Source organism: Sorex fumeus, unplaced genomic scaffold (assembly GCF_029834395.1).
Source record: "Sorex fumeus unplaced genomic scaffold, SorFum_2.1 ptg000072l, whole genome shotgun sequence".
Lineage (NCBI taxonomy): Eukaryota > Metazoa > Chordata > Mammalia > Eulipotyphla > Soricidae > Sorex > Sorex fumeus.
The window spans coordinates 16,842,117-16,986,295 of NW_026606129.1; the positions used below are offsets into that span (position 1 = coordinate 16,842,117).

The 144,179-nt window shown below is 40.5% G+C and overlaps 1 protein-coding gene across 1 annotated transcript; it reads right to left on the reverse strand.

Annotated features, from left to right (window-relative positions):
• Positions 1 to 13,070: 13,070 nt before the first annotated feature.
• COL6A5 (collagen type VI alpha 5 chain) lies at positions 13,071 to 91,600 on the reverse strand. The gene is given in 35 exon segments (XM_056129563.1): positions 13,071 to 13,310; positions 16,134 to 16,212; positions 20,088 to 20,750; positions 21,622 to 21,712; positions 24,019 to 24,503; positions 30,040 to 30,088; positions 30,185 to 30,220; positions 35,466 to 35,528; positions 36,887 to 36,949; positions 39,056 to 39,091; positions 39,209 to 39,259; positions 41,512 to 41,574; positions 43,054 to 43,116; positions 44,435 to 44,497; positions 46,510 to 46,572; positions 47,494 to 47,529; positions 51,249 to 51,302; positions 52,556 to 52,621; positions 53,279 to 53,341; positions 57,370 to 57,423; positions 57,523 to 57,567; positions 57,673 to 57,699; positions 58,028 to 58,099; positions 58,925 to 58,978; positions 61,023 to 61,115; positions 62,155 to 62,297; positions 66,811 to 66,892; positions 67,010 to 67,353; positions 69,722 to 70,294; positions 72,710 to 73,285; positions 75,927 to 76,481; positions 79,695 to 80,255; positions 84,943 to 85,633; positions 89,525 to 90,198; positions 91,534 to 91,600. Coding segments are annotated over 35 exon segments (6,921 nt in total). The 3' UTR covers positions 13,071 to 13,087.
• Positions 91,601 to 144,179: the final 52,579 nt, after the last annotated feature.

The following is a 144,179-nucleotide window of genomic DNA, read 5'->3' on the forward strand; positions in this document are numbered from 1 at the left end:
CTTTTCTTTGTTGAAGGAGGAGTGGGATGGGAGTGTGGGTTGGGCCACTTCTGGGCTCTCTTCTGGTGGTGCTTTGTGGAATCTAATGAGGTGCCGTGGATCGAACTGGGGTCAGTGGCAGGTAATGCAAGTACTATAACATCTGTACTGTCTCTCTGCCTCCTTGCCTCTGCTTCATTTGATGTCTTTTATGGGTCTGAGTCTAGACTCAGAGACTATAAAAACCAGCTCCCGGAAGAAGAACAGTGCAGTCTCCTGCCCCCGTGCCTCACTGTCCTCGCCACTGGGGCCCCTTGGAGGGGAGCGGGTTGAGCTTTCCTCCCCGCCCCGACCAGGGCTCCAGCAGCCAAAGACCTCCAGGACCAGCCACCACCATGCTGAGACCACTCTCCGCACACATGAAGGTACTGGCAGAGGGACAAAGTCACGCGGGTTCCGGGGCCGAGATCTCCAAGCCTACTCGGATTTGGGCCGAGCATCCTCCACCCAGATCCTCCAAATTCCAGTAGGCGGGGGTCACACCCACCAACTGGCCCCCTGGCACCGTGTAATCCCATCAATGGCCAAGACTCAGAGACTATAAAAACCAGGTCCCGGAACCGCGTTGCCGCCGGCCGCGCGACATCCTATTATAACATCTTATTATCTCATTCCTACTTTGGACAAACTGGCAGGCTACCGAATGTAGCCTGCCCACACGGCAGAGTCTGGCAAACTTCCTGTGGTGTACCCAATATGCCAAATACCAGTAAAAATGATGGGTCTCATTCTCCTAAAGAGCCTTGAATATAATCTCAGGGCTAGGATGAAGGAGACATTACTGGGACCTGCTCGAGGCAATCGACGATTAACAGGATGATTTGTGATTGTGATTTGTGATGGGTCTGAGTCTAACATATAGGTCAGTGTTTCCCAAAGTGGGTGATATCATGCACCCTGCATCCTCCCTGCCCCCATCTCGGGACACTGGAAAGATCCAGGAGGTTGTAACAGTCTGGGGTATAACTAGGGTACACTTTTTGTGTGCTGGCTTATAGAAGATAAACTTCCAGGGGGCATTGGGTAATTTGTTTTCTGATAAAAGGGAAGTGGGGCCATATACGTTTGGGAATTTAGGTATTTAAGCCATTTTTTTGTGTTAATTTTTGTGTGTGGTAAGAGATAGAGATCCGATTTCATTCTTTCTTTTACTCATGGCCAATCAGTTTTTTCTCCAACAACAATATTTATTGAAAAGTCTTTCCTTGCTCCATTTAAAGTTCTTGACTCTGTTCATATAACTGAGGGTTTATTTCAGCGTCTCATTTCTAGGTTGTTGGTTTGAATCTTTTCTGCAAGAGTTTGTTTACAAATATTATTATTACTTAAATGTTTTCTGGACATCAGGGAAGTCACCTAGATCTATCTAATTTTTTTTGCAGGGGGAAGAAGGAATACATAGCAGTTCTCAGGGCTTATTCTTGGCTCTGTGCTCAAAGAACACTCCTGGCAGGCTTGGAAGATTATATGTGGTGCCTGAAATTGAACCCCAGTCATTTATATGCAAGGCAAAGCACCTTACCAATTCTACCATGTCTCTAGTCTTGGACTTAAATTTTCTTTACAGAATATATAAATCAGAATTTCTATTTCTTTAGTCAGTTTTGGATTCTCCACAGATTGCTTCTTTTAATAATTTATGTATTGCAAGATGTTTTCAAATTCACTTAAAATAATTTATAGGCAAAAATTTACTCATAATGTTTTCTTTTTATAAGATTGTAAATAGATAGATTCCTATTCCTAATTCCTAACATTAGTTCATTCCGTTTTCCTGGTAAATTTAATTATAAGCTTATCAACTTTCTTCTTAATGATCTTCACAAAGAAATAGATTTTGGTTTTTCTGACTGATTTTTCCAATGCATTGAATTTCTCTAAATTTATTATCTCATTGTTTTCTAGCTTTTCTTGGGCTTAACTTATTCTAATTTACTAAAATAGAGCAGAACTGCTCAAACCCAGAGGTGTTGGGGGTTGCTAGGACTACATTCAGTAGTGATTTTAAACCTAAAATTATTATCAATATAGGTACATAATGCTGTAATTTATCTAAGAATCATGTTCTTGAAATTTCCAATTTCTGTGATCTTTGTGATTTCCCCATTTATTTCAGAATAGTTTGTAATTTCTCTCTTTTTCCCCCTTTGACAATGATTTAGAGTGCTTTATTTAGTTTCCAAATACTTGAGCATTTCCAAAGATCTTTCTGCCTTTTATTTTTAATTCACTTGTTTTAATCAAAGGGTATAATTGCTATGACTAAAATTCTGACACCTTTTGAAAATAATTGCAGGGCCACCATATGTTCTATCTTGGTAAATGTTTGGTATAGTCTAAAACTAAAATAATCAAACTTGAAAATGTGCCAGCCAAGGAGACAGACTGGGGAGGTAGGAGGGAACCTTGGTGGAGGGAAGTCAATACTGGTGGTGAGACACTGTTGGAACATTGTATTCCTAAAACTTAACTGTGAGCAATTATATATATTATAGTACCTTAGTATTTAATGATTTTTTTAAATAAAAAGAAAAATATTGTTGTGCTGATTGAGTGCTCTGCAAATACCAATAAGGTAAAGTTAGTTGGTAGTGAGTGTTGTTCAAGTTTGCTATATTCATGACTCTTGTCTGTCAACTTTTTCTATAATTTTTAATAGAGATTGTAACACTGTAGCATAGTCCTCCTGTTGTTCATCGATTTGCTTGAGTGGGCACCAGTAATGTCTCCATTGTGAGACTTGTTGTTACTGTTTTTGGCATATTGAATTCTCCACGGGGAGCTTGCCAGGCTCTGCCATGAAGGCGGGATACTCTTGGTAGCTAGTGGGGCTCTCCAAGAGGAAGGGAGGAATCGAACCCCGTTCAGTAGTGTACAAGGCAAACGCCCTACCCGCTGTGCTATTGCTCCAGCTCTTAATCGAGGTTACTGAAATTTACTGATGTTCTTTATTTTAATTATTTTTTAAAATATTTTTTCTAAGTTTTAATTTAAGAATTTAGATTTGTAGAGTTTCACTACTTTTTTCTTTTATCAAATTCAATTTTTTCATGAATTTTATTCTGCATATTGTTTATCTTAGGTGTTTCATTACAGATTCCCTTTAAATGTTTTTATATCTTCGATGTTCCTATTTAACTTTTAGACAAGTGGATTGTATTTTAAATAATAAATTTAATAATTTTATAATATATTGAAATCACTATATGCCAAATATAAAATAACTCTCAATATCTTTGTCTCCCAATTTTGAAATCTGCATCACCCCTGGTTTAATTTTGAGTAAGGACTCTTTTAATTATGGGTCAATTCTTTCTTTTTCTCTTAATATAGATATTGTGAAATTTTCCTTTTGGATGTGGGATACTCATTCATTCCAGTAAATAATCATGTGCTTTTCTTGGAGAGGCAATCAAGTTATACAGAAACAGTTTAATTCTTTTGGGTTTTGTTGTTGTGATTTGTTAGATGAGTCTAAAGCAGTGCTTAATTCACAGTTGAAGATTCCTTACTACAAAGATAAGAACTCAGTTTTCTCCCAATATTTGTCAAATTATGAGTTATTCTGGGAGTCTTACTGATGAGAAAAAGCAATATTTCTAGTCCTGTGTGAGCAGCCATCGCTAGTTTCTAACTCTTCCAGGGAGTTTCAAAATCGAATATTTGGGAAGCACCCTTCATGGATATTTGCACTTATCTTTTCTCACTGGACTTCACTTAAGTCCTCCCTCCTGCTATGACTTGGACACTCCTTCAAGGTCAGAAGTGCAAAGCATAGCTCACCTCACTGACTTCCTATCAGTCTTGCACTTCCTGACTGAAAGCTGTTGTTGCACAAGTATTTCCTTTTGTTTTTTTTTCAAATGAGAGGCAAATCTAGTTTCTATTATTCTATCTTGTCATTTCTAATAGATGAGAACTGATTGTTTTCTTTAATATGTTCCTTCTTTTTCTTCTCACAAGGACCAGTAACTGATCATTTATATATATGATTCTCTCATCCCCCCTCCCCAGACTAATTTTTATTAAGGCATTGTGATTTTTAATGCTTTTGATATAAGAGTTTCAGGTATGATTCACTATTGATACATTTGTAGCAACTGGATTTTGCATTTCACAGCACCGTTTGAAATTTATGAGTCTTTCATTCACTACCAGGAATTTTGTTTTAAGCCCTTAGAATCTTTATTCAAGATTAAGGTTCCTGTTTCAACTTCTAATATGAAACTGGAAGTGCAGGCAAGAGCAGATATTTTGTGCTTTTTTTTGCTGTGGACATTATATGATGCACTTTAACATTATGATATAACTATCAAATATGTTTAGGAGCTGAAAGATTTTTTCAAGGGTTATTTCTGGACTTGGAAATCCTGAAGCTGACAAATAACCTGCTATTTCATCAAGAACTCTGTTTTTCTATTATAGTGTTTCAGGTTCCCAGAAGCCAATCAATATACTTAGATAAAACATAAGAAAATGTATGTATTTCCTAAATGTCTGGGAGAAGAGGAAGACTGATAACATATTTGTGGCTTTTTTATTTTGCAATTATCTCTTAATAAATGAGCGAAATCTCAATCTTTTGCCAAAATACCAAACAGACCTGTTTTCTAAAGAAGTATGTTTTACCTTCAAAAATCTCAAAAAAATACCTACATACCGAATTCTCATGAGAATCAAAGAAACTAATGTAGATGATTTGACTAGAAGCAAGAAACTTCAATCAAACATAAAATATGGTAATTTCATGCTTATACTATATTCATTTTTCTTGGAAAGACGGGGTCTTCAGAAATACTTTTTGTCAAGAAAATTTGGCAGAACTATGGATAAAACCTACCCATAGTTCATAGAAATGTTGTATGTTTTCTGGAAATCTCACCAAGCCAAATTCCCGTCTTCAACTCCGTGAAAGAATTTCCTCAAAAAATGACAGGGGCGGAAGGGTTGTGGCACTTTATTAGGGATGAGGCCAGGAAGGAATGAGGGATTGGGCTAGATTTCCAGGGAAGCGCCCCCAGAGATCAGCCTAACTTTGGCCAAGATTGAAACCACAATTCAAACTGAAGTTTAGTCACTTGGTAAGGAATGAAGATGGGAAGGGAGCTTAGGGAGAAGCTCCAGGAGCTGAGCTGTTTGGACAGGGATGCATTCAGTATGTTGGAAAGTAGCTCCACTGTTTTTCAGGGCATTTGTGGGAATCTCAAGAGATGCATTAGTCAACCTTCAGCCTGCCTTGGGATTTGTCCTGGGGCCAATGAGCTGTGTTTTCTCCATAGGCAAATCACATTTATTGTGGAGGCTACTTTTTATATGAATTTCTGTCCTTATAAACTGTAGTAGATATTTTTCAGTTTAACATTTGAATGAGACTTCCCATGAGGTTGGCAATGCTGTCTTCTGAACATTTAATTAAGATTTCAGCTTGCATCTCGTTTACACTTCACACTACCCATCTTCTTTTATTTAATCTCCCTAGCAAATCTATGAGAAAGTAATTATTATTGATCCCATTTTATAGATGAGAGAGTTGAGGTTTGAAGAGTGTAAATGATCTAATTAAGAAATGACAGGGCACCCACACATGCTAGGGGAAAAGGGAGATCAGATAGCGAAGGGAACACCAAATAAAGGGTGTTGGGAGGATCCTCCCAGGATGGGAGAAGCATGCTGAAAGTAGACTATAGACCAAACATGATTGCCACTCATTGCCTCTTTTGCAAACCACAACACCCAAAAGGAGAGAGAGAGAGAGAGAGAGAGAGAGAGAGAGAGAGAGAGAGAGAGAGAGAGAGAAAGGGAATGCCCTGCCACAGGGGCAGGGTGGGATGTGGGGGATGGGGGGTGGGAGGGATACTGGGATCCGTGGTGGTGGGAAATGGGCACTGGTGGAGGGATGGGTATTTGTTCACTGTATAATTGAAACCCAAACACAAAAATTTGTAAGTCTACAACTGTACCTCATGATGTCTCACTAACAAAAATTAAAAAAAAAAACATGGCAACATGTGTTAGAGGTAGCATTTGACCACAGATCTGTGCTACTCCTTTAGAAAAATCATATATGAGGGAGGGACAGAAATATCAAGGGACAGATTCACTAAAGGTTTTGGCACCTACTGTGAAGAATGAAAATCTTGGTCATTCTTAAACATTCCTTCTTACTGAAGCCATCAAGAACATTGTCTTTCCATAGCAGGAAATTCTATGAATTAAATGAAATTTGTATTACTTCTTCTCTAGCTATTCTAGAACAGAACTATGGACAGAATCTTGGAAGCCTGAGGCCTCTCTCTAACTTACTTCCAACGGTATAGCAGTGTGTCTTCAGTGCCCAAATGGTCAACATCCACTAAATGATAAGCATTAAAGAGCAACCATATAAAGAGTTTGAAAAAAATTAAAGTCCCATAGTGCCTATTATATCTTAGTATTCCACAAATACAATTTTAAAAAGAAAACACACATAAAGAAGTCTCAAGACATCTCAAAATCTTGCTCATGATACTTTATTTTGAAATTTCCATAACAAAGTTTCTTAAGAGGGGCCAGGGAATAGCTCAATGGAAGAGCACTGCTACGCAGGCATGAGGCCATGAATGTGATACAAGGAATGTTGTTGCTTGGGATCACCAGTGCTACAACAAGATGTGCAATTTCTGGTGCATGACATCCAGGCAAGCTACATTACTGCCATTGAGGTGTGAGATCTCAGGTGAGCACCACAACCACAGGTATGACTTCTGAGTAGCACAGCAGGCCAAGTGTGTGCAAGTTCAATAACCAAGTGGCACTGCGGCTAAAAAGTATATGAGCACAAAAGTGTGTGAATCCTGACAGTGCCACAACCAAGAGTGGGAGAACTGCAACCAAGTTGTGTGATCTTGGGTCACTGCAACAAAAATCACACAAATAGGGAAGGGAAATTGAAGAAAAACATTTTCCCTAAGAAAAAAGACAAGTCAGCTGATATTAGTGGAATATAACTTAGACACAATGCACAAGTGGAAATGTGCCCTCAGAAATGAAAAAGTACCTTGGGTGTACTTGTATGGGCTGTGTTGTGGAGGAATTGTTGACAATTCATATACCATTCCATTTAACCCTGTCAGTCCGGGCCTCTCCTACCTGCTCTCTGGAGAAGTCACTAGTAACACTCCAAGCTCCAGGCCCAAGTGTGTATGTCCTATCATGTGCCACTGACTTCAAACTAAAACAAAAAGGAACATATTTAACATTGTTTTCTGTATGAAGTCTGCTTCATCCCATTTGCCCAATAGGTAGGCATGGTCATCCTGAAATAGATTCATTGTGTTCCACAAAATGAATGGTTATTCCTGGCCGAGACAGTTGTGAGTTTAATCCATTAAGACTCACTCTCACTTTTGTACAGTGGGTAAGGTGCTTGTCTTGTACATGTTTAACCCTTATTAGTTCCTGGGTATCCCATAAATTGCCCTAATTTGTGCCAGGAGTGATGCCTGAGTGTAAAGCCAGGAGTAAACCCTGCGTACAGCTAGATATGACTCCTAAACCAAGAGGAAAAATGACTCATTCCTGTATTTTTCATACCTAAACAATAATTTGCAGTAGGTAAGAGCACAAAGAGGAGACCAGGAAGCATGCCTTGGGCATTATGAAACCTCAAAACTCCAGGGTCTGGAACTTGGGTTTTCGTGGTACTATTCTGTGTTTTGGCCCCTGGATGTCTTTCTAAACAGGATCTTTCTTAATTGAAGTTAAATTTTAAGTAAAAATTAAATTATTCAAGATATAAATTCTACAGAATGATATGATTTAACTTGATTGCTAAATGGGTATATTTCCTCCTCTGTAAATGCAAACAACTCAATCAAGCGGGCAAAAAAATGGCACAAAAGTTAAAAGACTGTAGCATAATTCTATAGATGGGTATAGATATAAATCTTGACTGACACAAGATATGTGGTTTGGCTTGAGGTTCTAAATATGTTGACTGGTACTCTCATCTTTAAGATGTAATAGCTATTAACTGATCTGTGGGTAAGATGAAATGAAATTACATCTGATAAGTGCCTAGTGGGTGCTCACAATAAAGTTAGTTAAATTTCTTTAACAGGAGCTTCCCTGATTGTTTCTTCTACACTGTTCAGTCATCAAGGAAGTTACTGTATCCATGGAATAAATATTGGTCCCCAAAGCATTTCACCTGAACTTTTATTTTGAGTTGAATATTTTCTTACCAGTATTAGGAAAATTTAAGGTACACACAGCATATACTGTTTGTATATTTTATCAAGACAGAATGTCCAGGTCTGCTTTTAAAGAGACTAGTTTAGGGTTTAACTAAAAATAGGAGTTAAATACCTATTTGCTACACTAGAGGTGGCTATCAACTCCATTGTTGCCATCACTATCATCTCCACTACCACTAAGCCAAAGTATCAAAACGGTTGAGATCCATTAAAGAGTTCATGAAGCATGTCACTGCAATCAGACATGATCCAAGATCTACTACTGACTTCCTCTTCAGAATGTGTACAGATACGAGAGTAAGATATTCATCTGGTTCCATGGGCTATTCAGAAGCCAGCTCTGCTTTATTTAATTCCAGTACAAATTTAAATTTAACGGAAGTGTCTATCTATTGATTTTATACTTGACAGGAAACATGAGAAACTAACTATTCAGCAAGAGGTAAATACTGAATTCACTATATTCATTCACCGAAAGGAACATTCTGAGCACATTTTGAAAAATCAATATGAAGCATTAAGCACTATTGGGGAATGTTATGATACATTTCTATGTAAAAAGCAGGATATGGAATTGAATAAAACTATATAAGACTCTCTTGATGGTGAAATGGACAGGCCAGATAGAACAGCATAAAGTGTAGGCATCATGATGTCTAGGATGAGAGATAGTATCAAAGGTGAGGCACTTGCCTCTCATGCCACCAACCCAGGTACAATCCCCAGCATCTCATGTGGTCACTCAAGCACCACCAGGAGTGATTTTGAGAGCAGAGCCAGGAGTAGCCCTGAGCATTGTTGGGTGTGGTCCAGAAAAATACAAACAAAAAGCAAAAAAAAGAATCATGAAGTCTAGTCCGAACTTTCTGGTTCCAGGCCTTGGGTGTATGATTTTTTTCCTAAAGCAGGACTTCTCTCAATGTTTTAAGTTTTATTTGGATAATTACTTTTTGTGTAAGGTTCTGCTTTTAGTACTGTTTAATGTTTAGCAGCACTTATACCTTTAAACACTGGATTCCAATAACTTTCTCCAGTTGTAGCAATAAGAAACCATCTCCAGACACTGCAAAATTTCCCTTAGGGTAGAATACAATGCAATCTCCCCGGGTGAATTTATAAGAGGTTCTCACTAAATACATTTACTGCTCTAATATCTTATGACTAATTCAAAGTCAAAGATTTTTTTTTAAAAAAAAAAGTAGCTGATCTATAGATGGATCAAAATAAATTATAAAAATAAAAATGTCAAAGTCCCTGAAAATTCTCTTGAGCAAATTTCCAGTCCAATTAGAAAGGGGATATACTACCTCTATATTATCAGTGAAATTAACTGAAAATAACATCAGGTGAAGTTTGTGTTAAGTTCTAAAAATTGATCCCTAAGTGGATTGGGGATGGTATTTAACCTTCATTACAAATTATATCTTGTTCTTCTTTAATCTCCAAAGAGGACTCGTTGTAATATTATTAGTTAAAAATAGAAACTTTGATAAAAATGTTAGGATTGACCTGGATCAGCAGTGGAACATTTAATTATAATTAAACTCACTATTTTCCCCATCAGCATTACACTGAAAAGCAATTAGGAGGGGCTAGACTTCCAAGAAATTTGTCAATATTGCAGAAATATTTCCTAAATTGAAAACAGTAGCTCCAGATTATCTCTAGTTAAATCTTTAAAAGTATCTTGTTGAGTAGATGGATATTCAGTGTTCTTGGATGAATAAAATAAAATTATGACCCAATGTACTTGAAACCCTTTGTAAACAGGAATTGTCACTGCTTTTAGAGGAGTACTAGATACCCAACTTCCTTTGACTTCATTGAGGACGCAGAGCAAACAAGGCTTGGTGGTAGGATGTGCTAGGCTGTGCAGTAAATGTCAGCCTGTGTTAGCTGACATTGTTCTACTATTAAAACTCGATTAATGGACCTCACTCTCACAGAATTGATTCAGTCGGTCTGGATGAATGCAAAATATATGTTTTGAGTAAGAACCCAGGATGGGTTCACTGGGCTACTGAATTGTGAACTTGAGGACACCAAAAACAAAACAATGCAAAAATCAAAAACAGCAATAACGACCTAGTCTGGCTTTAAAGATGGCAACAGAGGTTGGAGTGATGGTACAGCAGTGGGGCACTTGCCTATCATGTGGCTGACCCAGGTTTGATCCCTGGGATCTCATATGGTCCCTTGAGTAAGCCTGAAGGCAGAACTAGGAGAGAGCCCTGAGCACCACTGGGTGTAACCAAACTGAACAAAAGAAAAGATGGCAATATCTCCCTCCCCACTTATACCCCTAACAATGAGCAAAGGTTTCTGAGGACTGCTTGAGAGCCTGTGCTTAGGGCTAACTTCCAGGTGATTCAAACGGAGATTATGTCCATTAGCTACTGTAAGAAGTGAAGAGAACCAGAAAAGGTGACGGGAGTAGAGATAAAATTGGAAATCTGAGAACATGGGCAAAAGCAGAGAGAACATTACAGGTAGTAGCTGTGCTTCTTGTGAAAGAGGGGCAGACATAACTCCTTGCCAGCCCACAGGGTCCTGAAAATCCCTAATTTCTTGTTTGGTTCAGTTCCTGACTTTCAGGTGAGGGCAGGAAAACCAGCCATCAGCCATGAGAACCACATTACAAATGAGTAACAGCACAGCACAGGAAGATGCTTGTGAGGTTTTTAACTTTTTATTTGTACAGTACATCTGGAATTTATTAAAACTAAGCTCCGAGTGACGGGTAGATATCCAAACCACAGTTCACTCTCCATATACAAAGTTCTCAGCAGATTTGGGAAAGTGGCTAATGAAACACTAGATTTTTTTCAAAAAAAAGATTAGCATAAAGCCCCTAGACAACACTTATTCTCGAGGTTCAGATTTATCTTAAAGAATAAAAAATATATATTACCCTTAGCTCTGAGACTATCTCTATCTCCAGGCTCTGATCTACGAACCTGCCAGCAAACTCCAGTTTTCTTCAGGAGAAATTGGGTGGGGCTGGAGAGGAATTGCCAATTTACAAAAATTTTTTCCTACTAAAACCATACACAATTATTTCTTAAGCCAAATTGGACCTTACAATACCTATGAGTATCTTCATTCCCAGACAGCAAAAACCTGAGGAAGAGTTTTTCTCTTCTCACTGAACACTGACTATTAAGTGAGAGCAAAGAGTCTTTTTTTTAACTACCTACTATTATCTGTCCTTCCTGAAAGGGGTCACACTTTCTATTATTAGACTTGAGAATGTTTATTTCTTTTTTCTTTTAAATTATTTTATTTATTTATTTATTTATTTTCCCTTTTTGGGTCACGCCCAGCAATGCTCAGGGGTTAGTCCTGTCTTTGCACTCAGGAATTACTCCTGGCAGTGCTCAAGGGACCATATGGGATGCCGGTGATCGAACTCGGTTCAGCTATATGCAAGGCAAACGCCCTACCCACTGTGCTATCACTCTGACCCTGAGAATGTTTACTTCTAACAAAACTGACACAGCAGTTTGGTAAGCCAAACAGTTCAGAAAAACATTTTTTCTTTTTCTTTTTTGAACACAAATCTTAAACTCCTTCCCTTGAGCTATTGTAATTTCCACATCATTAAAGGAACACTTTGAATTGAAAAGACCCATTGAAAAGAACAATTGTTTTATTTTGTTCTGTAAGCTATAAAAATGACAACAAAATCATCTCAACTAAAAACTATACACTTGAAGGTCTTAATATTTTGTGATTTTCATACATTGTTTCACTACATAAGTTTTCATTGTTTTGGGGGGAGGAACAGGAGGCTCACTTGGCTGTGCTCAGGGGTTATTTCTGGCTCTGTGCTCAGGAGTGACCCCTGGCAGTGCTCAGGAAATTTGAATGAGGGTCAAGGCAGCTGCAGCTGCATGTAAGACAAGCATTTTAATACCCCATTCTCTCTCTGGTACTGCAAAATCATATTTTTAAGTCTTATTTTCTCAGCTAATTAAATGAGAATTTTTTTGTTTCTAAATTGTGACTTTTATAAAACAGAACAATTTAGCTGTTTTCAAAATGAAGATCAGATATTTACACTTGAAAAAAAAAAGAAGATATTAGTGTTGAACCAGAGAAAAAGAAAATCAAGGGCATTATTAAGAATGAATGCTTTTAATTCTTATGAATAACTGCCATAACTCAGACCTTTCTTCTTTATATTTTCATATTGTAACAACATACAAAGTATTTATGACTTAATACTTTAAATACTTGAAAGTACTTTAGAAAACTCTAGAGGCATAGTTGGAATGTGCAATGTTAGAATGTTGTCGCCCTTTTAAAATAAGAATTTCAACAAAATCCAATGTATTTTATTTGTATGAAACTATTAAACCAATAGAGTTACTATAGCTTTGCCATTAAAATGTATAGAGTAGGTGCTGATGAAGTTTGTATTTTGTCGTTCCTGGGCATCTCAAAAGTAACATAACTTGTCATGTAATCACAAATGCTAGGGTGTAGATCAGGCCAACTTTTACTAGCCATCTTAATTCCTCCTTTGCTCTGCTATTCTCTATATGATTTCTTCCTACATCGTACCCATCTTCTAATTATGGGATCCAGAGAAATCTAAGTTTGTGAGAGTACTAAGAACATTCTTAGATCCTGTATCAGTGATTTCCCTAGTGGTGTCTGTCACTATTTGAATCTTCAGTTTCAGTAAAATCAAGTAGCTATGGCTACAGTCTTCCACATTAAAAAAAAGGCTACCTTGGAGATAAGTTTTCATTTCTTTTATTCTCTACCAGCTAAAAGATGAGGATCCAGGACTACACATTTCCATAACTTTATATTTCCTTACCAGAATGGAGGCTTGACATTTCTTCAGAATTCTGATCTTTCTCATATTTAATCATCAATCCCTGTGGCATTATCATGTGACTTGGATTGTAAACTAAATGGTTACTTCCATTGTCCTCTAACACAAAAGGCAAGTCTTTTTCAGCACTTAGTTCCTGAACATTCAAGCCGCTCTCTCCTGAAGAAATCTCAGGTGGCTCAGGAATAAAGCTAGGATATAAAAAGAGAAAGTTTTAAGTGAATCTATATAACTTTTGGAAATGCAAATGAAAGAACTCAATACTTTAATCCAGACAATTTTTAGAAGGAAAATACTGGGTAACTAAAAATATAAATTTCAAATAATTCAATAATATTCAATATATCTCTAAAATATAAAGTGACAAATATTTATTTATTTATGCCTTTCAAGTTGTTCTCAGGATATACAGCTCAGTCAAGTGATGTACTGCTGCCAGACCAAGCAGTGCTGGGGGTCACCAGGGCTCTACCTAGTGATCTTTGGGGACCAGGAAGTGCTGGGGATTAAATTTATGGCCTCTGCATGCTAAGTATGCTCAGCACTGTGAGCTATCCTCGACCCCCATAAACTAACACAGTTTTAAAATTCCATCTTTTCTTCCTTTTCCCTCACATGCCTTACATGCTCACAACCTATAAAATACTACTTAAGTCTAAACCATATCTGATTTGCATCAGTGCTTTAAATAAATGTAAGAAAATTAATTGTAGATCATTTGCAATAATGATATACTACATCTCAAATTATTATCAATCATCATAGAAAATAATTTGCAAAGAACATCTATCTCAGTGACATCAGGCCTAAAATGATGTCTATATTGATAGGAGTTTAAAGAGTTCTTTGCAATAACTTATGAATGGGAGCTGGAACTATAGTACAGAGGGTAGGGCATTTGCCTTGCACGTGGTAGACCAGGTTCGATCCCCACCATCCCATATGGTCCCCTGAGCACCACTGGAGTAATTCCTGAGTGCAAAGCCAGGAGCAACCCCTGAGCACTGCTGGGTGTGACCCAAAAAGTTAAAATAAAAAGCTGTAATTTTATTTAGATCAATATTTTACAACCTGGGTATCCCAAGGACTACACAGGTGAAAACTTTAAATGGGTTTGGGGGTTACGGCACAAGTTTAGGGATCCAACCAGTAGAACAAAAGGGTGACAGGAAGGATACAGAGTTGAAAGGGAGTCAAAGGGTTGAGAAACACTGATTTAGGTGATTAAAGAAAACTCTGTATTTATTTTTACCCTATTTATGCAACTTTCAGCAACTTCATGGTCTATGCTTCAATTTAGTTAGTAATTGTTGTTGCAGTACCTGGGGGCCAGGGTCTACACCCACCAGGACTCAGGGGGGACACAGAACCAGGGATCAAATCCAGGGCCTCACACATGCAATCCATCTGTTTCTGCTACTTTAGAGACATTTAGTCCCTACATTTGTATTTGATACTGGTTTTTGGCACACATTAGGATTACTTTACCTGTTGATAGTTAATGAGGAAAGAAAAATAGTTAGACAGAGTATGTGATCTATGTGTGCATGGCAAAGAAAGGTCAGAACTGTCATAGCACAGCGTGTGGTTGATAATTCTCAATAGTGCAGGCAGAGATCAGTGGTGAGGAACTGTGAACAGAGCATCAGGCTGGGAGTTTGCTTGTGCCCCTACAGCTTGCCTTCTCATTTACATATTTTTACCAAGATAGAGCAAGTTTTTCAGCTTCCAGGAATTCTCTTTTGGCAAACTGGAACGATTCATTACATTAAACTAATGTTTTACATTTGAGTATTAGCAAGTTGTCTTAATTTGATGCCCAGATTTATTATGGTTTGATAGCTGCCTAAGAATGACAGCTAGATTTTTGTTTGTTCAGGCTTAAGTAACATCACAATATTTGTCAGCAGTTCAAGTGAGAGTTGATTCTCATTAGCATATGGTTTACTTGATGTTGGACAGCAAAGCAAATCTGATACTATAGGTAGGAACATGCACATCATAAGTTCTAATGTCTGCATCTTGTCATTTTTTATTTTGGGAGACTGTGAGGAACTTTCTTTTTGAGTGTAGTGGGGATACTCAGCAATGCTCAGGGCTTACGTCTGGCTCTGCATTTAGAGATCACTCCTAACAGGGCTAGGAGTGGGGGGATCATATATGGTGCCAAGAACTGAACCCACGTAAGCCACGTGCAAGACTATACCAGGCTATACTATCACTATGACCCCTGAGAAACTTATATCTGTTGTTCTTTCTAAATTTCTATCTGAGAAAATGACTCTTTCCGTCCCTAAATAGGAACTTTCAGAGTCTGTAGTCAATGACACACGCTCAATAGAATAAAGAAGAGGAAAGCAGTCAAATGAGTAATTCTCATTCTCTTTGAGACTCACAATTTCCTCAGATGAATTATTTACATTACAATGTAGGCTATAAAATTAAGGAAATTTGTTTTCATGTGCAGTTATGCTTGGGGTCTTTGACTCATATATGTTACCACCTTACCAGAAACAGGTACTTAGAGAAAGTACAGATTTTCAGAAGAGAACAGAGAATAGAGATGGATATCACAGAAAAGACAGCTTTCATCCAGACAATTAAATATGGCTAATGTTCACTGGAGGGAAAAGGGTATTAGGTTGTATTCCTTCAGTTCATATAAGCAGACAAGAGTTCAGTGTGGCCAGAATTTAGTGCACATGGTATGGAAGGATGTGATATTGCAAAACGTTGAAGTTAAATTGTAGGTTCTATTCTGAGTTAAATTTAAATATGAGAATTTATGACAAAATCATGAATTCAAAGGCAAAAGTACAAAGCATATGAGAGTATTCTAATAGCATCAGTCTATAAAGCATGCTTGATAAGTAACTTTAGAAATGGGATGGATAAAGTGCCTTTACTTCAGGGACCTTATGAGCTTCCTCAGCCTCATAATCTGTCACTATCCAATTCTGTCCCATCAATCAGTTAGCAGTCACTTGGATACATAGCATTTTTTTCTAACTCACAGGCGATCGTTATCCCCTCTTTGTGAGTCGCTTCTGCATTCTTCCATGAGCACTTGTGGTGGGTATTTATTGAATTGTCCTACCAAGAGAGCAAAATTTTAGTTAGAATTTTAAACCAGAAATTGCATTTTCTAGGTAAGGAGAATATCAGTGGGTATATACTAGAAGCAGTAAGTTGCACTAAAAGATTTCAGTTAAATTTGTCTCGAATGAAAACAGAAAAGTTTAGCAAGTAGAAATAGCATTCAAAACTCAATTTGGAAGAGTTTTGCAGTCAAATTTATCATAATTATGGAAACTCTTCAAATTGTTGGCTGAAGAGTTCATTGTGATTCAGGGTATCATATGGAGATCATAGGAGCATGGTTTCTATGTTCAGAGTAGCACTATCTAAGGCAAATTTAGATTCTCTAAAGTTTTTTACTCATACTACTTCCTATGATTTTTAGAGATGAAATAATGTTTTATTATATTATGCAATTCCTGTGCTTCTGCCTCAATTGAGAATAACTTCCTAGGAGAAATTAATTTTTTGTATGAGCAAAGTTAAGTTTATTTGATTTCCTAAACATTCTCAAATGTGCATTTTCATATTACATTTTTTTGATATATAATTTTTATATATTAAAAATAGTATAGTTTTTTTTTAATTTCTGAAAATATATTTTAGTTTTTTAAAGAAAAACTCTTGAAAGAAAGGTGAAAGTAATGACATCATATCATGTCTTTATAAGCAATGGCATTATGTCTTTATTCCTATAAATTGTGTTTCCCTAAGTACAATTTCTACAAATGAATGTAGTCATTCTATGACTGTCCTCCTTCTGACTCATTTCACTCAGCATGATACTCTCCATGTTCATGCATTTATAAGCAAATTTCATAACTTTATTTTCAGGAGAAATGATTTTTATCTTATTGATCTAAATAATCCCTCTTGGAGAGCCCAGCAAGATACCAAGAGTATCTCGCCCACACGGCAAAGCCTGGCAAGCTACCCTTGATGTATCCAATATGCCAACCACAGTAACAAGAAGTCTCACAATGGAGACATTACTGGGCCCACTAGAGCAAATAGATGAGCAACGGGCAGACAGTGATCTAAATAATATGGCCCTTTGCTCCCTCCTTCTTTCCTATGTTGTGCCATAAGCTTTGAAATATTAAGTATTAATATTATTAATTATATTATTTTTACATCTTATTAATGAAATAAAAATTTTTAGTTGAAGAAACACTTTGAGCACTGAATAATACAAGATTCTATGACACTATCTCAGAAGGGTTTATAGTTATAATAATCATAATAATTTGGTTCTAAGATGAGCAGCTTTTTTCTTTATCTCTGAAATGAACTGATATTTTCTAATCAGTTTCATTTATAGTTGTAAGGATTATGATATAATTGTTATCTATGCACTGGGAACAGAAAATATGTTGTCACTAAAAATTATAGGACTGGATGGAGTAAGTAGTTTGAGGGAAAAAACGCTCAAAAGTAGTATTTGATAAATCATTTAACTCCTATGAACCAATGAGTTACAGAAATTAAGTACACTAGATGTGTTGATACTATTACCAAAAGTATGATAGCTAAACATAACTACAAAAGCTACTTAAAGAGCCAACTAAACCAGTGAGTTATTAGCACAGCGGTAGGGCATTTGCCTTGCGCACAGCCAGCCCGGCCGAGCTAGGTTCGATTCCTCCGCCCCCTCTTGGAGAGCCTGGCAAGCTACCGAGAGTATTGAATATGCCAAACACAGTAACAAGAAGTCTCACAATGGAGACGTTACTGGGCCCGCTTGAGTAAATTGATGAACAACAGGAGGACAGTTTAGTATGTAATATCATCACCAATCTGAATGGCCTAAAGAGGACAGTTTAGTATGTAATATCATCACCAATCTGAATGGCCTAAAGACAGCAATGTCTTTAGGGGAACAAAAGTATATTAAAGACTGGAAGTCAAGAAGTAGCTCACAAGAGTTACATTTTACACGTAAAGTTTTAGAAATTTCTTAGTTGCTCTAATCTATATATTCCTCTTTACACATGAACAACAATAGTGAAATTATAAAAGAATTACTGTAAAAAAAGTTCTTTTAATTACTGTAAAAAAATTCTAACAGTATCAAAATTTAGAATTATTGCTTACTTTTTAGATAAGATGTTAAAAATTTAGATAAGATGTTTACTTTTTAGATAAGATGTTAAAAATTGTTATACAATGGTGCATTTTGCCAATGAATGAATTTAGAGTTTAACAAATAGTACCATAGTCCCAAGAAGAAAATCATTGGATTATCAATCAAATATTAGTCACTGGAGAAAATGGAGTTCTCTCTGACATTCTACAGGAATCTCTGAGCAGAATTTCTCAACCCCAATGCTACTGCCACGAGGGATGACTCTTTCTTTGCTGTGGAGAGTAACCTGTACACTACAGCATGTTTAGCAGTATCCTGGTGTGGATTCTAAAATGCCAGTAATATCATCTCCCTCAGTTGGTACAACCAAAAATGTCTCTAAACATTTTAAAATGTTCAGGAGGTGTAGGAGGAGAAGATGGCGGGTGGGGTAGGGGTGAAGTCACAATCATTCACAGTTGAGAGCTGCTAATCTAGCGAAAACGCTACTCAACCATTTATGATGAAGGATGAATGTTTTGTATCTAAATCATCTGCAGCCTGATCCTTTAGGTTTGTGTGTGGTTCAATGAGACAGAGCTCTCTGCTTGTGACTTGTAACGGAAGAATGTCAAATTGCTTCCAGAATTCTGAGAATTTTCAGAATTCCTTACTTTCTGTAACTCCCTTTCTCAAATCAGTTTACGGAATGGAACCAGCCCATGGGCAATATTTTGTAGAGCTCTGGCTTACACCTTTGCTACTCAAAGTATGATTCATGGACCAGAAGCACTGACATCACTGAGGAACATGTTAGAAATAGAGAGTCCCAGCCTTCTCTCTAGACACCCTGAATTGACACCAGTATTTTATGGAGATTTCCACGTGATAATGTTTGCTCAGACTCTCTTTGGGTGGGTGGGTGAGGAGGAATTCTCGGTACTCAGGGAGGGCAATTTCTAGTGATACTCTGAAAACTAGGCTGGAGGTTCAATACTAGCACCAGAGGAAATGCTGTTGCTTGGACTCTGAAGGATGGGGCATACCAGGCCACCCCAAAGGTGTTTGAGGGCTTCTAGTGCTGTATTCAGCGATGCTCTGGAGGCTTTGAGGTATAGGAGATCAAGCCTGCCCCCTCCTGCATTCTCAGACTTTTTAGGAGCAACACAACACCATTTTGTTGTTCTATCCTCATCCATGTTGCAAGCAAACTAGGTGTGCAGGAAAAACTTGAATTTACATGCTTATCCTGGAGACTTATCTAATGGCTAATTGCTCTTGGAATTTCCTAAGGCTGAGTGAACCGCATAAGTGGTTCTGAGCTTTTTTCAACTATTCTGAGCTTTCTAAAGGTAAAGGTAAAGGCCCTCCCGTTGATCATCGATTTGCTTGAGCGGGCCCAGTAACGTCTCCATTGGAGACTTTGTTGTTACTGTGTTTGGCATATCGAATACGTCACGGTGAGCTTGCCAGGCTCTGCCGTGCTGGCGAGATACTCTCGGTAGCTTGCCGGGCTCTCCGAGAGGGGCGGAGGAATCGAACTCGGGTGGCCATGTTGGCTGCGTGCAAGGCATACGCCCTACCGCTGTGCTATCGCTCCAGCCCTGAGCTTTCTAATGAAGAGATTTTTGATTAAGAGAAACTATCACAAACAAGACCTCACTGCATCATACTAGTGTGCAAATAGTAATCGTCCCATCTAGTCCATACATTATCATTTAATTAACATATTTGGGTTAACTGTAGATACAGTGTTAGATTATAAATATTAACAACAAAAACTAATTTGTTAAATCAAAGCAAGAAAAAATGAATAATGACTTACGTCTGACTGAGTATACAAATGGCTTTAAAAACCTCACAATATAATCCAGCTCTGGTTTATGAATTTTCCCAAGTTGTATCAGATGATGATCAGGTGGGTAGCTGGCTAACTCCTCCATGTAATTCACATGTGTAGAGCCCAGGGAAATCACAAATATGACATAGCCTTGACACTTAGCCCTCAGGGCCATCCTCTTTAAGAAAATTTTGTTCTCTAGATTTTCTCCAGCTGACACCACAAAGAAGACCTTGTGTTTTCTCAACTTTGGTGTTCTTGGAAAGAGATTTGTCATGCTCCACAATAGGGCATAGCCTATGTTTTCTTCTCCATTTAGCTGACGGAGGTTAGTCTGGATGTAGTTCTCCATTTGGTCTTGACTCTTAAAAGTTGTAAAGTCAAACTCTGCTTTTATTGCACTCCTCATTCCTCTGGAACTGTCCTCAGGAGAGTAGCTCAGCAAGGCAATCCTATCGCCTCTAGAGTTTGGGTCTAAAGGGTTTGAAGCAATTCTAAAGTTGCCAAGCATTGAGATCACCAAAGTTTTCAAAGCCTTAAACTCATCACTTGCTATATTCCGAGAATTGTCTACAAGAAAGGCTACATCCATGAATGAATCTTCAGGCAAAAAAATCTCTCTGATGCAAGGATTTGGAAAACACTTATCTGAAAACATACAGAGACAATCATCATTGGTTCAGTGTTGGCACAAGATGCTGAACTCTTAAGCATATGACCCAGTGACTAATTAACAAGAATAAATAATATGATTGATACTTCTTTAATCTCACATTATCTAAATTAATAGGGTTTTTTTGTTATTTTTTTTTTGCTTTTGGGTCACACCTGGCGATGCACAGGGGTTACTCCTGCTCTACACTCAGGAATTATCCCTGGTGGTGCTCATATGGGAATCGAACCCAGATTGGCCACGTGCAAGGCAAACACCCTACCCGCTGTGCTATTACTCCAGCCCCATTAATAGGAATTTTTTTAAATGTAGCAATATTTCTATGGTCACTTACAGACAAGATGAAAAGGTCTAAATTGAAAGTAGACTTAGAAAACAAGTATATCTCATCTACAAGTCATGAACAAACTTATTTAGATAAGATGTTCTTGGGTTGGAGACAGCTCAAGTGATAAAAGACCTTAAATGTACTCCCTAGTAGCTTATAGACCCCCCTCAAACATTGGTTTATCGAGCATCATTGGATGTGACCCTATAAAACATTTTTAAAGGAAAAATAAATATAGGTGCCCTATATTCTAGAGGCTTTGGACACAGACTACAAAACTGTCCCTCAATTAAAATCCATATTGATTGGAATAGTTATTGAATTAATTAAACCAAATCAACCCAGTTATTAGCATGGAAATTTTAAATTTTAAAAAATCCTGACATAGGGTATCAAAAGACCAGAATTTAAAGTATAATCTATAATAAAAATGGAGATATCAGATAAAGTCATATTTAATAATTCATCCAGAAGGCATTTAAGACTTTTCAGTAATAAATTCTTCTTGCTGGTCTTACCATAGCAAAGTGTACAGCGCTGAAGTCTTTCTAGTGTATATTCCAATCCTGGAGGACTGGGGATCACCTGAAACATCCCAGTGTTGTCAAACTGTGTTGAGAAAGAAGTAGAAGCTGTTTGGTCATTTTCTTGGTCACTAGTAGGAAGCTATAGTCCACCCAATTTAAGAATTGATTTGAGAAGACCCAACTAATATCGCTTTCCTCTTTAGTGTATTCACATTCTCAGTCTCTGTCTGTGTATCTCTCTCTCTCTCTCTCACACACACACACACACACACACTCATTTAGGGTATCATTTCTACTTTATGAGAAAACTAACACAAAATGATGACTAGATTTATCCCTTAGGACAAGTATTAAAATTTCACTCTTATTTCCATGCCTATGATTACACACTAAATTTTTATACAATTTTAATTATGTACCAGTGGATTAAGTACATCAGCTTCTGACGTTTGTTCCTGAAAATGTTCTGTATTTACAAATTATCTTTTGCCTTACAAAGCAATGATTTCAACTATTTCTACTGCAGTCACATTATCTTTAAATTGATACATCTGAGGGTCAGAAAGATAATCTAATGGCAGAACACTTGCCTTGCACACTGTCAACCCAGATTCAATTGTTGGCATTCCATGTAGTCCACTGAGCCCTGCCAAGAGTGATCCCTGAGTGCAGAGCCAAGAGTAGGCCCTGAACACTACCAGGTTTGACCCCAAACAAAACACACCAAAAGCAACAAAGAAGGGCACATCTTTCAGATGTCAAGTGGACTTTCTCAATCTTATCTCCAAAGAAAAGTCTATTTCAGAAAAGAGTGGGCAGCAGACAGAAGACACCAGATCTATTCCAAAGACTTGGGAGTACATTTCCTGATTCTGTTTCTTGATGACATTGTCTTTAATGCATGCTAAAATAGATAAGACATCATATTCATTCATGTTCATTCATTCTGTGTATTCAGTGAGTCAATAACTCTACAGTATTTGATCTATGTGAAGTGCCATCCAGGGCAAACACTTGCCTTATAAAGAAAAGTGTATAGCACCCCCCAGATGATAATAAAGATACCTCTCCAGCCTTCAGGCTTCCTCTTTATTTTCCCTTGGCAATTGAAGGATTAAAGAAGTCACATTCCCATTGTTTGGTAAAGTGTTATGTGAGTATTTGGAAATGACTATGGCTAGGAAGCATTTATTTCATTCCTGTGCACTTTTTAATGAAAGGATACCTGTATTCTTTGGCTTGTTTGCCCATCATGAAAAGGCTAAATGCTGCCTTGATAAATCAAGAAAGTTTAATCACAGGTGTAAACCACCTGCTCTTTCTTTTTTATCCAATATATCTTTACAAATACCCACAATATTATGGGTCCTATTCTAGGTGCTGAGGATGTAGAAGTGAACAATCAGATAAAATATCTCCCTATATTCTAATAGGGAGATACAAATAAAAATAAACAACAGTGTAAATTTTCTAGTATGTTGGGAGGTCATTTTATTTTTATACAAAAATCTTTGACTTCTTACAAAATCTTCTTTTATGACTCTCCTTTGGACTCTTATTTCCAAAAAATTCTTAGATGTGTTATGAGCAGACTGATTCTCCCTAGGGTGGAGTAGGCTAATTTTTATTTTTTCAGTGGAGATGTGTGAACTTACTTGAAAAGAGACACATAATCTCTTGGCTCACACAAGCTCCAGGAGCATATATTTCAAGGATAATCTTGAGTATATTTTAAACCAGTAAAACAGAAGATGTAGGGTTTTTTTAAAAAAATATTTTTTCCTTTGGTTTTGTTTTGTTTGTTTTGGGGGAAATGTATAGGGAAGCATAGATTCCACAAGAATATGTAGCTATAAAAGGGATAGAACCTTTTTTTTTTATAAAAAGTTGAATGTACTGTACAACCTGAGGGGTTCAAATAACCCCTAACCTTCATCTGTCCCAGGTTAAGTCCAGCAATTATGTAGGAAAGGGTGAGCAGATAACAGAGTCTCAGCCCAGCAGATCTGTAGAAGACTGGAAGAGATCAGCCTGACTTAGCCCTTTTCGTAAGGAGGCTAAGTGGGATTGAGTCACTTAGCTACTTCCTTAGAAGAGTTTCCTCATGTTTTACCTGAAAATGACAGCTTCATTCCTTCAGAGAGTTGTGAGTAAGTGTGCATGAGTAAGTATGGAAAGTTCTGGGAATGCAAGAGGCACACAAAGCTGGCTTTTCTCATTATTAATACCATTCCTATTAGACGTTGGATTTCAGGGACTCTGGCAACAAAACAGCCATGGAAATGGCAATGCAGTGAAGAAGCCATACTTCTCTCATTACCCCCCACCATTCCAGCCTGTCAGTACCGAAATCTTAAACATGAAGCAGTTGTCAAGGAAATCTCTTACCTCAAAAGCCTCCAGGAAGATCCTTTCATTCACAGAAATGACTGCCAAACTGATGTCAAGCCCGCTATACTCCATGGTGGCTGTGATGATGGATGACATCCTGACATTTTGTGCATTGCTGAAAAACACGGCCACCCTCCTCACATTGACCCCAGCAGGGGTCCTCTTGAACACGTTCCGGGCCACAAACCTCATTGCGCTACCAATGTCTTCAGGCCCTGTCCGAGGTTGATATTTAATCTGGGAAAGAAGTTGGAGGAGTTGTTTCTTGCTGTGGTAGTCAAACTGACGGATAAGATAATGGGTGCGGAAATCATAGGAAACCACCACCACTCTTGCTCCCACAGGGCAGTTATTTGTCCTAGTGTGAAGGCTTTCCACAATGGAAATGATGTGGTCACGCATTTCATTAAATCTTGATTCTCCAATGTCAATGGATTGGTCCAGGGCAAATACCAGCTCTGTTGGATACACTGGACACCTCTCTACAGAAGTGAAAAACAGAAGAATTAAGTTATTTCACTGCATCAAAAGCCTTTCCCATTCCCTCCCTCCAGTGTAATTGGTTCACATTAAGAGTAGGAACATGCAAATGGTCGATACATGGAAAAGAAGAAAAAAATGTAAGTGAAAGTGTGGTTGGGACTAATGGGACGGTCTGTGTCCTGACTAAGGTATTGGTGACATGAATCTTTGCATGCTTGAACGTAGCTCACAAAAAATGTGGTATTTTTGGCGTGCTCATTTTAAAAAGAAATACAAGAAAATTAAGGTTTACTGGAAATTGGGAAGATCTACTCTTCTCAAAATCTTCAGAAATATTCTCCTAATAATGATAAAGTCAGCTGGAAGACTGTCATCCACATATGATTCAATAATTATTGCATGCTCACGATAAAAAGAGGAGAGTGACATATACTAGGAAGGGGATACAAAGTTGAAGCAAATGTGGATCTGCTCTTGACCAACTGGTCCAGGTACTCATTGCTATGCTGAAACTCTTATATTGTGGCTCAAGAGGATAAAGACTCTATTCAAGGAGTAATCACTGGGTAGAATGACTACTAACTCTCAAGAGGTCACTGACTTTTTCACAAGTCAACACTAGTGATGGCTGAATTTAATAAGAATACTAACATGATGGCTGAATTTTAGGAGGAATCTGCCTTGCATCAAGCCTAATTTCTCAATGTCTTTGTAAAGGTCTGATCACAGAGAGAGAAAAATCAATTTAAAAACAGCCCTATCTACATAAGCTGTTCTACCATGCCAATCTGTCTCCCCCAAAGAAAAATTAAACTTGGCATATCCCATGTCACAACCACTATTCTCAGTAAGACAAGTGGGAGACAGAATGTTGTCATATTCTTTTACTTCTCTCAGGAATTTTACCTCTCTCAGGAATTCTACTTCTCTCAAGATTCTCAGGAATTTTACTGTGGAGACATTTTTAAATGTCAAAACCAATGATGAACATTAAATGCTGAAAAAAACGCATTACTTTTTTCTTAGCATTGTTCTAAAAGTTATTAGTGAAGGAATAGACAAGTGCCTATTGAGATTTACCTATCATTACAGATTCTCTCAGGGGTAATTTTTATTTTTTTTTTGTTTTCACCCTTCCCTACTGTCCAGCAGGTTACCCAACAAGCTTCACTCAAGTTCATGCCATTTTTGTGGACCACTTATGTGTGCTTGATATCTTCTGTATGTGGTAGAATTAAAGTCAATGGCTTCCAATTTGGGGATAAGCTCAAAGTCATCCTCTCCACCCACAAGGCCCATTTCAGCTGGAGGTCTTCAGGTTAATAGAACCAGTTTCAAAGACAACCCCATCTGAGGTGTTTACAATGTCAGGTGGCACCAAATGCATCAAGGTCCTGGAAGGCCACATATTGCAGAGCCAGGGTGATGTGGTGGGCATCAGGGAGAGAAAATGTAAGGCTGCATACCAGAGAGAGGAAAGGAAACAACACTGTGAAGAAGGGAGTGTTCTGGGTCATGAGAACTGAATGTCAGAATGTAGACAAGCAGAAAGCCCAGTCACCAACTCCCTAGTCACACAGCACTGCTCTGTGAGGAACCAAGTAGAAAGCTGTGACAGAACCCAGGGAGATTAGACATGCTGAAGGCCAAGTCCTGGCAGTTACCATCGTATAATCAAGTTGAAACAGCATGAATAACTATAGGCCTCCCAAAACATAAGTGTTGCCATAAAGCAAAGAAGCTTGCTTTATGGGGTGAGGGACTGGTTGGGGGGGGCATTTGGAGAATTTTTTAAAATTTAGTTTTGTCAGGAGGCAGTATTTATTTCAACAAGAAACATGGTATAGCTAGAAAACTCACCTCTCCAACAAGCTATAAGAGAGAGAGAGGGAGAGAGAAAGAGAGAGAGGTATATTATATGGCACAAATCAAAACATAATCCCAATAACACAAATTCCAACAAAGGTTGATGTTTTGTTGGATCCTTATTACAAATGAAGAACATTACTAAATTCCAGGCAGTCAGATTGAATGGCTTCAGGAAGATGTACAGGCATTATACTAATTAACTGGTGAACCCTCCTGACCTTTTCTTCTTGTGAGTCAATACTGTAGACATTGGTTGAATTTGGCTAGAAACCTCAACACTAATTATTTGTCTTGGTGAAGCATAATAGATGAGTCTTTAAATGGCAAGATAGCTAGAATCTAATTTGTTTTCTCTCCTTTATAGCCTTTAAGAATCATTAAACAAGACAAGGCTAAAATATTGGGTGTTATTTTCTTTCCTGATCAACATCTGGTGAACTATGGGGGTTTCAAAAAAATCTATCTATATATATTATAATATTTATAAATATGTGTGTGCATGTGTGCTGTGTTTGAATTTTCTCCATACCTAAGGGATAACGGAAACCTAGCATCTTATTTCTCTTTTTTTTCTTTTTGGGTCACACCTGGCTCTGCACTCAGGAGTTACTCCTGGCGGTGCTCAAGGAACCATATGGGATGCTGAGAACCTAACCTGGGTCGGCCACATGCAAAGCAAATGCCCTACCCGCTGTTCTATTACTCCACCCACCCCCCACATCTTATTTCTTTAAGTGATTTGCTCTGTGAAAATGTGGTGAATTAGGGGGAAATGTTGCTACATCTTTAGAAAGCACCGGCCTAGCAATTTCCATGGTCGTTCCACTCAATTTCTAGGAAGCAAATGAATTACTTCAATATAACAAAAGATTTTAACTCACACTGGCAACAATCTGGCCTTCCATCCATTCTCTCCTGTAGCACACACTTTCCTCACATCAACTCCACTGTCGCCTTTGAGTTGTCTTAAGACTATGTCCTCTGAAATTCTAATGCCAGCAGGCAGCATGTATAGCCCACAGCCTCCTTGGATTTTAAGACCTAAACCAGACACCTCTTCTCTTCTGGGAACCACCCCATATTGACAGACCCAAGCCCAGTGTTGAGGCTAGCAGCACATGCTCTGGAAACAGTCCCACCTGGTGGAGTCCAGAAAAGGGAGGTGATTTTTGGAAAATTATTTGACATGTTTTAGGGTGGGGTCTCAAAATGTATTTGTTCTATAACTATCATTCCCTCTTTAGGTGTTTCTTCCTCAAAACTTGAGTCATTTGGTCTCTCCTCATTTATTCTTGACCACCTTCTCTCTCTTCCAATTCCCCCTCAACTCCCATCTCATTCCTACCTGGTCTTTAAGAAGTTTGCATTAAAGCTGGAATCCAACCTTGCAAGGTCCAGGTTATATCATCTACCATTGAGACCATCCAAATTACCTCTGAATTCCTATCATTGAAAACATCATCTTTCTTCTGTATTTTGACATTCACATCAACACCCTGGTCTAATTATAGAAACTGCCGACTCCTCCTTGCCTCATTATTTCCTGATTAACTCATTTCATTCCAAGTTGGAAAAATCTCTTCCAATCCCCAAATATCCTGGGTGGAGAGTCAGCCCTTCCATCTCCTACAGTTTTCCTTGGGTGGACCTCATTTTATTTCCCAAGAAGACCAGCAATGCCTGAGGGAGTTGGATTACTGGATTACACATTAATCTCCCTGACAATAGCTCTTCACTCTAACTTCTTCCTCCGATTTGGGACTGCTTCTCCCCTCTTCCCACATTCTAAAGATCTTTTCTATTCTCTCAGCAATAATAGTTTTCCTCTCGGGTATCGTTTCTTAGAATCTTTGCCCCATTTGCTTCTTGGATTCTTTTCAAATTCTGTGAGACTAATCTGCAAATCCATCTTTGCTGTTCTTCGGACCCAATCTACCGCAAGATGTCTGTCTGGGTCTATTCCTTTGGTTTCTGTTCTGTCTCTCCCGTTTGAAATTCCCTGAAGGCTTACCCATCCTTGTGGCTGAACACCACCAACATGTTAGTGATGTCACATTCTCCTCTAATTACCCAGCACTCACCATTATTCCAGTTTTATTTCATCAGCTTCCTGTAGATGATTTCAATTTGAGGCACGCATGATATTTATCTACTTCTAAGATGTCTAAATGCAACATTATTTTCTACAAAATCAATTTTCCTGGACAACTTTTCCTCTCTTTCTTCATCCAAGTAATATTTAGCCTTGCCACCTGAGATCTTCCAAAGATGTTAAACTTTCATTTTGTTATTGCTGTCTTTTCCTTGCTATACACTTGTGATGACTACATTTTGATGCAGTCTTCTTCAGTAAAGTTTCTCCAATTTTTCCATTTTTTATTCATCTGATTGTAATTGTACGAGCATTATTTATCATCATACGGCAATAGCAACATGAGGACAAATCACTGAAATTCTACCACCCTAATACAACAAGCAGTTGTTATAGTTTTCTACTTTCTAGTATTTAGTTCTATGTATCTATATTTACTTATGTAAAATGATAAGAATGCAATTTAAATTTATGCTTTTAAATGAAAATATTATTCATCTTTTGCTTAAGATTTCAAAACTGTTTCTGCTCAAATTTCATTAGTGATGCACTATAACCAAATCATTCTTTTATGTAAAAAGTATAATATATAGGTATCTTGTCATAATGAGCAATAGTTAAATTATGTCTTTTTTTGGTTTGTTTTGGGCCACACTTAGTGATGCTCAAGAGTTTTTCCTGGCTCTGCTATCAGGAATTAACCCTGGTGGTACTTGAGGGATCATATGAAAAACCAGAGATGCAATAGATTGAATAAAAGTCAAGCACACTACCTGCTGTACTATTGCTCTGGTTCCTAAATTATGTCTTTATCTATAGTTTTTTCTTTCATTTGCTTTATTTCCTTTGGACAATTTTTTTTTTTTTTGCTTTTTGGATCACATCCAACGATGCACAGGGGTTACTACTGGCTCTGCACTCAGGAAATACTCCTGGCAGTGCTCAGGGGACCATGTGGGATGCTGGGAATCAAACCCGGGTTGGCTGTGTGGAAGGCAAACGCCTTACCTGCTGTGCTATCACTTCAGACCCTGGATAATTTTTTAATAATAAAATAACTGATCTTTTTCTATCTCATTTTCTCTTTCTTCACAACTAAAACCAGTTTATTGATTTGTAGATTCTTGCTTTATTCCTATCTGGAAACTTCCCAAGCCACTGCAGGTTACTTCCCTTTAATCAGGGGTAGTCACTATATACAGAGACTACATTAACTAAACAAGTGAGCCTCCAATCTAAAGCTACCTTTGGTCAATCTTTAAAACTGTATCTCCTCTGTATTTTTGTGTATAATTTTGTATTAGAGTAAGCTAATTGATATACATTGGAGTTAATCTTTAAATGTTTCTCTCCCTTTGTGGATCACACATCAGGAACTAAAGCCATTGTTTTTTTCAATTATATTCCTTTTCCTCCCTCCTTTAACATGAGCTCGTCCTACATCAGGCACTCACAACCAGTCTACTGGCAGAAGACATATACCATCATGCCAGTCATTTCAGTATACTGATTCTGAATATCCCAATGAGTCTTAAATTCCCTCACCAATCACTAATATGCTAATTTCATGCCACACTGATACTTACAACTACTCTTCCGCATGAACTGAATCAGATCACATAGCTATAAAAACAAAAAGAAAGTAAAGAAACATGAACACAGAGATTTCTAAGTAGTCCTTCTGGTTGGGTTTTATCTTATAAATAAGGAGATACTTACAGAATAGGCAGGCACCCCTGGCAAGCCTTTCGGACCCTAGAGGAAAAATAAACAAGTTATTGGTATGTAAATGGGAGTCTATAGTGAAAAACTAAGCTCAAAGGAAAAATCCACTATTCTTTTTCTAATGCATGACTGTATCATTGTCCTCCCATTGTTCATCAATTGCTGGAGCGGGCCCAGTAACATCTCCATCATGAGACTTGTTACTGCATTTGGCATATTGAATACAACACGGGTAGCTTGCCAGGCTTTGCCACAAGGGCAAGATACTCTCAGTATCTCAGATACTCTCAGTAGCTTGCCGGGCTCTCTAAGAGGGGCGAAGGAATCGAACTCTGGTCGGCCATGTTGGCCGCTTGCAAGGCAAACGCTCTACCTGCTGTGCTATCACTCCAGCCCTAATGCATAGATGCTAGAAGGCTGTGCAGAAAAGGAATAAAACGAATTGAGTGACAAGAATGAAGGAAGGTTGATTTTTTTAAAGTCAGTTTTTCTATCTTGATAGCTTGAGCTTTTCTCCTTTTTACTTTTTACTTAATTTTTAATTTTTTACTTAATTTTTTATTTTAATTTTTTACTTAATTTTTAATTTTTAAAAAGTCAGTTTTTTATCTTGATAGCTTGAGCTTTTTTCCTTTCTCCTTTTTACTTCCCTGATTAAGATTAATATTTTTCTTGACAGCTGGCTCTTAACATGTTTATGAACATGGTTTCTAAGGCAACTGATAAATGCTTGATTGTTGGCTTCAGAAAATACTATCACATGCTCTCACCCATACAATTTCACTGACCTAATTACTTCAACCAGGAAATCTAAATGACAAATAAGCCATCCATCCATTCATTAATTTATCTATTCATCCTTTTATACATCCTTACATACATATGTATATACATTTATCCACAGAGCCATTGATCTATCTATTCAATTTACCTATCCATCCAAATGGGTGTTAAAATACTTGATTAATCTGTGATGCTCAATTTATGTTAGTGGTATTAACTATATTAGTGGTATTAATGGCACCTTTGATGGGTGGAAAACATATTTTACTCTTGATCTAAGAAATTGTTCTATCACTATCACTGTCCTCCCATTGTTCATTGATTTTCTCGAGCGGACCCAGTAACATCTCCATTGTGAGACTTGGTTGTTACTGTGTTTGACATATCAAATACGTCATGGGTGGCTAGCTAGGCTTTGCCGTGAGGGTGAGATATTCTCGGTAGCGGAGGAATCGAACTTAGGTTGGCCATGTTGGCTGCGTGTAAGGCAAACTCCCTACCCGCTGTGCTATTGCTCCAGCCCAGGAAATTGTTCATCTCATTAAAATATAAAAAGTCTTGTGCTTCCTTTTACAAGTTATAGCAGGAGACAGGAAAGAATGTGAAACCATTTAAAGAGATAGGAACAGCTTAAACAGAGAGAGGAACAAAATTTCTGGCTAAGAAATGGAGCCTGCAGTGACATCTTACAGAACATCAGCACTGAGTGTCCTGAAAGGCAGAGCATAAGAGTAACTTTGAACAGGATCTTAAGAGAACAGAGAATAAGGCTAAAGGACATGAGAATTCTACCAGACCAACCAGGCCAATCACAAGACTAGACACATGTGGGAGTCCCAAAAGGGAGCTCCAGGATGTGAAAAGGAGATAAATTCAGACAAGATTGACTCAAAAGATGAGATTCTCATCCACATGATTCATTTGTCAGTTCCTTAAAGCAGAAGAAAGTAAAAATCTGTCTCAGAGTATCCTTTACAGTTAGTTGATTTTTGTTTTAGCTGTCCACAAGAATACACATTTTTTTAATAAAGTCACAAGATAAGAAAACCATTTATGTAGTTAGTCAGAAAATACTTAAAATTCCTCAAAGTAGTTCTTCCACTCTTATCAATGCTGACTGTCCTCCTACACAAGACAAAGGGACTGGAAAGATTGACCTGGCTTCACTTATAAGGAGCAAAGGAAAGAAAGACATGTAAACATCTTAACAACAGGAGAATCACTGAATTAGATGGTTCAACAATGGGAAATGTGCCTGACAGTCTCTAGGGCTTCTTTCACATTTCTTTTGTAATGTGTTCATAGGGAAAAGCTGTGATCATACTTCCACACCTCTATAGAGTTTACATTTTAAAAATAAGGAGGCAGCAACAATGGTTTGGGAAACTCCATCAACTTGTTTCACATGATGGAATTTTGCCAAGAAACTTTCATGAAGCTTATGTAGCCAAGTCCTTACTTTTAAAACTTTAGTAAAAATGTAATGAGATACTACTTCACAGCCACTAGGATGGTTAGTGGTTGTGAAATGACATATATTATAAAATGACATATATATATATTTTTGTGGAAGGCTGTGGATAAATTAGAACCCTTATACACTACTAACAGGAATGTAAAATGATGCAGCTATTTGGTAAAACAGTCTGATAGTTTTTTTAAATGTTAAAGAGAAACTTGTATGATTCAATAATTTAGGCATCTATTGGTTATGAGTCTTATCTTTTTAGGGAGACATATCTATTCTGATCCTTTACTATGATTATTTATCTTTTTATTGTTGAGTAGAGTTATTTTTATATTCTACATACAAGTCCTTTTTCAGATACATGATTTGCAAAGTTTTTTTCCCCTATTCTTGTGAATTGGTGATTCCTGTTAATTGTTTGCAGCAGAAAAGGTTTTAAGTTTGTCAACATCCTGGAGTTGGCACAATTGTATTGTGAGTAGGTAGTAATTGTAGTGATTCCTGACGACAGAGTGAGAAATAAACCCTGAGCACTACGAAGTATGCCACCACCCTCCAAAATAATTTTTTTTTTTGGTAAAAATCTAATGTGTTTTTGTCACTTGTGCTTTTTGATATCACGTCAAGAAGGCTTTACCTAACCTTGAAGTTGTGACAGTTTATTCTTGTTTTCTTTTTTTTCCCTTGTTTCATTTATTTTGGGGGCTGGAGTAATAGCACAGTGGGTAGGGAGTTTGTCTTGTACGTGGCCAACCTGGCAAACCCCAGTTCTATTCCTCCGCCCCTCTCAGAGAGCCCGGCAGGCTACCCGTATCTTGCCTGTACAGCAAAGTCTGGCAAGCTACCCATGATGTATTCGATATGCCAAACACAGTAACAGCAAATCTCACAATGGAGATGTTACTGGGCCCACTCAAGCAAATCAATGAACAACGGGAGGACAGTGCTACCGTGCTAGTAAAAATAACAGTAACAGTGAATGCTTGTATTGAACTTTACAGTTTAAATTGAGTGTTACATCTAATTTACCCTTGAAGCTACCTTAGGAGGTGATTAGGCAAGGATATGTCATTGTAGAGGTCAACTGAGTACTGGATTACATTGGTTTGTGCTTTCTCTGCCACAAGAAGTTTAGGTTTATGAAGTAATATTCATCACAATGCTCCTGAAGTACTCCCATTTCCTCAGTATTCATCTTTAACTTCTCCTTTGTGTTCTGGTTTCCCTGCCTGTTAATCACTCATTTCCCCTAAGCAGTGACTTGCAAAGTGGCTTGTAAAGTCAAACTCTTCAGAGGTCTATAGATTTGTAACCATATGTGAAATATTGCTTTTCTCTTTTCTTTATGTCCTTTGCATAGCTTACTTTAGAGCAATGTCCTTTTTGTGTAGACACAGAAAGACAATTATATTATAATTTTGTAACTTGGGAGTTAATTGACTCCGAATAACTTCTGGACATCTGTCATATTTACTTGTCTTAAGCCTCAACTGCCCTTGGTTTTTAGCACCCCAGAAGCAGGGTCCCGACCAAAGGACTGGATGGAACCAGGGCAAACTGTGAACTACCCTGGCATCAAAACGGGACAGGCCAAGCACCATAATACTTAACTATAAATGAACAGCACGGTCATGGACAAATTCTGTCATGATCCAAAGAGGAACAACTGGATAAAGACCCTGCTAGGGTTAGGAAAGAACTATCTGGCCTGAGCACTGTAGTCTGGGGTCTATTGTGAGATGTCCCCAGGAGAGCCACCCTATAAGATTATTATATCTCTTACTGTGTCCATGGACTGGAATGATAGCACAGCAGTAGGGCGTTTGCCTTGCATGCAGCCAGCCCGGCCAAGCCGGGTTCGATTCCTTCGCCCTCCTTGGAGAGCCTGGCAAGCTACCAAGAGTATCTCGCCCGCACTGCAAAGCCTGGCAAGCCACCCATGACGTATTCAATATGCGAAACACAGTATGCCAAACACAGTAACAACAAGTCTCAAAAAAAAAAAAAATAGAGACGTTACTGGGCCCGCTCAAGCAAATAGATGAACAATGGGATGACAGTGATAGTGACTGTGTCAATACAAAATAACTTGAAAGGTTATTAAGTAATAAGATTTACTTATTGCTGGAGCGATAGCACAGTGGGTAGGGCGTTCGCCTTACAAGCGGCCAACATGGCCGACCCGAGTTCAATTCCTCCACCCCTCTCAGAGAGCCCGGCAAGCTACCGAGAGTATTCGATATGCCAGACACAGTAACAACAAAGTCTCCAATGGAGACGTTACTGGGCCCGCTCGAGCAAATCGACGATCAACGGGAGGGCCTTTACCTTTACCTTTTACTTATTAAGTAAATCTAGGATGATTATTTATGGACTAAGGAAAGGAAAAGTAAGTCCTTAAATAAAAACATGCCCTTGAGCAGATCTTCTAGCAGATCTTTGTTCTAGAAGAGCTTCCCCAGAAGGAAGGGTTTTACATATGTTAATTGTGCTAGCTGACCTAGGAGTAAGTAGTTGCTCCTCCAACTTTTGGGTTGGTTGGGTGTAGATCAAGGCAGCAAGACTGGGTACAGGGAAAGTAGCATGGGGAACAGGAGGAGATGGGAATGAGGGGCAGTGTGAGACTGGAATGGGGCGTTTGGTAAGACTGGAACAGGCACTTGGAGAGAACGGAATAAGCGACAACTGATCACCAACCTGCAGCCCTGTTTCCTCCTTCATGTGACTGTTGACTGCAGCTGCAGGGTGGGGTGGTGGGGAAGTGGCTTTTGGCCACCGAATGAATACATGTGGCAGGGTAGAGACTACACCTCTGCCTCACTCATTCATTTTTTTGAACACACACTGAGACTGAGAGACCCAGTGACTGGGCCGTGAATTAGGGTTAGAATCAGGGTTAGGGCTATCAGAGTCCAAAAGTAGAGTTTGCACTGCAACCCCCATGCATCTACTTTAATTCCTGTGTTATTTCCACTGAACATTTTAGAAAACAACATAAACTATTGTTCTCATGAGCATACTTACTTTCCGACCTGGAGGGCCGGGGCTTCCCCGAGATCCTGGTTCACCTTTGGAGCCTGTCACATGCTGCAGACAGAAATATGCATTAGTTTCCACCTCAGTGATCCAGGGACACACACACACACACACACACACACACACACACACACACACACACACATTTAAATTTTGAGAAAGCACCTATTAATTCAAGTAAATTGCTTACTTATAATAAACCCTGTTCATTCTTACTAATTGGTAAACATCCATTTCTCTCTTAGCCTCTTCTTTTTATATTTTTTTTGTGGTTCTGGATCGATTTAAAATCTAAATCAATCACAAACTAGAATTGCTTTCTTTTTTTTCTTTCTAGAGGAGGGGGTCACACCTGGTGATGCTCAGGGCTGACTCCTGGCTCTGCACTCAGGGATCACTCCTGGAAGGGATTGCATTTTTTAAAAATGAAAATATACATACTTTATATATGTTTTTAACAATTGAATTCTCTGGATACAATATATAATCAGCATTAATTGCTAGAGGCCAAGTTTGGTCATTTTTTAGTATTGGTTGTTTTTATAAGTCTGGTTAAAGAAAAGGCAGCATATTGATTGCCTGCTATTTTTCTTTTCTGTGATTTTTCAGAAATTATCCATGTATGCATATAAAAATAAAATAAAAAGAAAATATAGCAAGGGAACACAGAGTTCTAATTTTTTTTTTTAAAAAAAGCCCTCCTATCTACAAAGGATCAAATAAGAAAAAAATTTTCACACATACATCTGAGACATGGATGGGGTTGTCATTCCCATAGCTCAAGGTGATGGATATGATGATAATTAAATTTATCCAGCCAGATGGAAAGAAGATGCTGAATTACAGTTCTTTCACACTGATAATGACCACTGATATCACACTTGAATTTTAAAATGAAAGGATGCTTGTCTCAGCAGTTTGTTTCTAAACAAGTCTAACACTATTCTACTGTGCACTTGGTCAATTAAAAGATCTCAACAGCATTCCCTCACATGAATACTGCATATGACCTTGGTTATGGGTCCTGCAACTGTCAGAAAATTCTCAAGGATGCAATAGGAAGCGAGTAGCTACATTTCCACTCAAGGGTGTTAGAATTAGAGATTTACTGTGTACTTTAGAAAAGCCTGGAAAGCCCTGACATTTCTTGGAGCAGTCAGTTATCAGTCTCAAAATCTTCAAAAGAGATTCGCGGAAGCAGAGACCTTTAGAGCTTAAAGGGATTTTAGGTTCATACAGTTCAACTCTCATGTTATAGAAGTAGGGACCCTGAAAAGGTGGCCCAGAGCTAAAAAGTGGTACTTTAGGTGTTCTTGGGTTGGATCTGTAATCCATGTTTATCACTGCAACGGAAAAGCTAAAGCCTCCCAAAGAAACACTTATTAGTTCTAGAGTTGCTGATGACTTACCACCAGTCCCTTAAATCCCTTGGGTCCGGTTACCCCAGGAGCTCCAGGATCACCAATACCACCCTAAAGATTCAGACATAAGAAATCAAAATGTTAAAATATTTGCTACGAAAGTATAAAAATAAGGGTCAGCGTGATAGTAGAGTAGGTTGGGTGTTTACCTTGCACTTGGCCATCCCAGGTTAATTCCTTATCCCATATGCTCCCTGAGCCTGCAGGACCAATCCCTGAGTGCAGAGCCAGGAGGAAGACCTGAGCACTGTTGGATGTGTCCACCCCCCAAAAAAGTACAAAATAATTTTCTCCAGTACAAAATGAAATTTATCTTATATATTTTATATAACTATATAACATATTAAACATTATATATATACATACATAGTACCTGGAATTGAACATGGGTTGGTTGCACGCAAGGCAACAGCCCTGCCTGCTGTACTCTCTGGCCCTAATAATTACTTCCTAACTCACAAATCATTTCTGACAGTGTAAGGTAAGGAGAAATGTATTTGGTGAGAAAGTAATCATAGCAGCTATTTATCAATATGCTAATTTCAAACTTGTCTACAAATGAACAATGAATTTTCAGTAAATGAGAAAAGTGGCATTCTCCAATGAAACTTTGTATTCTGATAGTCATTTTGCTGCAACCATTGTGTTTTTCTATTCTACCAAAGGCAGGAAAATACTTTTGGTTAGCTCATCATTCAAAACAGCTAAGAACAGGAAAGATAGCTCAATAGCCTGAGTACATGTTCTGCATGCTGTAGGTAAGGATTTTTTATCTCTAACTCTGCTTGGACCTCCTCAAGTGTTGTCAGGAATAGCCCCAGAGCATAGCCAAGAGTAGCTGACTGGAGCGATAGCACAACCAGCAGGGCGTTTGCCTTGAACGCGGCTGACCCAGGTTCGATTCCTTCATCCCTCTTGGTAGAGCCTGGCAAGCTACCGAGAGTATCCTGCCCTCACAGTAGAGCCTGGCAAGCTACCTGTGGCCTATTCGATATGCCAAAAAACAGTGACAACAAGTCTCACAATGGAGACGTTTCTGGTGCCTGCTCGAGCAAATCGATAAGCAACCGAAGGACAGTGCTACAGTGCTATGCCTCCCAAAACAGAAGAAAAAAGAACGAATACTTACAAATTGCTTATTTTTCTATAAATGATTTACTTTACTTAATAAATTTTCCATTTAAAATTTTTTTTAATAATAACTTGGGCAAGTGGGCTACACCTGAATGTGCTCAGGGACTACTGCTGGCTCTATGATCAAGTTCATTCCACTTGGTACTCAGGGTTTGCAAGGTAGGCACGTTAGTTCCTGTACTCTCTCTGGCCCTACCCACTTTTTGTATTTTGAGTATCAACTTCATAGAAGGGACTGTTATGGCTAGGAAACTTTTTTCTTATTTTAAAAGAAAATCTCCTTACAGAATTCCAGGGTATAAAACAGGCACCACAGGAACTACTCTGGTTGAAATAGAAGTGTACATTTGCAGAGCTTCAAAATGGGTTTCAACTGAGTAGGCAATGAGAAATTCTGGTAGATACCTGATCAATAAGTAACATGATTGGGCTATGCTTTGGCGGGGGGGAGGGAACAATCAAGTAAATTTTTGGGTGATATCAAATAGTATTTGGGATTAACCTAAGAAGGGCCCTCCCGTTGATCGTCGATTTGCTCGAGCGGGCCCAGTAATGTCTCCATTGGAGACTTTGTTGTTACTGTGTCTGGCATATTGAATACTCTCGGTAGCTTGCCGGGCTCTCCGAGAGGGGCGGAGGAATCGAACTCGGGTCGGCCATGTTGGCCGCTTGTAAGGCGAACGCCATACCCGCTGTGCTATCGCTCCAGCCCTAAGAAGGGAGAAGATGGAATTAGGAGACAAATGAAAAGGATACTGCAAAGATTCAGGTGAAGAATGATGAAAGAGAACTGACAGTCACAGCAAAGTCAAGAGTTTTGCATCTGACCTAAGCAGAGAAATCCAGAAAGATTCTTGGAACCGTCCAAGCATCAAAAATAAATATGGCCCTTTCTTCACATTTTATTATTGTTATGGGTGGTGGAAGGATTCCATTTTTTTTTCGGATCTATAGCTTAATCTCAGTTCTCAAGTAGATGGTTGAGACTCTAGTTATTTCAAAAGAAAGTCATGAGCACAATACCTTTTCCCCCATCTCTCCAGAGAATCCTCTTGGACCCTGTTAGTTTAATTAGAGAAAAAAAATCAAAATCAACACATCCCTTCTGCAGTGCAGCCATAAATTCTTGCATTCTTTAGATTTGAACCAAAACAAGTGATTGATTGTCATATTTACCTTTATTCCTTTTCGGCCCTTCTGACCATAACGTGGGATGCCATCATCTCCCTGTGAATAGACCAGTTATTGTGAATTCCTTAAGAGTGAAAATTAATGGTAATCCCTGGGGATATCAATGTGTCAGGACAGAAGTTCTTGGGACTGCCAAGGGGAGACCCCCATTTGTGGTTGGGAACATTGGGAACTCCAGGAACAAGAATGTGACTGGTTCTCCCCATTTCCTGGCATATACCCTGGTACTTCTTGCCAGCCCTATTCTGCAAACATTTTAGGAGGTAGAGGGGTCTTTGGTTATTTAAGACCTGTGGAGTCAGTGGCAGGAACTGCCTGGAAAATTTGAAGGTGATCCAAAACAAGTAGAGAAAGAATCTCTAAAGAAGAATTATAAATGGCCAACAGACATAAGGAAAAATGCTCATTCTCACTAGTAACTAAGGAAGTGCTATTTGAAATAATGAGGTACTAGTTTTTTTTAAAGCAAAACTATAAAGATAAAAATCAGAAAGTGGTAATGCCCATTGTTGGTGTGAATGCCCTGAGCTAAGCACTCTCAGAATACTTCGGTGCACTGAGCATATGAATCCTACTAAAGCCACATAGCAATAGAATTCAAAACAGTTCATTAAATATTTTTTCTCAGCCACGTTATATATTATGTCCTCTGATTGTTCATCAATTTGCTCAAGTGGGCCCAGTAATGTCTCCATTTTTTTTTTGAGACGTGTTGTTACTGTGTTTGGGATATTGAATATATTGCAGGCAAATATACTCTCGATAGCTTGCCGGGCTCTCCGAGAGGCGCAGAGGAATCGAACCCGGCTCGGCCGGGCTGGCTGCACACAAGGCAAACACCCTACCACCGTGCTATCGCTCCAGCCCCATATATTATGTCACTGTCCTCCTGTTGTTCATCGATTTGCTCGAGCGGGCACCAGTAACATCTCACAACAAATTGTGAGACTTGTTACTGTGTTTGGTATATTGAATACATCACAGGTAGCTTGTGGAGCTGGAGTGATAGCACAGTGGGTTGGGCATTTGTCTTGCACGTGGCCGACCCGGGTTCAATTCCCAGTGTTTCATATGGTTCTCCCTGAGCACCACCAGGAATAATTCCTGAGTGCAGAGCCAGGAGCAAATCCTGAGTATCGCTGGGTGTGACCCAAAAAGCAAAAAAAAGAAAAATTTTTCTATGTGAAAATTAATTTTGACTTGTATAAAAATGAAACCAAGACACCAAAATGCCCATTGTTGTGCTATTTATGACCTCCCGCCCCCTCCAGCCCAAAAAAAGACCAGAAAAAACTTTAATATTCGATAACAAGACATTGGTCAAATGAACTTAAAAGTCTATATATTCATTCAACTTTTTGAAATTGTTAAGAGAACATTAAGGTCTGGTCAGTGTCACCTCAATAAAAATATCAATGTTGAAAAGATCATATTGAAAGGAAAGAGTAATGATGCAAAAATACACTCATGACATCTAGTTCAGAAGAAAAAAAGAGTGACTTTGCGCTGGAGCGATAGCACAGTGGTAGGGCGTTTGCCTTGCACGCAGCCAACATGGCTGACCCGAGTTCGATTCCTCCGCCCCTCTCGGAGAGCCTGGCAAGCTACCGAGAGTATCTCGCCCGCACGGCAGAGCCTGGCAAGCTCCCCGTGACGTATTCGTTATGCCAGACACAGTAACAACAAAGTCTCCAATGAAGACGTTACTGGGCCCGCTCGAGCAAATCGATGATCAACAGGAGGGCCTTTACTTTTTTTTTTACATTCATAGTAAGCACTTTAATTTAGTGGGGCTGTTGGTTTTTTCTTTCAATCCCTATTTCTCACCGTTTCATGCCTGGCAAATTTTCTACAGTACTATTGTGCATAAAAACATTTAAAGGCATTTTTTTAAACATAAATTTGAAAAATCTCTCTATAGGCTCCTTCGTGGACTGAGAACCCAGTGCAGCCAAAATAACCCAAACAGAAGCCTCATTTCTCCATACTTTCCCTGTCTTCCACTTTCTCCTGTGATTTCTGCAAGAAGTGGAAACTGGGCAATGCTGACCTCAGCTGAAAGACACACCACCATATGATTGTTACAACATCAGAAGACCTTGCTCAATTTTACCCACAATCCTCTCTGCAGGCCCTTTTCTCCTCTCACTGGAACAGACTAGCAAGGAGTGCAATACCCCGTATGTTCCTGCAGGTCCCTAGTAGGAAGGTATGACAACCCCCTCCAGCTACCTTAGGATAGAGCAACTGGAATGTTGTGAAAAGAGAAGAGCTCTCAAATCCCCTACCTGTTTTCCTCGATGTCCCATTTGCCCCAACGGCCCTGGATTCCCAAGAACTCCAGGTTCTCCCTAGTGAGTGAGACAGAAGAGATTTAGTTCCAAAAAGTCAGACCTGGTTCCCCCACATAGAAAGTTCTGTCCACTAGAGGAGGAGGCATGAGGTTTAAAGAAGGTTTGATGCTTTGAGTTGGAAGGTAGCAAACAAATATGGGTCTGTCCATAACAAAAAGGCATGGACACAGCCAGGCATGGAGGCAAGACAGCTTTCCCAGCATTAGAGAAGACATAAGGAGTGAAATTCACTACAGGAAAAGTGGTTTCATTTCCCTAGGCAGTAGTGTTGGATTATCCTGGAAAATAAACTGTTGGAACATGATAGATTTTTATCATGACCAAACATAGCCTGATTAGAAAGAGAGACTATTGTATGGGCAATTATAAACATGTGATAAAGTTCAGGGTGCTATGGGACTCAAGAGCAGGGACCGAGAGGTAGGTACTCGAGAGTGATATGCAAGGATGCTGAGCTCCAGGATGAGCTGTCCTGTGCTAGAAGAACAGAGTGGAAGGGAGAAGGATGCCAGTGGAGGGAAGATACTGGCCGAAAGCCTGGGGAGGAAGATGAGCAACAAAACCCTACTCAAATAAAATATGGTCCACAGCAACGGGCCTTGGAAGGTACTTCAAAGGTCGAAGGCTTTCCTGTGGCTCATAGAGAAGTTAAGATCAGCTACATAATTTGTGGGATTCGGTGTAAAAATCATAGCATAGGTCGCCTCCTCAAATATTAAGAGGAGGGGACATAATAACCTCTTAATATCTGTATTGTAAATCAGAATGCCCCAAAGTAGAGAGAGAGTATGGGGGAAATTGTCTGCCATGGAGGCAGGGGGAGGGTGGGAAAGGGGGATATACTGGGGATATTGGTGGTGGGGAATGTGCACTGGTGGAGGGACGGGTGTTTGATCACTGTGTGATTGTAACTCAAACATGAAAGCTTGTAACTATATCTCACAGTGATTCAATTAAAAAAAAGACAAAAAGTTAAGACTTTATAAGATGATTGCAGAGCACTAAAACATGGACCTTTCTAAGCCTGGACACTGTGTTTGCATGGGAACCAGTTTCAGTGGCCCTGAAGAGGAATCAGTGGAGGGTTTTAGGCAGGGAAGAGAGATTTTGAAAAGGCTAAGAGTTTTCTCTGACAATTCCAAACAGTCACCCCAGTGATGGCGAGCTTGAGAACTATACATACAACCAGGTTTCAGTCCTGACCACCATGTACGGAGTCTTTTTTACATTTCTGAGAGCAGCCAGTGAAGACATTGTTCAGCTGTTTCACGGTGGGTCAGGACTGCCTCTCCTACTGATTCAAGGCCTTTTCAGAGCCAGGAGCAGCTGGAAACTGACTCAATGGAAGGAAAAGGAGGTATTAACAGAAAGCTGGTGGGCGTTTAATAGTGTCTGGATTCAATCAAACGAAATCAAGAAAATATTGGTACTCATCTTCACACTCTGCATTCAAAATCTGTAAGAAATCACGCTTACTTTTTTCCCCAAAGCTCCGGGACTTCCAATGCTTCCTTTCAGCCCCGGGGGACCAGGAGAACCCTATAAGAAAATGGGAGATGCGAATTTGGTGCTGCACATTTCTTAAAAATAGCCACCTGATTCCTTCTGATTTTCTTCATTATCTTGCCTAACAATTCACTGATATTTCCTTTCAAGGAAGAGACAGCTGGGCTGAAATCAGAAGACTCAGGCTGCGGCCCTCAGTAGATGTCAGGAGGGACATCACTCATCCAAACATGACTTAGTGATAAACAGGATTTGGACTCACTGCTGCTGAATGGTGGAGTGAAGGGCGATGCCCTCCAGTGTGAGTATGGCACTGTGTCCTGTCATTGCTGCTCCTATGCCCAGTGTCATCAAGAAAAGAAAAAAAGGTAAGAGAGATTGATTTGGTGTCCCTGACTGAAAATGGGAAAAAATGTTTCTACCATGCTAGGAAGGTTATGGACTCCTCTTAAGGTCCTGTTGTCTGAGCGAAAGAACTGAAGAGACCCACCATAGTTTTATGAACCTCTCACCATCCATCGGCCATTCTCAGAAACTCGGGAACCCAACAGATTCAACAAAAGGGATTAAAGAGGAAGTCAAGAGAAAAATTTTGAAGTGAGGGATCTTGGAGGTATCAATTTCAAATACTAAGTCAATGGGACATAGAAAAGTTTTTTTTAAAGATAAAACAAAATAATATTCATTGATGAATGAATAAGCCACAGAGGACAGAGACTTAACCAACGGGCTCATCTATAATCCTTACACCTCTAGTATAGTTAACTTTGAACTATCTTCTATTCATAAAATATGTTCCCATGCCTTTCCAAAGGTATTAAAATCTTTTATATTTTTAGACAATTTAAGGATAAATATATACCTTTTAATTTCTCAGTCCTGTTTCTATATCTCAAACTGCAGTCCTGATAGAATTTGAAATTTTCCTGAAAATTATTGTAATCAACTATAAGTATTTCAAGATTTATATTATGTACTTGGGTTAAAAGTCTTGCTTTATTCTAGACTGCTACAGTACATTTTCTTAGAGAATTTTGTAGCAAGAATAAAATGATGATTGTTAATTGTATAAAAAATAATGATCAAAAAAAATAATAATCATGTTTTTAAAGGTTTGGGAAGGATTGGTTGATTTTTCCAAATGTTTTCTTCAGGCCGGTGAAATGGGTCTGTGTTTTTCATGATACAACCCCAGTAAAGAAGAAAAATATCTAAGCAATGTACAGAAAATATAAGCCTTGCTGCAATTTTCTCTTCAGTTAATGTAAAGCTGAAATGCTCCCTGCAGAGATGTTTGGCAGGGAGCGGACATTGAGATTGGAGAGCGTTGACTAATATTCTTGGTACTCACCTGAGGCCCTTTGTGTCCGTGACCTCCCTTCTCTCCTTTCCTCCCATCAGGTCCACGCGGTCCCTTTTATGGTAAGAAAAGAAAACTTACTTCACTTAAAAATATTTTAAAACACCCACTCCACTAGAAAAGCAGTAGTCCAGTCCTTCAAGTGGTTTAACTAGCTGAAACTAAGGCATGATTTTAGACCAGGAATTGAGGGAAGACCCAGACTCAGTGGCACAGATTTTACAGAAGGATTCCCCATGGGAGTATCAGACCTTCATTCACCCTTTCTGCTGGGGTAAAGGTAAAGGTAAAGGTAAAGGCCCTCCCGTTGATCATCGATTTGCTCCAGCGGGCCCAGTAACGTCTCCATTGGAGACTTTGTTGTTACTGTGTTTGGCATATCAAATACTCTCAGTAGCTTGCCGGGCTCTCCGAGAGGGGAGGAGGAATCAAACTCGGGTCGGCCATGTTGGTCGCTTGTAAGGCGAATGCCCTACCGCTGTGCTATCACTCCAGCTCTTCTGCTGGGAGAAACAAGAAAGGGACAAGAGCAGGAATAAGACCCATTGTAAGATGAGATAAGACATCCACTGTGGCCAGATGCATTCCTTTACAGGCTACCTGGCTCAAAGTATTTAACTATGGATAAAACAGAGCAAAGTCTCTCCAATGAAGCACAAATGGGTATTTCTAACCATCCAGCACAGCACGGTTCGATTCCTTCGTCCCTCTCAGAGAGCCCAGCAAGCTACGAAGAGTATCCAGCCTGCAGGGCAGAGCCTGGCAAGCTCTCCATGGCGTATTGATATGCCAAAACCAGTAACAACAAGTCTCACAATGGAGATGTTACTGGTGCCCACTTGAGCAAATTGATGAGCAACAGGAGGACAGTGCTACAGTGCTACCCTCATCGAAGGAATTTAATATTTTTCTGTCATATTTACTATCAAATGCTTGATTCTTGCATACAGAGGGGGAAAAACAGACGTGCAAGTAATATTTCTGGATTCCAAGGCTCTGGTGGCTAAGTGTTTCTGGATTCTGGGAACAGAAGGTGAGTGAGCCACTGGGCTACTAACTGACCAAGCACTAAATGGATTCTATCTGAGTAGAGATAATGTCATGCTCTCTCACGAAAGCCTAAGGGCGAAGCTAGAATGATCCCCTGGGTCACCGAATTGAGAGGATCTATTGGAGCGTGCCGTGGTTTCAGGGACCACTGAACCCCTAACATAATCCCAAATTCCTCTTCCTATTAGTGCTCTAGACTCCCTAAGGTGACTACCCACATGTTACAGAGTCATTCACTGGGTATCACTCCAGCATCTTTTAGATATGGCAGAGAGTTCCTATCATTGATGGAATAACCAAGAAGTACTAAGAGCTCACATAAAAACCCATAAGTAGTGTTCCCTGATATACTATCATTCCCTCTGAAATTAGCTGGCTGGAGCGATAGCACAGCGGTAGGGCATTCGCCTTACAAGCGGCCAACATGGTCGACCCGAGTTCGATTCCTCCGCCCCTCTCGGAGAGCCCGGCAAGCTACCGAGAGTATTCGATATGCCAAACACAGTAACAACAAAGTCTCCAATGGAGACGTTACTGGGCCCGCTCAATGGGAGGGCCTTTCAATTTCAATTTCAAAATTAATGAGCGGCTAATCCTAGATTTCCTTCATGGAGCTCTCTGTGCAGGGCCTCAGGTAAAGAAAACTGATTTGTTGATCCGGGTATTGATTTCTTATATAACATTAGGTCTTAATAATTCCTGACTAATAATTGATTATTAATTAATATTTACCAATTCCTGCAGACCCAGTTCCTGGTAAGCATAAGAGCATGCCTATCTGCTCTCACTGAGCTGCCATTGTAGACAAGGGTTTGATGGATGGGTCCAAAGCACACACCCACAGTGAGAAATATAGAATTTCAGAGACAGTAAAGAGGTGATCTGGGTAGATTAAAAAACCAAAGGGACAAACAAGAAACTTTCACTGTTATTTACTTTTATATGAAAGTATCTGCGATACTCCCATTTGAATAACTCAGCATCAGTTTTAATATTTGTGAACTATTCCAACACACCTGCAGGCCTTGTAATCCTTCAGCTCCGAGTTCACCTTTTGGTCCACGACTTCCTGGCTCCCCCTGAAGCACAAGTTTTCAGTGTAAGTATTTTTTTTTCATATAATTACCACTTAGGTTTTCTCCTTCTAGAACTCAGTATTGTAGAACAAAGTATACAGGCACTATTTTGTCTGGGCTGGAGCAATAGCACAGCAGGTAAGGCGTTTGCCTTGCATGTAGCCGACATGACCAACCTGGGTTCTATTTCTCCACCCCACCCGGAGAGCCCGGCAAGCTACCAAGAGTATCTTGCCAGCACGGCAAAGCCTGGAAAGCTACCTGTGACATATTCAATATGCCAAAAACAGTAACAACAAGTCTCACAATTTGTTGTGAGACATTACTGGTGCCCGCTCGAGCAAATTGATGAACAACAGGAGGACAGTGCTACAGTTCTACAGCTTCTACTTTGCCTTGAATTTTGCTTCTTCCTCAATTGCTGAGAAATGCATAAAAAGGGGCCTGAGTGATAGCACAGTGGATAGGGTGCTTGCCATGCACGCAGCCAACCCTGGTTTGATTTCCATATGGTTCCGCTAGGAGTAATTCCTGACTGCAGAGCCAGGAGTAACCCTGTGTTTCGCTGGGTGTGACCCAAAAAGAAAAAAAATGGATAAAAAAAATTGTTTCTCTATGGGATACAGAGTTGATCTCTCAGATTCTCTCTGTCAAGCTGTCCAGCATACTTATGCTTTACAAATGGGCCAATGCAGCTGGGATCACACAGGTCCTCCTGTCCCAGTGTCCAGGAAGAGGCCTTGCTTTTGTCAGGCCAGACTATTCCTGGCCGCTGAACTGAGAGATCTGTGTATTTCCCCTCCATCATGCTCCCAACTTCCTACAACAACCTGCCAAGTGCTCCTTCCTTCCCACTGCTCTCTGCATGGGAATATCTCTTGTGAATCCACTTCCCACAAAGGACAGGAAATATAGGACACTTACCGGGGCACCTGGGTTCCCCCTTTGGCCTTCTCTTCCCTGGAACAGAAAAGGCCAAGATGTGAGCATGCAGGAGACAGGAGGGAGGGTCCTCAGGGACATGTCATTCACTCGCCTTTCAGACCCTTGTGGGGGTGAGGGGATGGGGACTGAGGAAGCTGACAGAAATGGCTTCCCTCTCAATGTTCCAAAGCCACGTTTCCACACAGGGTATTAAAAACTTAACCTTCCTAAAATAACAACAATAAAACCTGTACTCACAGGGACTAGAGAGATAGTACAGCCAGTTGGGCGTTTGTCTTGCATGCAGTCAACCCGGGTTTTATCCCCAGCATCCTATATGGTCCCCCAAGCACCACCTTGGGTCATCCCCTGAGCTTCACCGGGTGTGACCCAATTGCCACCACCCCCTCCCACCCTCCTCAAACACTCCTGGACTCACATCTATCCCTTCCTCTCTCATTGATGCCTCATATTTGGTGGGGCTGACTAAAGAAACATTTGGAAAGTCACCAAAGTCCATGACAGTGACTTGGGAGGCTGTTTGGAGATTGCAACCACCCAGAAGACTGTCTTTTCTGTTTCTCTCTGTGCTAGACCCACAAAACCAATGTTTGCTGGTTGGAGGCCTTTTGTGTGAGAACAAGCTGGACCACTCCTACCCCTCTCTCTGGCCTGGACCCTGATAGCATCCTAGGGGAGAGTAAAAATTGTTAGAGATAGTGTTTTCATTAAGCACCATCACGTGCTTTGTTTCCATGGAATTCCTCATGTGGAGAATCAGGATGATGGGGTCTGTCCAATTCATTCCTAGTTGAACCATCAGGTTTATCTGAACGAAGTCCAGCTGAAGGCTAGAGGGAAATTCACAGGTACATATCCAGAGGTGGGTGCAGGCATCCAACTCATAGTCGCCACCCAGTGGCCTTCTTGGCGAACGACCTCTTTCTAGAGAACAGCTGAAAGATGTTCTAGACCCCAGATCCTAACTTCTCCTTCCTGAAACAGTAACAGTAAAACCTGTGCTCACACCTTCTCCTACCTCTCTGACAGATGTAAGGGAATATGTCAGCCATTGATCTCTTCTGTGTTGTGATAAACAACTTATGGTTGTTTTAGGCACAAAACAGACACATACAACAACAACAACAAAATAGGATCCCAAGCAATGTTCAATAGCCTGGGGTTGACTCTTGGAGATACTCGAACTACTTGGCCCCATGGTCACATGTCAGGGTCCAAGAATGTGGTGCTCCTTAAGGTGCTGGGGGGATGGGGGCTTCCAGCGCCATATCCAGCAGGTGCTGGGGGGCCTTCAGGGCTATGACCACTGGTATGGGGGGGTCATATGGTGTGGCAGATTGAACTGTGGAACTGCTGTCTTACACATGCAAAGCACAAGCCCCAGAAACGTGTGTGTTCTCTCCCCATTTTTTTTCACTCATTCAATTCCAAAAGGTAACCCTGTCAATGCTTCAGAGCCTCTTTTTCTTTCTAAAGTTATTTATTTACAAAAAACCCTACTTGACCAAATATTACCTCCTGCAACTTGGCTGAAAAGTTCTATTGAAATTCTTCTGCCCCTCTGTTCAGATACTCTGCTGTTGAAAAATGTGCATACTCCCTAGGGAAAAGCTTGCCAGCTGCAACTTGTTGGTAGCTTGTACCTTGAGGGGACTAACAGAGCTTCTACAGACCTAGCCGAGCAGTGAGGAATTGTCAGCCAGTTTCCCAATGTCCTAATTTTCTCTTGATTTAAAAGTAAGGATGCAGTGGATGTGATGGAGACTTATTACAATGACAAATTCTCAAGATACACAAATATTATTGAGTCATTGTGCTCCTGAAGCTAATATTTTCCCTGTTCAGGCAGTAGATCACATGGGTCAGGGATACACTGTTAGGAGTCAGGCAATCTGAGGCCAACCTCTATGTATAAATCCTGGTGTCACTGGCTCTTGTGTGAGCATGGCACAGGGATGTTCAGACTCTAGAGGGAACCATCTGAATTTAAACCCAGCTCCACCACTAGCCACCCCTGATCCTGGGCAAGTTGCCCTAAGTCTCCTGGTGTTTCTTACCTCTGAAGTGACAGGAAAGTTGTACCTGTCTTATATGTTATGAGGATAATACTTAGAAGTGATGTGATCAGGGTGTGGAACAAAACAGAAGCTCCAGAAGGATAAATTCTTTCCTCGTGGAAGACAGACGCAAAGGACCCAGAGATGTTTTCAAGAACTCTCTGGCTTTCAGTTTATGGACCCTTTGAGGGGGGAGGTATGTTTTTGGCAACAGCTGGTACAACAATTCACTTACAAGAACTAAAATTTTGCTATATAGAACACAACTTAGGTTTGTCGTGTTTTTAGAATGTGCCACTCCTTCAGATTCACTGATCCTCAAAAAGAATTCTGACCTTCCTCAGAGACTAAAAAAACTTGCTATTATTTTATACCCCCATTTCCTTGTTTGATGTAGAAGAAAATAGATGACAAAGGAGGAGATGGGTAGGGGTGGCTGAGAGCCTGGGAGAGACAGAGAAATGAGTGATGACTAATGATCCATTGGTCTTTCTCATATTAATCCCTACTCTGTCCTGAGCTACTCTTCTTAAAAAGTGCCTGATTGATGTGACAGCTATAAAGCAACTTCCAAGTAAAAGTATGCTATTCTCTTAAGCCAAAAACCACAGATTTATCTTTAAAATTTATGGCATTTAGCTAATCTGTTTACTCCTCCTTCTTCCTCTGATTAATTTTAATTCCCTCATGTGGGGAAGAGGGCCAGCTCCCAAAGAATTTGACCAGAAGCAGGAGAAAGAGAGAGAAAGTATAAGTCACTAGTTTGTAGATCCTTTCCCTGAAGAACTATGATTTATGACAAACATAGTCAAGAGGAATTAAGACATTTCTTCACTATCTGTTCTGGAGAGAGACAAAAATCACTTGCTACCTTCAAAGGCATGAGAAGACTCCAAGTGAGTATGTGCAGAAGAGAAAGGCAAATGTATGCTGTTTCCTCTTGATCAAAACTCAGGACCAAGCCGAGGACAGCATCTATTATTCTCTTTTTAAATAATTTAATTGTTGGATGTGTAATCAGAGGGTTTCTAACACATAATAATTATGTTCTCTCATAGTCCGCAAAGAGGGTAGAGACTTTCTGGTTGTTTCCTAAAGCAAAGGGTCACCCAGTTGCCCAGTGTTCAGCTTGACAGCACATGGGGTGCTAGAAAGTTATCCCAGGATCTCGCGATTGCTACTGGCTTGAACCTAGTGGCATACTTGCATTCAGGAAGAAGTTACCAGGATTCTTCTTCCTTATAGGCAACATAGCATAAGAGAATAGGTTTATCTACATCATCATAGTTTTACAAAGTTCTGAAGTGCTAGACTGTTGGAGGGAGCTTTCTTTTTATAGTCACTTCCTCTCTCTGAACATCCTCAAAACTTTTAGAAGGTATAACGAACTGTATTACAGTGGTTTTCAACCAGGAGCAATATTGTTTCCACCCCCATTTGTCTCTACAGATATGTGGCAGTGTCTGTAGATGTGTTCAAATGTACCTCCTGAGACCAAAGCTGCTGGTTGAGGGCAGACACCACAGCTGCTGCTAGCCACCCTCCAATTCACAGGATCCTACATCAGTACTGATACTTGAGCCCTGGAACACCAACTCTGTGGTGAAAAATATTCTGAAATCTCTGTGGCATGTCTAAGTGGTGGGGAAGAGAAATCAGTGCCATGAGCATACTTACCCTCATTCCTCTGGAATTAGGGCTGCCGTTTGCCCCTTTCTGGCCGGTTCTACCCTAGAAATACAATCATTTCCCCAAAATCAGGCCAAAGATTCTGAATAAATTACCAAAGGCATCAGCATCAAACTTTCAGCACTAGTAAATCATCAGAATAATATGTCACTTTGCAATCTTTTCTCATATTAACACCAGGGCTAAATAGTAACCATATTCCACTCAGGAGCACTCAAGAGCATTAGGGAAGAGTACCATGCACTTCTACTCTAGTTTTCCATGAATCATTCTCAGAGAAATGCAGCAAGTGACCAGAGAAAGGTTACCTCTGCAGACTTATTCTCAGGATATAGAGTTCCTTTACAGACTGAACCGAACATGATGGCCACTTAACACCTGTATTGCAAACCATAACACCCAAAAGGAGAGAGAGAGTAAAAGGGAATGTGCCTGCAACAGAGGCGGGGGTTGGGGGAATGGGGTGGGAGTGTCAGAAGGGATGCTGGGAACATTAGTGGTGGAGAATGGGCACTGGTGGAGGGATGGGTATTCAATCATTGCATGATTGAAATGTAATCACAAAAGTTTTAAAGTCTGTAACTGTATCTCATAGTGATTCATTAAGTAAATAAAAAGAGACTGATTGGAAGTTTTTTTTTTCTCAATCATAGAACAGTAATGCATTTTACCACATCATTTAAATTATGAGGACTGCACACCAGGCTGTTTTTACCAGGGGCACCCCAGAGGGGGGAAGGTGAGAGCCCTCCCCGCCCCAAGTGACCCAGCCCTGGCAGTCGACCTCCACAACCCAACTACCGCCATGCTCCAGGACGCTTTCCAAACCGCATGGCCACTTTGCAGCCATGCGACACATCATAAGACACTTCTTACCCATTTTCCATAATTACCACACCATGTTTGATGGAGTTCAGACAGTAGGCAACAAATCATAGAGAGAAAAAAAATATATATATACATACATGTTTCTCATATAGTCTGTCAAGCTACTGAGAGTATCCTGTCCACACTGACAGAGCCTGGGAAGCTCCCCATGGTGTATTAGATATGCCCAAACCAGTAACTATAACAAGTCTCATTCCCCTGACCCTGAAAGAGCCTCCAATTGTTGGGAAAGACGAGTAAGGAGAGACTGCTAAAATCTTACAGTGGGATGAATAGAGACGTTACTGGTACCCGCTTGAGTAAATTGATGAACAACAGGATGACAGTGATACAGTGATTTAAATTATATGAGCCTCAGATCAGTACAAGACCTCATCAACTTGCATATGGAAAAGGGACCCAATTACCTGTCTGCCTTGTTCTCCTTTGGAGCCCTTTTGTCCTTTGATGGGACTGTCTCTTCCTGGTTCACCCTAGAGGAAGAATTAAAATGCATTTTAGAATAAAAAAATCATCTTTATTTATAGATTTTTTTTGTTTTATTTTTGAAAGAAGGTACAATGTCCAAATACAGGTTATGGGCTAAGGAGTATGAGAAAATTCTCCATCATGGAAGCACATTTATTTCTGTGGAAACAAGAAGTATGCTTCCCTGAGTTTGGAGGAGTCATTGGTATGTGGGGAATTATCAGAATGCTTGCTGAAGCTGTGGGGATTTCCCTGATCTACAGAAAACTTCACAGCTAAACTGGCCTGAACATGACATGCAATGCTGCACCCTCAAAGGTGTAACAAGATTCCCTTGCAAGAGATTGTGCAAATAAGCAATCTAATTGAAGAATAGGACTATTTCTACCAGTGGAAGCCAATAAACAAACCCATGGGAACATTCTCTCCTCTCTGTCAAAGAAAGTCAAGAGCTCCTGACAACTAAAGGATTAGTAAAACAGAATTTTAGGCTTAAGTTTTACATCTCAATATGATCATTTCAGATATGGACAGATCTATATATGAATCTTGTTGCACACCTAGTATCCATCTCCAGGTTAACAGAAGATACATGGGAAAGATATTATGATCTATGGTGCCCCAATAAAGCTCAGAGCCTACTCAGGGCCCTACTAACTTACTGGATTTCCTGGGAATCCTTTCTCTCCACGTACCCCAGGGGGACCTCTGGAACCAGGGCTTCCCTGAAAAAGAATAATGAAATGAACCTCTGAGTGAGCTTGTAGGAGGACATTGAAAGGTATTAAAGTGTCCTGTGTAATTGGAAAGAGAAAACCTATCCAAATTATTCCTTTCTTGGTGCTGGAGAGACACCAGAGAGGTTAAGAGGTTAAGTCACATGCATCTGCCTTGCATGTGACTGACTCTGGTTCAATTCCTGGCACCATATGTGACTATCCCGCCCTTCAATTTCATCTTCAGATTGCCAGAAGTGATTCCTGAGCACAGAGCCAGGAGTACACTCTGAGCACCACTAAGTGTGGAACCAAAAAAACGAACAAAAAATAAAAAAGAAAAGAAACAGAACAGATAATATGGATAGTACACGCTTTGTATGTGGCCAATACCAGCTTGATCCCTAGCACCCCGTGTGGTCCCCTGAGCTCAAAGCCAGAAATAAAGCCTGAGCACTACTGAGTGCCCCAAACCAAATAATAAATTGTACCCCAAACCAAATAAATAAATTGCACCTTCCTCTTTCCTAATCATGTGTTCTCAGTCTCCTCAAGCCGTACTGAGAATAGTTTTAAATCTAGGGTGAGGCTGAGGAAAGGGAACTTTTCTCATGGTCTAGCATATAGAGCTGATTTCTGGAATATTCTGCTGCCATTGAAGTGCTCTTTGACTGGACTGTCCAAATGCACCCATTGGGCAAAATATGGCCATTTAGCACATGATTGGCACAAATGAAGGACAGAAATTTTTGTTTTAATTAAGTTGAATTAATTAGTCATATGTAGTGAGTTGACTGGACATTTCAGTCAGTCTAATAACTTCTTGAGAGCTTGTTGAAGATTCTAGCAACAAAGCACAGATTCTCAGATACTTTTGACCAAAGAAAGATCTACCTACATTCAGGGTAAGGCCTTTGTTTTTGATAGAGCATACAGTTTCTTTTTCTTTTTTTTATATAAGATCAATTTTTATTTATTTATTTATTTCTTTTTTTATTAGTGAAACACCATGAGGTACAGTTATAGACTTATAAATTTTTGTGCTTGGGTTTCAGTTATACAATGATCAAGTACCCATCCCTCCACCAGTGCCCATCCTCCACCACCACGGGTCCCAGCATCCCTCCCACCCCCCATCCCCCCTGTCACACCCTTCCTCTGTGGCATGGCATTCCCCTTGTTCTCTCTCTCTTCTTTTGGGTACTGTGTTTTGCAAGAGAGGCATTGAGTGGCAATCATGTTTGGTCTATAGACTACTTTCAGCATACTTCTCCCATTCTGGGAGGATCCTCACAACACTCTTTATTTGGTGTAGAGCATGCAGTTTCAAGAGGGACATACATGGAGGAGTAAGGGAGGAATGGGACACCAGCTTAGCCAGCCAGATCAGCCAAATCAACTCTGGCAATGGGATGATGGATTCCTCAGCCAGATCCACACACATCTTGTCTAGCAACTTCTGACATCTATAAGTTATACCCATCATCACAAAGCTCCATAGAGAATTTCCATAGTCACTGAAAACTCAACTCTTCTCAACTCTGCCTGGACAAACCAGGATCTTATATATAAATAGCAGCACTTGTCTCTGTCTCTGCTCTCCACTGTTGCTTTACTTGAAGCATTCATTCCTCTTTCCGCTTGACTGTTATAGACCTTCTTTTCATCTTTGCCTGGGATCAAATTCATATCTAACATGTCTTCCATGGTACTATCAAGAAATATTTCTAAAATGGGGAAATTTGATAGTGATTCTCACCTTCTAACTCTCCCTTAATAAATCTGTCAATAGCTCCCCAAAGCATAGTGGCTAATAGCCACATTCTCCTACAGGTGCTTACCAGTGCATACCCTCTTTTCACACAACCTGTTGAATGTTATTTCCTTCTTCCTACACTTGTAATCCTTCTATTAGGCAGAAATATTGGTATTACCCTCAAACTCCCACATCTTCCTGCTGGTTCCTCTGTCCAGAATGCCCTTCCTCCTTGTCTTGGCCTAATCAATAATAATTCATTTTTAGCTCAGGGATCATTTTCCCCAGGAAAACATCCTGAACTCTTTCTTGAGTTAGAGGCATTTCTCTGAGTTCTCACAGAGATGCAGACAATCTGGCCCCAAACACAGTCAATGCTAGTTGGTATCAATAGCTCTGTGTATTTCTGTCTTCACAACTGTATTGTGAAATCCTTAAGAACCAGGCTAATGTGTCTATCTTTGATTCTTGAGCATATAACCTGTCACCAGGCATGTAATATGCATTAAAATTTATTTGATAAAGAGGTAGACTGGAGATAGCATAAGGTCATGAGTCAAGGGTCATGGACATTTAGTGATGTAGAGATGAGGTAACATGTATATCACACAAGTCACTGGGGTCTTCTCAGAATGGGGGCAGACTGCCTGACAGTCTATCCCTCCCCATACTTTCAGAAGCCCTGGCAACCACAACCACAGCCACATCCCCACTGCCACTACTGTGTAAGATCTTTCATTGACTTATCTCTAGAAGTTTTTGACAAATTCAGTAACGGGTCGATTCACCTAGATTTAGATTCATGACTAAATTTCAGAAGATATGCAAACCAAGCCTCTAAAATTCATGAGTACACTGGTCTCTGGATGAATACCCTGGAGCGCCCTTGGGAGGGGGTGGAGTAGGGAGTAGGTTTAATCCCTGCCACACCCATATATCATAACTGCCACTGTAGCAATGGCCCAGCTCCACTGTTTGATGGCTAATCTCTGGAGAAACACCAAACTGATAAAAATTCCAGGTACTTGAGTTTTCAGGCTGAGAATTCTGGGGCCTTGGAATGGGAGTGGGCATCCTCCCCTTGCTCCACCCCATACTTCCAGAAGCTCCAGCAACCACACCCACATCCCACAGAAGATGCCATGTTAATTCATATGCCCAGTTCTACAGATCCTGGAGTTCTAGAATGTACGGCCACAGCACCTTCAAATTCCACACTATTGACATTCCAAAAGGAGCACACCGAATTAGATGGGAAAATAATATAGAAACTAACTAAACTCAATAAACAAAAGCAATAACACAGAAGGCTCAACTAGTAACAAGCAGCTTAGTATAGCCTTAGACTAGGACTTAATGGACCAATGGTAAGATTTAACAATTTCACAATTTTTCTTTGACTGAAGTATTTTGTGATACTAGCCATTTAATTGTAACAAGCAATATAAAAGAAATTATTTTGTGCCTGCTAAGAGGGCAAGCTTGGGGGTGGGGTGAGAAAATGGGGACAATGGTGGAGGGAAGATCACTCTGGCAGTGGGATTGGAGTTGAAACATTGAATGGACAACTGTATTATGATAAACTTTGTAAACCATGGTGTTTAAGTGAAGTTTAAAAAAATACACATAAGTTAACACAAGTGTCAGAATGTGATAAAAAATATAGTTTAAAAATTCTGAAAGAAGAAGAATTTGCTAAGGAGGTGAGGTGAGGAGTAAAAGGACTGGCGGGGGAATGCTGATACTGTCGGTTAGTTTGGGATTTGAAACACTGAATGACTGAAACTTTGTTATCAACAGCTTTGTAAATCACAGTGAACAAACGAAAATACATCTAATTAAATAGTCCAGAATAAAAATAGAGTTGATTAAAACCAAGTGAGCACATACTCATGAGTGTCAAATAAATTTAAAATTAGAAAAGAAAATAGTTTCACTTGTTTACTATGTCAAGGCCAAATAACTTTGTCTCTTTCTCCTACTTTTTCTTTCTTGCTAACACAATAAAGATAACATGGAAGCCACTAAAAGGAAAAATATATTTATGTTCTGATTTCAGAAAAACATGCAAGTAGATGGTCATTATGTGCCTTGAATCTTCGTCATTAGGAATACCGGAAAATGTCATTATTTCCCATTTGCTCCAAATAGAAATTTAGTGGTTAGAAGTCTCATTATGAGATGAAGTCATTTGTCAGTTTTATCCCAAAAAAGCACTGATGACAGTCACTAAGGCCATCTCTGCCACCAAATGCTCCTTTGATGAACTGAAAAGTGTTACCTGGGATCCTGGGTCACCTTTTTCTCCCTTTACTCCAGGAAATCCATGAAATCCCTGAAACAGGACAAGGAACAGAAAATTCATGTGTATATGTATATATTCACCTCTGAAACCCACAGACATGAATGCAACATCAGAAGAAAAATGACTTACCTCTTCCCCATCGACCCCATCGACCCCATGCTCTCCAGGTTCTCCCTGAGGGACAATGAACAACAGTCAGGTAAAAGGAGGTCTCTGTCACACATTCACTGGAAAATGAATCCCATCAGGGATAAATCTGATAGAAAGAAACTATAGTACCTTATGTCCGTGTATGCCTATGATTCCCTGTAAAAGATGAAATATATCTTAGTGGCATATCAAAGACAAAAGGTAGATTCAGAGATTTGTTAAAGTAGGAAGGGATGTCTCAGTATAGATTGTGTATTATGTTAGTTGTTTTTAGCTATACAAACACAAAGGGATTGTGACTAATTTAACTAACGTTCAAAATTCCTTGAGAGGATGAGGAAACAGAATTAGTCTGTGGCTGAGAAAAATAAGAGGTAATTAAAGAGAGAGATGATTGATTGAAGAGAGAAAATGAAAGAGAGAAGAAACGGAAATGAGAGGACATGCTAGAAAATTTATAGTAACATTTTCAGAAGCTTCTTACCTTCTGCCCCCTTTCCCCTGAACATCCTGCAACCCCCTTTTCTCCTGCAGGTCCTGTTTCTCCCCTTGTTCCCTAGAAAGAGAAAATAAGCATCCACAGTGACTCAGAGATACCAGCAGGTTACCTTAAGGGTGAAACAAGAGTACATGGTACTCCCACTTTAGCTAGATCCACCCTCCCGCACACTTGTCTTTATTGGCTTACCTCTGTCAACTTTTAGGGCTTTCTTACAGATCCAAACTCTTGCAAAGAAGTAAGAGGACCTGAGTCACTTAACTGTCCCTACCAGTTAAGTGCAACCAGAGATTCGGAAATGATTTCACTTTCCATCTATACTCCAAACCTCCAATAACACATGTGGGCTTTGATCTTGACCAGCTCTTCCTGCTGGCCCTTCTCTGAACTTGACTGATGAATCAAGCAACGTTTCTGCTAGGAGGCTCAAAGAACGTGAACACTTCTGAACAGTATGACGCGTGGTGGTGGTGGTTGTGGCGGGGGGAAGATGGGGGACCCAGGAAGAACCTTACCCACTTCCTTTTGCACATAATAATACCTAGTCTTCCAGCCCAGGGCCAGCCTCTTCCAGACCACCCTGCACTAGGTAGAGGTGGGGGACATCTCAGTATCCCAGCTCTCCCAAACTCATCTAAATGTGCCAGGCTACCTGCGCGGTGCTGTCCCTACTCTTCCTGCCCACAAGTCAGTTCATCCCTGCAGGAAAAATAACCCATTTCTTATCCAATTAAAACAAACAAACAAACAAAAAGATAAACAAAGCGCTGACTACTCCTCCTGAAGGAAAACACAGTTAATTGTGAGAGAAAAAATTTTTTTTTCATAAAAAACAGACAATAGTGTGGGGAAGGGAGTAGTTTTCCCCCACAAAAAACTTACAGGGTCTCCATCCTCTCCCCTGTGACCTCTGCTGCCTTTGAGACCTGGACGTCCCTGGGGAAAGAGAAAAATACAGATTAGATTAACCATCTCTCTCCAATCCTGGTCTGTGGCCACAGCTGCCTTTGTGGGCAGAGTCCATCCTCCCACTGATCAATTTGTGAGTCTGGAGAGAATCTGTCACCTCAGGAGCTGGCTCTTGTCTTCCCACTCAGCTCTGTAGATGGTGGTCCTGCCTTGGAAGCACCCTGTGAAGCTCAAGCCTCAAGCATGGTCCTATATCTACACCACAGTTTGAGAAGGTAACACGGTGACATTTCTATAGGTGTCCGTGTCTTTTCTTCTCCATTTCTGAGCACGTTGGGAAGAATATGCAACTCTCCCAACAATGAGCTTAGGAAGATGATGTCTCCTATAGTCACTTCTCTGGTCAGTCTCCTCAAGGATCCAGGTTTCGCCTGAGGCTGCCTTCCTCAGCCTCTCACTTGGACCCTGCCTCTCTGCTCCACACACCCACAGGGTCATGGCACTCTGGGAAAATCATTCTAATCCAGACACGAGCTGATCAGTAAGAGAGGAAATGGTACTAAAGAGAATGTCAGATCTCAGTAAGAAGCCCAAGCTAAATGCTTCTCCTCTACAGAGAAACTTGTTTGATCTCCTAGTTGGGATTACCAATAAAAGACATTTGGAAAAGCACACACAAGGAAATATAATAAAAATGCACTTACTCATTCAAAAGGGAGCATCTATGAAGCCAAAGGCCAAAAGTAGGCCTCCTACTTCTCCCTTCCCCCTTCACACTCTGACTCTCATGATAATACTTCCTTACGGTTTTTTCCTACTTCAGAGCTTGACTGGTTATCCTCAGAAATGCAACCAGCTATTTCTATATTTAGAAGATCCAAATCTTCAAATAAAAATATTTTGAAACTCTGGATTAGTTTTGCCTGTTTTCCAAATTTCACAAATAGAATCTTATCCATCAATTACTAGGGGTGTCCCTGTTATTAGTCACGCACTGTGTCTGTCATCTTTGTTCAGGTTCCTGAGTGCTGGTCATCCATTTTCATCACCAGAGTGTATTCCAGGAGCTCTTTATCTGCGTTATCACCACGAACACGATTTTGTATAATTGCTTTGTTAGAGGGCTATTAATCTGCAATGTTATGCTTTCCCTTTTTGCAGTTCAGTCAGGCTCTCATGCCATGAACTCTAATGTGCTTTCACTATACTTCTCCTTGTCTTGCGACCTTTCCAAACTGTCAAAAGTGGGGTGTGAAAGTATAAACTCAAAAAGCCAAGGACTGACACCATTAAGGAATCCTACAGAAAAGGAGAGGAGTCGTCTTTACCAGTATCAAAAGCAAGTCCTTAAGATGAAGTATGAAATGTGCTTATATGTGGATGGTCATGGAGAGTATCATGCTAAGTGAAATGTGTTAGAAAAATAGGGACAGGCATAGAAGGACTGCACTCATTTCTGGAATATAAAATAACATAATTTGAAACAGAAACCCAAGGACAGTAGACACAAGGGCCAGGAATATTGCTTCACAGATGGAAGTCTGTTTCATGAGCTGAGGGAGAAGGCAGCTGGAATAGAGAAGGGATCACTAAGTAAATGATGGTTGGAGGAATCACCAGGATGAGAGATGCGTTCTGAAAGTAGAGAAAGGACCAAATGTGATAGCCTCTCAGTATCTATATGCAAACCATAATTCCCCAAAGTAGAGAGAGAGTATGGTGGAAGTTGTCTGCCATAGAGGCAGGTAGAGGGTTGGAAAAGGGGGCATATATTGGTGACATTGGTGGTGGAGAATGCACTGGTGGAGGGATGGGTGTTGAATCATTGTATGACTGAAACTCAAACATGAAAGTTTTGTAACTTTATTTCACAATGATTCAATAAATTTTCTTTTAAGTGAGTCCTTGTGTGAACTAGCTCCTAGTATAGAGACATTCTGTGGAATGCTCAGGGCAGACTGACCAGTCTGAGAAAAGGAACAAGCGCAAGTTCAACCAAGCCTGCTCAGTCCCACCCCTTCTGAGGAAATGAAGGTGTGGTGGGGAAAACACAGTCACAGCTGCACGGTACCTTTTCCAACTGTTGTCCTGGAATCCCACGATCTCCTCGTGGCCCTACACACTTGCAAAATTGACAGCAGCAAGTCCTCTCGGCAGTGTTTCCCTGGAAAAAGAGCAGTGGAGTAAGTAACACTTTCTAGGAATTTCATGACTCAAAAAAAGCATACTCACACAAGACATGTTCCACTACTTAACCCTCTCGACAGGCTAGGAACTATAAAGAGAAGGGGAGCTTTGGAGTTTTGGTTGTTGGTGTTTTGTTTTTAGACGACACCCAGTGATACTCAGAACTGACTCCTAGCTCTATGCTCAGGGTTCACTCTGGCTTGACTCAGGGAGAGAATCATAGATATTGAACCTGGGGTCAGCTTTGTGCCAGAAAAGAGACCTACCTGCTATACTTTTTTTTTCTTTTTGGGATGCTCAGGGGTTACTCCTGTCTCATGCACTCAGGAATTACTCCTGGCAGTGCTCGGGGGACCATATGGGATGCCGGGAATCAAACCCAGGTCAGCTGCGTGCAAGGCAAACACCCTACCTGCTGTACTATTGCTCCAGCCCCCTCACTGAGGAACTTTTGGACTTAATACTGAAAAGGAGGCTCAGGCAAGATGCTTCATTAGTCATCTACCTGGCCCAGGAAATAACTTCTAACTACAGAAAGGGGGCGCCCTAGACCCCACAGGCCCAGCATGCTCCAGCTGCCCTGCCTTCTGACAGCAGCTTTTCTCTGGGATCTCTGTTGTGTGACCTGTTGGAAGCCTGATGTCTATGGGAGACCCTATGCCTAATTTATGGGTTAAAATAGTCTTTGGAAATACCTTTCAAGAGTTCAATTTTGTTGTTGTAACCATTTGAGTGTATGTTGGTGGTGGTTCTGTTGGGTGGGGTGCTCCCAAACAGTGCTCAGTAGACCCAAGGTCCAGTGATACTCTGATACTCTAGTTCTGTGGGTCAGACTGTACGTTCAGTGTCAGAGGTTCTGGAGAACCCCAGAGCCATATACAATGGGGAGTGGGGGGGGTCCATGTGATGCTGGAGACCTCAGTATCTCAGACATGTGCTGAGGCCTTTGAGTGCTCCCCCTCTCCCCAGCCCCCAATAGCATTTGGAAGTATGGGATTTTCTGTTTAACAACTCACCAGATACCGTGCCAGCATTGTGCCCACGTCCCTCATTTCAATGTTCAGGTGAGTCCTATAATCGAAACCTTTTCCAAACTCAAAGAAGGAAAAGTCCTCATGAGCATTTGTGTTCAGGGACACCACCAGCAGAGCATCAAGTCCTGCCCAGTAGAAAGAACAGATAGAAAAACTAAGGGTGTGGGAGGTGGCAAAGAAGAAAAGCCCATCATCTTCCCACTTAGGGAAGGTTCACTAAGAGGTAGAAGAACATCCTACACAAGACAAAAACTGCTTGCAACCAGACCACCCACTTCAAGGCAAGTTTTGGTCACAATTCCAGAAATACCACATCTAAGAGTATACCCTGGAGGCCCAAAAACACACAGCAGAAATACCATCTGCAATCCTATGTTCATTGTAGCACTATTCACAATAGCCAGAATCTGGAAACAACCTAAGCGCCTGAGAACAGATGACTGGATATAGAAACTATGGTACAACCACACAATGGAATACTACTCAGCTGTTAGGAAAATGAAGTCATGAAATTTGCCTATAAATGGGTGGACATGGAGAGTATCATGCTGAGTGAAATGAGTCAGAAGGAGAGGGACAGATATAGAATGACTGCATTCATTTGCTGTATAAAAAGCATATAATAGAAGACTAATATCCATGGCCAGGAAAACAGGGTCTAGGGAGGACTGGCCAATAGTTGGAATAAACCACAAATGTGTGAGGGGCAGAGAGTATATAGAATAGAGAAGAGACAAGTATGGCAATGATAGCTGGGAGTGATTACGCTGGACAAGATCTTAGTGTTGAAAGTAGGTAGAGGAATGGTCTATGGTCTTTCAGCATCTGTATTGCAACCCACAATGCCCAATGGAAGGGGAGGGGAGGGACAGAGAGAGAGTGACAGACAGACAGACAGAGAGAAAGACAGATAGAGAGACAGAGAGAGAGAGAGAGAAGAAAAGCACCTGCTATAGAGGCAGGCTGGTGGTGGTGGTCGGGGGGAATAATGGGAGAGAAACTGGGAACACTGGTACTGAGAAATGTATACTGGCGGAGGGATGGATATTGGAACACTGTATGACTGAAATCCAATCATGAACAGCTTTGAGTCTATCTCACACTGATTTAATATAAAAGTTTAAAAAATAAAAATAAAAACATTATAGTATCAGTTGGGCTGGAGCGATAGCACAGTGGGTAAGGCGTTTGCCTTGCAATCGGCCAATATGGCTGACCTGAGTTCGATTCCTCTGCCCCTCTCGGAGAGCCCGGCAAGCTACCGAGAGTATCTGGCCCGCACGGCAAAGCCTGGCAAGCTCCCTGTGACGTATTCAATATGCCAAACACAGTAACAACAAGTCTCACGATGGAGATGTTACTGGGTCCACTCGAACAAATCGATGAATAACGGGAGGACCGTGACTGTGACCATGAAAGTATCAGTTAAATAAAGTTTGGATCACACAAAAATAATTTTTAAGACAGGATATCAAGGCTGAAAAGATAATACCATACGTAAGAAACTTTTCTTGCAGATGACTGACCCAGATTTAATACCTGGCACCCTATATGATTCCCTAAGCCCCGCCAGGAGTGATCCCTGATTGCAGAGACAGAAGTTAGCCCTGAACACTATGAGTGTGGCCCAAAAGCCAAAAATAAGAAAGTTTTCTGAATGTAAACTGAATAAATCGATACCAGTTTCTCCATTCACCACCCCTACCCAGCCGTCTCTTTGCAGGAGCTTCCAGACTGCTAGATTTGTGCTCATAACCTGAGACTTCTTTCTTTACTCAATCACTCACTAATTCCTTCAGCTGTCCATCTACCCAAGGTCTCCTTTCAGCAAAGATGTGTATTTAGGAGCCTGGCTGAAGCAATAGCACAGCGGTAGGGCATTTGCCTTGCGCACAGCAAGTCCACCAAGCCAGGTTCGATTCCTCCGCCCCTCTCAGAGAGCCCGGCAAGCTACCGAGAGTATCTCTCCTGCGCGGCAAAGCCTGGCAAGCTACCCATGATGTATTCAATACTGGGCCCGCAAACAAATTGAACAAATTGATGAACAACGGGAGGACAGTGACAGTGACAGTTGATTCCTAATGGTTATATAGGACGGGACTGCTTATTTCCTGCACAGACTTGCCCTTTGTAGAGGTACATAAGAACCACACAGTTGCCTGGAGACATGGTGATCCTCTTAGAGGGTATGCTGGGGGCATGAGCAACCTCAGCAAGCTCCTAGCTCAGCCTTGGAGAGTTTCTGCAGAGACCTAATGACTCTGCTTATCCTGATAGCTGAACAGGAGCTGGTCCAGGGAAAGAGCCTAAAGCAGAAGGTGGAAAGAGAAATTGAGTAGGGGCTGAGAGTGGGGATGGAAGGTTTCAAGCAAACTAGTCCACGCAAGTCTTGGGAGAACAAGTCTGTGAAGCATCTGCAGAGAGATTGAAAAGTTATGGAAGGCCTGCAAGTCTGAGTGTAAGGAGTTGAGCTGGAAGAGCTGGAGAGATAGGGGAGCTGGCATGCACTTGCCTTGCACATGGCCATCTCGGGTTCTATACCTGGCGCCCCGTGCAGTCCCCCAAACCCCACCATGAGTGAGAAGTACCAGGAGTAAGCCCTGATTACAGTTGGGTGGGACCCCCAAACAAACCAACCAAAAGAAACTAAATAGAGCTGGTGTGAGAAGCAGCAGAGACATCCGGAAAAGCTGGGAAAGGGGCACAGTAAGCAACTCACTATCCCAACAGCAGCAGGGTAGTGTAAAAGGGCTGAGACGGGACTGTGATAAAAGAGCATGAAAGTGGGCTGCTTTGTGGTCTCTGGTAAGGTTGCCTATGGGAGCAAAATCCCAGATGTAAATTCCATAGGAATTCGTGAGCAATGCACCCCATCTGATTATTGCAGAGTCCCTGCTCCAGTTGCTACATGTTACTCTCCATGGACACTTTTTCAGATTCTGTTTCATATGCCTTGCCAGGGATCCCAGACTCTGTGGCTGTCAGGATTCCCTAGGCCCACGCAAGAGCATCTGAGGTTAAGCTCACAGCCTCACTTTTCTCTAGGTACCTTTTAATTCACTGTTCCACCCTTTTTTTTGCATTGCCCCACCTTTTGTAACTTTTCTTTTACAGGTATCACTCCTGGCAATGTTTGGCCTGGCTATGTGGGTCTCATCATCCAATGCTCAGACTCAACACAGCTTGAAGGCTACTAGGGCAACACCAGGCCATGCCGGAGGGTTATACTGTGCCAGGAATCATGCTAGACACGTGCCTGACCTTTTCAGCTATTGATTACTCAAGCTGTTACCCATAGATATTATTTTCGATGACTGCATTTTACTTCCAGCTTGGTCTGAGACTGACATGGACAGAAAATAATAGTGAGACTTGTCATTCAAAATCCATTCTTTTATCTCTCACATGGAGAGAATAAAGTCAAAGGACACATCTTAGATCAGGCTGTCAAGAAGCAGACTCTGAAAGAGGAATTTTCATGCATGTGTGCATTTGTATGTGCATGTTGCCCATGAGTAAACTGACTGGCAGAGAGAAGACAAAAAGGGCAGAGGAAACTGAAGGCAATGATATGTCACAATAAAGTTTTCACCTTGACCTTCGTCACCTGAGACTCAGTCACCTGGGAGTGTGAACTGTGGTGGGTCTGACTCATTTGAAGGAGGGGGACTGATCTTGAGTACCACTGTCCTTATTAACACTCTTCCTACTCCTAGAGCAACATGGGACCACACCATACTACACTGGAAGTTGTATGCCAAGGTTGAGTCAAAGGCATGTGTCAGAAGGACCCAGATAGAAACCTTGTTCATGTAATTTGCAGCAATGGGAGAAGATGGGGCTGATCAAGAGGGTTGGGTGGGCACCAACAGTCTGTGCTATAAGTGCTAAGATAGATCCCAAAATCTAGAGCCTGTCTTCTTGTGATGGACCATGACTAGTGGAATGTGGAAAAATACAGCAACAGAAAAAGGTTTATGAGTGTGCAATGATAAAAAAGAAATGAATTCAAAAATTAGTTGTGCCATGAATCTGTAGCACTGTCACTCTCGGTAGCATGCCGGGCTCTCCGAGAGGGGTAGAGGAATTGGGCTGGAGCGATAGCACAGTGGTAGGGCATTTGCCTTGCAAGTCACCGGCCCAGCTGAGCTGGTTTTGATTCCTCTGCCCCTCTCGGAGAGCCCGGCAAGCTACTGAGAGTATTTTGCCCGCACAGCAAAGCCTGGCAAGCTACCAGTGATGGATTTGATATGCCAAACACAGTAACAACAAGTCTCACAATAGAGACATTACTGGGCCTGCTCGAGCAAATCAATGAACAACAGGAGGACAGTGCTACAATGCCACGAATCGGAGGTATTTCTAGCCACAGTATCCTCCCTGAATTTCCCGGGCAGGAAAAGGTCCTGAGTGGAAACCAGTGAACAGCTTGGCTCTAGAGCACGAGTTTTCAATCTTTTTCTAACTGCTGGCCTTCACTGTCCTACACACAGGTCCCCAGACCTACAGACAAGGCAATATAGCTGTGCTTCCCACCTTCCCACACCCCTGTAGTTGCAAAGCCGCTCTAGACATCCTGGATTAACAGATGCTTGTTGAACACATTCCATACTTTGCTTTGAAATGCCCCACTCTTACCTGCTGCCCTGAGCTTGTCAGAATATTCTTCGAGCAACATGGCGCTTTCATCCCCAAGACCATCTGAGAAAATGAGCAGCACCTAGGGGGTGAGAAAGGCAGGGGGCAGGGTGAAGTGGAAACAAAAATAACTGATGGAGAGAGAGGAGGCTTGGGTAAAACACACTGGGGCTGGAGGTTGGCGTTTTGCCAGGCATACCTGTCCTTGGGATGAGGATGTATTTCCAAAGGTATCCCACAGCGACTGCAGGAACGGCACGTTGAAATGGCTCGGACCAGTCACGGTAGCCGGCAGCAGCAGGCGGTTGAATAGCTCCTTCTGGTAAATCCAGAACTTGGCAGGGCCTTGTTGATCACTGCTCACCTTAAAGGCCATAGCCACCTGCACCTCAGAGCCTCCCCCACAGCTCACCCCGCTGATGGAGGAGATTTCCTCCAGGATGTCTGGGAGAGCTGATTCCAGCCGGGAGTGGCCGTCCAATAGGCGCTGCCCCCGTACATGAGTGGAAATGTCAAAGCCGACCACTACGTTCACGGTACACTCTGGAGGTCAAGGGGGAAGGAGACGAGATCAGCATGAGGACAGCAGCAAGCAAAGACAGATGGGGCAGGAGCAGGTCGCACAGTTACGGCCAGGGGTAGATGGAGCTTCAGACCCCAAAACCTGTCCTAAAGGAAAATACTGACTGCTCCAAGAGTGAAGAACTAGTGGACTTCCTCTGCCCCCTGCCCCCATTCTAACAGCTGTGATCTCAGATAAAGTAGAATTCATATATTCCCAATATATTACCAACATATCACAGATCTAAATTGTCCTTAGAGATAATCTAGTCCAAATGCCTGCCAAGACTCAAATGCCTGCCAAGGCCAGGTGGGTTATGGTGCCTGCAACAGATGGGCAGGGTAGAAGGAAAATGAAGAATGAATCAGACCTCATCACGTCCCTTTTTAGGTACGGGGGCCTAATATTGCCAAATCATCTGAGTTTTTCCAAGCAAAGACTGAAATTCATATTTCTAATGTAAAATCACCAGTCTGTTACCACTCCAGTCTGGCCACTCATTCAACACACTCTTGGCACCAGCCGGGAGCACGCAAATCATTTGCGAATCGCCATTTGGTCCCCCTTGTCTTACCAACTGACTTGTTTCCCACAGAAGTTGCTTCCCTACAGCAGGGGGAGGAAACCTAACTTTCTGAGTCCAGGCCCAACACTTCATCTACCACAGTAACCTGCCTCCAGTGGGTACCCCAAGATGATGAGGAGTTTGAAACAAACTATGCATTGTGTGAAAGAAGTGACTTCACTTCTGTCCACTCTAGAAAAATGAGCTAATGAGGAATTTCCTCAGGCCACTGCTCCCTGATGTTCTGTCCTCCCAATTCCCAAACGGAGACCTTGAGCCCCACCCCTAGGTCCACTCTTGTTGGGGAACAGTTTTTCTCCAACATGCCCAGACACATTGTGCACTGGGTCCAGGAAGATGTGGGGTGAAGGATGATGAGCAAGTGGAGAAACCACTCCAGGAGACAGCCAATGGCAGTTCACTTTATTGCCAGATACACAGATATTTTATAAAGGGTCCTGGTTTAAGAGGATGGTCCAATCACATAAAGTTTAGCATTACTGGCCTTTCCAACTCTCCTTTGCCCTGGCCCAATCCCAAATAGGGCTAGATGCTGCAGTTAGGAATGACTCTCTAAGCGTAGGTGACAATTCTTGGGGGATTGGGTGAGACTCAAGGCCGGATACCCGGTGTTTGTCAAAATAGGCTCAGACACTCCCTACTGGATCGCTACACAGGGACGGGTCTTATCTGCTGTGCTGGGACAGATCTTATCTGCTCTGGCACCTGTTGTTGAGTTCCACACACTCACTGGAGCAGAATGTTGGCAGTCTTGGCAGGTGACTACCTATTTCTTCATCTACTTTCCACAAACTTCCTGCCCCCAGGACTCGTTCAGAGCACCCTCCTGGCTTTTTCAGCCAATCCCACTTGTGGGTCTGGAATCTAAATCATACTGGAGGACAACGCAGAGCTTTCCTGTGACATGCTGTTATTAGTGTCATTTAAAGCAGACAGAGCCACAGATACAGTCACACATCCATGCACACACAGACAGACATAGATACACATGCAAGTCCCTTACAACAGCATCTCTCAATGTGGGGGAGTGATGTAAGACTCCCAGGGTATTTCAAAAGGGCCATAGGTCAAAATCCTGTACATGATGGGGGCCCAGCTTGTTATCAGAGAGTCACTCAGTAGGACAGGACAGGTCACAAAAAGGAAAAAGGATCAGAAGGGAAGAGAAGCTGGAATAAGGTTGAGAAACTCTACCTCACAAAGCAAGTTAATATATTTTAAATGGCGAATCTGCCAATTACCAAACGTTCTTTTGACTTATTTCCTACTGGAGGTAAGACTTTATCTTCAGACCCTTAAAATTCAGGAGGAGGAGACAGGAGAAGAGGTAAAGGTAAAGGTAAAGGCCCTCCCGTTGATCGTCGATTTGCTCGAGCGGGCCCAGTAACGTCTCCATTGGAGACTTTGTTGTTACTGTGTTTGGCATAAAAAAGTGCAAAAAGGAGCACAAACAGTAGACAATAATGAGGGGATAGGGTTACCAGCCTCTTCCCTTACTTTCCTGGTCTCCAAGTGATGCCAATTCATCCCACACCTGAGGGCAGGTGCATCCTGACCCACACACTGTACAAGTCTCTGCTCTTCTACTGCTCCCGTGCACATACCCTGAGGACCTGAAACATCACCAGTAATGAAGGAGGAGCCAAGTATGTTTTACCATATTCCCAGTAGCACTCCCTATTTCCCTACTTTCAGCTAATTGATTATTGTTCTCTTGTCTTCAATTGCTCTTATCCAGAAACACTTAAACCAGGAACACTTACCACTCGGCTCATCATTCTGGCAGATTTCCCGAACAATTCTCTTTTTCTGTTTGACAACATTTAATTGATCAAAGTTTTCCAAGATGGTTATTTTATCGAAATCCCCTGTTAATGGTAGAAACTGGTCCTTGGGATGATTTCCGATGCCCAGAACCAGGATGTGGATTTTCAGATCTTTCAGCTGTTTCACTGCCTCTGACACATCTCTGTTGGGAGGCCGGCTTGAGATCACCACCAAGGTCTGAGGGACACCTGCCTCTCTTCTCCCACCACGGACTTTGTCAAACATATATGCCACTTGGCGAAGGGCAATATAGACATCAAAATTGAAGTTAGTCTCCTTCAGCTTTTGGATTTCAGCGTTCCACTTGTCTTTTGTCAGAAATTCCCCCAAATGGATAATTTCCTTGTAGTGATTCCCGAAAAGGGCCACTCCGATTCTAATTTTTTGGGACTGAAGTTCAAACATCTCAGGTAGGTTTGACAATAAAGTTTTGATTTTAGAAAACTCTATGGCAGGTACTTCTTTGGAGCTGTCACAAAGGAAAATCACATCGGCTTTTTCATCACAAACTATGGGAAGAAAAAAAAAGGAACCAAATGGATTTCTCAGAAGTTGTTCTGTCAATTTTCCATTCACTCTAGTACTTAACTGGCTGGACCACATCCTTGGTTTAACAGCAAACTGAGATGCAGTCACAGAAGATAGAATCATGGACTCTCAACGAAAAGGGAAAGGGCAAGTGAATCAGCAGCCTGATGGTGTCTTCAGGTTCCTGAAAACCCCAAACTACATTTGGCTGGACCCCAACAACTTGGGACCACGTTTACCAAGAAGTTAAATGGTAAAAAGTTAAAGAATGTGGGAACCACACCCACAAACCACCTTCGACTCATCTATACAAGCTCATTTATTGGCCTTATTTCAGAGACCCATAGATAAATCTTGAAAGAGATAAAAAGTCACAGTTAATCTCAGACCCACACATGGCTAAACAGACTGGGATAAATCAGACGGGGGGCGAGTTGATCTGGTGGCCCACCCAAACTGAGCCCCTGGCAGCCACTTTATCCCACAATCGAAAATTGCTGCCATACCTCCAGTCAGACTCCACTGTTTCACGATGAACCTTACCAAGATATAATCTGCTGAAAGTTTTGGTTTGCAGATTTTGTGACTGAAATCTCCAGGCTTTCTCGAGGTCAGAATGGGCCACCTCCCCCTCATCCCTGTACTTCTGGAAGCCTTGGGAGTCACATCTATACCCCAAAGCTTCCACCCAATTGAAAAGCTACTCCAGCCTTACAGTCCCATTAAAAATAACAAATGCTCTGAACAAACACCATGACCTCTTAGAACTTAGTACTGCAACTTAGATTGAATATTGAACTTAGATATTCAGAGTGATTTACCTTAGAGACCCAGTTACTATGCAGAAAACTGGTGCATGAACTGCCAGTATCTTCCACTGTTAATTCAGAATTTTATTTCTACTGCAAAGTTTTGTATGTTTTTTAATAATATAATAATTTTAAATTTTAATTTTCAGAGGACAAGTTCCAAAAAAAGAAGACATAGGATCATCTTCTTAAAGTTGAATATGAATTTGTCTTATAACCAGGAGATCATGGAGCGATAGCACAGCAGTAGGGTGTTTGCTTTTCACGCAGCCAGCCCAGCAGAGCCAGGTTTGATTCCTCCGCCCCTCTTGGAAAGCCCGGCAAGCTACCAAGAGTATTTCGCCCGTACGGCAAAGCCTGACAAGCCACATATTCAATATGCCAAACACAGTAACAAGTCTCAAAACGGAGAAAATACTGGGCCCGCTTGAGCAAATCGATGAACAATAGGAGGACAGTGACAGACAGTGCATAATACACTTACTTCCAGACCCAATCCATCTCAGTGTCTATTTCCAAATGGTAGTCATGGGAAATAAAACAGAATTTGGATCACTATCAACATATCACAGATTAGGTACATTAGAGTGTAGACTAGATTAATTACTTTCGTAAACGATAGCCCTGCTGGTCAGATATAATTCCATTCAGTGCAAAAAATACTGATCCAATGGGAATGTGGGTGGAGGATGATTCATTTCTGGTTGGACAGTTTTCAGGGATGGGGAGTAGGTTTCAGAAAACCCACTGATTCGTATTGAGTGCCAAAGTAGACCTCAAACTCTTAAAAAGTAAGAGAAGAAAAAAAGGGAGAAGAGAAAATGGTGGGAAAGAAAAGTGAAGAAGCAAAGAATGAAGTGAGTTGGTGCCTTCCTTTCCTTGTTGGGAGGACTGGGCTGAGAAACAGAAAATACTCTGCCTTGGCAGTCTCTGAAGATCCAGCGGCAAGTCACCCATTCCTCATTCACGTTGTGAATCCCTTCATTGCAGTGTAGGGATTTGTTTCCCCCCTGGGATCACCTTAGGCCCCTTCCTTCCATATTCTCAGTAGCACTCCCAATTTCCCTACATTCAGCTAATATATTATTGATCTCTTCTGTTCAGTTGTTCTTATCCAAAAAAGTACATTAAGATTATTTGGGTTCCCCACAAGCCCACAATAGGTCTAAAAAACCCATTAGGATTTTTAAAAGAAAACAGCCTATTTTAACCATGAGTTTGACCATTTGCATTCATGCTAAAACTCATGCCCATTGTCTGATTGAGTCTGTTAAGCAAATGAAGCAACATAAGTAGCTGTGAAATGAGGTAAGTTGAATGTGGTCTTCAGAAAAGTTTTCTGTCAAGATCTAGGCAGCAAACCATACAGCAAGGAATGTTTTTCAAACTTCCTAGCAGACAATGCATATGGTGACAAGAAAGAACATTTAGATTTTGCTCAATTATATTTCTTTAAAAATAACGAGAAAAAGTGTCTTGAGTAATATTCAGCTCATGATACTCAGTTAATAGGAATCAAAACTTGGAATTTATGTTTCATTTGAACTTTCATTGACACCCCTACAGAAATACAAAATCGCAACTCACCTTCTGATGAACTTTGACACAGTTCTTCTTGGAGTAACAGGTAGGTTTTTTCCAGTTCTTTAAAATCATTTACATGGATGGCTTTGTTTTTATCTCCTGCCATTGCCTCAAGTTCATCTCGCTTAGCCTCTCCTACACCCACCGCATAGATGGTGATGCCTTTGTCCCTTAATCTCAGGGCTACACTGTCAAGCTCCTCTCTGTCATGGGATTCCCCATCAGTGATGATGATCAGTATCTGCCTCACATTTTGCTTGAGGCGGCTGCCATATTCCTCCGTGAACATGGTATTTGAGTAATTGAGAGCCTTGGCAGTGTAAGTATTCCCTCCACTGCTCTTGTATTGCATCAAATTATCAATGATGGCTGACTTGCTGGAGTATTTATTAAGGTGGAAAATAACCTCAGGACTATCTGAGTACTTGAGAGCTCCGAACTGAACCCGGTCCCTGCCAACATTCGCTTTTCTCACCAAGTGGATTGTTAGATTAATCATACTTTCTTGCTGCTGTGGCCCGATGCTGCTTGACTGGTCCAGGACAAATACAACATCTAGCATTTCAATGTCTTTACAATCTGAAAGGAGAAAGCAAGCATCAAAAACCATGCAGTGAATCTACACAAGCTGCTGGAAAGGGAGAGAGCAAGATAATATTGTCCAAAGACAATGATATTTCTGAGGTTGGTCACCTATTCATTGGATAAGGGAAGAAACCAGGCTTCAGAAGCATACAACTGGACAGATTGTATTTGTGTTTTATCTAAAAGACTGTCATTGACAGATCTTTGTTCTAATAATTCATTCCACATTATTCTAATCAACCATTAGGATGAGCAACACCTTTTGCTAAGCAGGTTTCCAACAGAAAATAAATGTTTGAGGTGGTCCAGTGTCAATTTAATGGTATTGCCAACCAGACTTGGTGTTTTAGAGTGGTCCAAAACTCTAGAATTTTCACCAATTTTTGTTGTTGTTTTTATTTCTGTGCTTATCTGGCTGTGTTCAAGCTTACTCCTGGCTCTTCACTTGATTATAACATCTCGCAGGCTTGGAGAACCATATATCATGCCAGAGATTGAACTCTGGTCAGTTGTGTGCAAGGTAAGTACCTGACCCACTGTTTTATCTCTCTGGCCCTAGGGAGGCCTTTCTTAAAACGTCTCATTACTTACTAAGAATTCGAGAGTCATTGTCATTTTGAAGGAAGAAAAAGACTTGAAGAATTTACAGAGAAGTTTTATCAACTTCCAGACATTTTACACACTTATTTTAAAGAACAAAGTCTAGAGGAAGTGTCTTCAAAGGCCTGAGAGATAGTACAGCCAGCAGGGTGCTTGCCTTGCATGAAGATGACCTGAATTCAATTCCTGACACCCCATATGGTCCGCTGGACCACCATCAGGCATGATCACAACCATTGCTGGTTGTGGTCTAAAACTCCAAATAAATAATTAATAAGAAGTGTTTTTTTTTAAAGTTCTCTTTGTTTCCAAGAACTGCATAAAACAAACTTAACTAACACTTTGGTTTGTTCTCTTGCTTATATCCAAATCACAGACAACAAAATGGGCTCAAAAGCACAAGCATTTTTATAACTTTAAGCCAAGTCATTGTTCAAAATTAACACATTCAAACTCAAGTTTGCTCAGTATGTTTTGAAAGCACTGCAGCTCATCAGATTAAAATGAGTACTCCAGGTAATCATGTTTTTAAGGAACAAATTAAAATGTATCCATGAACAGGAAAATGTAAAATATCTAGTTTATAAAAGTTATACAGGTGGGACCAGAGTGACAGTACAGCAGGTATTATTTTTCTTGCATGCAGTCGACCCAAGTTCAATCCTTGGTATTACATTTGGTTCCCCAAGCACCACCAAGAGTAACCCCTAAGTGCAGAGTCAGGATTAACCCCTGAGTATTTCTGGGTATGACTCAAAAACAAACCCACTAAAGTTAGAAAGAAAAACATGAACAGAAACAGACTTTTTTTTTTTTTTTGCTTTTGGGTTACACCCGGCAGTGCACAGAGGTTACTCCTGGCTCTCTGGCTCAAGCACTCAGGAATTACTCCTGGAGGTGCTCAGGGGACCATATGGGATGCTGGGAATCAATCCCGTGTCAGCCGTGTGCAAGGCAAACGCCCTACTTGCTGTGCTATCGCTCTAGTCCAGAAACAGACATTTTTCTTTCTTGGAGGGTAGGGGCCACACCCAGTGGTCCTCAGGAGTTACTTCCAGTTCTCCACTCAGGAATCACTCCTGGAAGTGTTGGGCGACTGTATGGGATGCCAGGGATGAACAAGGGGGTTGGACACATTCAAGACAAGTGCCCTACTTGTACTGTAGCTCCAATTCCATTTTAATCTTTTAAATAGCTTTTTCCTATGGTGGAGGGTGTGCACTTAGGGGGCTGAACTAAGATGAAGATGAATTTATATTTTAAATTATTTACTACTTAACAATGGTCATAGCTTGTCAAAGATTCTGGGAACTCATTTGAGATGAAAACACTGGATCTGGAAAGTATCAGTAGACTGGTATGAGAGATCAGAGTTCAATATAAAATTTGGAGAACTCCTTATAACAGATTTCAAACCATCAAAGTTAGACTATTTTATTGCCAAATCAGCTAAAATTGTTCACCTGGAATATTTTCTAAAAGTCACTGATTTAACAGAGATGTGACCATTTTCCTCTTCCTTCCTTCCTTCCTTCCTTCCTTCCTTCCTTCCTTCCTTCCTTCCTTCCTTCCTTCCTTCCCTCCCTCCTTCCTTCCCTCCTTCCTTCCTTCCCTCCTTCCTCCTTCCCTCCTTCTCTCCCTCCCTCCCTCCCTCCCTCCCTCCCTCCCTTCCTTCCTTCCTTCCTTCCTTCCTTCCTTCCTTCCTTCCTTCCTTCCTTCCTTTAAATTAATTAATTAATTAATTTGTCACACCCGGTGATGCTCAGGGGTTACTCCTGCCTCTGCGCTTAGAAATTACTCCTGGCAGTTTAGGGGACCACATGGGATACCAAGGATCCAATCCGGGTTGGTGGCGTGCAAGACAAATGCCCTACCCGCTGTACTGTCGTTCCGGCCCCAGTGTGACAAAATTTTAACATCAAAGTCCGCCTGAAGCCTAAACTCAAGAGTCCAATCCACCGTTGACTCCTTTATAGACGACCAGCGAGTCAGCAGCTCCTGTCTCTCAGCCCGAGGTAGCTATTGGATCACTTACCGTGCAGTGCGCACACCTGGAAGATGAGCTGCTTTTCGATGCCCTCCAGAAGATCAAAGTCCTCCACATGGAACACTCGGCTGCTGTCCCCACTGATCTCCTCCAGCTCCGGCCGATTGGCGCCGTATACGCCCACAGAGAAGATAATCACGCCCCTATTCCTGAGCTCCAGGGCAGGTGCGCCCACACTGTCTTGGGCTTCTCCATCGGTGAGGACAATGAGAAACTGTCTGACCTCGGCTCGCGCACCCCTGGCGGGGGTGAAGTAAGGGAGCAGAGATGTTAGTGCTTTTCCTGTGTTAGTGCCTTGGCTGATGAGAACCATCCTGTCGATGGCACGATAAACTTCTTGGTGTGTAAAATATGTGTTCAGCTGGAACTCTTCTTTGCTGTCATAACTAAACTGGACCACGCCTACGTGGGTCTTGTTGGGCCCAATTTCAGTCTTTTCTAACAGTCTTTTCATGAAGGTTTTCATTTTCTGGAAATTTTCATTGCCTATACTGCCAGAACTGTCCACCAGAAACATGATGTCAATCTTCATGTTTTCACATCCTGCATGTTATCAAAAAGACCAGGATTCAAACCATCAGTATTCTGGCATGGTTCTGAGAACATGTGACAATGTAAAGCAGAATTTAGCACATGAATCAGCAAACTCTGAAAATTAAATCAAGCCGTTGCTATTAAATTTAAAATCTTTATTGCTTCTTTAGTAGAAGCCTGCTGATGAGAACCCTGAAACGAATTTCTGAAGAATACTAAAGGAGTTTCAAAGAGGAAATGTAAGCATCCAAAATGTCTATCCATTTGTTCAAGGATACATCATTACTTTTTCGTCATTCATTCATAACTTTAAGTGTATAAAATATCGTGCATTGGGCTATAAATTAAGTATACAATGGTAATCACAAACACAATCAAAGAAAACCTCATCAATTTCCTACATACATAGGACTAAATTTTCAGAGTACATACTCGAAACAAAGAATTTCAAGTAATCCTTAAGTGGCATTATCTTCTGGGAGAATTTAAAGAGATTTCATAAATACCATAAATAAATATTAGATATTAGAGAAAAGCTTTTACAGTATTAGTAAGCATTTAGTCATTAAACAAAGTGTCTTCCTTGAGATATATGTATATAAATTATAGATTTTTTTTGATTTGCAGTGGACATATATTTGCATATAATTTCTTTCATAGAAAATAAACATTGTTAATTTATGGTACAGATGCTTTGTGTATATATATTTGCATATGTGCTATGAAAATATTCTTTTGCATGCAACTCTATAGTCTAATCCCGTTAATTCGTATTATCATCTCATTCTCTTACTAGTCCATCTGTTGATATTCAGAGTATATCACATAATATCTAAAAATAGCATAGGCAATTGAGGAAAGTATGCTAATTGGGGGAGCTGCACATATTGGTGCTGGGAACTACTCCCTTCACTGTGTTCATGTGTCCATTCCAGTGGTCCCATGCAGTGTGGTATGCCAGGAATCATAACATGCATCATTTGAGCTGTCTCCCCAACCAAGATTCTTAAAAAAAAAACGAAGAGAGAAGAGAACTATAACTCAAGACCCACACCTTCCTGAGGCCATCTTCAAAGTCATAAATAGGGAGAGTGCTGAGGAGTCCTTGGAGCCTTAGCAGAGCATCACCGCTGTGAAGTTATAGAATTCTCTCCTCCAGGAAATGCTTGCCAAGGGAATAGACTTTACATGTGGTTTAGGATTTGATTCACAGGTTCTACCTCTGTCTGATTTCCGATTGAGACAACCTCCATTCACTAACCACCATTCTATGCCAATAAAGATTTAGCTAGGCAGATAGCTGCTCGTGTCAAGACTGTACTTCCCAGGCTTCCTAGATACGGTCCTGTGATGAGGGGCTAGGTAATAAGTATAAGTAGGAGTGAGCCGCCTGTTTTGGTGTCTTAATATAAGAACTACAGAGCAAAATAGTTGCCTTGCCCTGGCCCTTTCTCAAATTTTTCTAGAAATGCAAAGCACTGAGACCTAGTATTTTCCTGAAGATGGAAGCTATGTATTAAACATGAGGCAGGTTTTGTATTAGACTTTAACTACTTACCCTGGACTCCTAGGAAAGAGAAACAATATTCTTTGTTTTTTACTTTCAACTTTTACACTTACTTCATCTGCCCCCAACCTCCATTCACTTGAGCACAGAAACCAGTCAGTATTTTTCTAGGACCTTGAGCATTAGTGTTTCTGCCTCTCTGCTCTTTATCTGATGGCTTATTTTCTTGTCCACAACTTGTCTTCTCCTGCCAATCTTCCAGGATTCAGGCACCTGAAATACAACTATCTAACCTGCAAGTGAGGCGATGTACCTCCTCATATTGGTCTAAGACAGACTTTCCCAAAGTGGGTAATACTGTCTGGGTGCGTGATTTGAGGAGGCTTTAGTAGTCTCTGGGGTGTAAGTAGGAGTGTGCTTTCTATTAGTTCACTTAAATAAAGTTTCCAGGGGATACTGACTATTTGTTTTTCTGGAAATAGGGCTTCAGATAAGTAAGTTTGGGAGCATCTAGTCTAAGAACTTCTCCCTTGGACGAACCTGAGATGAATTTGACTATGTTTCCTCAAAACCCTTTTTTTTTATTTCAACCTCAAGAAAATTGGGGAAACTTTTACTCTTATACTTTCTAAGATACTTTGGAGACTCAGTGCTATTTCTAACCATAACAGAACAATGGTCAAAATTGTGCATTATGACTCGACTGTGAATTTTACTTGCTCATTTTTTGAGTGCAATTTTTAGAGGATCAGTGAAAATTCCAACATAGTTTTCCTTTTCTCATCAGTGAACACCCTAAACCAGCCTCTGCAATAGCTAATTTTTGTTGACACTTACTATATGAGGGACATTCTTCTAAGTGCTTAGAATGCATTACTTCCTCTAGTCATCACAATAAGCCTGTACACAGTAACCATGGGAAAGAGGAAGGACCTATTCAAGTCCATAATTTATAAGTGCTGGTGCTGGGTGTTGAACTTTTATATTCCTGCTCTGTTACCTTTATTTTAGTCTATAAGTCAACTTGATTCTCAGAAGACAAAATTTTCAAGTGCTAATATGAGTAATCAATGTATGTCATCTCCACTTAGTGAAAGGCTATCATCAATAAGAGAAGTAACAATCAGGAAATTGTAAAGTGCACTTCCTCATTCTGTTACTTCATTTTTAGTCACAAAATTACAAATATGTGTCTCTGTGTCTGTACATAAAAAATAAACAATAGCCACATTTGTACTTGATATGCATCCATGATAGAGAAAAAATGTTTGCAGTGTACTATATAAAAACCCACCAGGATTCTCTGACAAAGGTATTATCCTGCTTTTGTAAATGAGTAACTCTGAGGTTCAAGGAGAAAAGTCATCTGCACTTATCTACTTAAAGCTGCTCATTTTCTTCTTTAACTAGTGCTTTCACGTAAACTCATGCACATTACACATATACACACAGATTACACATAGAATATTATCTTTCATGTTCCATGCTTTGTTGCAGTCACAACATTCTAACAGCCTTCCTACTTAGACTTTCCAAGATGGCATCAGGGCAATCTGTATAAGAATACTCCAATCTTGGCCATTGGTTTAAAGTGATAAAGGAAATTGGTACAAGGTTAGCCAGCCAACGGGTCTCATCACTCCTGATCTCAGCATGGCTCTGTCTGCCAGAGCAACTAGCAAAGTGTGAAATACAATCTTTGTTGGTTTCCTTACCTTTTTCAGCACAGATTCTATACACAATTTCATTTTTTATGCGTTGTAAAGAATCAACATTCTGCCCAAAGTGAACCTTTTCTTCTCTCCCAGCAATCTGCTGTAGTTGTGTTTTCTGGGCATTCCCAATGCCAATTGCATGAACAGTGATGTGCTCAGCTCTTAGGTTCTTAGCAGGCTCTAGGACGCTGTCTGTGGACTTCCCACTGGTTAGCACAATAAGGTATTGAGGAACCTGGATTGACCTCTGTGTCCTTCCCTTCCTTATTTTTTCCAGCATAAAATTCAGTGCTGCCCCAGTAGTAGGCCTGCCTTTTAGCTGCCTGATGTTATAAACAGCTTTTTGTAAATCCACTTCAGTGGAATAGTCACCAATAACAAATTCCTCCTCAGTCTTGTGTGAATACTGTACAACTCCAACTCGAACTTTGTCTGGGCCAATGGTGAACATTTTTATCATGTCTGACATAAATATCTTGATTTGCTGAAAGTGTGTACTCTGGATACTGGATGAGCCATCAATGAGGAAATAGATATCGGCCTCTTTTGTATCCATACACCCTGAAAAAAATTAAAAGAAAGTGAAAAGCACATTCTGCATTCATTAGGATAGGTAAAGAACTTAGCAAGAACATTGAGAAAGGAAACTGAGGTGTGCTCTTTCTCTAGCGGGATCTTGTATAAGTTTGTATAAGTCTGCCCACTTTAAAGAGCATAGCTGTGACCATTTTCTCCCTTGAAATTCACAGACTTCTAAGGAAATTTAAACAGATCTGGCCCGGTGTGGGGGTGTTTTCAAAGACATACCTGCAGATAATCAAAAAACATGAAACAGAACCTGAAGATCCCACAATGAAAATAGAATCTCTTTTCTAGTGACAACTCTTGCCTTGATAAAAGGCAAATGTTGATAAAGCATTTTTTTGTTGCTTCACAAGAAATGGGTTGAGGTAGATGACAAATATGCCCAATAACCCCTTATTCCCAGAGCAATGAGAAGAATCATTTGTGGAATATAAAATAACATAATATGAGAAGACACCAAGGAAAGTAGACAAGGGACAGGAATATTGCCCCATAGTTGGAAGTCTGTCTCATGAAATGGGGAAGAAGGCAGCTGGAATACAGAAGGGATCACTAAGACAATGATGACTGGAGGGGTCATTTGAGATGGGAGATGTGTGATGGAAGTAGATAAAGAGACAAAGGACCAAGTGTGATAACCTCTAATTATCTGTATTGCAAACCATAATGCCCCAAAGTAGAGAGTGGGCCTGGGAATATATCCCAGAAAGGCAAAAATGTATAGTCGAAGTGACATCTGCAATTGTTTGTTCATTGCAGCAGTCTTTACAATAGCCAGAATCTGGAAAAAAATCTGAGTGCCCGAGAACAGATGACTGGTTAAAGATACTTTGGTACATTTACACAATGGAGTACTATGTAGCTGTTAGAAAAGATGAAAACATGAAAATTACATACAAGTGGTAATACATGGAAAGTATTATGTTAAGCGAAATGGCTCAGAAGGAAAGGGATAGACATAGAAAGATTGCATTCATCTGGGGAACATAAAGTAACAAAATAGGAGACTAAGACCCAAGAATGGCCGAGATTAGTACCAGGATTTTACTCCATGGCTTGGAGGCCAACCACACATGCTAGGGGAAAAGGGAGCTCAGATAGAGAAGGGAACACCAAATAAAGGTGTTGGGAGGATTCTCCCAGGATGGGAGAAGCATGCTGAAAGTAGACTACAGAACAAAAATGATTGTCACCTACTGCCTCTTTTGCAAACTACAACACCCAATAAGAGAGAGAGAACAAAAGTGAATGCCCTGCCACAGAGGCAGGGGGTGGGATGGGGTATGGGGGGTGGGAGGGATACTGGGATCCGTGGTGGTGGGAAATGGGCACTGGTGGAGGGATGGGTATTTGATCATTGTATAATTGAAACCTAAACACAAAAATTTGTAAGTCTACAACTGTACCACATGATGTCTCACTAATAAAAAAAAGTAGAGAGTGGAAGGGGGGGAAATTGTCTGCCATAGAGGCAGGGAGAGGGTTCAGATGGGAGGATACTGAGGACATTGATGGTGGAAAATGTACACTGGTGGAAGGATGGGTATTCGATCATTATATGACTGAAACTCAAACATGAAAGCTTTATAACTGTACCTCACAGTGATTCAATAAAATAAAAAAAAAATTAAAAATCTAGAAGCAGACACAGTAGGCTTCTACTTAAATAACCTGTCATTGAATTTAGAGTAAAAGTAAAGTAAAGTAAAGTAAAGGCCCTCCCGTTGATCATCGATTTGCTCGAGCGGGCCCAGTAACGTCTCCATTGGAGACTTTGTTGTTACTGTGTCTGGCATATCGAATACGTCACGGGGAGCTTGCCAGGCTCTGCCGAGCGGCGAGATACTCTCGGTAGCTTGCCGGGCTCTCCGAGAGGGGCGGAGGAATTGAACTCAAATCGGCCATGCTGGCTGTGTGCAAGGCAAACGCTTGGACTGGTTTTGTTTCATGCCTCCACCTGTTTTCCTCTCTGATACTACACGGACCACCCCTTCACCTTGCTCACTACGTTCCCTCTGCCTGATGTTTTTCTCTGTATTATGAATGTGTCTCTTGATTGTGCACTTGCTCTGGAGGGTTCTCCCTCTAAATACTCACAACCAATTTCTTCTCATTTTCTCTTGGATCTGGAAACTCAAATGTCAATACTTTTAAAGGACTTTCTTTTCACCTCCACTAATGGCATGTCAGTCATCATCTATCCCATTACCATCTTTTAAATCATTTTCTCTTATCCAGAATCCCCAGATTATAGAAGACTTCATGGGGGTGGTGTTGTCAGAATTACCCGGGCACAAGCAGAGAAACCTGTACCAGGTACTAAGTTTACAATCCCTAGAATCTGTATCTCTTCCTGTCTATTTTCTTTATGCCAACCATTACTTCTTAAAATTATCTTACTCATGTGCCCATGAGGAGAGCCTGTTTCCTGCCATAAGATGCCACCTCCTATCACCGGATGGCCTCCTCCACTTCTGGCCACTTGGCTCCATACCTTAAAGATTTCAATAGATTTTTTTGTTGTTGTTAATAAAGGAGCCCTCAATGGTTTTCTCTTTGTTAAGCATACTGTATGAAAAAAATGCTTTCACTATCTTAATAATCTATTTATTAAAATTAGGTAGAGAAGAGGGCATACTTTTAAAATTCAGGTCATTAATGCAATTTATACATTTTATAGCTACAGATAATTTATAGTTTGATATGCTACTTCAACCAAAAGGGAATTAGTTACTAATAATTTTTAAATACTAGCAATATGGTTGACCCTGATAAGTAAATTCTGAGATAAACAAAGCATTAGGGGAAATGTAATATGTGCGCAAGTGTTAGAGACCCCATCTTGCTCTCAAGTATGTGCTTCTTATGGTCGCTCATTCTTTTTTAGTTTTACCCTGTCTATCAATTCTCAAAGATTCTCTCATGCATTGTATGTGTTACATCAGGTCCAGGTACATACTGACCTGGTGGGTGTGGGGGAAGAGCAAATATAAGATCTTCTGGAAAGACTTGTGAACATTATCATACAGACTCTGAAGATTATTTGGTTGCTTAACCAAATAATCTCAAAGTTTTACAAGGAGCATACCTTCACCCCAAGGATTCATTAATCCCTGTTGCTAGCCCAGACTGCCTATAGAAGGGATTCCCCTTTCCCTGTTCACCACCATAAACGTCTTCTGGTCTTCTAACTTACTTTCCCAGCCAATCCTATTTAAACTCCTAGTCTGTATCTGAGAGTAAGATGGATCTGGAGTGACAAGAAGACTATCACCTTTTCAGGCTACCAGTATTTGAATAAAATGGTTTTACTTATTTTCACATTGACTCTTGTATCTTGAATAATGAATTAGTCTTCAAGTGTGCACAAAAATTTGGGTTTGGGAAAAATAAGTCATCTGCAAAAGACTTGGCTAGATCCTAATATCCATTATATCGTATGGATCTTCCAGATGGACCATTATTTCCATCCTAAAAAGAATGTTGCAAAAGAATACTTGATAAATGGAAAAAACGATAAAGTTGATAATAATGTGGGTAATGCTAGTTTCCCCAATATCCATCTTCTCCCTCTTATACACTAACTGAAATCCAAGTTCTAGCTTAGATACTTTACTTCCCCACTGTCACTGTCCTGTTACTGTCCTCCCATTGTTCATCGATTTGCTCGAGTGGGCCCAGTAACATCTCCATTGTGAGACTTGTTACTGTGTTTGGCATATTGAATACGCCACGGGGAGCTTGCCAGACTCTGCTGTGCAGGCTAGATACTCTCAGTAGCTTGCCGGGCTCTCTGAGAAGGGTGGAGGAATCGAACCCAGGTCGGTCATGTGCAAGGCAAATACCCTACCCGCTGTCCTATTGCTCCAGACCAAAGAGCTTTCTAGAAAGTCTAACATAAATATTATAAAGATCACAAGGGTTTTATGCACCTGAAAAAAAAAAGATGTGACAGAAGATTACGGGAGAGCAGGAGGTGGCGGAAGCAGGGTCAGGGCAGCCCTGCCCGACCCCCCAGGGCCCAGCTTCTCCCCACCTCCCACCCCAGCACCCAGGCCAAGCAGCCCCTCAGGAAGGAGGCGCCAGAGCATATTCTAGCTTCCATTTTTACAATTAGATGTGATGTGGAATATAATAAGAAATGCTGTATGCCATACACAGCCGTTCTCAGGGCTTACTCCTGACTCTATACTCAAAGATCCCTTTCTGTCAGGATTAAGGGACTGTATGGGATGCTGGGGATCAAATCTGGGTGAACCACATGCTCCTGTTTTGCCATTTTTTAAAGAATGTTTATGTGTCTGAGCACATGGGTATGGAAAGAGAGAAGAGGCTAAAAGGCAATCAGTGAGACAATCAGACAGAAATAAATAGGATTACAGATGATCTTTACTATATGCTCACCAATACTAAACTATTTTATAGTTAAATATATTTTACATTGTATTGATATGCAATTGACATACGAAGAATAATTCATTGCAATTATTCAGTGATTTTTTAGTAAGCATATAAAGTTTGATAAAATCTAGTTTTGAAACACTTTTGTAATTCCTAAATATTCCCTTATCCAATTACATTAAGTCCTTGCTCCTGCCCAGACCTCAGCAACTATTCAAGTAATTATTATTTTTATAATGTAAAACAAAATTTTTAAACATACCAGTTTTCTCAATATCCCTGTGTTCAGCACGAGCAGAAATCTGGAACCATATTTTATTCTGGATCTTTTTCAGGAATTTCTTGCTGTAACTTTCCAAATCTGCATAGGACTGCAATTTGGACACCGTCTCTTCTGGCGGGTATGATGCTATCTCTTCCAACTGGGTGTTGTTAGCCCCCTGGATGCCCAGAGCGAACACAGAGATGCCCTTCAGCCGAAGATTCAGTGCCGCCTCCCGCACACTCTCGTCTGAGGGTCTGTGAGTGATCAGGACTGCCAGCTGAGGCACGCCCTGTTTCCTTCTGCTACCGCTGGACTCTGAGAAGGCTTCTAGACTCATCTTCTCAACAGCAGTCCCAGCATTGGATCTTCCAGCCCGGATAGAAAGCTTCTGAATTTGCTGCAGAAATTCAGACTTGGATGTGCTTGACTTTAGAAAAGAATCAATCTCGGCTCTGTTGCTGTAACTCATCAGTCCTAGCCGGACACAGTTGTTACTCACATCCAGGGAAGTAGCAATGTTCCTCAGGAAGTTCTGCAGGTGCCTTAAATTTTGCATGGACCCAACTGATGCATCCACCAGGAACACAATGTCAGCAAGTGAATCTCTTTGACAAACTACAGACAAGGGAACTATGGAGAGAGAAAAAGTAGGATGATTATCACAAATAGCTATCCCAGAAAAAATGAACTTTACACATTGGTAAAAGAAATTTGCAAATATAAAGGGAGTATCGTGGCAAAACAAAACTTATGAGGCCACTGAGTTCAAAGCTTTAACTTTTGTCTTCACTATCTGAAAGTGCTGGGAGCATGTTTCCTACCATGATCTCATGACCACAGTCACTGCCTCTACTACTACCACCGTTACCAATTCCACTTACAGGTATTGTCACCACCAACAACCATCACCACTACCTCAATCACTTCCACCTCTACCACCACCACCTCCATGTCCACCACCACCACCACTCTCAAATGCTGGGGTCAGGGAAGAAAGAGCAGGAGTAGGAATATCTCTGGTCTCAGAGAGCTCATGTTCTGTGGGGAAGACATTTAACTAGATGGCGTTCTTTCACTTAGGAAATAAAATTTGGCAGCTTGACTGAGGGACTGTGCTGTATATGTGGGTTGGAGACTAACCAGTGAGACCAAAAAATGAAGGAAGCCCTATCTGAGATGTGAATGAAGAAATAATACAAGCAAGATGTCCAGAAGAAATGGGTGAGTGATGACAGTAATGATGGATGAAGTCAAAGGTAAGCAAGTCCATGGAGGTTCAATGATCTCATTTGAATGTTTTAAACATAGGAACTGGAGAGTTATCTCAGATGTCAGAGCACATACATACCTCATATGTGAAAGACCCTGAATTCAAACAATAGCACAATTTGGCCCCAGAGAACTACCAGGTGTGCTTCTGCTGACCCCAAAGCATTACTGGGATAGATTTTTTGGTCCCAAGTACAGACAGGCATGAGCAGCACCAAGGGTGGGAGTGCTAAACTGTCAAATCCACACACTCTGGCACAGCATCATTGGGAGTAGCTATAATTCCCCTGAGCTCTTTTGGTGTGGTTTCTATTAAAAATACTATCCCAATTGTAAAGTAGAAGCTATGAATGTATGGATATCAATTAAGAAACAATAGCCTAAATCCAAGAAGGATAAGATAGTTCTTGGACAAGAGAACAGAATATATGATGGAATAACAAAAAATTATGCTGACACAAGGATTAAGTGTGGAGTTGGAGAAATGGTACAGGAATTAAAGCATCTGCCTTATATGTGGACCTCTAAGTACTTCCTGAAGTTATCCCTTACACAGAACCAGTAAAAAGCCCTGAGACAGTCATATGTGGCCCAAATCCTTCAAAAATGAAGTAGGTGTAGAACACAGCAACATGTGTGTAAACAGAGATACCAAGAGGAAGCAATAGAAGACTTGGCTAAGTAACTGAGTGGCTATTTAGTGGTATCTTTTTCCAAGGCAGAAAAAATAGTTGGAAGAACGAGTTACAACAAAGATTTAGGGACTGAATTTCAGAGACTCTAAGCTTGGGAAGGTGATGTAGAAGCAGGTGGTTGCATGACCTGGAATCCAGGGAAGAGTGGGTATGCTCTATGTACATAAAACACCTACTCCAGGCACAAGGGGAGCCGCCACAACTGTGGAAACTGTCACCAAGAGGTAACTCCCTCTGGCCAAGTCACAGTCGTTAGCACTCTGAGCTGCAGCATCCAGAAGGCATTTCTTACTTAACTCTATGGCATCAGTACCTACTGGTGCTTAGTGTTAGACTTGCAGTACTTAAATAATGGAAAATTACTTCACAAAGTGGCTAAAAATCCTTTTAGGATGATCATTTTGGGTTAATATTTGTAAATAGCTATGACTTACAAAATCTGTGCCAAATGCTCTACAAATTATCACACCCATTTCTTGTGGTAAATACGATGATACTCACTATATAGGTGAGGAGACTGAGGGTTGGAGATAAAAAAAAATAAGTAAGCTTTGAACTCAGAGCTTTCTGACTTCAAAGCCTTCACTTTCACCCTATAAATGGGAGGATAGGGAACTATCAAGCACAACCCATAGTTATACTGCACAGCTTTGGAGGAAATTAGAAGGCAAAGAGATGCAGGATAAACTCACAGAGGCCTCTTCATATTGTCCTAGAGAACTCAGGCTGAGATAGGGTTGGTTGGAAGATCTCTTCAAGGTCCCCAAGTTGAGGGTCCCAGGCAAGCTTCTTCCAGGGAAAGAATGGCACATATACTACATACAAGCATATCCTTTCCCCCAAAGCATAGAAGGAGAGAAATGGTAAGAATGAAGTGGGGGGGGGGGGTCTTACTGATGCCTCAGGGGCAAGAGTACTGTGGTTGTCTTCTAGATCCTTCACCAAGACCCATTTCCTCTTCTGAGGCCAAGAACTAAATCATATTTCCCAGCCTCATGTGCAGTTAGAGTCTAATATTTGGCCAATGAAATGTGGAGGGTAGAAGTCATTTGTTTCTTTTCAAAGATTAACCCATAAAGCCCTCCTGTGAGTAACGTTGTGTACTTGCTCTATCAGCAGCTAATGTACCAATTCTCAGGATACCTTAGAAGTCATCTCATCTTTTTTTTGAAATGTCTTTTAGGACTTTATTCAATTCTCATATCATATCTAATTGAAAGTTGGCAGTGTATTCTGTGTTGGAAATAATTTTTCTTTGGAACGTCGATAGCGTTTTTCTGTTTTGCTTTATCTTCCAATGTTGTTCTGCCTCTATTCTAATACATAAGCTTTTGTTCATGGTTTAACAATTATATGGAAATGAAAGAGCTTAGGTACTCAAGGTAGAGAAGACAACTGTCATTCTAAGCATTGGCTGTAATATGTTAAAAGATAAATAAATAAACTTGTTATCTGGAAAGTCTATTTTATTAAAAGCTGGCTCTGGCAAGACTAAGGTGTTATAACCATAACTAGAGCCATGGAATTGAAGTCCAACCCAACTACCAGATCTTTATAAATGAACATAAGGTGCAGAGAGAACACCACTCTGCCAAGTTCACGGAGGCAGATAGTAGTCTTGTATTACTATCCTGAACCTTTAGTTGAGTCCAATCTCTACCACACCAAGTGGCTTTCTTGGGTCTTTGAACTCAAGCATCTTCTTAATCCACATCCTACACTTGTGAATTGCCACAGAACAATCTACTATGTTAGATACTCTATTCTCCCAGCTCCTGGGAACACAATTGGAGTCTCCCTTCAATATAGAGCAACCTCTGGTGGTGCCAGGGCGTCATATATAGTTCTGAGGAGCAACTTAGAGTCTGCTGTCTGCAAAGCAAGTGCCTTAATCCCTGTACTCTCTCTCTGTCTTTGAATCAGTTTTTACATGAAGGAAAACCCTTGGTGAAGAAGCAGAGGAGTCCAAACCAAACTTGTGGATTCAGGAGAACAGTCTCCATGATATTGCTCTACCCCACTTCTTTCATTCTAAGGTCATTATCTCCTGTGATGATGCTATAGGTGAACCTGCAGATCTCCACTGAAAATGTGTGTGTCCACCCCCCCCACACACACACACCAAGAAAGTACAGGAAGGAGAAGACACAGAATCTGGTTTCCTCTCTACATGATGCTAGCCCTTCCCATTAGAACCCCATCTCAGTTTGTATAAGCCCACAGGACACAGATGTAGCTGTAAGATGACCAATTTCTCCTACACTGTGCCCCCAGTTCATGGGGGGAGGGAGCGATCAGAAATGGATAATTGCACTGTGGGAGGTATGCATCAAGTGTACACAAAGAACGAAGAACCATAAGGCCCAAGAGGGGATATGAAAGGAGAGTCTTCTGAGAGGGTGCTGCTGGAGGCTGGGACCAAAGCAAGGGCAGCAGTTGGTTAAGCTGTAAGAAGACAAAGGAACACAGGAAACTTCCTGCCAGAAAATGTCACTTGAAAAGGCAGAAGAGGGTAAGAGCAAGTACACAGTCTGGATAGTTAAAACAGTTCAGCAAGGATGACCATGGAAACCAGATTGTAGTTGCAAGAGAGGGAGAGAGAAGAATCCATTAACAGGGCCAGGGTGGGGGGTGGGAGGTGGGGAGGGGGTAATGTGACAGGTGCCTTCTCAAATCAGAGATTCCTCACCTATTTGGTCATCCTTGGTTGTATCTTCTTTATACCTAGTTGCATCCCTGATAATCTGTGTCATGTTCCTGGAAAACGTGCTGAGGTCTCTGACTGTCCGAAGTTTGTAGTGAAAAGAACCTGTGGCCATGGCTCTCAGTTCCTCCTCAGATGCCTTCTGCATGCCCACAGAGATGATCCTCACCCCATCTTTCTGTAGGGCCTGGGAAGCCACTTCTAAATCATCCTGGGACTCGCCTGAAGCCAGGACCACCAAAATTGGGGGAAACTCCTTCTTATCCCTGCCATTTGTGGACTCGGAGAAATAGGTCCTGTGAACTTCTCGAAGAGCATTTCCTATCCGCAGGGAGCCACCAAGGAACTCGAAGTTCTTCTTGAGGTAGTTCAACATGGGGTTCCTGCTCTTGAATTTGCTCAGTTTGAAATTTTCTTTCAGCATGTCACTGTACTGGGCCAGGGCCACACGGTACTTGTTGGTCTCTATGGGCATACTGTTGATCATCCTGGTGATGAAGGTTCTCACAAAAGGAAAATACTTGGTTCCCAGCTCATCAGAGCTGTCCACCAGAAACACAACATCTGCATACTCAGGACCCGGTTCTAGCAAAACAAAATGACAAGCCAAAAACAAGTTGGTCATAGAAATTTCACATGTAGGACCATGGTGATCTTTGGACACTATGTCCTAGTGTGAAGAGTAACTTAGTATCACAAGTCCCCTATGAAAGGGATAAACTGTTCTTGTCTTTGCCTAAAATGTCAAGCAGGGAGCTGGAGAGATAGCACAGCGGGTAGGGCATTTGTCTTGCACGCGGCTGACCCGGGTTCGATTCCCAGAATCCCATATGGTCCCCTGAGCACAGCCAGGAGTAACTCCTGAGTGCAGAGCCAGGAGTAACCCCTGTGCATTGCCAGGTGTGACCCAAAAAGCAAAAAAAAGTCAAGCAAGTCAAGTTACACAACTGAGTTTTCTCTCTCAACTCCAAAGCAGAGTTTGGAGTTGAAAGAGAAAAGTAACTGAATTAGTTATAGAACACTAAGTTCTGTTAAAGCACTCAAGAGCAAAGAAAAAGAGTAAGGAAAACTCATCCCCAATTGGTCTCTGGCCTATTAGCAACTGTTAGAAACAGTACTGAGGCCACAGTTCTCTGTGTTAGGAGTGCTCAGAGCCCAGGAGATGATGACGAGTGAGTGAACTGCACTCAGAAGGATGGTTAGTCTTGGAGGCTTCAGGGATTCTGTATCATGTGAGTGACCTTCTTTCAGGTCCTTCTAAAGCCCCCTATTAGTAAATTACTGGCTACAGACCATCCCAGAAACAGAACAGAAGGATCAGAAGGTTAAAATATAACATCTTACCAAGGGCCTCCAGGAAAACTGAGAGCAATCTTTCTGAAGAGGGCAATACCGTCCCCTGCAGGGGTGGCACTAAGACAACCTGGAGGTGGGATGATGTGGCAATAACCTCTGGTGCATTTGGGTTGTTCTTTCTGTTTGCTTCCTGGGACACACTGAATATATATATTCTTTGGTCTGAAACAGGGGCTGTAGGCCAGAACAGTTGGGGAAACTCTGGTCTAGAACGTTGGTCCTGAGAATATGGTATAGGGTTGCCTGTCTGGTGCAGGCAACCCCTACAGCAGCAAGAGGAGTGGAGGATGCAAGCCTAATGGGGAGAGTGTGGGCAAGTGGAGGCAGTATCAACATCTGCTGGTACAGCCACCTCCATTCTCAGTGTTGAGATGCATTTGGTCAAGGGCTGACTTTTACCTCTGGTCATATTTAAGAGATTACTTTTGTTTGATATCCTATGCCTCCAAACTACAACTAATATGATTTACTTTCACCCAATATTTTTTTCTCCAGATATCAAAATAAACATGTGTTGAAATATAAAACGTTTTTCTAATAATAATAGACAAAACATAATGGTACCTGGGCTCTGATGTGCCAGTGTTTCAGTCCAAAGGATTAGGATAAATGTGATGATAAGGATCTTCATTTTGTTCCTGAAGTTTTCTTATTTTTATTCTACAAAAAAATTACCTTTATCCTATAAATGAAATTAGACAATAAGAACATTCTCATTGTGCACACAGAAATCACTGGTGAGCAAGCTGGGTTTGAGCATAATACACTACAAACAGGTATCTAGCAGACCATTCAAAGTGTGTTTGAAATATTCAACTAACATCTGGAATATCTGCTGCAAATTGATAATGCTAATATTTGCTGAGCCCTTTCTATGGCTTAGTTGCTTTTCTCAATGTCTTACAAATATCATCTTACTTAATCCCCACAATAGTCTTACGGCAGGCTAAGGAAATCATGACTATGCGGCAAGCTAAGGGAATATGGACAGAGAGGCTTGGGAAGTAATTAAACCAGGATCCTAACTCAGAAAGGTGATTGTTACAACCTCAGTCACTGTGCTATAAGTCTAAGCCTTATACAAAATCTGTGTTCTCACAAAATCTATGCAGTTGCTATTTTTATCTTTAAAAATTTTTCCAGTAAAGAGAAATGCTTATGTTCATAACGTGACTCCAATAAAAAAGCCAACAGCTACCCATGTTTCTTTCTTTATTAAACTCTATGAAAACTATTCTCTGATATATGGTTGTCTTCAGTTTTACACATTACTTTACCTTCAACATGCTCTTCACATAGGTCACAACTGATCAGATGCCTTCATAGAAAATGGCAATTCAACAAAACTCCAATTTTATAGAAAAGACAATTCAATAAAAACTACAATTTTATATGTTTTATAGATAAAACCATTTTATTTATAAAAATAAAGCTGGATAAGATAATAAGTATTCAAAATTAGAACTGCCTTTAACGAAATACCAAAGGCTCGAAGGATGATTTTATTTTAGAGTTAACTTCTCCAGAAGTTCTTCTGAAATTGCCTTGAGAGGCAGTTTCTTTGAAAGCATCACTTGGAAGAGAACCCATGGATCATTTAGCAAAACCTTAGTAAAAGTAATATTTTGCTAAGGGTTTTACAGAGGGTCCTCAGTGGTTAGTGACTAAAACACGTCAACCATGACTTTTAAATATATATTTATCAAATTCTAATGTACCATAGATTCAATATATTCATGAGTTTTGAGCTAAGATACATACACTATACAACTTATTCCTTTATGGGGCACAGGCGCTGAGCTCTATATCCAACACTGCACCTTCAGATGAGGGTCTCCAGTACTGCTTGAGGAATCACCCACTGAACTGTTAGGTCCCGCACAGCTGGTTACCACCACGAGTAGCCACTGGTCTCCTTGAGTTAGAAGTCTACCTCCAAAAAAAACCACCCCTTTAAAATATACAATTAAGTGTGTTTGGATATATTTACAAGACTTGCATCCATTATCACTAATTCTAGAGCATTTTCATGATGCCCAAAGAAGTCCCATTAGCATGTACAACCCACTGTTTTCTTCTCCCAAGTTCTCTCTTCTATGCATTTGACTATACTGGAATAGGAACAAGAAGGGAATTATAGAATATGTGGCTTTTCTGTGCATCTGAGTTCTTTTATTTAACATGTTTTCAAAGTTGTCAATTTCCTAGCTTATTAAACTGTGCATCATGGTCCTATAAAGTTAGGGTCATTTCAAAATAGATTGCCTTAAAATTTGTTACCAGGAAGTATTTTATTTTATACTTATTTTATATAACTATGATTGTGTAAAATTTCTCCAATGGAAATAGTTTGCAAGTGAAAAATGATGTCAATGATGGTTGGAGGAATCGCTCGGAATGGGAGATGTGTGCTGAAAGTAGATAAAAGACCAAACATGATGGCCTTTCATTATTTGAAAGCAACACTTGGGTATTATTCCTCTTAGGCACTGTATTGCAAACCATAATACCCATAAGTAGAGAGAAAGTAAAAGGGAAATTTTCTGTCATAGAGGAGGGGGAGGGGTAGGATGGGGGGCGGTGAGGGTGAGATCACAAATCACAAATCATCCTGTTATTCGTCGATTGCCTCTAGCAGGCCCCAGTAATGTCTCTTTCATCTTAGCCCTGAGATTATATTCAAGGCTTTTTAGGAGAATGAGACCCATCATTGTTACTGGTATTTGGCATATTGGGTACGCCACAGGGAGTTTGCCAGACTCTGCCGTGTGGGCAGGCTACATTCAGTAGCCTGCCAGTTTGTGAGATAATGGAGGCATTTATGGTGAAAAATGTACACTGGTGACTGAAATTCAAACATAAAAGTTTTGTAACTGTAGCTCACAGTGATTCAATAAAAAATAAATAAATAAATAAACACTGCATTCGAACAAAAAAATATTGAGAAACCCTAGTCTAGTTAGTGACATGTATCAGCGCTTTGTTTCTTTTTAAAAATTTATTATAATATTGTTTGCAAAGTTATTCATAATACAGTATTCAGGCATACAATGTTTCAATACAATAGCACCACCACTGTGAAACTTCCTTCTACCGATGTCCCCAGTCTCTCTCCTACCTTCAGGGCACATAACAAATCTACTTTATATGGCTAACTACAACAAAATGGCAAATGAATGATCATGAAATAGACCAACAAGAGTTAATTTCTGTGATTGATTGCTATATCTCACAATGGTGTACCTAAAGTCATTGTCAGAGGATTTACTGAGTTGATTGGTGCTGGCTGAGCTTTCAGTGTTACTGTTTTCACTAATTGAGTTTGGTGAGCTTCTACACAACTTTCCCATTAAAGTCCATGTTCTTTCTAGCAGAAATTTACAAGAAAAATACATCTAATCCTATCAAAAATGGAGAGAAATGATGAACAAAACTTCCTCAGAGAAGAAATTCAAATGGCCAAAAGGCACATGGAAAAATTCTCTATATCACAAATCATCAGGAAATTGAAAATGAAAAGAACAGTGACATATCATCTCTAACCAAAGAGACTGGCATTCATCAAAAACAACCAGTTTTGGCATGCGTGGTGAGGAGAAGAGGTTGAAGGGGAAAAGGATTCTCATTCATTGCTGTTGGGAATGAAGACTGGTCCTCCTTTTTGGAAAACAATACGGACACTTCTCAAGAAACTAGGAATTGAATTTCCATATAAAGCAGCAATTCTGCTTCTGGGAATTTACCCTGAGGACCCAATAATACAATGCAGAAAAAAGCATCTGCACTCTTGTGTTCACTACAGCACTATTCACAATAACCAACATCTGGAAATAACTTAAGTGCCCAAGAACAGACAGTTGATAAAGAAGCTGTGGTATGTCCAGACAATAGAACACTGTTCATTGTTACGGAAAAAAAATTGAAGTCATAAAATTTGCTAATACATGGGTAGACATGGAGAGTATCATGCTGAGTGACATGAATCAGAGGGAGAAGTATAGAATGATCACACTCATTTGCAGGATATAAAGAAGCATACTAGTAGAATAATCACTCTCACTGTCCTCCAGTTGTTCATCAATTTTCTCAAGAGGACCCAGTAACATCTCCATTGTTACACTTGTTACTGTGTTTTTGGCATATCGAGTACGTCACGGGGAGCTTGCCAGGCTTTGCCGTGCGGGCGAGATACCCTCGGTAGTTTTCCGGGCTCTCCGAGAGGGGCAGAGGAATAGAACCTGGGTCGGCCAGGTAGGCTGCGTGCAAGGCAAATGCCTTACCAGCTGTGCTATCGCTCCAACCCAGTAGAATAATACCAAAGGCAATAGAAACAAAGGTTAGGAGGACTTGTCCCTTCGGGATGGGCAGTTAGGTCAGAGAATCACTATGACAATGGGAAATGTTCACTCCAGACAAGAGCTGGGTTCTGAAAGGAGATAAAAGGAGATGCAAGATACCCTTTCAGTAATTATATGGCAAACCACAGTGCCTAAGAGGAAAGGAAAAGGAAAAGTTTCTGCCACAGGGACAGGCTGAAGGTTGGTGTGAGGGAAACTGCGGACATTTGTGGAAGGAAGTGAACGCTGGTAAAGAGATGGGTGCGTGAACATTATACAACCAAAACTCAACCATGAACAATTCTGTGTCTCATAGGGATTCACTAAATTTAAATGTTTTAAAAAACCCCAATTTTTCTGTGCTTCTACTGTGCAAAAAAAAAAAAAAACCAAATTTTCTGTGCTTCTACTGTACTGAGAGATTCAGAGGGCGTGTCCTACAACTGTATTTGCAGCTTCAGGAGTGCCATGAAGCTCTGGTCTTTCTGAAATAGCAACTTCCAGATTCCCCTCCCTCCTCTTAGACCCACCAGCCCCTACACCTGACCTCCTCCACCATTTAAATGGGCCCAACTTCATTCCTCTTTAACAGCTAATATATATTGTATGGCTATTTAAAGCATTTTAAAAACTATGCATTAGTGGATGAATATTTGAGTTGCTTTACTTTTTGTATATGGTGAAAATTGTTGCTATGACATTCACATATAAGGTTTTTCTGCCTGTTTCATTTCCCTGGAGTGAAAAATAGGACTAGAATTTTTGCTTTCAAGGCAACGTGTGTCTAACATTTTTGAGAAACTGTCAGATTATTTTTCCTAAGTGGCAGTATCATTTTATATTCCCATGAGTAATGCTGAAAGATTCCATTTTCTCCATAATCTCACTTGTTATTGTCAATATTTTTACAAATTATACCCATTGTAGTGAATAGAAATGGAATTTTACTATGATTTTCATTTGCGCTTCCTTAATGATAAACGATGCTGAACATCTTTTTGTGGTACTTATTTGTTATTTGTATATCCCTATTAAGGAGAAATATGTATTCAAATATTTGGTCCATTTGTTTTAATTAGTGAAATACCATGAGGTACAGTTGTAGACTTACAAACTTTCGTGCTTAGTTTTCAGTTATACAATGATCGAGTACCCATCCCTTCACCAGTGCCCATTTTCCACCACCAATTATCCCAGTAGATCTCCCACCCTCCACCCCATCTTCCCTATTTGGTCCATTTTTTAAAAAAAATTTATTAGTGAAACACCATGAGGTACAGTTGTAGACTTACAAACTTTCATGCTTGGGTTTCAGTTATACAGTGATCGAGTATCCATCTCTCCACAAGTGCCAAATTATCCACCACCAATGATCCAAGTAGCCCTCCCACCCCCCCAACCCATCCTCCCTATTTGGTCCATTTTTAACTGTACCTTTTTGTTGTTGTGATTTGGAGGGTTTTTGCATACTCTGTATATTAAATATTTATAAGACATATATGATTCACAAATAAACTTTTCCCACTCTGTGGTATCTTTGACGCAAAGGTGATTTGATTTTATTTTACCTCCCCTTTTCCCTTTGTTGTTCCTATCATCATGGTTGCAACATTAGGGTCGAACATTTGATTGTTCTGTTCACAGACACACTTCATTATAATGCACAGGGGGTTGCACTTGTGGTGCCAGGGACACACACCCAGAAATGTGGGGTGGTGTCAGGATGGAACCTGTGGACATACACATACGGATAGGCACTCTATTCTTTTCAAAGGCACAAGGCAAGAATTGATTTGAAGTCTAATGAAGTTCAATTTTTTTTTTTACTTTTGTGGTTAGTGCCTTTTGATGTCATAGCTAAGTCATCATCACCTACTCCAATCTCCTGATCTACTTCAATGTTTTCTTCCAAATGTTTCTCATTGTGCTTCTAAGTGAAGGTCACTAATTCTTTTTCATTGCAAGTGTCACACAACAAGAGGGTCCACTTCATGTAGACATAAGGAGTGTTTCAGCACCACCTACTGGGCCTGTACCACAATCTTGACTCACTTCATCAAAAATGTTGAAGTCAGGAACTGTGACTCCTCCAACTTTGTTTCTCAAGATTGTTTGACTTTTCTGGGCCTTGGGCCTAGATGTCTTTAAAACATTTTTTAAAATTTTTATTTATTTATTTTTTTATTAGTGAAACACCATGAGGTACAGTTGTAGATTTATAATTTTTTTTGCTTGGGTTTCGATTATACAATGATCAAATACCCATCCCTCCACCAGTGCCCATTTTCCACCACCATGGATAATATCCCCCCCACCCCCTTCCCCCATCCCCCCCTGCCTCTGTGGCAGGGCAATCCCCTGTGTTCTCTCTCTCCTTTTGGGTGTTGTGGTCTGCAAAAAAGGCATTGAGGGGCAAACATGTTCAGTCCATAGTCTACTTTCGACATGCATCTCCCCTCCTGGGAGGATCCTCCAAACACCCTTTATTTGGTGCTCCCTTCTCTAAGTGAGCTGCCCTTTCCCCTAGAATGCCTGGCTGGCCTGTAAGCTATGGAGTAATCCTCCTGGTGCTGATCTCAGCTATTCTTGGGTATTAATCTCATATTTTGTTACTTTATATCCCCCAGATGAATGCCATCTTTCTATGTCTATCCCTCTCTTTCTGACTCATTTCGCTTAGCATGATACTTTCCATGTCGTACCACTTGTATGTAAATTTCATGACTTCATCTTTTCTAACAGCTACATAGTACTCCATTGTGTAGATGTACCAAAGTTTCTTTAACCAGTCATCTGTTCTTGGGCATTCAGGTTTCTTCCAGTTTCTGGCTATTGTAAAGAGTGCTGCAATGAACAAACAAGTGCAGATGTCACTTCGACTATACATTTTTGCCTCTCTGGGATATATTCCCAGGAGTGGTATTTCTGGGTCAAATGGGAGCTCAATTTCTAATTTTTTGAGAATCGTCCATACTGTTTTCCAGAAGGGCTGAACCAGTGGACATTCCCACCAACAGTGAAGGAGTGTCCCTTTCTCGCCACATCCACGCCAGCATCGGTTGCTTTTGTTCTTTTGAATGTGGCCCAGTCTCTGAGGTGTGAGATGATATCTCATTGTGGTTTTGATCTGCATCTCCCTGATGAGTAATGATGTAGAGGATTTTCTCTTGTGCTTTTTTGCCATTCGGATTTCTTCTTTGAGAAAGTTTCTGTTCATTTCATTGCCCCATTTTTGGATGGGGTTGGATGTTTTCTTCTTGTGGAGTTTAACCAGTATTTTGTATATCCTGGATATCAACCCCTTGTCAGATGTGTATTCGGCGAATATCCTTTCCCATTCTGTAGACTGTCTTTGTATTTTGGTCACTGTTTCTTTGGAGGTGCAGAAGCTTCTTAGTTCTGCTAAGGAACTAAGTCCCATTTATCTATCTCTGTTTTCACTTGCTCGGCCAGTGGTGTGGCATCTTTGAAGATACCATTAGCTTCAATGTCATGGAGGGTTTTGCCAACTTTGTCTTCAATGTACCTTATGGTTTCTGGTCTGATGTTGAGGTCTTTAATCCATTTTGATCTTACTTTTGTACATGGTGTTAGGCAGAGTTCTGAGCCCATTTTTTTGCATGTAGCCGTCCAGTGATGCCAGCACAATTTGTTAAAGAGGCTTTCCTTACTCCACTTCACATTACTCGCACCTTTATCAAAGATTAGATGATCATATGATTGAGGGGAGATGTCAGTGTATTCAACCTGTTCCATTGGTCTGCAGTTCTGCCTTTGTTCCAGTACCATGCTGTTTTAATTATTACTGCATTGTAGTACAGTTTGAAGTTCGGGAGGTTGATTCCTCCCATTTTCTTTTTCCCAAGAATTGCTTTAGCTATTCGTGGGGCTTATTGTTCCATATAAATTTCAGGAATGTTTGCTCCATTTCTTTGAAGAATGTCATGGGTATCCTTATAGGGATTGCATTGAATTTATATAATGCTTTTGGTAGTATTGCCATTTTGACAATGTTAAGTCTCCCGACCCATGAGCAGGGGATATCTTTCCATTTCCTCGTGTCCTTTTTTATTTCCTGAAGTAGCGTTTTGCAGTTTTCTTTGTACAGGTCCTTTACTTCCTTAGTTGAGCTGATTCCTAGGTACTTGATTTTCTGGGGCACACTTGTGAACGGGATTGTTTTTTTCATGTAGCTTTCTTCTCTCTCACCGTTTGCGTATAGGAAACCATGAACTTTTGCGTATTGATTTTATAGCCTGCAACTTTATTATACGAGTCTATTGTTTCTAGGAGTTTTTTGGTGGATGTTATTGGGTTCTCTAAGTATAGTATCATATCATCTGTGAATAGTGAGAGCTTGATTTCTTCCTTTCCTACCTGAATGCCCTTAATATCTTTTTCTTGCCTAATCGCTATTGCAAGTACTTCCAGGACTATATTGAACAGCAGTGGAGAGAGTGGGCATCCTTGTCTCGTCCCTGATCTTAGAGGGAAGGCTCTCAGTTTTTCCCCATTGAGGATGATGCTTGCTGTAGGCTTGTGGTAGATGGCTTTAACTATGTAGAGGAAAGTCCTCTCTATACCCATTTTGGCTAGGGTTTTCATCATAAAGGGGTGCTGGATCTTGTCAAATGCTTTCTCTGCATCTATTGATATGATCATATGCTTTTTATCTTTTCTTTTGTTGATATCATGGATTATGTTGATTGATTTCCGAAAGTTAAACCATCCTTGCATCCTTGGGATGAATCCTACTTGGTCATGCTGTATGATCTTTTTGATGATTAGTTGGATTCTATTTGCTAGTAGTTTGTTGAGGATCTTTGCATCTGTGTTCATCAGGGATATAGGCCTGTAATTCTTTTTCTTTGTAGTATCTCTGTCTGCTTTTGGTATCAGTGTGATATTTGCTTCGTAGAAACTGTTCGGAAGTGTTTTTGATATTTCAATTTCGTGGAAAAGCTTAAAGAGGATTTGGAGTAAGTCCTCTTTAAAGATTTGGAAGAATTCACAGTGAATCCATCCGGGCCAGGACTTCTGTGCTTGGGGAGACTTTTTATTACCATTTCAATTTCCTTGATGGTGATAGGTCTGTTCAGGTATTCCAGGTCTTCTTGGTTCAGAAAACTTTTAAGATCGTTGTGGCAATTCAGGCTACTTCAAACTTGTAGATTCATTAGTGGCACACTGCCATCTTACAATAGTAATATGTTTACTTCAATCATTTTAACTGACACTGAAAAATGTTTAATTTTTTTGATATTTGATATTTGATAACTTGATATTTTTCAGGATAAGCATTCAAGAACAGCAGATTAAAGAACTCACAGGTGATAGGACTGGAGAAGTAGTACATCAGGTATTGTACTTGCTTTGAACATGGTCTCACCAGTTTAATTCTTGGTACCTCATATGGTAGTCTGAGTACCACTAGGAGTGATTCCCCTGAGTCAGAGGCAGGAGCAATCCCTGAGCACCATCAGGTGTGAGAAAGAAAGAAGACAGACAGAGGGAGGGAAGGAAGGAAGGAAGGAAGGAAGGAAGGAGGGAGGGAGGGAGGGAGGGAGGGAGGGAGGGAGGGTGGGACTCACGGGTGAAAGGAAGGCATTTGAAAACACCTAAAACTGTGCACACAGTCCTTACACTGGATGGGCCTAAAGAAAGACTGTGCTTGATGTAACCCAAGTTTCCTGATAGGCATTACAACCTTAGAAGAGAGTAGTTGTGTGTCCCCTACATGTAATTCCATCCAGCTTATATTCTGCCCCCATTCCCTCTCCAGCTCAATTCCTATTCTGCACATCTTGGTTCCAAAATGGAGGAGCTGAGTGAGACAGGAACAACATGTCTTATTCATTGATTCACTATCCCCCCCCCCCGATATTGTAATAATTTTTCTCTAACATACTGGGCATTTTGTCTGTCTTGTTTATGTGAAAATTCATATAAACATTTTGAATAAATATTTGTGATGACTACCTTTGTGTATGTATATATAAAATTTCAAAAGTGTGTGCCTATATCTACAGGTTTAATTTCACAGAGATGGTATTGCTGGGTCTAAATAATGTTTAACTTAAATGATTTTGTGATAATTGCCAGACTTCTCTCTACTGAGTTGTATGGATAATACTCCCTGAAACAAGATCTTCCACACTTCTCAGTCACTGTGTTTCCTCACTCAGCTTGTTGAAATATAAGTGATTGTCAATTCTGAATAAGTCTGAAATGCACAACCTGATAGTTACATACATATGGCCATATATATCATAAAATGATTTCCATTGAAAAGATTGTTTAACAAGCCCCTTACAGTCTGGTGGGATCTCAGGCCTTGGTAATCACTACCAAGATCCTTATTTAGGTGGAATTGATGCTGAGGGAGCTGCTGTGCCCCCTCAGCTCTCTTCTCTCAGGTAAAACTACGGTTACTGGGGTATCTCTCTACAGCTTGGGGAGGGGTCAAATGATCAAAGGGAAACTTTCTGTCACCCTTATAATGAAATACTTCTTCATCCCCAGTTTTCAATATTTTAACATAAAGTCCTGCTAATGAACTGTTGCTAACTGGTCTTCTTGCGAGAGGAACTGAGGTACACACAACTTATATCACTATCTTGATGGTGTCATCTTCTGGGACTTTTCCACCACTTGTGAGAAGCACTAGGGCTGCCTCAGTCACTTCAATCACTTCAGGATCTGTGAGAGGATATGGCTCTTCCCTGGTTCTTTGCTCATGGAGACTAAAGATAAAGGCTATACCACAGAGGGCATTCGCTGGTCTCAGGAATGTGGGCTATTTCCATTTCTGTAGCTGATGCCACCATCAGAGTCAACTCCAAATGTAAGCTTTCCTCCTCATTATTGCTCTCCTCAGTTTTGAGCTAAACAGGAGCCTCCTAAGCCCCCTTAGCTCCAGTTTTGAGCTAAATAGGATCCCAAAGTTCCCACAAATATGCCCTGGTTCTGAAGGGGCTGAAGTGAGCTGCCACTTGCACGTGGTTAGCCAACCCCCAGTTCCATCCCCAGTACCATGACGGTCCACCAAGCACTGCCAGGAGTGAACCCTGAACAAAGCATGAAGATTAAAACTCTGAGAACCATGGTTGTGCCTTCCACAACAAAAAGATGCTGTAGTTTCCAGATGGATGTCAAATTATTGTCATTGAGGAAGAGATAGGTGTGAGGATGTAAGGAAGGGCATCTTATTAAGCCATTTTGCAGAAGTCTCTCACTTCATCTTCTTGTTGCCTTTCCCATTAGTCCTGCTTTTTAATATAAATTGTTCTAATGTGTCTATTTTTCATACTGTTTGTGTTCTTTGAGAAATCTAATTTGTGTGTATAAGCTCATTTTTCATTTATTTGGCTAGTAATGTATTCCAAAGAACAAACTGAAAGCTTGTATTCCCCCAAATGAGATAGGGAGACAAAAGGATAACCACTCAGAACAAGAAAAATACCAATTTAGGTCTGGGTGACCGCTACCAGGCCCTCTTTTAAGTCTAACTCTGACCCAAGTGCTCTGTTCTGAGGTTATTATCAAGGGACCACCATTTTTAAATTATTAATTATATGGGGCTCTGGTATATTTGATACTAATCAATTAAATTGGCCGTCTCTCCTTTGTCACTGTCACTGTCCTCCCGTTGTTCATCGATTTGCTCGAGCGGGCCCAGTAATGTCTCCATCATGAGACTTTGTTGTTACTATGTTTGGCATATCGAATACATCACGCGTAGCTTGCCAGGCTTTTCAGTGCAGGTGAGATATTCTTGGTAGCTTTCCGGGCTCTCCAAGAGGGGTGGAGAAATCGAACTCGGGTTGGCCATGTTGGCTGCATGCAAAGCAAACGCCCTACCCTCTGTGCCATCGCTCCAGCTGCCCATCTCTCCTGTGATATTCTGAAATTTAGATTAGATGTAGGGAAAGTCAACAGTCTGGACTAAACATCAAATTGTCCAAAAGCTAACAAAGGAAAAGCCAATAATTAGGGTATGATGTTCTCAATCTAGCAGAGTGAGGGCCCAGCACTTCAGAGACTGAATCACATCTTAACTCTGAAGGTCTCATATCTCTTGATGTTAGGATGGATGATGCTGAAGAAGAGCAGCACAATCAAATGACACTCAGGGGAATTGCATGGACATTTTGAAGAACATACACAGCAAATAAGACTCCACGCTCAAATGGTTGCCCAGTGAATCAACTCACTCATGCCCATACTTTCAAATCCATGAACTCTCAGAGGTTGACTTGCACCAATTTAGAGGGATAGTAACCCCAGTCCATTTCTCAGAGAATCAGTATCCAAACTGCACATCTGGAGAGAAAGTTTCACACACTGAACACTGGCCAGGCACAAACTGGCTTCATGAGTTCTGGTGGGAATGCTCAACACATGTAGACTAGCCACGTTGTCCAAATTAGGGAAAAAAATCCTCAGCCAGTGCCAGAAGACAAACTAGGAGAGTAATCATAAATCATAAAATAATGAACAATAAATCCCCTTCTTTTGATTACATTTTATTGTAATCCATGAGGCATAAGGCCATATTTGCTCTTTGAAGACACATTCAACACATTCTGAAGGGTAACTATAATTCTCTGAGTAATGTAGGTCTTACTATATGAATCACAAGAACTAAAAGCTACTTGGTTGCAAGGAAACAAAAATGTTTAATCCGGGGCTGGAGCAATAGCACAGCGGGTAGGGCATTTGCCTTGCACGCAGCCAACCCGGGTTCAATTCCCAGCATCCCATATGGTCCCCTGAGCACTTCCAGGGGTGATTCCTGAGTGCAGAGTCAAGAGTAACCCCTGTGCATCGCCAGGTATGACCCAAAAAGCAATAAATAAATAAATACTTAAAAAATGTTTAATCTAGCAAAATACAAAGACATATGGTAAAGCTGACAACCTTTGGGCAGGTTATATTCTCAAGGGGAAAAAAGGACATTTATTTAGTGAGTAATTTTACTACATCCTTTGATATTAAGTCATGAGCCGGATGGGTTAGAAATAAGAATGCTGGTCTTCAGTGCTAACTCTTAAATAAAACATGGTACAAATAGCACTATAAAACCACACTCTTTTTAAAATTTTTTTATTATTTTAATGAATCATCGTGAGATACAGTTACAAACTTACAAATTTTCGTGATTAGATCTCAATCAATGTTTGAGTACCCATCCCTCCACCAGTATTCATTCTCTGCCACCAATGTTTCCAGTGTCCCTCCCGCCACTCCTACCCCTTCCCACCCCCTGCCTCTGTGGCAGACACATTCCCTCTTATTCTTTCTCTCCTTTTGGGTGTCATGGTTTGCAGCATAGACACTAAGCAGCCATCATGTTTGTTTTATAATCTACTTTCAGCACACATCTATCATCCCGGCACACTCTTTTTCAAATTTTTTTAATTGAATCACTGTGAGATAGACCCTTATAAAGCAGTTCATGAGTAGATCTCAGTCACACAATATTCCACCCCCATCCCTCCACTAGTGTATGTTACTCAGCACCAGTGTTCCAGGTTCCCTTCGATCAACCCCCACAATCCTCCAACCTCCAGCCTACCTCTATGGCAGAGACTTTTCCTCTCCCTCTGTCTCAGGCTCTCTCTCTCTCTCTCTCTCTCTCTCTCTCTCTCTCTCTCTCTCTCTCTCTCCTCTGTCTCAGGCTCTCTCTCTCTCTCTCTCTCTCTCTTTCTCTCTCTCTCTCTCTCTCTCCTTTTGGGCATTGTTAAAATAACCACTCCAATTGCTCTCTTCTCTTCTTTTGCAACCAAAAGAGCAGGTGTTAATGAGAACTGGAAACAAATAAAGGTCAGGTCACCAGCCCCGCAAACTGTCTCGCCTTAACCTGTTTCCCTTCTCCTCAAGGACTACCCTTCTCACTCCATTAGTTCAGCTAATTCAGGAGATCCATACCCCACACAGATCAAGCACAGGCTCTGACAAGGACATGAAGCTTCCAGCAGTGGGAGGATGATACAATTTAGGAGACAACCTAAGGCAAATGAGGTTCTGCACATACATCTCCAGGAGAGGATCTGAAGTCCACTAAGGGTGTATGGCATATCCAGGATTATGTAATCAATGTCTATTGAGCCAGAGAGATAGTATAGAGATTAAGGTGCCTGCCTTCCTTGCAACTACCCTTTTTAGTCTTCAGTATTGTCTATGGTCCTCAGGGACCTTACAGGGGTCACAGCTGAACACAAGGCAAGGAATAGTTGCTGAGTACTGCTAGATGTGGTCGAACCTCACCCCCAATCACACACACACAGAGAAATGGAATGAATAAACAAATTATATCCTAGGTATCTGTGAACATGCATGCATTTATGTGTATATACATACATGTATGTTTGTATAGCACTGTAGCCCTGCAGCACTGTCTTCCTGTTGTTCATCAATTTGCTCAAGCAAACACGAGTAACATCCCCATTCGTTCCTGTCGCATGCTAGTGTAGCCGAATGCCGTCTTCTTGCTCCAGGAACACGAAGTGAGACTTGTTACTGTTTTTGACATATCGAATATGCAGCGGGGAGCTTGTCAGGCTCTGCCGTGTGGGTGGGATACTCTTGGTAGCTTGCAGGACTCTTGGAGAGGGATGGAGGAATCAAACCTGGGTCGGCCGCATGCAAGGCAAACGTCCTACCCTCTGTGCTAGCCCAAGTTCAAGGAGACTGTAAAGGAAGACTTTCTAGAGTCAGATTCTAAATCATAAGATGAGTTTTATATTTTAGTCCTAAAACTTACATCAAGTCCCCCCAACTGTCAGCTTCTTCCTCTTCCCTAGGCTAACACCTAACGATTAAGAAGTCCTCTGCTCTTTTACTAAGGTACAACTTGCACTTCCCCCCAAACACTGTGTTGGTTTCTGAGCTGGCATAAATTCTCGGGCTCCTCTAATGTGGTTCAATGTGATAGGAGAACTCTTCCCATTATTATTCAAATTGGCGTTTTGTTCCTTGTGCATAGGGAGTTATTGACTCAGTTTTAATAGCTTACACATATGACTTTATACTTCTAAAAAATGCTATTTCTTGGCGATAGTATAGGCAGTTTACATTTGGTAATGGACAGACAAAAGTCTTCATTTCGGGAAAGACTTCATTCTGGTTGTTACTTGCCTGCCTCTGCCCTGAGACTGCGAACTTCTTCAGAACAGGGGCCACAGCATGTATGATACAATTTTCTTTTTATTTATTTATTTATTTATTTTAAGAGTTTAGCGATTCATTTTTTTTTTGGTAGTTATAGGCTTACAAATTTTGTGCTTGGGTTTCAGTTATACAATGATCAAGTGCCCATCCCTCCACCAGTGCTCGTCATCCATCCCCACGGGTCCCAGCATCCCCCCCCAACCCTCATCCCCCCGCCCCGTCCCATCCTGCCTCTGTGGCAGGATATTCCCCCTTGTTCTCTCTCTCTTCTTTTAGGTACTGTGTTTTGCAAGAGAGGCTTTGAGTGGCAATCATGTTTGGTCTATCGACTACTTTTAGCATGCTTCTCCCACCCTGGGAGGGCCCTCACAACACCCTTCATTTGGTACTCTCTTCTCTATCTGAGCTTTCTTTTCACCTAGAACTTGTGGCTGGCCTTCCATTCATGGAGCAAAATTCCTGGTACTAATCTCAGCCATTCCTGGGTGTTACTCTCCCTTTTTGTTGCTTTATGTTCCCCAGATGAATGCAATCTTTCTGTGTCTATCCCGCTCTTTCTGACTCATTTCGCTTAACATGATACTTTCCATGTAGTACCACTTGTATGTAAATTTCATAACTTCATCTTTTCTAACAGCTACATAGTACTCCATTGTGTAAATGTACCAAAGTTTCTTTAACCAGTCATCTGTTCTTGGGCATTCAGGTTTTTTTCCAGATTCTGGCTATTGTAAAGAGTGCTGCAATGAACAAACAATTGCAGATGTCACTTCGACTATACCTTTTTGCCTCTCTGGGATATATTCCCAGGAGTGCTATAGCTGGGTCAAATGGCAGATCAAATTCTAATTTTTTGAGAGTCGTCCATACTGTTTTTGATACAATTTTCTATCCTCCACATTTGAATGATAATGTGAGTATTTGGTTAAAAAGAAGAGATGAACTAAAGGCAAATATACAAATACTCTAAAGTAAGGCAAAATGTAATTATATTACAAGTGAGGGAATAATCAAAACGCTATGCCAAAGCAAAATTAAGGGAAGAGTTCATGGTAAAGGTCATGTTTAGATTAAAGTATGAGGTGAGGGTGTTCTTGCTGAAGGGAAAGGGTCCATGAGAAGCTCCAAGGTCATTCTGGAGATCGACAATACTAAGGCAGATTCATTGTATCAGCAGAATAAGTGAGTCGCAAAGTTCATGTCCAACCCAAAGGGTTCCCCTGTCCTAAAAGGGCAAGAGGAGAGAGATGCCCACAGCTAGGATACACTGCACATCATCACATGGAGACTATCTAGTTTTTCTCTTGGAGGCATTGCATGGTGTTCCATTCCAAGGAATTTCCATCAGCATAAATTTTAATAGGACTGAAAGGCAGAACAGCAGAGGAGGTGCTCAAAGAGATGGAGGAGAAGCCTTGCAAGGGGAGACTCAGTATGTTCCTGGTACCACTTGCCCCACCCTCCCTCTGCCCCTAAGCACCACTGAGCATGGTTCTGATAACCCCTGGGTTCTGCCCAGGGTGGAGCAGCTCCAATAGACTTTCCTGAGCACTGAATCATCAGAACTAAACTACCAGGTTGAAGATTCATGGGGTTTACTCCCCACCACCATTAGGAAGCAGTCTCCCTCCCCCACCAAATGATCAGCACTGAAGGTAGGAATGCTTATTCCACTGTCTAATAACACAAGACAAGCCATATCTAAGAGAGACCTGCAGCTTAATTAACCAATCCACTGACTGTCACTTTCTCAGTCATCCAGACCACCACTTATGGATAATTAATGGCACTGTTAGAGGATCTTGGACACCAAATGTAAAATACCTAAAATATTTCTCCTCAAAACATATAGTCTCTTTGAGGATCTAGAAAGTAATGTGAAAAGATACACTACAAAAAGTACCAAATACTAACTGTCAGGGTATTCTATGGGTCAGAAATGTTTTGTTTTGATCAGATGTCTCTGTAATCACTATTATACACTCCCTCTCATGGTGCTTCAGTCAGACATACACCAGGTGCATGGTAAGTATTTTCTGAAAGATTCCTTGATTGTGGTATTTCAGAATAAGTTGAAATGAACTGAGATGGATAAGTAATAAAGTTTAAAGAATATATAACACTGTGTTATGTAAATATATCAAGAGTAAATACAAAAATATGATATTATATAATGCATTTATGACACAATTCGTGGCTAGTAGAGGAAAGAATGCTGACAGGTAGGGGACATAGAACAGGGGTTATATGGTCAACCCAGTACAATTCTAGGCACAAATGATCCCCTGATATTGCTGAGTGTAGCCCTGGAGTCCCCCAAGTACCATTGGGTGTGCCCTGACTGTTTCTGGGGGTGACCCTGGTGGTCTCCAGACCCCTAGGACTGCACAGCACAACATCCTCAGATCCCAGCATTAACCATTAGTCCTACTGGACAAAAACTTCTGGAGGGTTCCCTGAACCCCCTAAACACTACTGCTTGGAAATTACCCTCTTAAAAAAAGAAAAAAAGAATTCTGAGGAAGCAGAACTCACATCCCAGATCACGAGGTTGTTCTGACTTCTTCCTGAGTTATGATTACCTAAATCTATGAAACAAGAGTTTAATATCAGCTATGAAGATTATTGGTTAAATCCTAAAAAACATTCAGTAGATTAGAACTCTGATAAAATAATTCCAATTGGAGGAAGGTCTTGTTTGAAAAAGAAAACTCTCTAGAAACTTCATAACGCTTACATTCTACCCTCTTCCTGACATTAGCATAGGAAATTTTTCTGAGATCTTTATGGGTAGAAATTGGTACATCCCCAGAGGTAAGTCACAAAAGTGTGTACTTATAACAGTGAACCCTCTTCTGGTGTTCTTTTTTTGCCATCTGTATATCTTTTTTTAATTAGTGAAACACCATGAGGTATAGTTTTAGACTTACAAACTTTCGTGCTTGGGTTTCAGTTATACAATGATCAAGTACTCATCCCTCCACCAGTGCCCATTCTCCACCACCAATGAACCCAGTAGCCCTCCCACCCTCCCATTCCCCCCCACCCCAACCTCTGTGTCAGGACATTCCCTTTTGCTCTCTCTTTCCTTTAGGGTGTTTTGGTTTGCAATAGAGGCATTGGGTGGCCAATCATGTCCCGTCTATAGTCTACTTTCAGCACGCATCTCGCATCCCAAGTGAGTCCTCCAAACACCCTTTACTTGGTGTTACCTTCTCTATCTAAGATGCCTTTTTCCCCAGCATGTGCTGCTGTCTTCCAAGCTGTGGAGCAGAACTCCTGGTACTTATCTCAACTATTCTTGGTGTCTGTCTCCCATTCTGTTACTTTATATTCCCCAGGTGAGTGCAGTCTTCCTATGTCTGTCCCTCTCTTTCTGACTCATTTCACTTAGCATGATACTTTCCATGTAAAACTGCTTGTTTGCAAATTTCCTAATAAGGTAAAGGTAAAGGTAAAGGCCCTCCAGTTGATCGTCGATTTGCTCGAGCGGGCCCAGTAACATCTCCATTGGAGACTTTGTTGTTACTGTGTTTGGCATATCGAATACTCTCGGTAGCTTGCCGGGCTCTCCGAGAGGGGCGGAGGAATCAAACTCGGGTCAGCCATGTTGGCCGCTTGTAAGGCGAACGCCCTACCGCTGTGCTATCGCTCCAGCCCTGTGCTATCGCTCCAGCCCTAATTTCCTAATTTCCAAATTTCCAAATTTCCTAATTTCCAAATTTCCTAATAGCTGCATAGTATTCCATTTTCTGGTGTTTTTAACTCCCATGCTTATTCACATTCTTTCTCCAACTTCAGCCCGCATCCTGTCACACCCTCTGGGACATAAAATCTGAGAAGTATCTCTGAGGTTTACACTCCAGGAACATATGCCTCATAAAACATTGAAGATCAACGTTGACCGGCCCGCCCGCTCCTCTCTGGAAAGGAAGATGGCGGCCGCACGGGAGCCTTGTGGAAAGCGGGTTTGAGCCGGGCTCGGGGGAGCGGCGGGGACCTCATGGGAAGGGGGGATTTGTGGGCCGTCCCCCACACCCCACCGAGTTCGCCAGCTGCCCCCCACGAGCGGCTCTCCGGCACGGCCACGACTCCAGGGCACAGAAATCAATCTCTTAACTAGCTAACTTTTAATAGAAATTCTTCCAGGGTCAATAAGTAAAATAGCAGAAATTCAAAACCGCGCAGCCATCATCTTATTCTTAAACCAAGTTGTAGAAAGCAAATCATTTCACAACGCTGTTTCAGCATGTCTGATTGGGGGGGGGGGGTGGGTCGTAAACTCTAAACAATAATTGTGCATCTTCTATCGAAATAATCTATCTAGTCAAAGTAGATAGAGTATTAACTAGAACTCATCTGCCTCACAAGAATTGGGAGGGGTGGGAGGTGGGGGTCTATTGGGGTTCGGGGTTAAAAATGAGTATTGGTAAAGGGAAATGTGTTCGGTATCTACATGACTGAGACCTAAACCCGAAAGCTCTGTAACTTTTCCCACAGTGATTCAATAAATAAATAAATTATAAAAAAAAAAAAACATTGAAGATCAAATTTAGTACAAAAAATGCTTTTCCTCCCTTTATACTTCACTACCACATCACTAAGTACTTATTTGCCTTAGTTCCTTTAACCTAACAATATTGTGTCTGATTTTCATTTGAAATAGTACAAAACATTCTAAAAAAAGTAAAAATCATAGTTTGAAGAGGCAGTCCAAGCATGAAAACAGAATCAGATAGGGTAAGAATGTTGAAATTATCAAACCAAAAATGTTGGATAGATGTCAACAACACTGGAAAGAGTAAATTAAATGGCAAGTTCAACAAAACCAAAAGTCATTCTTTAAAACAAGTGATAGAATCTATAAGCCTCTTTAAAAATTAAATCACCATGAAATACAGTTACAAAGCTTTCATGTTTGAGTTTCAGTCATACAATGATTAAACATACATCTCTCCACCAGTGTACATTCTCCACCACCAATGTCCTCAGTATCCCCTCCATCCCAACCCTCCTCCTGCCTCTATGGCAGACAATTTCCCCCATAGTCTCTCTCTACTTCTAGGCATTCACTGTCACTGCCACTGTCCTCCCATTGTTCATCAATTTGTTTGAGCGGGCCCAGAAACATCTCCATTGTGATAATTGTTACTACTTCTGGGCATTAATGGTTTGCAATATAGATACTGAGAGGCTATCATGTTTGGTCCTTTATCTACTTTCAGCACACATCTCCCATCCTGAAAGATGCCTCCAACCATCATTTACTTAATGCTTCCTTCTCTATTCCAGTTGCCTTCTCCCCCAGCTTATGAGGCAGGCTTCCAACTATGGATAAGCCTTTAGCCAGGCTGAAAAGGAAACTGTCACTGTCAGTGTCCTCCCATCATTCATTGATTTGCTTGAGTGGGCCCAGTAACATTGTGAGACTTGTTACTGTGTTTAACATATCGAATACATCACGGGTAGCTTGCCAAGCTTTGCTGTGCAGGTGAGATACTCTTGGTAGCTTGCTGGGCTCTCCGAGAGGGGTGGAGGAATCGAACTTGGGTTGGCCGTGTTGGCCATGTGCAAGGCAAATGCCCTAACCACTATGAAAAGGAAAAAGGACACAAAATTCTAATATAAAAACTTGAGGTGTGGGCATCAGTAGAGACTTTTAATAAGGATAATCAAAGAAGAGTATTAAAAAAATCACAAGTTTGAACACATCAACAGGGCAAAGAGTTAAAAGTTATGGGGCCAAATGAATAAAAGTAAATGCAAATATTTGGGGAAAAAAGTCAATAACCATTCATGATAAATGAAGTAAAACTCTCAGCAAACTAGGGAAGATCTTCTTCACCATGACAAAGAACATCTACAGAAAACCTACAACTAATATCATCTTAATAGTGAAAAATTAGATACATTTCCATTAAGATAAGGGACAAGGAAGCTACTCCTTTTTCTTTCTGGGGGCCTTCCAAGCAGTTGCTTAGGGGGTTTTGAGGTCTACCCTGATGATATAGGACTAATTAGGCCTATGGTCTGATGCAGAGACCAAACAGTAAGAAACTGCTCATTCCCAGTAGAGCTGCAGTCACCAGGGCTACACCACCCAGTGAACACAGGAGCTTTCAGTGCTACACCCAGAAGAGACTGGGGAACCATAAGGTGCAGAAAATTGAAGGATGTTTGATGTCAATGTCAAGTTTTCTCAATTGGACTGATTGATTCAATGCAATTTCAACCAAAATTCTTGCAAGTTACTTTGCTGATATTAACAAACTCATTCTAAAATGCATAGAGAGAGTCAAAAAGACCCATAATGGTTAAAACTATAGTGAAGAAGAAGAACAAAGTCAAAGACTTGTCTTTGCTGCCTTCAATATGTTCTATTTTCAAGAAGTTGTAGTAATCAAGATGGTGTCTTATTGATTAAACCAACAAATCAATTGAAGTGTATAGAGAACCCAAAATAGACCCAAATAAATACAGTTAATTAATCTGTTAAAAGAATAAAGGAGATGCAAAAGTCCTTAGTTACTATCATAATAAGTTCTTGGGAACAAGACTTTTTTCCCCAACCAATTATATTTTCTATCTTCCTTTCCTCCAAGTTTTATTTAGGCACTGTGATTTACACAAAATGACACAGAACAAATTTTACCATAAAACAGGCTAATTGATATGTATGAGAGTTAACTTCTTATGAGGAACCTTAATGCATATTAATAAGTAAAAGAAACCAATTTTAAAATGCTACATACTATGACTCCAAAGATAAATTATTGCAAAGAAAGCTGGAAATAGCAAAAAGATCAATTATGGCTAGGTATTTTTAGGCTTTGTTAGGCGACATGAATGAATGGTGGAGAAACAAAAAATTTCAGGACAGTCAAACTATTCTTTATGGAATTACAATTAGTGAATACACGTCATTATCTATTTCTTCCAAAGCCATCGAATATAGAAGAGTGAACCCTAATATACACTATATATTTTTGGAACTAATGATATGTTGGTGTATGTTCATCTATTACAACAACATATCCCTTTAGTGGGGGAGGGGAATGTGATAGTAGGGAGCAGGGGACATATGGGAACTCTTTTTGGTGCAAACCTATAAAGTTTGAACATCAGGACCTTTAAAAAAAAAGTGATGGAAATACTTTCTGTGTGCTTCATGTCTCAATGTACATTTATCCAAAACAATAATCACAGTCACGGTCCTCTCATTATTCATCATTTTGCTCGAATGGGCCCAGTAACGTCTCCATCACAAGACTGTGTTTGGCATATTATTACGACACGGGTAGTTAGCCAGGCTTTGCCAGGCGGGCGAGATACTCTAAAGTAGCTTGCCGGGCTCTCCGAATCGAACTGGCTCGGCCGGGCTGGCTGTGTACAAGGCAAACGCCCTACCGCTGTGCTATTGCTCCAGCCCAATAATAATAATAATCCATGCAAAATAAAAGCATGCTAAGTGTATACAAATCATCCTTAAATAATGTTGATTTCTGTTTATTTTTGTTTGGGGCCATATGCAGTGATGCTCAGGAGATACTCCTGGTATGGTGCTTGGAGATCTTTCCCATCAGTGTTCAGAAACCAGGTGGTGTCAGGGATCAAACCCAAACCTCCCACAAACAAAGCATGCACACTATCCCTTTGAGCTATGTCCCTAACCCATAACACTAATTTGAATGTGTGTAAAAGAATTCATGAAGACTTAAAACAGTAATAAAACCAACTTAATCTATTTTTGTTCTCCCAGGGAGATGGCAATTCTATCCAATATCATCATCTAATCCTGTATGGTTGTATAGCTGTATGACTCACTTCAGCACCTCTTCACATTGGTATATAGCTGTATGACTCACTTCAGCACCTCTTCACATTGGTATAGTAACACTTTCCCTATCATTCTCAGATTCTGAAACTGACACATTTATCCCTAACATAAAACTCAGAGTTATTCTGGATATACTTTTCCTTTGCATAAATAAATCATAAACTATGTATATGTAAGTACATGTGTATATGCAGATGTTCATATACAAAATATGTTATATAATATAATATAATGTGTATATGTTATATAATATAATGTGTATAATATAATATAATATAATGTGTATTATAATTATAATATAATGTGTATAATATAATATAATATAATGTGTATATGTTATATAATATAATGTGTATTATATAATATAATATAATATAATATGATACATAATAAAATTAATTTTCTCTTGTGATGAAACTATTAAATATATTGACCTTTCAAGTTTTCTCCCTTCTGCTTTTTCAAGAAATTAGGTTACTCTCTAGGGCTCTAGACATACTGTGGCCCTTAGACAATGAACCTACGATGCCGAGTAGGTAGGTTGACCCTGTGTGGCTGTATTCTAATAAAATTATACTTGCAAGTGTTTTACCAACCTGCATTAAGTTACAAGTCTGGTATAGGTCTTTTTTAAATTCTTATCATTTTTTTAAATTATCAAACAATTATTTGCTCAAATATGGTTCTGATTTTTGCTTGTGTTTGTTTTGGGGCCACAACCAATGATACACAGGGGTTACTCCTGGCTCTGTGCTCAGGATCACTCCTGGCAGTGCTTGGGGGACCATATGGAACGACAGGAATCAAATCCCTGTCAGCTGCAGCCAAGGCAAGTACCTTACTTACCCAGTGAACTATTTCTCCGACTCCCTCAGACATGACTCTTAACTGTATTTACCGGAGTCACATTTTATTAACAGTCATATTTTCTGTTAATCATTGTATTTATTTCAATCCTTAAACACAGCCACATGCCAGTATAATCACAACATGGAAACTACATCCACGCTGATTGATTGATGACTAATTTCTGCTAAATGTTGCTAATATCACTTTTGTATTTATTTTGTTCTTCTTAATAATTACATAGTACTCTTCTATATCAATTTGTTTAACCAATTGTCTGTGGATGAATACATTTACTTTCTGTTTTAAACGTTGCAAACAAGCAGAACTGCACAGTGGGAGGCTGTTGGTAATCAGAAATTCTGGATCAAAGAGGGTGAGGGTGCAGGGGTGGAGTGATGGACAGCACAGCAGGGAGGGCATTTGCCTTGCATGTGGCTCACCCAGGTTTGATCCCCAGCATCCCATATGGTCATCTGAACACTACCAGGATTAATTCCTGAGTGCAGAGCGAGGATTAACTCCTGAACATTGCTGATTGTGGCCCCCCACACACACACACCAGAAAAAGAGAGTGCATATTCAAAATTAGGATCAATATTAGCCACAGCAACAAAAAGCTAATATCAAATATTCTTCTACAGAAATATATGGGAATCTGTGTTTCTCGACATTCTTATCACATAGTTTTAAAGTTTTGAAGTTTTGGCCTGGGGTATGGGGCCATATATGGCAGTGTTCAGGCTTTACTCCAGGCTCTATGCTCAGGGATCACTCTTGGACCAGAGGACCATATGGGATGCCAGGGATAGTCCCAGGATCAGCCTCCTACAAAGAAATTGCCCAACCTGCTATACTATCTCTCCAGGCCCTAGTTTTGAAATTCTGATTCAAAAAAATCCATTATCACTAGGGTACTTTCAATTTACACTTTAATAATTACTAATATAATTGAAAATTGTATTTTCCTATAAGCTGATTGCATATCTTTGCCTATTTCCCCAAAAGTATATTGATCTGAATATGCTTAATATTTAGAAAAACATCCAGGAAGTCCTGGATGCCTTATATTTTTTATTGCTCAGATAAATAGGACCTTTTCTTCTACATTTTTATTAAATAATTATTTGTCTCACTCAGCTCCTGGGAGAGAACAAGGCAGAGTCTCCTACCCTATGCCTGACTGTCTCCACCAGGGCCCAACAGCTGAAGACCACCGAGGCCCAGCCAAGGCCATGCTGGGACCACTCTCCACACACTTGGATGAGCCTCACGCATAAAAGAACTGACAGAGGAACCCAGGTGTGTGGGACCCGGGGCTGAGATCTCCAAGCCTGCACAGTTTGGGACTGGACCTGCCAGTAACTAGACAGTTACACCCACCAACTGCCGTGTAACTCCAACAACGGCCAGGATCCAGAGATTATCACACTCAGCTCCTGGGAGAGAACAAGGCAGAGTCTCCTACCCTATGCCTGACTGTCTCCACCAGGCCGCGCAACATCTTATCATCTCATTCCTAATTTGGTCAAACTGGCAGGCTACCAAATGTAACATGCCCACACGGCAGAGTCTGGCAAACTCCCCGTGGTATACCCAATATGCCAAATACCAGTAACAATGATGGGTCTCATCCTCCTAACCCTGAAAAAGCCTTGAATATGGCACTTAAAAAAAAAAAATTCTCAGAGCTAGGACGAAGAAGACGTTACTGGCACCTACTCGAGGCAATTGACGAACAACAGGGTGGTCGTGATCGTGAATTATTTGTCTTAATTTCAAGGATGAACTTTCTTGTTGATTCTCTTATCTTTTATAGTATATTCTTATTTTAAATGCAAATCATAGTTTTGGCCCCTCATTTCTCATATCATAATGTTCTACATTGAAAAATTGACAGACGTGTTAAATAGTTGTGTTGGTAATATTCCCAAATGTAATGGGATATTTTAAGTGTTTCACCATGAATTGTGATATGCTGATATATATAAATGTATGTGGTTTGTATTGGTTGTACACAGCACACATACAAAACAGTGTTTACATTGGTTTGTAAATGTATGTATTTCTAAATGTATTAAAAATATATCCCCCTTTCTTATTATTTTAAACTAAAATTTAAGAAAATTAGTAATAACAGACCTATAAAGATAGTGCAGTGAATAAGCACTTGATTTGCACACACTAATTTCTTATTATGTATCAGTCACTAATATTTGCAATATCTCTAAGACCTGAGAACAAATTAGCCCAAGCAGAAAAAGAAAGTGATGTTAAGTACCCAGTCAAGATCACATAATTCACAAGTGATAAAATATTTATTTAAACTCAACCTAGGTAAAAGGCACTTAAATTATTATACCAAAAATTTTTATTATGCTTTCTCTATCTTTCCCATTTTTTTTCTTACGGTATTGCAAGGCTAAAATTAAGCATACAAAGTTATCTGCATTCTTCCACTTCTACAATGAGCTTAAACAATCTTGATCCTCAACTTTCTTCCTAATGAATTGGCAATAAACATATAATCAATATGTTTATTACCAAAACATATTACCAAACATATTACCAAGAGAGGCACTATGTGATTTAGCTACACCCTCTTATATAAAGTGTTCCAGGTTGATACAAAGATACAATTAATATTGCACTGTATAACTGTCCTCCTGTTGTTCATTGATTTGCTCAGTGGCCACCAGTAAGGTCTCCATTGTGAGACTTGTTGTTACTGTTTTTGGCATATCAAGTACTCCACGGTAGCTTGCCAGGCTCTGCCTTGCAGGCAGGTTACTCTAGGTAGCTTGCCAGGCTCTCCGAGAGAGATGGAGGAATCAAACCTGGGTCGGTTGCATGCAAGGCAAATGCCCTGCTTGCTGTGCTATCACTCCACCCTTCCATTAATATTAGTACAATTTATTACCAATACTTCTTCTGTCTGCTTAATTTGAATATCCTCAAGGCTCCTACTTCCTTAGAAACTTGTTATCACAATTGCTCTTTACCATCATCTATCCCTGAACACACACACACACACACACACACATACACACACTGCTCACTACTCACCACACTATTACACTTGCCATTGTCCAAGGAATATTCTTGTCCTTCAGTTATAGGGCGACAGACTTCTGGTCAACCATTATCAAATCAAACATTTGCTCTTTATTATTAGGATTGTATTGATAGATAGACAGTGTGCTTGAGTATAAGAACAATTTTCAAACTTACTTTCTAGCTAAGGTTAGCCAGTGAAACGCATACAGAAAGTGGATGACACAGCAGAAGAGTAGATCTTTTTGCTCTATAGTTATGCTCACATTTTTATAAAACATAAAACAAAACAAAACTGAGACCCTTGGGACTGAAGAGATAGTACAGCAGGTAGGGTGTTTCCTTGCACACAGTTGACCCAATTTTTATCTCTAGCATCACATATAGTTCCCAGAGGATCTTGGAATAATCCCTGAGTATAAAGATGGGTATAAGAGGATCTTGGAATAATCCCTGAGTATAAAGATGGGTGAGCAGTGCCAAGTGTGTTTAAAAACAAACAAACAAACACAAAATCCAAAACCCTGAGACCCAAAGAAGTTAACCCCAAACAACTTGCCAATCTCTCTGACTTCTAAGATGATGCTCTATCTTTTGGAGGGAGAGGGAGTCCAAGCAGTGCTCAGAATCCAAAGAACCACTCCCAAGCAATACTTGGCCAACCATACCAGCTAGTTCCATTATTTGGTCAAAGGATACTATGCTGATTGGGCCAGCAATGCCAGGAGCCACCAGAGTCAGACCCAACAGTATTAGGGATCAAACTTGGGTCCCTGCACACATGCAAGTCATGTGTTCCGGGCTGCTGAGCTTTCTTTCCAGGCTCAAGATGAATTCTTTCAATTCCATGGCCTTACCTTTATAATAAACCTCTCACCCCAGTCCTTCACTATTCTTCTGTCTTATATACATCCCTTTTAATTGTCTCAGGACATGGCCAAGGGAGAAATCACAGGGTATCACTCAGACTCACCAAAGAATGTGGAACATTGTTGTGACCTTTCAGAAGCCACCTTGTTCTCTGTAACTTCCCAGAGAGGGTCTGTATCTGATGCTCTGGGAGGCCAAAAGAATGTCCCATGCCAACTATGTCAGGGAAGCACAAATTTCAGGTTAAGTTCTGTCTTCCAGTACAAGTGATAGGGAATATTTGGGTAAGCTTCTTTGAAGATCTGCACTTGAAGGAAGAAAATTACAGCATAGGGCCAGGGAAGTAGTCCAGCAGGTAGGGTTCTTGCATAGCATGCGATCAACCTGGTTTTGATCCCTGACACCCTATATGATCCTCTGAGCCTACCAGAAGTGAACCTATACAGAAGCCAACATAAGACCTGAGTACTGTTGGGTATGTTACAGAAACAAAAATAGTAAAAGAAACCACAACATAAAATACCATGGGACAAAGACATAGGTTGCAAACATTTAACTCTAGAAAAATGATAAAGGCTTTTTAAATATATCTGGGTGAATCCTGTAGCCAATCCTAATACAGGATGGGGAACATTTATAGTGGCAAACTCTTTTTCCCCAGAGGCTCATGATATTCCCTAGTAAACAATTCTAGTTTTACCAGTATATCCCAAAATTATTATCACACAGGTTATTAGCCTTTGAAATCTCTGGACAAGTTTTCATACACAATTAAAACCAGATTGTGGCCATATTTTCTCTGCTTTAACATATCAAAAGAGATGCAATGTTATAACCATCCAGCAGGCAAGGAACTCTGGAAAAATGTAGGCAAGTGACATATCAAATCCATACCTTATTTCCACTCCACACATTGAATAGAAGGAAAACAGAGGAATAGCTACAGAAATTTGCTGCAAAGTCCCATAATGAAACAAGAAGAAGACTGGGACTTTACTATGAAATCACTAAAGGAGAAGAAGAGCAATAACAAAAACTCCTAAACTGACAGAAAACCATTCACAGAATTTTCATCACTAAATATTTTACAAGTGAGTATATTAGTGATGAAAGGCCTCTTTAGGAATGGCCCATAACCTTGGAAAACCCAAATTAGCATCATTTGTACTACACTATATCTATATGGGTTTATAAAGGGCTCTTTTATATGTTACCACAAATTTATCGCCGAAGAAATTTTATGAGGCCTCTATGGCACTGGACTCATCAGAGCAAATGATAATTTGTATCTGTCACTTTGCTTCATAAGAAATCCTATTGATTTTACTTGCAGAATGTATCATATAAGCTTCAATATAAATATTAAAGCATATGTCTTGCCAGGGCTGGAGAGATAGCACAGCAGGTAGGGCGTTTGCCTTGCATGCGACCGACCTGGACAAAGCAAGTTCAATTCCTCTGCCCCTCTCGGAGAGCCCAGCAAGCTACCATGAGTTATCTCGCCCGCGCAGCAAAGCCTGACAAGCTACCCAGGATGTATCCAATATGCCAAACACAGTAACAACAAATCTTACAATGTGACTGGGCCTGCTCGAGCAAATGATGAACAATGGGAGGACAATGCAGAGCAGTGCTATGTCTTGCCAATATGAATTTTATTTAAGGATTTTTAAAGAAAGTCTGGTACTCTTACAGAAAACATGTCTCATGCAAAATATCTAATCTGGCATTTCAGGATTAACAAAACAACTTCCCTGAGAGCACTTAAACACCAAACACCATAATGGGAATCTTGGAAGACTGTACCAAAAGATAAGCGCCCCAGTTAAACGTTTCTTGAGATGGGAGATTCTTGGCATACCACTCCCTCTTGCACTTTGAAGGAATCTTGCTGAGAGTCTAGGACTGTCAAAAGTCAAAAATGTTTATTAAAATTTTAGGAGCTGCTTGGAAGAAATCTCACAGATCACAGTTTGAAATTAAACAGTAATTCACTCATGAGGGTTCCACAGCTCTTACTTCAGTTGAATATATATATATATGAATATATTTGTTAAATTTATTTATTTAATCACCATGAGAAAAGTTACAAAGCTTTCAGTTTAAGTCTCAGTCATACAATGATCAAATACCCATCCCTTCAGTAGTAATTATTTTTCACCACCAAGAGCCCCAATACCCCAATACCGCCCCCACTCACTCCTGCCTGTGAGGCAGATGATTTCTACTTTACTCTCTCTCTACTTTGATTCCATTCACTATTTCTAAAAAAGATGCACCATTATTGTTTGGAATGTCCCCCCAACAATCAGAACTTCTGAAACGGCATTGTGAAATAATTTGTTTTCTATTGCTGGTTATGAAAACCATATGAAGTTGTGCGGCCATGAAAGAAATTTTAGATTTCTGATATTTTACTAATTAGCACAGCAGGTAGGGCGTTCGCCTTACAAGTGGCCAACATGGCCGACCCGAGTTCGATTCCTCCGCCCCTCTCGGAGAGCCCGGCAAGCTGCCGAGAGTATTCGATATGCCAGACACAGTAACAACAAAGTCTCCAATGGAGACGTTACTGGGCCCGCTCGAGCAAGTCTGGAAGGATTTCTGCCCAAAGCCGGATAATTACGAGATTGGTTTGTGTGCTTCTGGTGCCACGGCCGTGCCAGAGAGCCTCTTGTGGAGGGCAACTTGTGGCCTCGGTAGGGTGTGAAGGACGTGCCGGTTCCGCCCCCCATCCCTGAATATATTTTTGTATCTAAAGACTTGTCACTGGTCACTTGTCATTTGTCTATGACAAGTTGTCTTAGGGTGAAGGAGTGAAGGGTCATAGTGTTAGACTAACTAACCATGAAGGAAAAACTATCAAACTTAAGCTGCTTCAGACATTCTTGGGCCCCATTCTCAGAGATTTGGGGGTCAGTGAATCTACGGTGAATTCTGTACATTTGTATTTCTTTTTGCTAAGTGGCGATATTTTATAACACTACAGAGGTTTCAGGGATACAAGTTTGTAAAACAACATATGTATAGTTATAAAACAACAGTGTTATGTTCTGAAGTTGTTTGCTGTGCTCGCTACCCATCACCACACAGTTGACTCCTTTAACCAGTCTACCTACCACCCACTTCTCCCCTCCATTCTAGTCATCACGATTTTGTCCTTATACTCCCTAAGTTTGGTTTTGTTTAGTTCAATAATTTTTTTTTCTGATCTGTCACATCTGTTCTTCATCTGACTTATTTCAGATGAAGAGCATCATGCCTTCTAGTTCCCCTTGTATGTGATGATATCAACTTTTATACAGCCATATACTAGCTTGTGTGTGTTGACCACATCTCAGCCATTATAGAAAACATTATGGAGAGTCATCCAAAAATTAAAAAGAAAAATCCAGGTACTCCAGTCTTCCCACGTTGGGTATTTGTGCAGGAACCACACAAAGACTTCTTTGAAGAGAGGGATACAAGGCCCAGGTTCCTGATGGTGTTATTCACAGCAGTCAAGATCCAAAAACATGGGGCCCAGAGCGATAATACAGCAGGTAGTGCATTTGCCTCGCACACAACCACATTGAGTTCAGTCCCTGGCATCCCAAATGGTTCTGGGAGCACCACCAGGAGTAATTCCTGAGTGCAGAGCCAGAAGTAATCCTTGAGGATAGGCAAGTGTGATTTTAAAAAAAGGCAAAAGAAAAAAATCTTGAAACAATTTAAGTGCCCATTCATCCCCAGGAAGGCGAAAGAAATCCTATTTCTAAGTGCCCCAGTTAACCAAGATACCAGCCTCCTCCAACCACTTGCAACAGCACTGCTCTAAGATTCTGTTTAATTCTAAGAGGCTCACCTTAAAGAAACTTGACCTCAACCATTTACAAAATTCCCTACACTCCAAGATACCAGGCCAGTGCAAAATCATCAGCCGATATGGTATATCCCTATACCTGCCCTGGGCTCCCTCCTCTGCCAGTTCCCCGGTCCCGTAACTCACCGCACTTTCTCCGGTCCGGAAATGCTCACTCAAGAACTGCACAGAGTCTGAGCTTCTGCCTGTGTGGAACCTGCTCAGGGGCTCTGCAGCCACAGGTGGCTGCTGAGCTGAGGGGTGTAGTCTTCCTGGGCTCTTATAAACCAGTGCTTCCCGGGGACCTTGGCCAGGCTCCCTGCGGAGGAGGGGGCTTTAAGGACTCCTGGATTTTAATGTGCATGCTGAGATGCACCAGCTGCCTACAGTTTTCTGCACAGCATCAAACTGGGTTTCGGGAAGCAAGGAGCTGCCAAAAAAACTTGAGAGGGCAATTTCTCAGAAACCGAGTGCATCCTTTATCTGCTGGCAGCTGCTCTGAGCTTACTACTGCTGCTCGGGAGGGCGGAGAATGATTAAACTCCCAGACTTAACTCAAAGCCAGACTGCAGTGAACCAGAGAAAATTCCTAACGTGGGCAATGTCATCGGGGAAGCTGGTAGCCGAGATCTATACAAAACTAAGCTACGATAGCTAAGCTAGTTAAGCTAAGGTAACCTCGGCTAATCTAGAATTCCAGCAAACCTAGCTAACCTAAGCTAACTCTTTACTAAGGGTGGCAGTTCTCCCCCTGCAGCTTCCAGGAAGGAGAGGGATAGGAAATGGAACCGGCAACCAAACAAGGATGCGGTTGAGCACAGACATCATGGTGTAGTGCTTATGGAGCTTGAAAATGATCCCTCTTAGTAGATGAATGTTGTGGTTACCTCACTGTGGTTGCGTGCACAACTAGCGCACAACTTCACTCTGGACTGGGATAGTGTGTGGAACTGAGTCCTGGAACTCAGTGCTCTGCTTCAGCCCTCCAGCATCTTCAGGCAGTCAGTAAAGAGGGCTGAAATGACTCATGGAGCGAGGTTCAATTTAGGTCAAGAGGAGACATGGAAAACGGAGCTCACTCCTGCTCAGCAACCACTTCTGGGAGGCAGGTTTCTAGATGCTAGGGAATAAGAACAACTCCAAGGAAATTCATAAGAATAGGGCCGGAAGGGTGGAGAAAAGGAAGAGCAAAAGCTAGTAGGATTTCCTCCCCTCTCCCCGTTTATTATTAGTATTATGTAAAAAATAGAACACCGGTGTTTATCAAGTGTTCACTTGGGTTTTCATTGATGGAGGGGACTGTATTGGTGAGAAAAGACTATAACTGTTTTAGGTCAAAAGTATCCTGGACTCCTGAAATGCACTGAGAACTTTGAGTTCTGTTCAGAACATGCTGAAAGTCTGGATTCAGACACAGTTCTGGCCTATGTGAGAAGGAACTCTCTTTGTCTAGACCACAGGGGTTAGAGCCAGCAGCTGCTCAGAACCCAGATCCTCTCTCTCTTCGATGTCTGTGTTGGGAGGGCTGTGGACAAGGAGGTATACATGAGTATTCTCTCTCCTAGGTACCAACCATCAGGCCTATTCTGTGAAACATGGCCCTTCTCAACCACCATGGCACTGAAGTAGAGTGGTGGGGGGAGTCTGGAACTCATGCTCCCTGTAAATAACACACAGTGTCACTTCAAGAATGCAGTGTAGCACTGTCTTCCCATTGCTTATCAATTTGCTCAAACGGGCACTAGTAACGTCTCACAACAAATTGTGAGACTTGTTGTTACTGTTTTTGGCATATTGAATACTTCACGGTAGCTTGCCAGACTTTGCCGTGTGGGAGAGATACTCTCGGTAGCTTGCCGGGCTCTCCGAGAGGGGCAGAGGAATCGAACCTGGGTTGGCTGCATGCAAGGTAAATGCCCTACCCGCTGTGCGAAACTCAAGATGCCAAGAACATTTTTCCCAGTTCAGTTACATACACACCACCCCCAATATAATGGAAGATGTATTCCTTTTGCCCAGTATAACTCAGCACTTCCCCAAGCTTTAACAAAGAATGTGCCATTGGCCACCAAAGTGAAGAAGCACATGACACTGAGGGCAGAGGTCAGGATCTGTCACATATTTCTAGCCCACAGCTGTGTCTGTTTCCAGTAGTAGCTTTACTCATGCTGTGTCCACACAACCTCAGTACATGGAGATTTATTGAACCCTACTCCTCCAACCAAGAACAGAATCCCAGGGGAAGAAATGAGAGCTCCCTTAGTTCTGGAGAAGGGTGGGATTCCTCACAACCCATAGAATAGTAGTCAAACATCACTGCCCAAAAGGAAGTTGGCCTCTTTCAGTAACTTTTATAGAAAATATTACTGTAGGAATTTTCATTTTTAACTGACAATACAATTCCAGTTATAATAATTGCACTATGAATCACAGTGGCTCGGGGTATCTACAAATTTTTCCTTGGAATTCAGCATTTCTTTTCCTTCTCTTTCAGTAAAACTGAAGCAAGTTTTCCCTCAAAGTTATGCTAACTTTGTTCTCTGAGGACACATTAATCTAATTACATTTGTTTCAGAAAGGACTAAATATTTGAGGAAATCTCATAATGAGAGTTAACAAACTGTGATTTACTTTGCATTCCTTAATTCCCACAGAGAAATACTGATGACATTATTAAAAATATAAAACCTGTACTCCCCAAAACATACAACATGATTTTGGATAAGAGAATGATAAAGGGACATTTTTTTAATTTTCTATTGATACAATTAAAATTATTATTAAAAATAAGGAAGTCAAAGAAGCATGCATCTAATCAAGTGATTTTATATCACTCTTCCTTGCTGGAATACTATAGGCACGGTCCTCCCGTTGTTCACCGATTTGCTCGAGCGGGCCCAGTAACGTCTCCATCATGAGACTTGCTGTTACTGTGTTTGGCATATCGAATACGTCCCAGGGAGCTTGCCAGGCTCTGCTGTGCGGGCGAGATACTCTCGGTAGCTTGCCGGGCTCTCTGAGAGGGGCGGAGGAATCGAACTCGGGTCGGCCATGTTGGCTGCATGCAAGGCATTTGCAGATAGCACAGCCTTACCGTTGTGCTATCGCTGGAATACTATAGAGGTAAAAAATTAGTAGGTAGGGTGCAATATTAATAACTAAATCCACCATACTACCCAACCCCTGTTTCACGGGTAAATTTTAAGCAATTAACCCACAAGTCTTGTTTAAACAAGTTCATAGCTTAGTCTCTATACATCCAAGATTCACCCAAATCAGACCAACTTTTTGGCAAGCAAAAAGGTAAAAAGGTAAAGGCCCTCCCATTGATCGTCGATTTGCTCGAGCGGGCCCAGGAACGTCTCCATTGGAGACTTTGTTGTTACTGTGTCTGGCATGTCGAATACTCTCGGTAGCTTGCCGGGCTCTCCGAGAGGGGCGGAGGAATCGAACTCGGGTCGGCCATGTTGGCTGCTTGTAAGGCGAACGCCCTACCCGAACTCACCTATAATTCACCAGCCTTGTACTTAAAGCTCGTCAATAACCTTCCCTGACTTGCCTTCTGAGAAATTACTAATATTCTATGAATATGGTATTTTCTTTACTGAAATACATCTGTTTAAATAACTTCAACTGATCAACAGGATTTTCTGGTAATCTCTGCAGAGGAACTCACAAGTTGGCCCGCACAGTAATGAAGGTTTGTTGTTTTGTTTTAGAGTCTCACAGAGGAACAAGCCAGCAGCAAATGGATGGATGAGGAGAGTAGACTGAATAAAGTCTCAATGATAAAGCAAACTGATACTTGGGTCTGAAGGAGTCCTCAGTCCAACTTTGGACCATTGAGGAACACTGGCTTATTTGGAGAAACCCTCCACACCTCCTAGTGAAATAACCAGAAGTGGATATTCCAGAAATTACTGTTAGGATATGTGGTAACATCTGACCTTCTAGGTCATTAAGAAAATCCTATATATGGAAAAATGTGAGGATAAACAGAATGTATCCTGGATGGAGAGGAAATATAAAGATAATAGTATGTTACAGGGGTTTCCAAGGTGGGCAGAAGGCTAACATGAGTTCCCTTATATTTGTCCCACAAAGGTCAAAGCTATGAGCCTTCTTAGAGAGCCCAAAGCAAAGCCTTTTCTTCTCCTTGATTTTACAGACAATAGAAACATGGCAAAATATCTTTTAAAAACAATAACAAGAGTTACAATATTTTATAATTATTATTATTATCTTATTATCCTATTATGTATATATATCCATGCTATTCCTGTTAATGCAACATCATCTGAGAAATAATATACATACTGCTAGTAATGTAGATAAAAGTGGTAAGAATAACTGTGCTTGCCACTCAATACAAAAATTAAATGAAATACGTGAGTCTTTAAATTGTGGTTGATAGCTGAATCTGCAGGGACATCTGACTTAAGTTTAAAAACCAGTTGTGTTTTTGTTTCTATTCATTTTGCTGCTTGAGAAAAGTTACTTAAATCTCTTTTTCAGTCAGGTTCTCAATCTGGGTTACATTATGTTATAGATTATGAAGACTCCATACGCTTCCTTTGACTCTTCGACATTGTGTGCACATAGGAGGTATTCAATAAATGGTACATTTTTCCTCCTTTGCTTATCTGAAATCTTGTCCTAAAAGTCATTCTTGAAGTATTTTTTCCCTAGTTTGTGGAAATATCACCTTTAATAGAAGATCTGGGCTGGAGTTATAGCACAGTGGGTAGGGCGTTTGCCTTTCATGCAGCTGACCAGGGTTCAATGTCTCCATCCCTCTAGGAGAGCCCTGCAAGCTACTGATAGTATCCCGCCTGCACGGCAGAGCCTGGCAAACTCCCCGTGGCATATCCAATATGCCAAAAACAATAACAACAAGTCTCACAATGGAGATGTTACTGGTGCCCGCTCGAGCAAATCGATGAACAATGGGAGGACAGAGCTACAGTGCAACAGAAGACATGGAATGCAGCAATTATTCCAACCAAACAACAGATAAGATTAGAATATCTTAGTCATAGTAATACCCTAGGCTGAAATTTCCTGCTTTTGCCAAGGGGTTTTTGTTTGTTTGTTTTTTTAAAAAGAGTAACTGTGAGGTTTGAGGCCAGAGCTCTGCAACAAAATGAAAGCTCTTAATATTGCAGCATCCGTGGAGTGCAGATGACCCCAGATTCAAAAGAACACTGCACTGTCAGTGTTTTCTCTTGCACTTATAAGGCAAACACTGGGTGGCAGACAAGCCTTTCACTTTCTAGAGCCTGTGACCTTGAACCTTCAGTTTCCCTAGAAAAAAATCCATTTGTTTTATATCAATGACTTTTTTTAATCCTGAATAGGGATACTGTTGGAATGGGTAGAATATAAAATACTGTAGCCCTGTAGCACTGTCTTCCCATTCTTCATCGATTTGCTCGAACGGGCACCAGTAAGGTCTCATTGTGAGACTTGTTTTTACTGTTTTTGGCATATCTTAATACACCACGGGGAGCTTGCCAGGCTCTACCGTGGAGGTGGGATATTCTCAGTAGCTTGCTGGGCTCTCCGAGAGGGATGGAGGATCAAAGCCGGGTTGGCTACATGCAAGGCAAATGCCCTACCTGCTGTGCTACTGCTCCAGCCCTAGATTATAGATTTCTCCTTCAAATTCAACATGGGCATAAAGGAGAATGTTTACTCTGAGAGTTTCATAACCTGCCAGATGTCAGAGGCCAATGAAATTATTGTACCAGATTCTTAGGATAAAAAGCAGCTTGAAGTAGCTGGAAAGTTAAGATGATTGCTTTGCATGCAGCCAATCTAGGGTCAATCCTCAGCACCAGAATAGAGTTGGGGCCACAGAAAGAGTATAGGGGTTAAGGTACTTGCCTCATATGTTTCCAACCCCTATTTAATCCTGGAGCACAGAGCCAGGAGTATTTCTCCACCCTACATTACATGTATATATGCATATATATGTATACATACACACATATGTGTATAGGTTCTGTATATATGTATATATATTCATAATTTGAGAGTGTGCTATCTGCACATAGGAGAGAGAAAGAAAGGGGAAGAGAACTCAATGGAATAAACTCCTGTCTTGCATTCAGGAGGATCTTAACTGATCCATGGCACTGCATGGTCCAATGGGAGCAGACGGGAGTAACCCCCTGTAGGCACTGAGTCCCACTGGGTATGGCATCCCCAAAACAATAAATAAGCAAAAATAAAACAGAAGACAGAGATCCTTTTGGAGATCTCTGATCTCATGTTCCATTCCAGTCATCTTTAAGATCTTTCATCCTTAAAAAATGTGCCCATTTGCCAGGAAATAACCTTTCTTGACCTTAACTAGTGTGTTTCCTGCAACGAAAGAAACACCTGGCTCACATAATGACTATTCCACCCACTTAATCTTGATTGCATCTGATTCCCAACACCATCACTTCATCACTCTGGTGCATCATAACTGTCTCAAAGTAACTTGAAAATGTTTCAAGTGTTCCAATAAGAAACATAAAGCGAAAGCTCTGTTAGTTACTATCTGAAATAGAACGCTAACCACAGGCAGCTTTTGGATGTCTTTGGATGGAATTCTACACCCATGTGTGCAGTGACCATGTTGCTGGAAGCAACGTGTGAAGAATTATCAGCGGTCTACATGCAAGTTGGTCCCAGGCAGAAGCTGGAGAGTGAGGAAGATGAGACCTACATGTTTATCACTGTCACTGTCACTGTCCTCCTGTTGTTCATCGATTTGCTCAAGCGGGCCCAGTAACATCTCCATAGTGACAATTGTTACTGTGTTTGGCATATAGAATACGTCATGGGTAGCTTGCCAGGCTTTGCCGTGCTACACGTTTATATTAGAAGCAAATAGAGCTCAGAGCTACAATATAGTCTGGACATGACAAACCTCAGGGTGTTTCTTAATTAGGGCTTGGTAAGACAGGTAGGAAGAGGAAGAGGGCTTAGATACAGCACCCTCAAGCCTACCCCACAAACACCAATACAAAACAGTTCTGGGGCTCCCACTCCCAGCCACCCTCAGGAAGTCCCAGAAAGGTGCAATCTCAAGGAATCAGACTAGTTTCTAGTGTCCTGGTTCCTAGGATCGTCCTTTTAAGCACCCCCCCCCCTTTTTTTTAAAGAAACAGTGTACAATGTTTTCTATCTAACATACCAGATTTGGATTACAAAAAAACACAGAGGATCTCAACTCCATACTTCATTGTGTGTTTTGATATTCTGAAGCAATAGGTCAAAATCTAAAATATTTTTAGTGCCTATTCCAGAAGCAAAACAAAAAACTTCAACAGAAAGCAATGTACATTGAATAAATTTTTTAATTCTTTATTGATAACTATGGAAATTTTAGTGCTTCATTGACATATAAACAGGGAGACCAGTTTCTCATATTTCAAAGTACAACTTTATTATTTTTCCTTTTTAAACTGTAAAATTATTTTTAACTGAGAAATTCTTTTTATTTTCTAAAGATGAGCTATTCTTGCATTTCTTGATGAAAACTATTTGGTATTTGGCCACACACACACACATACACACACATATATAATTTTGTAATTTTCTCCTCCTTTTGTAGTCTTACAGTTGATGTGGGTCTTATTTTCTCAGAGCCAAATAAAATGAGTTCAATAGTTTATAATTTTTATTTTAATGTTTCTGTGTTCTGAAACAATTGATATCAGATGGGAATAACTGCTTGAAAAATTGGCAGAACTTACCTATAAAACTATTTGGACGTGGAAGTGGGGCAGAGGGTAGGACAGAAAGATAGTACAGTGGGTTAAGTTGCTTGCCTTGTATGCAAAAAGCCTATTTTGACATAGGAATGGTTTATAGGAGTAATAGTGATTCCATCTTTGCTGCTTTCTTCTTCTTCTTCTTCTTCTTCTTCTTCTTCTTCTTCTTCTTCTTCTTCTTCTTCTTCTTCTTCTTCTTCTTCTTCTTCTTCTTCTTCTTCTTCTTATCCTCCTCCTCCTCCTCCTCCTCCTCCTCCTTCTTCTCCTTGTCCTTCCTCCTCCTCCTCCTCCTCCTCCTCCTCCTCCTCCTCCTCCTCCTCCTCTTCTTCTTCTTCTTCTTCTTCTTCTTCTTCTTCTTCTTCTTCTTCTTCTTCTTCTTCTTCTTCTTCTTCTTCCTCATCTTCTTCCTCATCTTCTCCTCCTTTCTTCTTCCTTTGTTTCTTGGCAGTTTTGATTTGGTAGAAGGACCTCTTCAGCAATGCTGAGCATCCTGAATGATTCACCTTGTGGTATTCAGCTTGAGGTACTGGGTATCTGAGAACTTAGTAATTGGGCCTGATGATGCTGTTCTTGCCAGTTTTCAAGATGCTGGAGGCCAATCAGGCTACAGGGAGTGTTGCTTGGAAGTTCATGTGCTATCGTGATCACACTCAAGGTCTTGTACATGCTGGTCTTCAGCACTAGTTCTTTGAGCTATTTCCCTGTCCCCTGATTTTGATATTTTATATTTTTCTATAAACATTATCTTTTGTCTACACTTTAGAATAATTAGCATGCATCTTTACAGAGCATTTTTTAATGCCTCTTATGCCCATGCAACAATAATAGCTAATCCTTATGTGGTCAATGTTGTCAGCAGTTTTGCATATATACTCCCATAGAATTATTTATGCCTTCTCATTTTATCATTTTGCAAGTTTTCAATATATTGTGTATTATTGGTGTCTTATTCAGGGATTTGTCTCCAAAGTGGTGCTCACTAGACCCCAGGGCCCTTCTCAGTGATTTTCAACCAGTTAAGCCAAAGTTCAAGGACACAAGAACACAGAACTGTGAGGGCCCTCTGATGGCAGTGCCGGAGATTACTCAAAGTACCCAGCAGGTCACAGCAGGTGGGAGTGGGGGCTGCCTCCAGGGCTGCACCTGAAAATGCTCAGGCACCCTGTGGTGCTGGGAATCAAACCAGGCTTGGCCGCATGTGAAGCATTCACCTTAACCCCTGTGCTCTCTCCAGGCCTCCCTGGTGATCATGTATAGATATAATTTATTGATCAAATATCCTTTTTATAATTAAATAATTACTATTTACCTTATTTAATTGTACTGTTTTCTATTTCTTCATATCAGTACATAAATACATTTTGTATCTTTCAAAAGTAAATTTATCTAGAGTCAGGAAGTGATTTGGTGGTTAACATATACATCACATATGTCAGGCCCTGGGTTCAATCTGATGCACTGAAAAAATCTAATTAATCAATAAATTCAAGATAAATGATTAAGAAATCATGGGACAAATATTAAATAAAATAAACTTATCTATGACTACAAATATTTCTTCTGATGACAGTTCCACTAGTAATGAGAAAGTTTTTGTGTCATCTTGTTTGAATTATTTTTTAAATTCCATTACAATTTTCTGTTTCACCTCGAGTTAGTCTATTTTCATTTTACCATAGATATCTTCTTATTTTATGATATGAAATCATTGAGCATGTACTACTTGAGATGAACATTTTTTAATTAACCAAGGTTACCTTTATTGCTGTAGTAATATATTGTCTTCCCAATACCTATTTTACCCCTTCCTCACTCTTTTCACAAAATTGAAAACTGATCTCATTTCCTTAGCCCTCCATTGGTCTTTCTTTTGTCACTATATTGGTTCGGGGAAATCTAGGTAGTTCCCAGTGTATGTTCTCCCTCTGAAAAATATTAATTGGTTCAGGAATTCTTAAACTTTTCCTACTCTTGATCCTGTTTACTTATTTATTTATTTATTTATTTATTTATTGGTCTGAGAAATTTCTTTATGGTCCCAGGTATACAGGTGTAGAAAATAGAGATAAAACACTGGTAATAAATCATAAATACATTTATTTCAAAGCAGATATTTTCTTTTTAATTGAATCACTATGAAATACACAGTTCCAGAGCTGTTCATGGTTGGGTTTCACTGTTACAATGTTTCAATACCGATTCCTCCAGCAATGTAATTTCCCACCACCAATGTCCCTACTTTCTCCACCGCCACTCCCCCACCTCACTCAGCCTGTCTCTATGGCAGATGCTTTCCTAGTTTCCTACTTTTCCTACTCTCTCTCTCTTTCTCTCTGTCTCTGTTTCTCTGTGTCTCTCTGTCTCTCTCTGTCTCTCTATCTCTGTCCCCGTTTTTTTCAGTATGAAGCACTCTTGAGCCCCCCTTCTTTCACACAGTAACATTTCCCAGCAAATGAACCAAGTTGATTTTCCTCCTTAAATACAAACTATCTAATTTCTATCAATATGAAAATTCTCAAAATATTTGATCTTCAAGAGTTTTAACTTCCTTTTTTCATACATTTGTTGACTGGTCTCATTTGTTTACTTTTCTATCATCCCTAGGGACTTTGTATAATGACTTGGTTCTCTTGAGAAGCTTTCTCCCCTCTCTAATTTATTGAGTAACTCAAATTTATGTTTATATATCTGAACTCTTAATTATTCACCACTAACCCATTAAACATCTCTCAGGAAAAAAAGCATTAAGCTTGTTTAATTCTGTATACAGAATAACTGAAGAATAGCAACGATTATCAAATCCTCAATGTTCTACTTTATACAACACATAAATTTAAAAGTCATACAATATCAGACAACTATTCAGAGTTGGCACTCACTATAATTATTCCAGCTGCATTCACCTGAAATTTCTAAATGGTGTTTCATTCTATCCCTAAAAAGAAAATAATGTAAATGCTATGGCAAGAAACAAAACATGTGTACAAGTAGATATGTTTTATTGGTAGTCCCCGGCATCTCAAAATTCTCAAGTAATATAGTGGACCATATTCCATAATACATTAAAATAATCATGATTAAATTGGATTTATCCTTGGAATATAAGACTGATTCAAAGTTTGAAAATCAATAAATGTGATAAAAGATTAATATACCACATTAATAGAATAAAAATAACAATTATATGATCTTTCAACAGATACTAATAGGCAGTTTGACAAAAATTAAATTCTTTCATGATTAAAAATATTTCAAAAGAGTATGTGTGGAAGAAAAAAACTCAGCATAACAAAAGCCAGATATGACAAAGTATACCCTACATCATATTCAATATGACTGTTTGAAATCTCTAAGATCAGGAACAAGAGCAGGGTGTCTATTATACCACTCTTTTTTCAGTACAATTTACTGAAAGATTTAACTACAGAAATTATTCAATAAGGAGAAATAAAGGACATCTAAATAAGAAAATAAGTAAATTGTACAGATTACATTATTTATATAATATGTATGTATATATAGGTATATATAAAATCCTAAAAACTCAAGCATAAAACAAAATAACAAAATTAAATGTGGACATAAAATCAATTGGGTTTTTCTATACTAACATTGAATTATTTAAAAAGAAAAGCAGAAGACCCACTTATTATTGCATCAAAAACAGTATTTGGGGCTGGAGCAATAGCACAGCGGGTAGGGCATTTGCCTTGCACGCAGCCAACATCGCCAACACAGGTTCGATTCCCAGCATCCCATATGGTCCCCCGAGCACCGCCAGAAGTGATTCCTGAGTGCATGAGCCAGGAGTAACCCCTGAGCATTGCCGGGTGTGACCCAAAAAGCGAAAAAAAAAACAACAACCAGTATTTACATATAAGTTTAAGCAAAGAGGCTTATAACCTATACTCTGGAATATAAAAGATATATAAATGTAAAAGATGCTGATGAAAAACCTTACATGTACTAATTTTAATGTAAATATACCCCACGTTCATCTATTGGGAGGTTAATATTGTTTAATATCCATATAGTTAAGCTATTTTCAGATTCAGTGTAATACATTAGTATTCAAATGGCACTTTTCAGAGAAATGGAAAAAAATCCTAAAATTTTTAACAAAAGTCCATTGTATTTTGAAACTTGGAAGTTGCATCCAAATTCCATTAAGAACAACATGAACAGCAGTAGATATAACCTCCTCAAGGCCATCAACAATATTGTATGATCAAAAGTACTTAGACTTTGGCTATAACACTGATGTAACAAAGAAGCGAGGGCAGTGTAGGATAGAAGAAGAGGTGGAATAGAAGTAGGAGAGAGAAAGTGGTAGAGGGTCTCGTGTACTTTGGTGGTGCTGTGGGTGTAGTAAAAATGTACATCAAATCAATGTTAATACTTACAACCATGTTACTAATCACAAAATAATATAAAGTAAGTTTTAAATTAAAAAAAAAAAGAAAAACATGAACCAAACCAGTGTAATATCTGTACAAATGACCCCTGAAGGAATCTAGCCTTGCTCTTCAAATTTCAAAGTACTACATTTATTTATTGAAATGCTACATTTATTTTCTTGAAAGCTACCCCAATATTGAGAAATATTTTCTAGCTTACTTTAGGTAATATGGTTGGAATATTGTTTGCATGTGTAGTATTGATGGAAAATATTTTTTAACTTACTTTAGGTTATATGGTTGAAATATTGTTTGCATTTATAGTACTAATGGACAAAATTTCTTGGGAAAAGACAAGAAGTAGCTGCTAAAATCTCAGGGCTGGGAGGAATAGACGTTACTGGTGCCTACTCGAGTAATTAGATGATCAATGGGATGACAGTGATACAGTGAAACAGTGATGGACAAAATTACATCACCACCACCAAAGTGCTCATGATCTTCCACAGCTGTCAACTGTCTAATGCAGTATTGCTGTGCATCTCCCTCTCCTTGGACTGGTGAACAATTCATTATTAGTTGCTGCTGGGGTACTTCCTTTCCTAGAGGAGAGGAAAGTTATGGCTTATGTGACCAGTGAAAAGCAAAGGAAGAGCCTTTTCCTTCAGGTTCCTTCATTGCTCACCACTCACACCTCCATGTCCAAAAATCCAGTGGTACTTCCAGTTTTATAACTCTGTGCTATGTGAAATTCTTTGTCTAGGCAGCAAGCATGAGCTCAAGTTTCTATCCTCATGAAAATTAAATTCAGATTTTTTTTTTAAAAAAAAAACACTCTTCTAGAAAAGACTGACAATATAGCCTTGGTATAAATAACCAGCAGAACTGTTTCTAAAACTATTCACTGATTAATGATTATCAATCTACTGAGCTATCAACCCACCTTGTAAAGCTGAAATTTGGGGAGTCAATAAGTGGTGAGCCCACTTCAGTGAATCTACCTATAACTCAATCTGCTATTGCCTCTGAAATTGACATGACACACTAAACTCAAAAATGTCAAATCAGTGAGTTACATTCATCAAAAAAGGCCTTGCAGACCTCCCCGCAAAGTAAGTAGGAAATTCGATGTTTTGCTTTCAGAGATTAATTATTCTCCACCTTCCATATTTTGTAGATGCAACTTTTGCTAAATGATGCTTTCTGCTGTTTCATGATCTTACTCTCTCTTTTTTCAGTCTAGAAAAACTTTCATCTTCTCTCGAATTATCTTTTAATGGAAGTTTCCTAGTAAGATGGAAGATGGAATTGTGTCAAACCGATTAAAGTTCCCCCTACCTAGAGAAAATTAAGTTGGAGCATTTTAGAGACAGTTGATGCCCCAAATGCATTTCTTGGAAAAAAGGGTTAGACCTTCAGTTTTATTTATAACCACTCTACTCTTCCTTAATTGACCCTCAAACATATAGGGATGAATTCTTCAATGAATTTAGGCTCCAACAAAAACGTGAAGATCCTCTGATTTCCAGCAACCTCGGATTTTAGCTTTTGCAAAAAAAGTGAAAAATAAATTACAATCACAGAAGTTATCTAGGGTCTGGGTACCCACCAGAAATAGCAGAACAAATGTAGGAAGAAGAAACAATATTCTAACACACCACACAGTAATTTGTAAGTCTACAACTGTACCTCATGGTGTCTCACTAATAAAAATTTTTTTAAAAAGAAAAAAATTATTCACTAGAGGATAGGGAAATAGCTCAGGTCCCAGATGTGTGCCTCACATGCATGATGTCCTGAGTTCAGTCTTCCCTTACATGATCACCATCCTCAGTACTTCCGGGCCCAAGCATTACCAGGAGTGGCTCTTATAAAATCTTAATTTAAATTCAGTAATTCAGAATTAGTGATAAATAAGACATATTGCTAATGAGTAACTCTTTTAAAGGAAAAGTAGAAAATGTGTTCCTTAGAAAACCCTATTTGTATATAGTTTATAATTAAAAAAATTATTCTTTTGGGAAACTTTCTAAGAAAACTTCAGGAGGCCCAGAGGTCCTCATCTGTGATTCTGGACTGGTGGTTCAGTGCAAGAGTCCAGGAATGCAATGTTACTCAGATCCTGCGGTATCAAGGGTTAACCTGTTCACCCTGGCAGTGCTGGGGACCTCTAGGGCCACACAAGGCAGTGCTTGGAGTCTCTAGGGCTGTACCTGTGATGCTCGATTCTCAGGAAACCATGTGGTATCAGAAATAGAATCTAGAGCAGATGCATGCTGCGCATGTACCCTAACCACTGTGCTTCTCACACCTCCATAAATGATTTTTATCTATTTACTAAGGTTTGTTAAGTGACATTTATTAGGTCTGTTGTTAGTTGAGACAATTTTAGCTCTCCCCACGTCCCAGTCCATTTCCTGGACAATTCTTGCCTCTGGCCATATTTCATTCTCTCTGGAACTCTGCACTAACCTCTTGAAGCTTAAAGTGGAACAGACCTCAGGAATTCTAGGGTGAACCTCCATGCCCTTCAGCCAGCTCTTTGGAGACTGTAGCTTAGTTATCTTTGAAGAGCAATACCATGCAGGGGAGTCCTGTTCCTACTAAGAATGCTCTCAGACCCGTGGAAAGACAGATACAAACTTCCCTTATGAAGGAGGACAGATCATAAATATAGTCATACAAAGAAAGCCATGAGGGATCCAGAGACAAGATGTACATCAGAATTCAAAGGATAGATTAACCTCTGGAAGCTGAAAAAGTCGGGGAATTTCCACAAGGAGTAGAACTTGAACTGTTGTTTGTTGAAAAGGGAAAGGCTTGATGAGCCAGGAGAAACAAGAGCCTCCCACTCAGGGAAAGCAAAAGGGAATAATCAGAGATGAGAATCATGGAGCCAACTTGGAGGGCAGCAAACACTAATAAAAAGATAATGTGAATAAAGGTAAAATTATAACTATATTAAGACAATTTCCATAGACTGAGGAGTGATTTTATTTTAAGGTGATTTAGACTTACTTTAAGTATTCTAATGAGGGGTACAAAGCTTACATTTTGAAAAGACCACTCAAGGAGTTCTGGCTTAGGCAGCTATTCTTCTGGGAAGCTCATACTCCACTATCAAGAACCGATCAACAAGCTGCCAGGTGAATAATCACTAGTATATTTTTAACGCCTTGGAGAGCTCACAGAGTGGCTAGGGCGTTTGCCTTGCATGCACCCAACCCGGGTTCGATTCCTTCATAAGTCTCAGAGAGCCCGGCAAGCTACCGAGAGAGTCCCACCCACAGGGCAGAGCCTGGCAAGTTCCCAGTGGCATATTTGATATGTCAAAAACAGTAACAACAAGTCTCACAATGGAGACATTACTAGTGCCCGCTCCAGCAAATCGATGAACAACAACTGGAGGACAGTGCTACGGTGCTACAGTGCTGGGGTTATGAGAGAGTGCAAAAAGAATTCGTTCAGATCCAAACAGAAGTGAAGAGTAAGTTACAATCATGTAATTAGGCAAAGATGCATAAGAGTTGATGCTTTGGAGAGCAAAAACAAATTTCAAGAACCCAGAGTTGGGGACTCCATGACTAGCTAACTTAAGGAATGGGATAATAGCTTTTATTTTTATTTATTTTGGATCACACCCCATGATGCACAGGGGTTACTCCTGGCTCTGCACTCAAGAATTACTCCTGGTGGTGCTCGGGGGATCATCTGGGTTGCTGGGAATCGAACCCCGGTCAACCGCGTGCAAGGCAAGCGCCCTACCTGCGGTGCTATCACTCCAGCTCCCTGGATAGTAGCTTTTAGACCGGAGCATGTAGGCAGCCATTTTAAAGTGGGAGGGGGTGTCTCTGAGGAAAAGTTCATCTCTCAATGGGAAACAGCATGGGAAGATGATGCTATCCCCTTTTCAAGGTGTAAAAAATCACTTCAATAGTAGTGTATTTTGTGATTAATTTTAACTACATGCTATCTCTTATGTGGGTCTGGAATTCCAATTTATATTACTTCTGCCTATAATCTTCAGACCTAAAATTTTAAATGATTCCAAGTTGGTAATTCTACCAGAGATTCAGATTTGCAGAAGTAAATGCAATTATTTTTCTGAATATGAAATAGAAATTTGAAATACTGACTATATTTTATGAGGTAATGTATGCATATTGTGCTGGAGCAATAGCACAGTGGTTGGGGATTTGCCTTGCATGCAGCCAGCCCAGCCGAGCCAGGTTCGATTCCTTCATCCCTCTTGGAGAACCCGGCAAGCTACCGAGAGTATCTCGCCTGCATGGCAGAGCCTGGCAAGCTGCCTGTGACTATTCAATATGCCAAACACAGTAACAACAAGTCTCACAATGGAGACATTACCGGGCCCGCTCGAGCAAATTGATGAACAGCAGGAGGACAGTGTTTGTTTGTTTGTTTGTTTTTTATGCATATTATTTCTTTATATATAATGAAAAATAGAACATTATCATTTTGAAATCTGTATAATAGAGTCAATGAGAAATACTAAATCCGTTATCCCTTCAGGGTTACACAATATACTCTCTATGATTTATGTAGGATAAAACACATATATAACAGTACCACTGGTTACCTCTGAACTGCACAGTATTGTGGTGAGAAAGATCAGGTCTGTATAAATATAGTTTAGGTTTGAATTCTGTCCCAACTACTTACTAGTTAACCAATCTCTATTGTATCTTTCCTTCATCAGTTAACTCCTCAGTTAACAGTTAGAGCCTGTAACTTATACATTCCTCCCTCCCCAGTGAAGTAAAATAGTTTTATTTAGAGAAATAGGAGGAGAAAGAGAAAGTATATGTAGAGAAATAGGAGAAGAGAGAGAAAAAGTACACCTCAGGTTGTGATGCAGGTGAATCACAGAGAAACAAAGAAACAAGCATGTGTACCTTATAAAGGATTCAACATGAATAAACTGGAAAGCATAAGAATGAAAATTCTTATTTGTTAGAAATATTTCTTTTTTTTTCCCTTTATTTTATTTTATTTTTTTTAAAGTTGTAGATTTACAATTTTTTGTGCTTTGGTTTCAATTATACAATGATCAGATACCCATCCCTCCACCAGTGCCCATTTTCCACCACCATGGATAATATCCCTCCCACCCCCATCCCCCCATCCCCCCTGTCTCTGTGGCAGGGCAATCCCCTGTGTTCTCTCTCTCCTTTTGGGTGTTGTGGTCTGCAAAAGAGGCATTGAGTGGCAAACATGTTCAGTCCATAGTCTACTTTCTACATGCATCTCCCCTCCTGGGAGGATCCTCCAAACATCCTTTATTTGGTGCTCCCTTCTCTATCTGAACTGCCCTTTCCTCTAGGATACCCGGCTGGCCTCTAAGTTATGGAGTAATCCTCCTGGTGCTGATCTCAGCTATTCTTGGGTATTAATCTCATACTTTGTTACTTTATATCCCCCAGATGAATGCAATCTTTCTATGTCTATCCCTCTCTTTCTGACTCATTTCGCTTAGCATGATACTTTCCATATTGTACGACTTGTATGTAAATTTCATGACTTCATCTTTTCTAACAGCTACATAGTACTCCATTGTGTAGATGTACCAAAGTTTCTTTAACCAGTCATCTGTTCTTGGGCATTCAGGTTTCTTCCAGTTTCTGGCTATTGTAAAGAGTGCTGCAATGAACAAACAAGTGCAGATGTCACTTCGACTATACATTTTTGCCTCTCTGGGATATATTCCCAGGAGTGGTATTTCTGGGTCAAATGGGAGCTCAATTTCTAATTTTTTGAGAATCGTCCATACTGTTTTCCAGAAGGGCTGAACCAGTGGACATTCCCACCAACAGTGAAGGAGTGTCCCTTTCTCGCCACATCCGCGCCAGCATCTGTTGCTTTTGTTCTTTTGAATGTGGGCCAGTCTCTGAGGTGTGAGATGGTATCTCATTGTGGTTTTGATCTGCATCTCCCTGATGATTAATGATGTAGAGCATTTTCTCATGTGCTTTTTTGCCATTCGGATTTCTTCTTTGAGAAAGTTTCTGTTCATTTCATTGCCCCATTTTTGGATGGGGTTGGATGTTTTCTTCTTGTGGAGTTTAACCAGTATTTTGTATATCCTGGATATCAACCCCTTGTCAGATGTGTATTCGGCAAATATCCTTTCCCATTCTGTAGACTGTCTTTGTATTTTGGTCACTGTTTCTTTGGAGGTGCAGAAGCTTCTTAGTTTAAGATAGTCCCATTTATCTATCTCTGTTTTCACTTGCTCGGCCAGTGGCGTGGCATCTTTGAAGATACCATTAGCTTCAATGTCATGGAGGGTTTTGCCAACTTTATCTTCAATGTACCTTATGGTTTCTGGTCTGATGTTGAGGTCTTTAATCCATTTTGATCTTACTTTTGTACATGGTGTTAGGCAGAGTTCTGAGCCTATTTTTTTGCATGTAGCCGTCCAGTGATGCCAACACAATTTATTAAAGAGGCTTTCCTTACTCCACTTCACATTACTTGCACCTTTAACAAAGATTAAATAAGCATATGATTGAGGAGAGATGTCAGTGTATTCAACCCTGTTCCATTGGTCTGCAGTTCTGCCTTTGTTCCAGTACCATGCTGTTTTAATTATTACTGCTTTGTAGTACAGTTTGAAGTTCGGGAGGTTGATTCCTCCCATTTTCTTTTTCCCAAGCATTGCTTTAGCTATTCGTGGGGGCTTATTGTTCCATATAAATTTCAAGAGTGTTTGCTCCATTTCTTTGAAGAATGTCATGGGTATCCTTATAGGGATTGCATTGAATTTATACAATGCTTTCGGTAGTATTGCCATTTTGACAATGTTAAGTCTCCCGACCCATGAACAGGGGATATCTTTCCATTTCCTCATGTCCTCTTTTATTTCCTGAAGTAGCGTTTTGTAGTTTTCTTTGTACAGGTCCTTTACTTCCTTAGTTAAGCTGATTCCTAGGTACTTAATTTTCTGGGGCACAATTGTGAATGGGATTGTTTTTTTCATGTTGCTTTCTTCTCTCTCACTCTTTGCGTATAGGAAAGCCATGGACTTTTGGGTATTGATTTTATAACCTGCAACTTTACTATACGAGTCTATTGTTTCTAGGAGTTTTTTGGTGGAAGTTATTGGGTTCTCTAAGTAGAGTATCATATCATCTGCGAATAGTGAGAGCTTGATTTCTTCCTTTCCTACCTGAATGCCCTTAATATCTTTTTCCTGCCTAATCGCTATTGCAAGTACTTCCAGTACTATATTGAACAGCAGTGGAGAGAGTGGGCAGCCCTGTCTCGTCCCTGATCTTAGAGGGAAGGCTCTCAGTTTTTCCCCATTGAGGATGATGCTTGCTGTAGGCTTGTGGTAGATGGCTTTAATTATGTTGAGGAAGGTCCCCTCTATACCCATTTTGGCTAGGGTTTTCATCATAAAGGGGTGCTGGATCTTATCAAATGCTTTCTCTGCATCTATTGATATGATCATATGCTGTTTATCTTTTCTTTTGTTGATATGGTGGATTATGTTGCTTGATTTCCGAATGTTAAACCATCCTTGCATCCCTGGGATGAATCCTACTTGGTCATGGTGTATGATCTTTTTGATGAGTAGTTGGATTCTATTTGCTAGTAGTTTGTTGAGGATCTTTGCATCTGTGTTCATCAGGGATATCGGCCTGTAATTCTCTTTCTTTGTGGTATCTCTGTCTGCTTTTGGTATCAGTGTGATATTTGCTTCGTAGAAACTGTTTGGAAGTGTTTTTGATATTTCAATTTCGTGGAAAAGCTTAAAGAGCATTGGGAGTAAGTCCTCTTTAAAGATTTGGAAGAATTCACTAGTGAATCCATCCGGGCCAGGACTTTTGTGCTTGGGGAGACTTTTTATTACCATTTCAATTTCGTTGATGGTGATAGGTCTGTTCAGGTATTCCAGGTCTTCTTGGTTCAGCCTTGGGAGTCTGTAGGAGTCTAGGAATTTATCCATTTCCTCGAGGTTTTGATGTTCCGTGGCATAAAGCTTCTCAAAGTACTCCCTGAGGATCCTCTGAATTTCTGTGGTTTCTGTTGTAATGACCCCCTTTTCATTTCTGATTCGGTTTATTAGGGTTTTCTCTCTCCCTTTCTTTGTGAGTTTTGCTAGAGGCTTATCGATCTTGTTAATTTTCTCGAAGAACCAGCTCTTGGTTTCATTGATCTTTCGGATTGTTTTTTGGGTTTCCATCTCGTTAATCTCTGCTCTGAGTTTTATTATTTCCTTTCTCCTGTTCGGGTTGTGCTCCTTTTTTTGGTCCTTCTCCAAGCTCTTAAGCTGTGAGGTTAGGTTACTTATGTGTGCTCGCTCCTCCTTCCTGAGGAATGCTTGTAGAGCTATAAACTTTCCTCTTAACACAGCCTTTGCTGTGTCCCATAAGTTTTGGTAACTCGTGTTCTCATTTTCATTCGTTTCTAGGAATCTTTTGATTTCCTCTTTGATTTCCTGTCTAATCCACTCGTTGTTCAATAGTGCACTGTTTAATTTCCAGGTGTTTGATTTAGTTTTCTGTTTTTGTGTGTGATTTACTTCTAATTTCAGAGCATTATGGTCTGAGAAGATTGTTGATACAATCTCTACCTTCTTAATTTTATGGAGGCATGTTTTGTGGCTCAGCATGTGGTCTATCTTGGAGAATGTTCCATGTACGCTTGAGAAGAATGTGTATTCAGCTTTTTGTGGATGAAGTGTCCTGTATATATCTACTAAGTCCCTTTCTTCCATTGTTTCCCTCAAATGAAGTATGTCCTTGCTAAGCTTGAGTCTGGTTGATCTATCAAGAGGTGACAAAGCAGTGTTGAAGTCTCCCACTAGTATTGTGTTGCTATTGATGTCTTTTTCCAAATCTATTAGTAGTTGTTTTAAGTACTTTGTTGGTCTCTCATTAGGTGCATATACATTTATTATTGTAAGTTCTTCCTGTTGTACAGATCCTCTGATCAATAAGAAATGGCCTTCACTGTCTCTTATGACCTTCCTCACTCTGAAATCGATGTGGTCTGATATAAGAATGGCTACCCCAGCTTTTTTATGGGAGCTGTTTGCCTGTAGGATTGTTTTCCAGCCTTTGA